General features: G+C 39.3%; 3 protein-coding genes across 6 annotated transcripts; 2 read left to right on the top strand and 1 right to left on the bottom strand.

Annotated features, from left to right (window-relative positions):
• Positions 1–24,134: 24,134 nt before the first annotated feature.
• On the top strand, positions 24,135–27,131 carry ZBED4 (zinc finger BED-type containing 4; the record flags this gene model as incomplete). The annotated part of the gene is made up of 1 exon (XM_080363680.1): positions 24,135–27,131. The coding sequence occupies one exon, from the start codon at positions 24,135–24,137 to the stop codon at positions 27,129–27,131; it is 2,997 nt and encodes a 998-aa protein (XP_080219806.1).
• A 7,617-nt stretch (positions 27,132–34,748) lies between these two features.
• ALG12 (ALG12 alpha-1,6-mannosyltransferase) lies at positions 34,749–51,229 on the bottom strand. Of its 4 annotated transcripts, none has more exons than XM_080354777.1 (10): positions 51,130–51,229; positions 46,736–46,925; positions 46,453–46,585; positions 44,789–44,962; positions 43,245–43,439; positions 41,841–41,944; positions 41,136–41,359; positions 40,253–40,422; positions 39,989–40,064; positions 34,749–36,028 (listed from the first exon to the last, which is right to left on the bottom strand). In XM_080354777.1, exons 2-10 carry the CDS (start codon positions 46,898–46,900, stop codon positions 35,797–35,799), a joined length of 1,473 nt encoding a protein of 490 aa, XP_080210903.1. In that variant the 5' UTR covers positions 46,901–46,925; positions 51,130–51,229; the 3' UTR covers positions 34,749–35,796. The 4 variants fall into 4 exon arrangements, with proteins under 4 accessions (XP_080210903.1, XP_080210902.1, XP_080210904.1 ...); XM_080354776.1 differs by lacking the exon at positions 51,130–51,229 and adding an exon at positions 48,594–48,704; XM_080354778.1 differs by lacking the exons at positions 46,453–46,585; positions 51,130–51,229 and adding an exon at positions 48,594–48,704 and having other exon boundaries at positions 46,741–46,925.
• A 444-nt stretch (positions 51,230–51,673) lies between these two features.
• CRELD2 (cysteine rich with EGF like domains 2) lies at positions 51,674–64,141 on the top strand (the record flags this gene model as incomplete). Its single annotated transcript, XM_080363443.1, has 10 exons — positions 51,674–51,826; positions 52,940–53,022; positions 53,941–54,051; positions 55,835–55,926; positions 56,944–57,120; positions 58,339–58,437; positions 60,061–60,138; positions 60,936–61,031; positions 61,883–62,023; positions 63,258–64,141. The coding sequence occupies 10 exons, from the start codon at positions 51,674–51,676 to the stop codon at positions 63,314–63,316; spliced, it is 1,089 nt and encodes a 362-aa protein (XP_080219569.1). The 3' UTR covers positions 63,317–64,141.
• Between the last annotated feature and the right edge of the window lie 57,216 nt (positions 64,142–121,357).

Consider the following 121,357-nt stretch of genomic DNA (forward strand, 5'->3'; position numbering starts at 1 on the left):
GGGGCCGCGCCGCGGGGAGGCCGTGGAAGCCGAGCCCGCGGAGGGAGCGGTGACCATGTGGCCGCATCCATCCCGAGCCAAGATGGCTCGGGCAGCCCCGGGGGCGGAGAGCCCGCCGCCCCCCGCAGCGGGCGGCCGTGGCTCCGTGCAGGGTGCACGGTGGCCTGGGGCTGCGCGGGGAGCCGGCGGTGGAGTGGGTTTCTCGGGCACAGGCTTGCCAGCTGGGTGCCGGGGCCAGAAAAGGCCAGGAAATCGTTAAAACCGTTCCCCCGCGAGAACGTGGGACACGAGGGGACAGGCGCGCTTCGGCCGCGGCGTAAACAGCGCAGTCCTTCCTGTGCGGGGCGACCGCCCGGCCCGGCGCTCGGAACAGCCGCTCCAGAGAGCTGCACATGGGAAAACTGTAGAATTCAACTTTCCTGTACTGCTTCTCTCGTTTTCTACTTTGGACGCTGTAATTTTGCTTAAAAGTGTCTTCTGTAACTTCTAGATCCACACTGAGACAGCTGCTGATAGTAGAGACCAGCTGTGTTATTATGTTCACTGGATTTTGGAGGGTGTCTGATACACTCAAAGTTACCTGCTGCACGTGCAGTCTACTAAAACTGTAAAAACATTTATTTAATGCAGTGAAAGGTAAAAGCCCTGCTTTGCATTAATGGCGATTCTAATTATCATGGCTACATTTAGTAGCATTTTGCTTTGCAGTGTAGAAAAAAGTCCTCTTTCCACAGCCCATTCTCCTTGGTGCTTATGTGTTAAAAGCAGTTGTGTCTTGTTTCTGGGGGGTATCTTTGAGAGATTTAAATAATTTAGCGTGAGCTGTCATGCTATGCCTATAATGGCATACAGAAAAAGTCTTCCAAGCACCCATAACACAAACATATTCCTTAGGCTTTCCTTATGTTTTGTCTCTATGTCCCACCATGTATGTGCATGTGTTTTGCTTTTTGAGACAGTGAGTGCAGTTCTTCTAAAGGTTATCTTCAGTAATGCAACATTTTACTTCAAAGTGCAGACGAGCACCCTTAAGAGGGTGTTTGTGGAGCACATACTGGGGGTAGTGATGTGTGGAAGACTTTATCAGCTATCCCCAAGATACCATGCTGCTACTAGAAAGCCTGTATTTGTACAAATACTGGGTAGGGCATTCTAGTTATTGTTTACTATGGAGGTTGGTTTTGTGGAGGAAAAAATCTTCCATTTCTTCATTGTGTATTAAAATCAGCAGAAATTCTCTTGTGAACTTTCAGAAATTTGAGTGCTGTCTGTTAGCTATAAGACCAACAGGCAAGATGCTGGAAGTTTTTATACAGTTGGATGTCTAGCTGCTTTGGTACTCACAGTGTTGGTAATATCTTCCAACTTTAACAGGTGTTGAAGAATATATTCTGTAGACATTCTCCAGAGCAGACAAATGTAAGAATTGATTGAAAATAAGTAAAAAGAAATATATAAACTAAGCATCTCAGAGGAAAGTTTTATAAGCTTTTGTACTTTTGAATAACCATAACTCTTCTGCTGTTACTCTATATAAAGCAAAATTGTGACAGGCACAGAATCCTCAATGGTCATGTGAAAGGCAATGTATATAATAGCAGATGGCTAGACAGGTGATGAGCCTACAGTAATGCTTACTGTTTTTCTGTTACCTTGTCTGCTATATGGCCTTTCTCTCTGTTTGGCGTTTGTACCTGTTCTGGCTCATTTTAAACCCAGACTGGAAACATTTTGAGGGAGAATTGTTTTTGCAGAACAGCTGATGTCATGGGGTCATGGGTGGTTAGTGCTGAGTGGTCTCCTTCAGTAGACACATCATACATCACTTTGGCTTATAAGAGGTCCTTTGGAAATACAGAAGGGCAACTGAATTTCACACATTTATTTGAAATTGTCTATCCATATAAAGTTGAATACCTTCCTATCAAAGTTTCTTCAGAACTAGGTATTACAGAAAGAAGTCCTGTCAGACTCTTAGGTTGTAGTGGCTAGTTGCTGGTTTATGTGGCCTTTAGGCCATTGTATCTTGGAATTTGTTTCCTTCTAAATTTCCAGAACCCTGAATATGATAACTTCTTAGAGTTGTGTTTTTTGTTATTTTTTTTTTTTTTTGTGTGTGTGTGGCTCCAGGAAAGTTTGAATTAAGGAATGTAGGTGTTCTGGGTTTTATCTCGCAACATCTTGTTACATTTTTTTTACCACTATTCACATTGAAGACTCTGTATGAGAGGATTTTGTAAATCCTGTCTTTTAGGCTCACTTTTAGTTTGTAGGAGCTCTCATTTTCAAAATAAGCGTATGTGCTATGAGGTTCCCACTGTAATGTACATTTTAAAATATGCAAATAGGTGTGCTTATACATGTATATTAGCTTAGGTTTAGCTAGAAAACGGCATTATAGGTATTTTAGTTGGGGATTTTGCACAGTGTAGACCATAGTGTTTAACTCATCAGCATGACTGACATTTTTTTCCCATGAGTAGGGACAATCTAGGTGTTTTACTAGTATTGACATAAATTAATGTAATGTACATAATGCTGTCTGTTCTAGTGCATACATTCAAAGCAGGCTTCACAAAAAGGTGTTCTCTTGCACATGGCAAATGTGCATTGTTTTCTGTACAACTTTGGCTGTTTATTTTCAATTTGCTATTGGCATCATTGGTATCTGTCAAGTCACAACTATGAGTTTGTTTGATTTCATCCAATTAGTGGAAAAAATAATGGTTTCTGTGGCCTAAAGATAGCTTTCAAGTGAAGTCTAGAGTTTAAAGCACATAAAGAAGAACAACTAAAGCTTCTATCCTCATTTGTGTAGTCTGATACATAGTTTTAAGCATGGTAATATTAATTTGTTTCATTGTTGTGCTTTTTGTTTGTTTACTTGTTTTTAATGAGACAGCATAGTATGATGGCCTGTTCAAACAACAACAGGGAAATAGCCTGATTTTTAAGGTCCTTATTTTCATTCAGCTGTGATAATTCAGAACAAGTTGTGAATTTTTGATATTGAGCAACATATTGGAAAGCAAAGTATCAGTCTTTTCTATAACCTGTGTGAGACTGGTTTTCAGTGGACATTGATGGTAAGAAATATTTAGATATTCTCATAATCTTTGTTTAAACTTGCAACCCTTGTGCTCTGTTTAGCTATTCCTGCACACTTGCCTCCCTTCCATCACTCACTTCTTTCCCTTCCCCTTTGCTTTGTAATGACATTTAGGATTGAACAATCCCTCTTTGAAGATTTAGAGGGGTTACTAGTTCACTGTTATATTTGCCTGAAAGCTTGTTGGATTTTTTTTTCTTTTAAGTCATGTCTGCTAGTTTACATTCACAAGTGTCACACAGATATATTTTTCCCTTGTGCACTGGAGTAATTTTTGCACCGAGTACTCTGATTTCCTGTACATTTAATTTAAAAGTCAGTTCTGGATTTCAGTAGTCTATAGCTTGAAAATTATGGCTGAAAATAGACTTCGTTTAGCAGCTGTGACATGTTTTAGCAATACTCTTCTGTAATTCTTTGCAAATATATGGAAGAAGGTCCTTAATAATATATGAATGTACCAGTTTTGCTCCAAATATGTTAGGAGTCCACAGCCCAGGGCTAGAGAACCGTGGCTGCGAGAATGATAAACTCCCAATCAATCTGGAACTTGTGTGGGATTTGCTGCACCAGCTAGGTCCCTATAAGTCAATGAGGCTTGATGGTATTCATCCAAGGGTGCTTAAAGAGCTGGCTGGTATCATAATGAGACCTCTCTCCATGATTTTTTTTTAACACTCCTGGGAATCTGGGGAGGTCTCAGATGACTGGAAGCTGGCAAACATTGTCCCAGTCTTCAAGAAGGGCAACAGAAATGACCCTGGCAACTACAGGCCTGTCAGCCTCACTTCTGTGCCTGGAAAAATTATGGAGAAGATTATTCTGGGAGTTATTGAAAAACACCTGAAAGACAATGTAGTCATTGGTCTCAGCCAGCACAGGTTCATGAGGGGAAAATTCTGCTTAACAAACTTTATTTCTTTCTATGATGAGGTGACCCACGTAGTTGACCAAGGGAAGCCAGTGGGATGTGATCCTTTTGGATTTCAGTAAAGCCTTTGATACTGCCACTCACAGGTTCATCCTGGACAAGATGTCCAGCACACAGCTGGGTAAACACACAATGCAGTGCGTGGACAGGCTGGGTTCAAAGGGTTCTAGTAAATGGGGTTATGTCAGGCTGGTGACGAGTCTCTAGCGTGGTTCTGCAGGGATCCATCTTAGGGCCAGTGCTCTTCAATGTCTTCATAAAAGACACAGGACTTGCTGGAATACTAAGTAAGTTTGCTAATAACAAAAAATTGGGAGGAGCTGTTGACACTCTCGAGGGCAGAGAGGCTCTGCAAAGGGATCTGGATAAGTTGGAGAACTGGGCAATCATCAACCTCATGAAGTTTAACGAGGGCAAGTGCTAGATTTCTCACCTGGGACACAGCAACCCTGGCAGTGTGTCCTGGCAGCCAAGAGGGCAACCATGTCCTGGGTGCATCAAGCACAGCATTGCCAGCTGGGTGAGGGAAGTGATTTTCCCACTCTGCTCTGCACTGGTGTGGCCTCACCTGGAGCACTGTGCGTTTCTGGGTGCCACAGTACAAAAAGGTTATAAAGCTACTGGAGAGTGTCTAGAACAGGGCTACGAAGTCAGTGAAGGGTTTGGAGGGGAAGCTGTATGAGGAGCAGCTGAAGTCACTTGGTTTGTTCACCCTGAAGAAGAGGAGACTGAGGGGAGACCTCATCACGGTCTACAGCTTCCTCACAAGGGGAGGAAGAAGGGCAGGCACTGTTCTCTTCTCTCTGGCAACCAATCATAGGACCTGAGGGAATGGCAGGAAGATGTGCTGGGTGAGGTTTAGGTTGGACATCAGGGAAAGGTTCTTCCCCCAGAGGGTGGTAGAGCACTGGAACAGGCTCCCCAGGGAGGTGTTATGGTGCCAAGCCTGTCAGTGTTCAAGAAGAGACTGGGCAACACCCTCAGACACATGGTGTGAACTGTGAGATTGTCTTATGCAGAGACAGGAGTTGGACTCAATGATCCTTGTGGGTCCCTTCCAACTCAGGACATTCTATGATTCTAAGTTCATTTAGTTACCATTTCAGTAATTATACTGCTTATCTATTGTAGTTCTGTATGCTATTTTCTGAATTACTGTTTGCCTCTAAAGAAAATTAGCTCAGATCCAGCTAAAATGACTTTTTATTTGTTATTCTTCTCACTAAAATAAACAAACAGGAAAACCCAAGCATTAATTTGAATTGAATGAAATGTTTGACCCAGCTCGGAACTGTTTTATAGTCATGTTTAACAAATGAAAGAACGGGAATAGAAGGGTTGTGAGATTTTGGTGTTGTTTTCTGAAGACATTGTGGGGTGGGAGGATAGAGATGTGTTATTTGTACTCTATCTTTGCTATAGTTTGATGGCTCTGGCACTTGCAAGGAATGTGGGAGAGCCAGGTTCACTTCTCTGCTTTGCCTCAGGAGTTAATCCAGATCTTGAGAGAGTTCCCTAACTGCTCCTGCTGAGCACCTTGCTTCGGGTGGATCTCTGTCTCCTTGGCTAACACCTTCTTCTTTGTATACATTATTTAAATGATTTTTTTGTATCAGTCTTCACTGCCAAGTGCTCTAGCAACACAGTCCAAGTCACAGAAGGCAAAGGCAGGGTCTGGGAGAATGAAGAAGCACTGACTGTAGGAGAAGAACAGGTTCAGGACTGTCTAAAGAACTTGCAGGTGCATAAGTCCATGGGACTTGGGATGCCTCTGCGGGCTCTGAGGCAACTGGTGGATGAAGTTGCTAAGCAACTATATGTCATATTTGAGAAGTCATAGCAGTCTGGTGAAGTTCCCACTGACTGGAAAAGGGGAAACATAACCCCCATTTTTAAAAAGGGAAAAAAGGAAGACCCAGGGAGCTACAAGCCATTCAGTCTCACCTGTCTGCCTGGCAAGATCATAGAGCAGATCCTCCTGGAAACTATGCTAAGGCATATGGAAAATAAGAAGGTGATTGGGGACAGCCAGCACGTCTTCATTAGGGGTAGATTTGGTCTCACAAATTTGGTGACCTTCTACAATGGGTTTACAGTGTTGGTCGATAGCAGAAGAGCAACTGATGTAATCTGCTTAGACTTTTGCAAGACATTTGACACTGTTATGCATGGCATCCTTGTCTCTAAGCTGGATCTGATGGATGGACCACTTGGTGGATAAGGAATTGGCTGGATGTCACACTCAAAGAGTTGCAGTCAGTGGCTTGATGTCCAAGTGTAGACCAGTGACAAGTGCTGTTCCTCAGGGGTCATTATTTGGACTGTCACTGTTTAACATCTTTGGTGACATGGACAGTGGGACTTGAGTGCACCCTTTACAAGTTTGCTGATGACACCAAGCTGTGTGGCGTGGTCAACATGCTGTAGAGAAAGGATGTCGTCCAGAGGGACCTTGACAGAGTTGAGAATTGGGCCTATGCAAAGCTCATGAAGATCAGCTAGACCAAGTTGCAAGGTCCTGCACATGGGTTCAGGCAATCCCAAGCACAAATACAGGCTGACCAGAGAATGGATTAAGAGCAGCCCTGAGGAGGACTTGGGGGTGTTGGTTGATGAGAAGCTCAACATGACCCAGCAATGTGCGCTTGCGGCCCAGAAAGCCAACTGTATCCTGGGCTACATGACCAGCAGGTTGAGGGAGGTGATTCTTCCCCTCTACTCTGCTCTTGTGAGACTACCTGGAGTACCGAGTCCAGCTCCGGGGCTCCCAACATAAGAGAGACACAGAGCTGTTGTACTGAGTCCAGAGGAGAGCCACAAAGATGATCAGAGGACTGGAGAATCTCTCCAATGAAGACAGGATGAGAGGGTTGGGATTGTTCAGCCTGCAGAAGAGAAGGCTCCAGAAAGACCTTACAGCAGCCTTCCAGTACCTAAGGGGACCTACAAGATAGCTAAAGAGGGACTTTTTACAAGGGCATGTAGTGATAGGACAAGGGGTAATGGCTTTAAACTGAAAGACGGTAAGTTTAGATTAGATATAAAGAGGAAGCTCTTCACCATTAGAGTAGTGAGTCATTGGAACAGGCTGTGTGGTGGAACTGTGGATGTCCCTGGAAGTGTTCAAGGTCAGGTTGGATGGGGCTTTGAGCAACCTGGTCTAGTGGAAAGTGTTCCTGTCCATGGCAAGGGAGTTGGAAGTAGATGATCTTTAAAGTCTCCTCCAAGCCAAACCATCCTATGGTTCTATGAAATGTTCACTGTAGTAGTCACAGCTGAAGTGTCAAGTCAAATTAGCCAGGTACACAGCTCTGGAGATGTTTTCACTTGCTTTAGGTGGAATATGGAAGTATTTTTAAGCAAAAATGTCAGTAAAAGAGGTTATATGTAGTGCATTCAGTAATGCACTGTGAGCCAGGAATCAGGACTTTCAACTCTCTGAGAAGTGTTCTTCCCAAAGCAAAAAAAAAAAAAAAAAAAGTGTGTGTGTGTATATATATATATATATATGTATATATGTCTGTGTGTTTATACGTTTATCACACTGTATCACAATCTGAACAAGAGTGGTAAGCACTGACTGGTGGGGAGAATGCTTTGCTGGTTTAACACCTGTTCACACTTCATCCATATGAAGTTTAGAAAAGAGGACAAAGCAGCATCCTGACCACTTAACATTGCAGAGTCCAGCATTTTCTGCATTTGGATTTGAAGTCAAAGTTGACTTTCCACATTTTCTGAGATGGCAGAAAGATTTCTTGCAGGGTATATTTGTAGTGTACCGGGCCAATGAAACAGCTGTGGTGTCTTCACAATGACACTCATGTCTATATAACGGTCAGTGGGACTGAAGTTGTGAAACTCAAAAAATAGGTGCTGTGGTGGGCTGTTTTGGTCTATTTTGTTGCTAAGTCAAAATATCTGACGTAATATGCTCCATTTGCAATAATTCCTTTCTCATACATGAGGAGTGATCATCTTGTGTTGATCCTATGCTATTGTATGTTGATTAGTCATGTGCTAGGTGCAGTGTATAAGCAGTGTTTTTAGTTCATGGAGAACAAGCTGCCAGATTAATGTTGTAGTGCATTGGAAGGTGTTAGCAAGCTCCTTTGGAATCTTGCATGTAGTGTAGACTAGATTTCATTCTTCCTGAGATGGAGTCATCCCTAAACATTGAAAAACAAAAAGGAGCAGCACCAAGACAAGTACAAAAATTTGACTTAAAGCTTTTTAGTACTCATCTTGGGAGGGGTGTATTTATATTTTTTGCTTTGGAGCTCTGGAGTTGAAAATGTCTAATTTTTCTTGGCAATTATGGGGGCCAGAAGTTTTGAAAAAAATGTGAGAGCTAGTCATGTGTGAGCTGGAGCTCATACCTATGACCTAGCTATGACCTAGCGACGTACTTGAAACATCCCATGACTTGCCACTGTGGCAGTTAAAATTACTAAAAAAAATATTAAAAGGAATTGCTTTCTTCTTTTCCTCAGATACAATCGTCATCATTAAGTTTGAGTAGGAAGTATTTAACCCCAAATGAAGCCACCTACATGCAGTGGAAGAGATGTGTAAGTGCTTTTTGTTTGCTTGTTTATTTTTCCTCAATAAACTAGTGGTCAGCTTGTTTGTTTTGGGTCTTGTATCATTATCGTTGTTATTAATGTAGAGTTAGCCAATGGATAAAGGTAATGAATAATTGTATGCCTGTTCATTGACTTGTATGGAGTTTAATAATTTAGCAGGAGTTTTGTTTGAGTACCTGAGACTTAAAAATTGAGTTTGGAAGCCTGGATATCTTTACAGTGTTACAGTAATAGTAACCAGTTTATAATTTGTGGGGCACCTCTTATTCAGTGGTAACAGCTGGCATATGTATATCCTTACCCATCAGTCTGTCTCTTAGAACGGGGAAAGTAACTTGCGTGCTACATTAATCTTATACTCAAATTAAACTCGCCTTATTCAGAATTTCATGTCCTCACTGATAAAGTAAATTTTAATATTTTCTTCTTTTTTGTTTGAAACATTTTTTTTATATATTAATATAAATTCAGTTTGAGCTGTTGAGTATAGATTTTTTGGAAGCCTGATGTTCCTTAGTAAGATGCAGTACAAAAATTTTTTTCATATGCAGATGAACATTTCTATGTAGATTAACAATAAATATTATTTCAGAGCTGTCTGTTTTGGTTTTTTTTTCTCCTCCTCTCACCTCAAATAAAATAGTTCAGCTTTTAAGCTGACTGTGCTATTGGGTAATATGCATGTTAGCCACAGATGGACAATGTTTTAATATAGGTAAAATACTGAGCTAGAAAGTCTTTGTTAAATCATAGAATCATAGAATAGTGTGGGTTGGAATAGACCTTTAAAGATCAGCTAGTTCAGCCCTGCTGCAATAAGCAGGGACATCTTTAACTAGATCAGGTTGCTCAGAGCCCCATCCAGCCTGGCCTCAAATGTTTCCAAGGGTGGGGCATCTACCACTTCTCTGGGCAACCTGTGCCAGTGCCTCACCACCCTGACAGTGAAGACTTTCTTCCTTATATGTAATCTGAATCTCCCCTCTTTCAGCTTGAAGCCATTACCCTTTGTCCTGTCACTACATACCCTTATCAAAAGTCCCTCTCCAGCTTTCTTGTAGGTCCCCTTTAAGTACTGGAAGGCTGCTATAAGGTCTTCCTGGAGCTTTCTCCAGGCTGAACAACCCCAACTCTTTCAGTCTTTCCTCATAACGTGATTCAGGTTAATTTCTTGAAGGAAAGTTTTCCTAGGTGACACATAAATAAGGTGTGTGGGATTTTGTGTATCATTCTTCAGAGTCCAAGCAAGAATGAACTGCTTTCCAAGCCCATAGCATAGCCAAAGAGCAGGCAAGAGTAGTTGTTGTTTGCAGTGGCCTTTTGAGTCAGCTTTAGACCACTGTAAAGAAATTTGTTAAAAGGGACAATGTTGCTTTGCCAGAATATCCAAACGTTAGCTCTCACATATTTAATGCTGTATTCTAATAAACCCATCTCAGGGTCACTCTATGCCTTGCACTGTTCCATTATATGATGTCAAGCACTGTAGCATTTTATAGTTCTAGCTGAAGTGTCTTTCTAATTTGTCTTTCAAGGTTAAAAGCCTTTAATGAAAATATCCACTTTAGTACTACCTGTCTGCTGAAAATGAGTATCTGATCTTAGTGTCTTCAAGAATTGTTTCTTGAATTATAATCGTAGGTGAAATAACTCGTGACTGCAAGTTCAGTTGTTCAGGTACATAATAAAATCTATAAGTGGTTAGTTGTAAAGAAATTAAATGTCAATATGAGCTCCAACAGAAAAGTGTATTCATTTTATCACCTGTTTTTTTGATAGTCATATGCTTAATTGAAATTTAGGTTGTAAGCAGTCTGGAATAGAGCTTAGCTAATTTTGGTCAGCCTTAAAATGCATTTATAGAACATATTTTGAATTCCTTGTGACAATTTTGTTTTTTCTTTAACTATTTTGTGATGGTTTAATAGAACACAGTCATTTTTACATGTTCCTATTGGGAAATATGAAACATGAGGAATATATCGAGTACATAATCTTAAATTATCTCATACTACTCCCTGCTGGGGTATTTTTCTTTCATGTCACGGTGGTTGAAGACTGACTTTATTTTTCCTCTGTGTTTCAGTGTATCAATATGCACTATGTGATGTATTCACCAGGACAGATTGCACCATGCAGCATGTTAATGAACAAGTTATTGCATACTAGCTCCTAGAGTTGAGTGCTGCAGCCCACAGAACTAGCACATTTTGCAAATGTTCCTTCTGTCCATGATGTGTTCTTCATTTGTGATTAAGAAGGCACTCTTTTGATAGTATGAGTACTTATGTAGAGCTGAAGAGCCTCCTAAGAATAAAGATGGAAATATTCTGCTCTCCAGAAGTTATCTACTCTCTTAAAATTTTACATTTTAGTAGGTCTGAAATGTTATTGGTCTGCATCCTTTAGCGACCACTGTAAGAATTGAAGTCTCCCAGTGCTCTGCAGTAGCTTCTATGTGCAATTTAGATGGTTGAAAAAAATCTAGTTCCTGATTGAAGGGATCTAGTAGTGTTAGATGTGTCAAGAGGAGGTGAGAGAAGAAACAGCAGTTTGGAAATGGCTGTTTGTTTATACCTCCCACCCAACTACTGGCTCCTAGTTCTTGAGAACTTTTTTAATTTAAGATTTGGAATAGCAAATCCTTGCTGAAATGTGACACGTATAATGGCAATCGTATCACATTTTCTATTTTTACTCTGTTTCTCCCCTTCTTTCTTCCGCATTACAGGTGAGAACGTGATATGCTAATAACTATAGGAGTGTACCTACAGATAGGAGAAAAAAAAAAAGCACAACCCAAAAGGCAACAGGGTGATACTCATTACATGAGAGCTTTTCACTTCTTATGACTTGCATTAGTCGCTGCTGAAATAGTAGGAGAAGTGGGTCTGCTTTTGGGGAGCCACACAGGATACAGAACATGGTCTCAGCGACATCTTTGCATTTGACACTGGGAAGCTGTGGAATTGAGGTTCTATTCTTCTTTTCCTTTCCCTGTGATTTGAGTTGTCTTCTGTGGCTTAGTACGTGGCTGGGAGACCATAATAATCTGTTTAGGACAGGAAATACTATTATACTTTTAAAAACAGGGAGCTTCCTGATCCTTCTCCTTTCTTTAAATGTTTTTATTTCTCATTTATATACCTAAAAAAAAAATTAGGTTTAATAAAATAATTACAGGGTGTTTCAAAAAGATGGACCCTATTACTTAATAATACTGCTTTGAAATTTGGTCCATCTTTTTGAAACACCCTGTATTATGATTTCTGTATAATAACAGAAATCAAGCAAATAGGAATAGCAAGGCTATCCTTTCGTTACCTGCTCTTGTACTAAAAATGTCTTGGATCCTGCTCTGAATAAAACACCTGTGTAACCTTATCCTATAAAACTTATTTAAATCACAGGTTGCATTACATGAATTTAAGCTCATGAACTGCGCTGGTTAGAATAGGAACTGGAAAAAGTTTTATTCTCAATTAAAATTCTTCTGATAGCTCCTCAAGCAAAACCGTATTTTCTCAAAATCTGTGTTTACAGCATTAGGATGGTTCTCCTGTAAACCATCTCTTCTGGGAGAGAAAGACTGAGCTATTTGTTTGCCAGGGACAGGAGTGTCTCTCTGGATTTCCTGCTAATGCTCAGTGTGGTGCTAGTGGAAACAATGTCGGCTTTCCTGGCTTGGTTGTCTGTGTCAGCTGGATCTGCTGGGAAGTCTCACCTTGCCTTGAAGGCAAAGAGAATATGTCCCTAAAAGGGCTTAAGGAGTGGCGAAAAGACCCCTTGCCATGGAGGCCTGGGACAGCCTGGTTGACAAGTAAAGAGGGAGTTCTATACACTCAGTTCTCTCTCCCTTTCCCCTGTTTTATGAATATGAATGTTTGTTTTGAGAGGGACAGTGTTGTGGTCATTGGTTTTTAAACTGGGATATCAGGTGAAAATGTCGGACGCTACTAATGAATGTACAATTTACTTAGACTGAATGAGAAAAAAATGCTTGAAATGGACATAAGAAGTTCATCCCTATCATGGGCATGATCAATTATGCCTGCATGTGATATGGAAGCTTGGATTTAAAGTTATCTGTTGTTTTTTGTTGCAGTGCTTCTGCTTGTTGGTAAGATGAAACTGAATATTTCTGAACGCTATAAAAATGTTTTTGGATGGTATTGTGAATGTTATTTACTATTATTTAGTGTATTTAGAAAAGATGGTATTTTCCTTGCTTCAAGTAAATTATCTGTTTCTTCAAATTACTACATGAGGAAGAAAGAAGATAACCTGGTACATAGAAGAAACAGATTTATTTGGAGAATCATTTGTAATTGAGGATACTTTCTGATTTGAAAGAAAGTTTTGTGACAAAAGAAGGATTAAGCTTAGCTGTAAAAATTCCCTACGAAGTATTTATACTACTGTTTATCTTCTCAAAGGTATTTTTTGTCTTTTCAGGGACTATGAACTGTGTTTTCTTTCTAACCTGTCTTTATATGCACAAATGTTTCAGGATAGAAACACGTAATATAAGTATAGTACTATGTTATATTACACATACATTAGTAAAATATATATAAATTGTGGAGAATCTCTCCATAGCACAAGTGAAACTGTCTGAGGATGTGTAACTAACTAGCATCAGTACAAACACAGAAATGGATTAATAGGTAGCTATGAAGGATATTTTTAACAGACCTCTTCAGACTTGATCTGGTTAGTATCAAAATAGATACTAATATACGATAGTTTTAGCAGTTCAACAGATTAAACATATATATATATATACACACACATATAAAAATTTTAGAAAAACTACAGTTCAAACAGCTTAATGTAATATTACATTATGTAAATGCCCCATTTACCTTTTTTGGAGGTTTTTTTCAGTTTATACTTACATGGGTGTTTTCATCAAGAGTTTCGAGAAGACTTACTGCGCACATGACACAGCTTGCCCCTCCTAACTGCTTTCTCATTCTTCATCATCCTGCCTATTCAGCTCTGTTACCCTCAGCTTTGTCCTTTACAGGTGTCTCATTTTTAACTGAAATAATATTTAAAGTGCTTAAAGTTTCACTCCTACTGAGTTTAAAGATAGACATTAAAAAAAAACAAAACAAAAACCCACAACAAACAAGATTTTTTTTTTGGAAAAAGCATATGTTTTCTGGTATATTTAGCCAGCTAGAGAGGTACACTAGTCAGAAGGATCTCCTAATCCTGTCCCATTTATTTTGTCAGCTATGGACTGCACAAGAGAAGGAGCAGAAGGATGTAATAGGTTAGGCAGAGGAATTGATCACATGAAGAAAAGATGTGTCAGAGAAGCTTTGCTTTGAATTTTCTAACACTTTTCTGAAAGCAGGCTGCTGTTCTCTAGCAACATGGAGTAAATGTCTTTTGTCTTTCATTCTTTTGGAACTTGTTACTATGTTTCTGTTTGTGTTGTTTCTTGTTCCATGATAGTACTGATTCATCTTCCCTTCTCTGTTCTTATTTTTGTCTTCTGTATTTTACCCTCGTGTTCTGTTACTGCAACCTTTGCTCATCTCCCTGCAGTCCTAAATTGTACAGCATGAGATACTAAAAGCAGCTTTGATGTCCTGCATTAAAAATGCTGTAAGCCATACTGTTGTATGTACTTCAGCTGTTTAAAAAAAGAAGTTTTTTTCCTTAAGAAAACCACCTTATCTCTTGTAGCGTTAAGAACTGTCCCATCTTATTAGCATATAATATTTGTTTGTCAGGTAATGCAAATGATAAAAAGTATCAAAATAAGGGTATAATCTATAGCTTTCATTTAGATACATAAGATTCAGGAAAATCCTGCTTAAACTTTTAATGAAATTATTCCTTAAAACATCAGCATTTTAAAAAATGTCACATCTGTCATTTGGTAGGTGTGAGCAATGGCATAGAAACATCTGCAAACATTGCTTCAGTAGTATCATACCAGATACTGAGAACTCTTCAACATGTAAGAGACAGTTTGGATTCTAGAAAAATGTTGACATAATTTACTTACTGTGACAGATGTTTTTTGTGAGTGATCTCTTAGTAAAAGCTGGAACAGAAATGATTAGCATGTGTACAACCCGCCTTTTTTCCCCTCCTTTCTTATAGTGTGCTGCTGTGGGAAGTTAGCAAAGAATGTGTGAAGGAAGAGAGCCTCACTTGAGATCTGACGGTATTTTTAGTGCACTAAGAAAAAAAAGTAGTGGCGATTAAAGACTTATCAGGTGCTTGTGGGTGTGAGTAGCATTACTGTTTGTGGTGATACATAATATTATGTATGGTGGTACATGTAACACAGTGATATTTATTTTTTTTAATATAAAACTTGGGAATGACATTGTTTTGGCTGAAGTGATTTTTTTGTTGTTTAAGCTTTGCATTTTTATTTTACTTTTAAGGTAAATTCTATTTGAAATAATGTGGAATGGGCATTTCTGTTCTATGGGCTTCAGGTGGTGAAGGATGATGTTTCAAATAGATATACACTTAACAAATTGTCAATTAAATTTTGAAGACTGATTTCTCCAGAAATAAGCTTGAGTTTTGACTTACTACCCTATGTCAGACACCTTTTTTATTCTTAAACGTACTGATAAGTCAGTATGTACCATTGAGGTCTGATGAAACATGTGGGTACTGAACAAGTTTTGCAAATCCAGTTGGGCATGAAAAAGGGATGTCAGAACTAAATGTCAGCCAGATGTGAATAATACACATGCTAACACGAACGTCCTCATTTATATCAAACTTCGCAAATAATGGATATTAAATGTATAATATGTAAAAAACATTATCTCAATCTTTTTAAGAAGTTTTATGGTTGAGGATATACTGGTATAAGAACAGAATCAAGAGTGAGATCCTATTTTTTTAAAAAAACCCAAACATTAATTTTGAAAATGAAATCTTCATTCCTGCTTTTTGTCTGTTTCAAAGTATTTTTTTAAATTATGCTAATGTGGAAATCATGCCATTTCTCTTCGGTTTTGCCATAGTCATGAATTGTTTTCACCCCTTTTATGCCCTGATGTAGTTTTGTGCAGGAGGACCTGGTGCACACACTTTCTTCCATACACTGTGATGCAGATGATTTAGGGTTCGAGATGAAGGTATTTGTACAAAGCTGAGGCTTTTAATTCTTGAATCTTTCCTGAGGCTTCAGGAAACATCTGAAAATGACCAGTAAACAGAGTAACATAGACTTTTTGATGTTTACAGCAGCAAGAGGAGAAAACAGATGTACAAAACAAACCAGGTTTTAAAAGAGTAAGAAGCTGAGCTTGAGTTTGTGCAACGTTAGGTGTTGTCCATGTGCTAGTTAGATTTTAACTCGACTCTGTCCCTTTAGCAAGAGTCTAAGAGTAAAGCTATCACTTCTGAGCTGTGCTGCTGATTAACTTCGTCCATTATTGTTAATTTGGTGGAGGTCAGGAAAATAGAAGACAGAGAAGAGTCCAGAGACTGCTAAACCAAAAATATACAACTTGGCACTAGCAAGTCTATTTTACTGCTTAATGTAAAATAGTCTATGTTCACAGTAAAATTATTTGATGTTTTGGGGACAGGAGGCAAGAAAGGGGTGAATATTTACATCTAGCTGGTAGTCTTTTTGACTTTTTAGTCTCTAGCTAAATTCCTGCATTTGTAATGAGGGTTGAGTACCCAGAGTCTAATGATGACTATGGCTATAATACTCAGCTCTCCGCACTTTGCTTTTTCTCTGTCTGTGATGACTGATTTAGGCCCCAGGTTACACCAAACACTGAGTTTTTCAGCAACATGTAGATGCATGGATTATCTTTATACTTGGATAAATCGGAAGTCTCTGTGTCTTGGATGAGTGCACTGCGAAGCTCACATGCCTTTCTTGGAGGGCTCTCATTCCTCCTGCCTTGTCTACCAGGCCCCTGAGCATGTACCTTTGTCCCATCACTTTCCAAAGCACGTTTTTGTTTCCCTCCTTATGTGTTACTCTGAATATGTTATTTTCTCTTTGTAGTTTTTCCTGGCTTCTCCTCAGGGTTGAGGGAGTTTGAGGGCACCAGCTGCCCTGTTCTTCTAGCAGCTGAATCCCAGCAGTCACAGCATCCTCAGGAGCTGCTTGGTTCCTGACTCCCAGCCTGTTACAGCTCCTACATGTGGCATCCTACTTGGCTGGTCACACATCTGTGAAATGCTCCAGACTTGGAGGAAATAATCCCCCCTCCTTTTTTTAAAAAAAAAAAAATTAATTTAATTTAATTTTATTATTTTATTTTTATTTTATTTTGATTTGCTTTTTCCTTGCCACCACCAGCCCTAGTCTAGCTGAATCAGTCTTTTGTTGTTTACGTAAACATACAAAACTGTTCATGAATATTCCCTATGTGTAAACTAGGATTTTTCTAAATGTTTGTCTCACTCTGAAATGGAACTTGCCAAATAATTATAAAAGCTTTTCTTTTTCCTTTTTACACGTTTCAGGAGTACTTAGGGAGCCTTAATGAGAGTGAGACCTTGTTGGAAAAGGTGCAAAGTAAGATGACCTTGTAAAACTCATAGCAGAATAGATGGAACAAAAACAAAAGATGAAAGATATTACAGCCCTCCTAATTGTGAGGGTGTCATGCAGGGAGAAATTTAAACGTCTGCAAGAGCAGTAGTTAGTGACAGAACAAGAGCTAAACCTATTAATAGATATGATTTCTCGGCTGATATTCAAAAATGTTATGTTTTTGTTACTTTCACATATCACATTTTTTAAGATATAAGGAAAAAGGTGTAGTAAATAGTTGAAATTTTAAATAAAAGTACTTTTCAGTTTCTAACATCAGGAGTTTTCAGTAAAAGAGAATACTTAGAAAAGGAATAGCTTCCGTCGTTTGTTTATTTTTCTGTGTGTGCCCTTTTTTATTTTCTTTTCTTTTTTTTTTTTTTTAATTGATATAGATATTATTTTGGTGATGATGTTTCCCCTTCATACGCTTCTCCATTTTTTGTTTTTACATAATTTCTGTTAATTTCACAAATTCCTATAACCTTGAACTCTTTCACATAAGATTACTAAAAATGTCTCATATTACTTGTCCTAATTATTATATTCTGTTCCAATATTCGGTTCGGGTGAAGACTGTTCCTGTCAACAAGGAGCAATGTACAGTATTAGTGGTGCTGTTTCCATACTTTACTCTTTTGTGTCCAGATGGAACATTTGGGGTTGTGAAAACGAGAGGTTACTTTGCAAGTTGGAGAGAATACCTTTGTAAAACCGGAACAGTTTTTGGTTAGTGTAAGATTTTCGTTTTGGGTGGCTGGAAAAGTAATGGAATAGAAAAGATGGCTTTATCTTCCTCTTTTTTTCTCTCCTGGCAGTCCTCTACAAATCTTACCTCCCAGGAAGTTCAGAACAATTTGTTTCTTTTATTAAGCATGGCTTTCTGTACTTCGGTCCCAATTACACTATTGCATCCACTAGTTCATGCTTGTGGGTCCATGCAGATTCCTGTGAGCTTCAGTGAGACTGGAGCGCAGGGCTCGCCTTGTTTCAGAGTGGGACTAACGTGCTAATTTTGCAATGTTTTAATCACTCAGCATCTCATAAACTTCTGCAGTTCTTTATGAGTGAGCTTGTAATGATATTTTGTCATAGGAAATTTCTGTAAAAAAAAAGAAAAAGTCACCATTCTTAGTTTTCCTTCTTCAAGGGATTTGTAACTTTGAGAAGCGGTGAGGTTAATCTAGGCTTTACATTTCATATTAAAAATATATTCTGCTTGTTTGTTATACATTTTTGGATGTGTGTTTTGTTTTCAGTTTTTTGGAGTTTTTTGTTTGTTTTGGTTCTTGTTTGTGTGGACTTTTTAGCAAATATTCCTTAATTAGTATAGTACCTGTCATTGAAGTGGAAGCTAATAATAATTTCTTAAAATGTCTGTTTCATATTGCTTGTATTGCTTGCTTATAGGGGTTTTCTTTTTACTTGATGTTCTTAATGATGCCTGTACACTTCCAAAAATAAACAAGATTAGCACTATTTATTCTAAAACTGACATCCATTTCTGCAAATTGTTTTTAATGTGCTTTTGTGTACCGCCCACGCTCAAAATCTGTCACTACTTTTTTTTTTTTTTTCAAGCCCATAAATAGTGTTGCTTTCACTGGCTCCACATTTGCTGTCTCTCGAAACAACTACTCTTGCATTTTGCAAGTGTGTGTGTTTGTATTTACACTGTATGCGCTTCTGTAGTAATTTAAAGTTTTTTGGTTTAAGTTACTTTTTCTAGACAATTTCTAGCCCTACGATTCTGTAACATAATCAAGTCCATGATACTGCCCGACTGCTCAGTCTAGAATTGTTTACAGCTTGCAGGCCACTATCTGCTTTACAAACAAATAATCTGCTCATGGCTTAGTGCTCTTGCATACTTTTCATACTTCTCTGTGTGTTAATGTATGCCTCTGTAATCCCAAGACACCGGTGTTTTTCTTTTGTTACCCCTTCTTTCAGCAGTAGTTTCTTCTGATCACGGCAGCCTGCTGTGGCACTCTGGATCAGAGACATTCTTCTGACGCTTCTTGTCAACTACTATACACTTTCAGTAATCCCATTTTGAATGGAAAATCTTATAAAATGTTTTTGCAAGTTTCTTGCCACAGCAAACTTCTGACAATCTACAGCTGCTCAGGAGCTAATAGTCCAGGGTAGTATATTTGAGCAGATAATGGTCCTTTAGTTCCTTTTATTTTCATCGGAGACTTTCTTACAAGGTAGCTCTTAATTAGTTGTTTTGCTACTTGTTGGTATCTAGTGAGGAGATTTCAAAGGCATTCATCATTTTAATTTTGAACTGACTGCCTTTAGGCTTTTGCACCTTTGAAAACATTTTCCTTCTTGTTGAATATCCTGTTTGTTTAGCAGTAGTCCTTAACTTCAAGTAGTTTATGTCCAAGGGTAAATAATCTATGTAAAGGTGGTCATAACAAAATTCATACTTTGTTCTAGGTTACTGTAAAATTTTAAAATAGGATGGAGTGTTTTGTTTGGTTTTGAAATATATTGACTCTTATATAGAGTTGGCATGGGAAGGGGAGATGAAAAACATCTCTTTCTAACCCTGAGCATTTTGGGGACGGTATTCTAAAGGAAATTTGGCTTGAACTCTCAAGGTTGTTTGAAGGGAGCTTGACATAATGTTACAGTATAGTGTAGTAACACTCAAAGCAATAGAGATCATGCTTAAATGTTTTAAAGAAAATGGAAAAAAAAATCTCTTAAGGGACATCCAACTTTGGGGATTTCCCAGGAAGTGATGGAGCAGCCCTAACAAGTATCCTTGAAGAATATCACCTATTCTGCATTCCTGGAAGGCAGCAAGAATGCCCAGAAAAAATAGGTACTATGTAGCCAGAGACCTGTAGCAGCAATAAAGTGGACATGATTTAATTAATATTTTCTTGTCTTAAACTCAGTTATAAGTACACTAAAATAGGGTAACTGGCCACAGTATATAAGCACTTCATGACATTGCTAATGGCATAACCCTCCTAACAATATGAAAACATTTTATGTCACAGCTAAGCATAATTATAGAAATAATATGTAGCTGCTAAGGGAGACCTATATTTAATTGCACAAGTAGGGGACAGAAAAACATGTAAATCATAATTCCAGCTGCAAAATCTGCAAGCAAAAACAAAGCATACAGAGTAAGCAGGAAAGATTTCTGGTGGAACAAGAACAGTTTTTGGTCCTAAAGAAAATAAGGTAAATAATGTCAGGAGCAGATGAGATTGCTTCCCACACCCTTTTTTTGGTGAAGGAGATTATGGGCATTAAAAACACCCAGCAACAGCAATAGGTGAAATAGGAACGCATGAAGTCTGCCACCGCCGTTTCTGCTTCAGAGCCCAAATAGCTTTCTCCCGTGTTCACCTCAACTTCAGCAACTAAGACCGTCAAGGACTGTAGCCATCTGTATTTAACCACATGGCATCAGCTCAGTGGTATTTTGTGCCCAAAGCTAATTTAGGATAAGATGATTAGGGCCTACCTGTTTGAATATGTAGTGATAATGGCTAATAATGATTAAGAACTCAACTGGTCTCATCTATCAGGTTTCCAAATCTTCCCATCACAGCTGCCTTATATTATACTTCACTGTGTAAACAGTAACTGCTTATCAGGACAGGGACAAGTGAAGCATCTCCATGAGTTGTTTTTGCATGGTTAAGAAGTTACAGGAACTGTAAGCTAGAGATGTGATTACCTGTTTTGAGGCAAAAAATTGTGCACAGCTTCATCAGAACCCTACGTCAATTGATGCATGTGTGTATTGTGTGCGAATCTAACTAGGAATCTGTAATGTCCTTACTGTAACTTGCTACTTAGATCCATAATTTATGTTCTGTAAGCTCTGCATGGAGTCATTGCTTGTGAGCCTTTCTGTTCTGTGATCCTAAGTCACAGCAGTGTATTGTATATAATTGCTTTTCCCGTTTGTAGTACAAGCTCCAAATTCACAGATTAGATCAAAATAAAGATTAAAAAAATCCTCTTAGATTGATTTCTATTTAAAATGTTGACAGTCTTTGGCTATATCATAAATACGTGTGTGATCATTAACTTGTGTTTCATTCAGTCTTATACTGAGTAATGTAAAATTAGTTTTTGCTGCTTTAGATGTGATTTCACAAACGTGTACAAAATACTGTGTATTTAAATTAATTAATTAAATTAAATTAATTTCTCCTGGAAATGTAAGGTTTTTCAAGTCTCCCTTCATTAGAACTGACATTCTTCATGCTCAACCCTCATATCTTTTGTTGTCAGAAAACTTTTCTTTTTAAAGAAAGACTACAAATACTAAAGCTTTTACAGAAAGAAAACCAGAGTTACTGCCTTCCTCTTTGCAAGTTCTGACTGCTCCATCTCCTTTTCCTTAAAAGAGCTGCAGTAAGCTGATTACCTGCCCTGTTCTTTGCCTCTTCTCCTGCACTGGAAAAGAAAGTTCTCACTGCAATAGACTTTCCAGAAATCTGAAATCCACAGAATAAGAAGTGTTTCTGATCTCTCTTGTAAGCAGGCCTCAGAGAAATATTAATTAAACTAGGTTACAAAGCTAATATGGCATTAGTCTTGATACAGGGGGGAAATGGCTGTATGAGTACAGCCTAGACTTTTTTTACGTGTCTTGTAGCTATGGCTATTTTCACCTTTTGTCTGCTGAAATCCTTCTTGTGTTTGAGTAACACATGAAAATTGTGTGAGAAATTTTTAAATAACCAAATCAAATTTATGTTCTGTCTTCAGCTGGAGAGAAAGAATCCCTTAAAATCCAGTTTGCACAAATTGGACTGCATAGTGTAGCATCAGCTGTGTGGTCAAAAAATGGTTTTCTTGAATGAAGGTACCAGTAAGTACATTAATGACACAAGAGAATGAGTGAGAAAAGGGTTTGGCAAAATTTAGGGTTCTGATAGAACCGTAGTAAAAAGGAAAAAAAAAAAAAGTAGCTGACAAATGCAGACATGTTCCTCAGGTTTATGTGGGGCCAGTGAGGATTTCTGGTTTTTGAGCCTGTTGTTGCCTTGTGATTTATATGCAGCTGTACTTAAAAAAACTATTCTTTGTACTGGAATTGTTGGTAGGGGAAATCTTTAGCCCTGAGGGAAATAGGCTGTCTTGGTGTGAATGTACTTTCTAGCACAACCGTGGGGGTACGTGCGGAACCTGGACTGGCGGCACTGCCCTGTGCAGCTCTGTGTGCCGCTGTGTGGATCTTTGCTTTTGAGTGATGTTGTTGTGCTTTTGGGAGACCTCAGTGTGTGTGTGGCAATCGCATAGCGAGTTGTCCTAAATTCAGCATTGTAGTTTTCAGTCATGTAACTCTAAAAGTAGCTTGTTTCTATCCTATGGTGTTGTCTGGGAGTGTTATGGCGTGAATATAACCATGTGAGACTATGGTCAAAGGAACAGAGAGATTAGTATCACTAAACACTGGACACCCTTACGGACGTTTCTTGTAAAATACTATATTTTTAAATACTATTTTCAGTAGTGAAGGGCTCAATGTACAGTAGTTAAAATTAACATTTAACATTTTAACATTTCTGTGCTAATGTGACTAAATGCCTGCTTCTCTTCATATGTATCTGTACATATAGACACATATGTAGTATATGTTTGTGTATATATGTGTATGATTAAGCATATGCATATGTATGATTATGCAGTGGTTAAGATGTAGAATGAGGCATAGATATGTCCAAGCAAATATAAAAGTGACACTTTGAATATAGATTTTGTCAAAGCTGAACCAGAGCTGCATGTATAGACACATATTTGCCCACAATAAATATATTAAGTAAATATTTGTTGTTGTTGTTTTTTATAGTACACTCAACTGTTTTTATCTCAAAGGAAAAAAAAGAGAAAAAAAACCACCACACCAGAAACCCTCCCCCGCAAAAAACAAACAAAACCCCATAGAACATACAGTGCATGTTTCCAGTTCACCTTTGCTAGTTATTTAGAGTGTTAGTCAACTTTGTCTTCTGATTTTTTTTATTTTATTTTTTTTTAATTTCTAGATGGTGCAGAAGAATTGCAGTTGCCCAATCAAGATGAACAGAATGGCTTCCTTCAACAAGAAAAGAGAACATTCTTTTTTTAGGATTATGTCTACAACATGAAGCATTTAACAGTAGCTGTCTTTGAGAACATTCATCTATGACAAGAAATGTCCTGATCCTGGGAAAAAAATGAGATTCCATTAATTAGGTCTGTAATTTTTAAATGCATTTTTATGACTGATCATATTTGCTTATGCACAACACGGGAACAGAATTCATAAACCAGATTATTTTGACACATATGCACATTTGTGTTTGTGCATTCATTATACAAGATACATCATTTAAATCCAATTTAAAATAATCTTTTAAATTGTCTGTATTTATTAATAAATGAAGACTTGGCAAGAAGAATTTGTCATCCATGGACAAGAGTAAAGAAGGTTCCCCCAGAATGGATGGTAATTTTGTATTGGGTAAAATCAATAACTTAAAAGTAGAGCAAGAGGAAGACAGCATTAATTGTACTCTAGAAAGAATGGATATCAAGACAGAACAAGATGATTTCAAACATGCGGACAGCAGTGATGAACAAGAAGACAAAGAAAAGAACTTCATTACCAACAACCCTGGCAAATATTTATCTACAGAAAATGAAGATGATTACGGATCTCTTTTTTCTCAGTATAGTAGTACGCTGTATGATGTAGCAATGGAAGCTGTGACACAAAGCCTCCTTTCTAGCAGAAACATAAGCTCTAGAAAAAAGTCACCTGCTTGGAACCATTTCTTTATATCTCCTAGAGATAGCACTAAAGCGATATGTATGTACTGTATGAAAGAATTTAGCAGGGGTAAAAATGAAAAGGACCTGAGTACAAGTTGTCTCATGAGACATGTGAGGAGAGCACATCCCACTGTACTCATTCAAGAAAATGGAAGTATGCCAGGTATACCTTCCTTTTCTTCACCTACATTGTTACTGCCACCTCAGTCCGCAGATGTTGGAGATCTGAGTTCTATGTTATCCCCTATAAAACTGGTCAAGAAAATGGCTTCCAAAATACCATCTCCAGATCGAATAATTGAGGAATCTGTTTCTATTGTTTCTTCTGAAGAAATACCAGATCTCTCAGTTTCTGAAAAGTGTAGCAAAGAAGAAGTCATGGTTGAGTCATCTTCACAGCTACCCAATAATCAGTATGATGACACTGTGGAGAATGTAGCAGAAAAAACTGTTGTCATTCCAAAGAGCACATCAGGTTCCAGGAGGAGATCTGCTGTCTGGAAACACTTTTATTTGTCACCTCTAGATAATTCTAAAGCTGTTTGCATCCACTGCATGAATGAATTCAGCAGAGGAAAAAATGGAAAAGACCTGGGAACAAGTTGTTTGATAAGACATATGTGGAGAGCCCATCGTTCCATCGTCCTGCAAGAGAATGGGGGTGGTACCAGCATACCACCTCTCTACACCACACCTCCAACTCTGTTGCCTTCTTTACTACCCTCAGATAGTGATCTGAATTCTATGTCATCCTCTCCTGGAAAACTAGTGAAAGAATCAACTTCTGTTTCTTCTTCTCCAGACAGAATCTCTGAGGAAATCCATACTAATCTATCTTCTGGAGATGCTCTAGTGGAAGACTCTATGCTGTCATCTTCTGATGATATAGGTGAAGTCTCTTTTGTTTCCTCTCCTGAGAAACAGTGTGAGGGATTAGGCCCACTAATATTTGAACCTACTGCTGTATTTCAGCAGAACAAAAGGATTATGAAGAGGCTTAAATCAGAAGTTTGGCATCACTTTTCACTGTCACCTGCAGACAGTCTAAAAGCAGTATGTAGATACTGCAGTTGTATGATAAGTCGTGGTAAGAAAGGAGATGTGGGCACAAGCTGCTTGATGAGACATCTATATAGACGCCATCCTGATGTCATTGGAAACCAAAAGAGCTTTCTTGATGTGAGTTTGGCAAATTCTCCTTATGCCACTTTGGCTTCTGCAGAATGTTCATCCTCAAAGTTGACTGACTTGCCTACAATGGTTACACATGATAATCAACTTATATTTCCTGTTAATAGTAAGAAGACCTCAAAACTGTGGAATCACTTTTCAATTTGTTCTGCAGACTCAACAAAAGTAATATGCATGCACTGTGGACGTACAATAAGTAGGGGGAAAAAGCCAACAAATCTAGGCACAAGTTGCCTTCTAAGACATTTACAAAGGTTTCATAACAATGTATTGAAAACTGATGTCTCGGAGACAGTATTATCCTCATCTACGGATAATCACATGCCACTGAGCACAGAATTACTAGGATCTTCAAATTTTGATGAAACCAATGACAAGTTTTGTGACTCTCACCCAGTTGCCAAAAAAATCACAAGTCTTGTAGCTGAAATGATTGCACTTGACCTCCAGCCATATTCTTTTGTAGACAACGTTGGCTTTAACAGGCTGCTTGAATACTTGCAACCTCAGTATTCTTTACCTTCTCCATCATACTTTTCTAGGACAGCAATTCCAGATATGTATGATAATGTAAAACAAATAATTATTTCACATCTGAAAGAAGCTGAAAGTGGAGTGATCCATTTTACGTCTGGAATATGGATGAGCAACCAAACACGAGAGTATCTAACTCTGACAGCTCATTGGGTAACATTTGAGTCTTCATTTCGACCACAGTGTGATGATTACCATTGTTCAGCACTATTAAATGTCTCACAGATTGATTGTGATTACAATGGAATCAGTATTCAAAAGCAGTTAGAGTACTGGTGGGAAACATGGATTACTTCTGTTGGCCTTCAGGTTGGGATTACTGTTACTGATAATCAGAGCATAGAGAAAACTTTAAATGAAGGCGATCATTCAAGTGTACAATGTTTTAGTCACACTGTTAATGTCATTGTAAATGAGGCTATTAAGAGCCAGAGAATGGTTCAGAATTTGCTTAGTATTGCAAGAAAGATCTGCGAACGCGTCCATCGGTCAGCAAAAGCAAAAGAGAAGTTAGCTGAGTTGCAAAAAGAGTATGAATTGCCTCAGCATCAGCTAATACAAGATGTTCCATCAAAGTGGAATACATCATTTCATATGCTTGAACGTCTTATCGAACAGAAAAGAGCAATCGATGAGATGTCGATAGAATGCAGCTTTCGGGAGCTCATAAGTTGTGATCAGTGGGAAGTCATGCAGTCCGTGTGTCATGCTCTCAAACCTTTCGAAGCTGCAAGCAGGGAGATGAGCACACACATGTCTACTCTCAGCCAAGTGATTCCAATGATTCATATACTCAACAGGAAAATAGAAATGCTATTTGAAGAAACAATGGGCATAGATACTATGCTGAAATCTTTGAAAGAAGCTATGGTGAGTAGACTGTCCTCCACGCTTCATGATCCAAGGTACATTTTTGCTACACTTCTGGATCCCCGGTATAAAACATCCTTATTTACAGAGGAGGAGGCTGAACAATACAAACAAGACTTAATCAGGGAGCTGGAAATAATGAGTTCTACCTCAAATGATAAACCTGTTTCCAATGGATGTGATATGGGTTCACCATCTACAAATTCATATGGGGAAGATAATCTTTGGTCACTCATGGGTGACATGAAGAAAACAAAAGACCTGAAAGAGAGAGCAAAGTTACCAGAGGAGATGGTGCTTTCCTACTTGGAGGAAGAAGTGCTTGAGCATAACTGTGATCCTCTAACTTACTGGAACTTTAAGAAGTCATCTTGGCCAGTACTGTCAAAATTGGCTGTCAGGTTCTTGGGTTGCCCACCAAGCATCGTTCCTTCAGAAAGATTATTCAGTACATCCAATGAAAGCAACAACTTTAGCCAGTCAAGGTTAATGATTGAACACTTTGAAAAGCTTATCTTTTTGAAAGTCAATCTTCCTTTAATATACTTCCAGTATTGAAACTAATGAACAAACTGCTAGACTAAATCTATTGTTGCTCACTGGATATTAACTGTCTATAACTTGGATTGTTAAATTGCTCCAATAGGGGCCATGTATGACATCTAATCAGTGACTATAATTCCAAATTTTAGTTTCATTTTTTTCAGCTTTCAATATGTCTACATGTGCCTTATTCATAGTACTTCAGGCCAGATATTGTATATATGTTTTTTAAAAGTTCTTACTAGAGGTAGCCTGTCTTGTCAAATTATACAAAATTATGTAGGTTTTAATCCATAATTGTAAATGGACTTTAAAAAAGCTCAGTCATTTGTTTTAATAGAAGGGCAAAAAAAAGATGTAAACAGTTCTATTCGGTAGTTTTTTATTCAATTATTATGTAAAAACCATAAACCAGGTACTGTATTTTAGTTGAACATTGCTTTAATTGCAACAAAACAGCTTTTGTAGTTGTTAAAGCTGTACATGAAAGATGAGTTTCAAACTGTCTTTTTGTCATGTGTTTTTTTTGTTGTTTTTTTTTTTTTTAATCTGCAAGCCCTAAAGTACTTAAAGGATTAAGAAGAGTTATTGAAGCAGATATGTTTACAGGAGACTATTGACTTTGTATCTAAAAATTAATCTTAAATTGGAAGTTATATGGAATGTCAGTTATACAGCAATCGGTAGTAAAACTTCCCATTCTGGATTCTCTTGTTCAGGTTTTACATTTTAACTGAACTACAGAAATATTCTTGGTATTTATAAAAACTTTTTGGAAGTCTTATCAAAGTTTGTGAATTAATGCTTCTTATTTAATGCTGTGTACAAAAAAAGGCAAGAAATTTACCATGAAGACTGAAATGTCATTCTGAAGCCTTTTCTAATCTTTAGTGCATTGAAACTATAAGGTTCCCTATTGTAAAAATTGAGCTCTTATTCCTAATGTAATTTTGGTTGTGTAGAACAGCCTGTCTTAAAGCTTCTAGTACAGAAATACCTGATCTTCTGATTTTCCATCATAGCCTTATGGATATGGTGCACTGCTTAGAATTTTATGTAGTAGGGTTGGTACGTAACTGTTGGTGTTCATCAGGAAAATGGGATATAGAGCCTTCAACACTTCAAATAAGATTAAAAAAAAAAATAGCCAGGATTTTAATTTGAAAGGACCGTTCTCCATGTTTTTTTTTTTTAACTCTAGAAAGAATAATTTTCTCATTTCAGTTTTCATTGCATATTTTTGGGAAACAAGTCATCATTTGTCTATGACCTTTTAGAAAAGTTGTAGCTTTGTTAAAATACTGTACCTATGCCTAATCTAATTTTGCATTTACTATGTTTTAGTGTATTTATAAATGGTGAACTCAAGTTTCTGAAATTAAACATTTTATTTGCAATTTTCTAGTGGTAGTCAACACTGCCTTTTATTTTCAGATGGATTAAATTGATACAAATGGAATTATAAATATACCACAGAACATGCTATGTGAATAGATTGGTTTTCCATTTAGCTCTTTGGACTTCAGCCTGGATTCTAGTTCTTTTCATTTCACTCAAGGTCTTCAGCCTCAGGAAAATGTGTTCAATTCTTTCTCAGGTGGCTTTGGTTTCCACATGACGCGTCTCTAAATATTTTATGGTATCAGGTATTTCGATTGTTATTTCATCAGTTATTTTTGCAACTGTACTATTTAAGTAAATTGTTATGGAGTGTACTTGGGAATAACTAATACTGCATTTTGACTCCAGTATTTTAAAAGGCAACTTTTAATACTATCAACAGTCAGCATGTCTTTGTTCTTTTAGGGTTAAATTAGAGCAGCACATGTTGGGGTTTTTTTCTGCAGTAATAAAACAATTTGTTCTAGTTTACATATGGTTCGAACTAGGTGAGTTTGAAGCAGCTTGTTGGGAAACATGTTTAAATGGTTACTGGTTAATTATTATCTCCATTCTTTTCCCTCCATTTTAACTGTGAATATAACCTTGGTGTTTGCAAAGATGTTTAATCTCTCCAGTAGAGAAGGGAGGTAAAGGATGAAAAATCTTTTTTTGTTGTGGTTTTTTTTTATTTTTTCCTCTAATCAAGTGATATAATTTTCATTCAAGGCTCGAATATAAATATGGCCTTAGGTTTAAAGTGTCGTAGAGCCACATCACAGCAGCAGTGCTGGCAGTGAAGTAGCTTCCCTGAAAATCCCAGTTCTCTGGAAACCAGCGTGGTGGCTGAAGGCCTTTGCTGTAGCTCCTGTGTGACTCTCACGTGGAAAGCTGAAGAGCTGGCATATTGTATCACCTCATTTGCATCTTATTCATATGGATACTTAATTGTATAGTTGTGCTTTGAAAGGCCTAGTTCTTAAGACCACAGTGATTCAGTATCGGCTTGGCTAAGAATTAATAATTACATTCCAATTTTTGTAAAGATAATATGCAGGCCTGAAAGGCCTTAAGATCAAACCACATAATTCTTAAAAAATCAAATAAAATAGGAAAGACTGAGACCCCAAAGCTGCAGTTTTTCAGATGTAAGCCTTGATCCTTCTATAGGAGTTATGGGAGCATCTCAACCTTCAGTTCAGGCACTGCTGCTGTGAGAAGAGAATGACTTCAAAAGAAGGGCTGAAAGCTTTCATTGAAATATTGAGGTAAGTTATTGAGTGGGTGTGTTTTGTGTTTGGTTTACTGTATGATTTTTAATATAAATTCTTAGTGATTGCTAAAACTTTTTTCCCCTAACTCTTCCAATATTTGTATTGTATAGAAACTCAATATATTTACATTACTCTCTCTGACTGAGCTCTGTTAATAGAGGGAGCTTTTATCAAGCTGAGTTTGTGCTGGAATGATCCCTCCAGCAGCAGACAGTTCCCTAACACGTAATGATACGGTGAACCTGCAACAGTGATATTTATTTTATTTAAACAGTTAATTTCAGCACATTAGCAATTTAGAAATAAATTTAGTAAGCAGACTTTTTTTCTCTTAGCTTAAAAAGTAAAATGTAGCTTTGTACTAAATATGATACTTTGTGTCATTGTAAGAGTATTTGGCTTTTGCTTCTTTTAAGAGTAGGCAGGTGTAACAGTTACACACTGTAGCAAGAAATATTTTGTAGTTCCAAGGGTAGGAACTAACTCCAGTCTTAAAGGTATTTAATGGAAAGCATCTCTAAGATCTGTATACTGCTCCAGAAACCTGTGATAATGCTCCCGCCACATTGCCCCTTTCCATTTGGCCTCTTTCCCTACCCACCAAGCGAAAGCGAAGGTTAAACCTGTTTGACTACAGAATTTGGCCGGTGAGCATTTACTAGGAATACTCATAGTTTCTCCTTGCTCCACAAAAGCAGCTTCTGAATTTACAAAGAACCAAAATTTCAATCTAGAACAGTTTAAATTCTAGCATAAGGATGTGATGGATATAATGTAGCTATAGATGACAAGCTCAAAGTGGACGTTTGCAGTTGTTGAGAGATCTGTTCTTTGAAGTCTCATTTTTTCCACCACTGTACAGAGCTGACCATAACAAACTTGCATCTAGGTATCTCCAAACACAGGAAAAATAAACATATAATGCAAATAACACTTTCTAATTACACACCATAACAAACTTGCATCTAGGTATCTCCAAACACAGGAAAAACAAACATATAATGCAAATAACACTTTCTAATTACACATTTAGATTTTATAAACTAAGCATTTTAGTCATTCCACAAATATATTCATCTTTTATTCTTTACCTTCTTGGTTTCCTTGCAAAACTGACACAAAGCTGCTTCATTTCATAAAATGAACGTGCCAACCAGAAATGGTAACTGCAGCGATGTCCCCAGCTCAGGTATCAACTTGGCTTCCAACACCAACTGCTTAAGCAGTTCCGTGAAGTTTTTTGGTGTTTTTTATTGGTTGTGGTTGTGTGTTTGTTTTGGTTTGTTTGTTTTTCTTTCCTGTACGAACCAATTCCTTTTTCCAATTTGTTGATTTTTAAATTGGCAGTTTAAAAGGAAAAGACGGACTGCCATTTCAGACAGCATTGTTACCTTACACTGGACATAACTGGACACAAATCAATCCTTGGTATGGAACCAAGGCCAGTTACAGCTGAAATAAAGCAGAACTGATGAAAGACTGCCTGCAAGAGTTAGATGTAGAACTGCAGAAGAAACACTGGCTGTCCTCACTATCATAAACAAAGGACTAAAATGAACAGTCTAAAGTAGTCATAGTTGCTTCTGTTGATCCAAAGGGCTGATATAAAATAGTTGCACACAAAATGGATCAATTGCATTTAAGAATCATATTTAAATCAGTAAGGAAGATCTTCACAGAGGTATTATTTTGTCATTTAACTTCAGGAATTTTTGCAAACACCCTTTTTAGTTTTCTGTGTTGCTTGTTAAGCAGAGAGCTGTATGTTTCATGTAAGACGTAGCTGAGACTCATTGTGTAACCAGCTACCCGAGAAGGCTGTGGCTAAACAGTCTTGCTGACATCGGTCATAAACTCAGCTTGTGGTTTTCTTTTCTTGCAAATAGAAAGTGAAGTCATTTGTACAGGATTCTTTGAACACTAGGTGGGGGTGGGAAGGGAATATTTAAGAATGAGCATAGGTAATGAAATGAGGAAAGCAGTGCTAGACTTCTGTATAATTTCTGCTATGAATGAAAAAGTGGTCTTGGATGCAAGGGAAATGCACACTCTTGCATTGAAACTGAGATACAGTAAATAAGTGTTTAAATCTTGTATCACCTTTCAAGCTCCTTAGCATTATAGAAAGAACTAGAAGTATTCAGGAAGATCGGAGTGGTCTCAGAACAGTTGTAGTTGCAGTAGGAGAGACAGCACAATCTCAAATCTTGTTTGCCCTAATGTGTAACCTGTCTCACGAAGGGGATGTGCGAAATGGGTAGGGAGTGACAAAAAGGGGTGTGATCAGTGTTTCAGAATGTGTCATGCAGTTGTGTTGAGGTTGTGTTTGTTGGCTGAAGTGAAATGGACAGCAAAGGGAAGAAGCTGAGACACATTCTGGCTTTTCTCAGTGTTAACAGATACATTTTTATGTTGGATCTTATACAACCATTTTCCAGATTCCCTCACCCCAAATTTGCTCTCGACAGAGAATCACACAGTACCAGGTTCAAAGGGACCACAAGGATCATCTGGTCCAACCTCTCCTGGCAAAAGCATGGTGGCCCAGCACCCTGCCCAGCTGAATCTTAAAAATGTCCAGTGTTGGGGAATGCACCACCTCCCTGGGGACATTATTCCAATGGCTGATTGTTCTCATAGTGAAAAACTTCCCTCGTGTCCAATCGGAATCTCCTCAGCAGTAACTTGTACCCATTGCCCCTGTCTTTTCCATGTGACTCCTTGTAAAAAGGGAGTCTCATCTTCTTTGTAGCCAGCCGTTAAATACTGGAACACTGTGATGAGATCTCCCGTAAGCTGCTTTTCTCAAGGCTGAACAAACCCAGTTCTCTCAGCATAACGAGTACTTCAGGCAGGTATAAGGTAAACACGATCTGGTATTTTTTCCGAGCTCTGAACACTCTATTACTTAGAGACTTTGTGAAGCGGAATCTGTTCCTTGACCTTTGATTCTTTCAGTTCTTGATGGGAGAGTGATCTGTTTAACCCTGTTTTGAAGCACCTTGTACTTTCAGCATCCAAAAATGTCGTCTGTCAGCGAGTTCCACAACTTTTTTCATTAAATTACTTCATTCAGTTTTACAACACAGGGCATCCTAAATCTCAGGCTGTACGACAGTGATTATTCATTATCTCTGAGCAAAATGACAGAGTTATGTGTTTGTGTTCAAATCACTTGTTTGTTAGCATTGCTCTTTATAGGAACAAATGTTGCCTGTAAGAAATTCAGTCAAACTTCAAAAGGCAATGCATGATGCCATGAAACATTTAACAAGACATCCTGAAATAACTCTCATTCTACAGCAGCATTATACCTGTTAAATGCCTTTTATTTACAACTCCATTCTGTGTGTAAATGTCATAGATGTAACATAATTAATAGATGGACTGTACTAAATGTCTTTTGCTTTATTTAGGTTAATTCAACCCTCAATTATTTGAATACATTCACCTTATTTCTCCTTTTATTAAGCTGTACTGTAGGGTTCTTTGTAATCAGTCAAGACAAAAGTAATTTTTCTTTTAAGAACTTCAGTAGTCACAAAAAATTTATTAAAGTCCCTTCAAAAATTCCACCAAGTAAATTTTCGCAGTGTCTCTCATCTCTGCACCATTCATGCAGGAACTTGAAGCTCCTCTCCTATGTGCTCCAAATACAGAAGAATTTGTAATCCCTCACTTCACCATTTTAGAATGGGTGAGAGACTTCTTTAATACCCTCTTCTAGGGGAATTTATCTATATTAAAGGAAAAATAAGTTCTGTTTCTTGTGGAGCTAAAGACAGACAACACAGGACTTGGTGTTGAGAAGATTGACTTAAGAAAAACGAGAGAGGGTTTTAGTTTCTATTCCAAGGATTGCTTGTTTATGAAAAACTGCAGAAATCTTCCTTCCAGTTTGACAACTGCCCCTTCTTATTGTGTGCTGTCACAGCAGTCATACAGCCACTGGTGCTGCATGCACTGCATGGTCATGATCAAGCCCTTGTTCACAAACCCAAACAGGTTGCAGATCTTAAAACTAAGCAATTGCCAAGAACCACATGTGCAGAGCAAGATGCACCAGGACCTAAATAAACTGCAGATGATGATACTGCTCAAATCTGCAGTCCAGTATCTCTTTCCTGTCTCCTTGTATGCATTTTACCTTTCTCTACTCAAATACACTAAACAGGCCAGTTTGAGCTGATGGCTTCTATTGTACTCAGCCGTGAGCAGTACACACTGCTACTGCAGCTGAACTCCATCACTGGTGTAAGCCCAAGAAGTAGCATCTAGATACCAGAACCAAAGTCTGAAAGGACCCAGTCAGTTCAGTGTCTGACACTCAGCAAGGCTGAACTTTTTCAGATGCTTAATATCCACATGTTCTGTGCTGCTTTAGGCATTAGCTTGAAATGCCCATGTTACAAGCATCATAGCCCTAGGTTCTCATTGTAGACATTTGTCTACACTTGGGCAGGATACATTTTAGTTGTGGATTACAGTGTGAGAGAGTCACATTAAGTCATTATTAGGCTTCACATCAGGGCCTACATCCTTACTCAAAAGTTCTGTGTTGTTCAAGTTTCTCATCTATTTGCACATGTACTTCCTTCTGTCTCATGTGAATTGTTTTGATGTTCAAATTGGCTCTGGAGGAAGCTGAGTTTTCTTCCAAAGACACGTCAAATAGATAATACTTGAGTGATTTTAATTTCAAGAGCAGCCAGAGACTGGTCCAACAAGTTCTGTGTGTTGCCTTTGCCAGATCTGCTCAGCGTGAGGAAGCCTGAGCAACAGCCGCCCACAAGGGAGCAGGCTCCACCCCACCAGAGCAGTTGCCCCAATACATAATCTAGATGATAAAAAGAAAACATGGTTCTAAAAACTGAAATGTAGAGAAGGTAGTTCCTGAATGAAGCACACTTGAGTTAAAAAAGCCAAAACATAACACTTTATTCAACAATACTTTTTCTCACTTGAGTTTTCAGTCAGCAAGGAAGAGTTTTCTGCCCATGATTATTTAAACAGTTCTGACTTCTTACACTAATGGAGCTCCTGTGATATTACAACTGGTCCTAACCATTAACTTGTTCCATTCAGCAATCTAGGCAGACACCCTTAACAAAAACATCTAATGAAGAGACTACAGAGCATGCAATCTTATTCTAGTTTATAGAATGCAACACATGGCACATTAGGTTATTCCTTTCTGAAGGGACTGCTTAACAGAAAAAAAAAAAGGAAAACAGCACCTATCTTCTTAAAGCATATTCAAGTGAATATTTTCACTGGTAAATTTTCGCACTGCAAATTAAGATAATATCATTGCAGCAGAAGAGGGAAACATTGTTTTAAAAATTATTTTTCCTGTGAAATCCAAGTTGCTGCTTATTCATGAACGGTTGGAATAAAGACAACCATCCTTTAATACTCAAATCTGTTATGAGACGGTGCTTGTCAAGAGGTTCTACCGCTTTTGAAGTGAATCTTTCACTTCAATTAGCTTGGTAGCCTACAGGGCACAATTAGGTATTGTGATGAAGCTACAATGAATATGGCTTTCCTATGTTGATAACATCATTAAGTTTCACCCAGGCAATCTGACAACTGATGGGATTACAATCCTGCAGATACATCAAGTAATACATTTTTGCACACATAGATTACATATCAAATTATTGCCGTAGCACAAACCTGTTCCATTATGTATTTTATATAGGTCAATTAGGACATACCTGTGCTACATTATGAAACAGCTACCCAAACCAAGTCGACAGGTTTTACTTAATACCACTAAACTAGTAGGTAGCCTCTCTCAAATGTATCTAACAATACAACTCAGTATTTGAGTACGTACTGACTAGGAATGCATTGTAATATTTATGTAAGAAACAGGACGGAGCTAAATACCAATCAGTACAAAGATTTTCTGTGCCTTTCCACAGAAGCTGAATTGCAGTGCTGGAATGACAATTTGCTGCTGTCTTAAATTATTCAGTCATCAGCAAAATTACATCAAAAGACTTACTTAAAATTCACAGTCAAGATGATACAGGAAGTTTTTCCAACAGTACTAATTTTGGTTTCAAGTTTAAAGTAAAAGGAGGTAGCGCAGTAAGGTTCAACCCAATTTTACTGATGCCAGGTATATTTGCCAGTGGCCTGTGGGTTGTCTTGTAATGTGATATTTGAAGAGGGTTTGTTTCCATCAGTATGTGCGTGTAAGAAAACATCAGCTGGTCTCCTGGTTTAACATCTTCCCTTTTGTCATACCTGTAAAGAATAAAGAAGGCTTATTTACTTTCCTCTCTTTACATATTGAACATCTCCATTATCAAAAGGCCATGTAGCATCCAAGAGGCAAGACGAAAGGGACTGTAATGTTCTCAGTTATAGCTCTTGATCAAATTAACTAGTACTGGAGGAGGAAAGAGTATTTTCAAAGAGTTTAGAGAGCCAATCATTGCATAGAAGTCCTTCTGCTGCTGTTGTGATATAAAATCAAGAATCCTAGAAAATTCCTCACTAGTCCTCTATTTGAGTTCTGTGGAGAAAGGACAGCAAAGACTGTAGAAAACAGAACTAATTTTTCAGTTTTACTCTAAAAGAGTTGCAGTTTAGGTAAGTGTGGCCATTTCTGGATTTGTTATGTTTGTTGTTGGTCTTTTTGTATGTGTTTTTTTTGGGGAAGGTGTTTTTTTGTTAGTGTGTGTGGGTTTTTTTTTCCCTACATGTCCTTTTTTTTTTTTAATTAAAAAAAAAAATGTTATGAGGCACATCATTAGCAGAAACCTTTATCTTCCTGTAGTTGTACATGAAAGGAGGAGCCTCAGAGAATAGTGGGGAGAAGACTTCCTTAAACACTGTGGGAAAGAAAGAACAGCCTGGCAATTATACTATTAACTTGGCACTTGTTATTTCTGGGTTCATTTCCCTGATCTACTACATGTTTGGGCAGGTCACTTTGGGTCAACTTTTATAAAACTGTTTAGGTACCCAAATATAGCTAAAATATATTAAAAAAAAGTAAAAATTAACTAATGAGTTATAAAACTATTTAACATGTACATTTACAGTTATTTCTCAAAAGCAGGTAGATTGTCTAGCTGTAGAAAGAATTCACAGGATGAGAAAACAGGTGACTTAAGCATTTGGCAGGGATGTGAAGGATCGATGTTCAGCCACTCTCAGTCTGACCTAAGGCCAGAACCCAAGCTTGTTATCTCACAGAGCTGTATGAACCTCTCCAATTTTCTAGAAAATGAGAGAGAGCTCCCTCACTGTCTCATGAAGACACTGTTTTACTTCACAACAGTTAGTTATTCATTCACCGAAGAGAGTCAGGTGGAATTTATAGCCCAAGGATTACAAGGCTTATATTGGACATGGCAGCCTGACCTAGTCCTAAATCCAAACACTTCAGAGGGAAAGAATAAGATAAGTCCACCCCAAAACACTGAGACACCTGTTTGGTGTACTTCCAAAAGTGGGAGACCTGGACTCAGGTCTTTGCTCTATATTCCAGAAAAATATTCTACACTAATGCTGAGTAACAGTCCGGAAGACAGAGGTTAAGACAGACGTTACATATCTCTAGTTTGATTACAAGACAGCCTTGGGCACCTAACTGTACAAGGGTGTCCATGCCCTGTGACCCAAGTGAAGAGCAGTGCCCAGTTCTTCACCCTTTCTGTTGCTCTTTTCTGTGAACTGTCATTTATCAACATTTGGAGCTCCTATTCTTAGGCACCTGATTTAGGCCACATTTCACAAGCAATTTAAGGCTGTGGCTTTCCATACAGGCAGGGACTCTAGCATGGAAGTGGTACAATCGCAACCCTACATAATCTTAAATGCACCTCGGAGTAACTCCAGTCTGCATCTTTTGCCAAATGCATCTTTGCAGACCTGGCCTCTCATCTGCCTGAGTTCTCTGTGGAAAAACTGGAAACAATCTCAATGTATATTTTTACAATATTCTCTGACATAGCAGTCATTAACATTTGTTAAACTAAAATTTTGGCAGCCTAGAGAACAGACCCCAGGCTGATAGAATCCAGAGGTGTCAATAAATACACCGTGTATTGCAGAATTAGACTTTGCATACTCAGTGCTTTCTCATTCTGATAAAAAAAAATAATGCATGCTAATGTAATCTGCTATTTCCAAAAAGATCACAATACTGCTCAGGATGGTACGTGCATCCCAGCTGGCAGAAGGAAGGGCAAGCTTCATAACAGCTTTACCAGCTACTAATTTTGTGTTTTCTTCATCAGCAAATAAAGGGCCTTTCATCTGGCTGCAAGCATTTCTGAATTTTATTATTTTTAAATACTTTAAACTTACACAGCATATTTATTCCTGGTTCAAAGAGACTATGCTAATTGAAGACAAGATTGTAACACCTGTCCTGTGTAAGAATTTGCATCAAACTTCTTTCAATCACCCTTTGAAGAAAAATAATGGATCACCTGCATTTTTCTTGAGGCAAATAGATCTAATCTAAGCGCCCCACTGCAAGCTGTTAACTTTAAGACACTTTTATTAATGGACTGTAGTTATGAATCACCAGCCTTCACAGCCAGTCGATCCATAAATCTGTTTTCACCTGATGTACATAGTCTATGAAGACGGTAAATTAGTTTTCATCCATCTGAAAGGCTGTCACTTCTCTGAATAAAGAGCAAATGGGCAGCTGGTGCCATTAAACTTTGCACTATTGTGCTGTCAAAGTGACAGTCTTGTGTATGACACTCAGTTGCGGATTTTGCCTGATCTTTTTAATGTGAAATTTTATGATGAATCATCCCTCTTGAGGCTTTTTTATGATGAGTAAAGATAAAAAGGAGACAAACTGGTCTGTAGCTGCAACACCACAAAACATCCATCAGCGACAGGGATATTATTTGTTTACCTTCCAGTTCCACTACACTACAGCCTTGTAAGCCCAAAACAATCCAAAACTAAAACAGATCACTGAAATTAAGTATTGTATTTAGAGAGTAGAGTTGTATTTAGTAGTGTGTGTACTTCAGTATATTCAAAAAACAAAAGATTGGAACACTTTAGCTATCATGTGTGTTCTATCACTTGTAGTCCAATGTCTCCTCCCAACTGCTCGTGGCTTAAAACCTTCTCTAGATTGAACATGCAAAAACCAATTTGAAATAAGTATTGTAACTGTGAAGACAATTCAGTTTTAAACTGCCCATACCATCACAATATTATGAGAGAGCACAGAAATAAAATAAGGCATAGCAACCTCAATGATTTTTATAATTCTCCCAGAAGCATACTCTTCCCTTCTTCCTCTTTACTTCCAAAATAGTTTTATCTCTAAACAAAACAATAATTACATTATTATCATTATTATCTGATCCTGAAAGCTGTAACTGCGGAAAAAGAACCCTGTACTCAGAATACGTCTTAAACCAAAGTCTGTTTGTATTGCTTTTGTTTTGTGCAAGTATGAAACGAGGCTTTGTGTCACTTTCTGCTGAATCATTTTCATTAAGATGACATTTTAAATTAGAAGTCTACATTTCATGTGAAGAGGTAGGCCTAAGAATCAGAAAGGTGCCCTTTTTTTGGTCTGCATCCTGGAAATGTCTCATACTATTAATTTAAATATTCTGATTTTTAAAACTGTTTGTACATCACTGCTGGTCATGGTAACAAGGCACTGAACTGCCTTCCCTCAGAGCTAATGAATGTGACTGATAGACCACAACAGCAGCTTCAATGCCATTTATATGAAGGATGTTCCACACAAAAATACACTTTGAGCCTCACCTTGCCACACATAATTTAAAAACAAAGCAAATGAGAAGATAGTCTGACAATTACATACACTGTTCTGCCAAGAGTGGAAAAATGTTCACCTATAGCTGGGGTTTACAAGATCTAGTGATACATCAAATGTAGCTGCATCAAAAATATTGGCTTTAGTTAACTAACAATTTTTTGCACTGTTCGCTACATCTTTAAAAGTTTCTACAACTATTTAGGCAAACCAGAACCAACCAAAACAATTAAAAAACATTGCAGTGCTCTGTTTCTGAAATGGCAGCAATGCCCGCATCGACATTCTCTGAAGATTCACATTGCTCTTGACCTGGCTTAATAAACATGCTGTATGAGAAACCGTATCTCTGATGCTTGCCCCTGTGTATACACAAAAAAGGAAAAACCAGGCTCCCGTTTTCAGAACAAAATACCTTGTTCACAACGTACCTCCAATCTGAATTGATTTCCAGAAATCTAGAAACTCCTGTTTGTGCTGCAGCCACATCAATATGAACAGAGACGTCTACACAAACAAGAAAACAAAATACAATTTCAAAATTCTTTGAGCACTCTGATTATTAACAAAACAGTAACAGAAAAGATGCATGTAAATAGTATGAAGAAGTAATATCCAATACATATAAATATATATCAGCAGAAAAAAAATGCAGTTGAAATAACGCAAACATACCTCAAGCCAGATTTACATACCTGCTGTTGAAGGTACCAACTCATGCAACTTCTGAATTGCCACTCCTCCCGGATAATTGAAATGTGAAACGTATAAAGATGTTCCTGAATAAGCAGCATTAACTAGAAGATGCATTATAACAAAAAAAGATCCAAGTTTGTACAGCCAGGATTTCCGGTAGTTATTCAGACTGTTGAAGGGGAGAAAAAATAAGTAAGAATAAACTGTTATTTTTCTTTCATACTGGTCATTGTCTATTGTGACAGAACTTTTATGAAAACTCCAATGCTAAATAATAAAGATTAATGCAAACTTTATTACAATCTTGTCTATGGAACACAATTATCTATTTCAAAAAGGCTAGCTTCTAGCAACATTTAAATTAGAATGTTCTCATTAATAAAGCTAACATAAGCTCATCAATAAAGCATTTCTATATCTCAAACCTTTAGCTATGAAATTATTCTCCATCAAAGAAGTTCAGAGTTTAACTTCAATATATTCAAGTTTAACTCTTTAATACAAGCACCATATTTCATGAGCCCCACCTGTATATTAATCTATCTCCTAAGGCAAGTCATATTAACAACACGTTAACAACACATATTAACAACTACGTTGGAGTGTGTTGTCTTCTCTGGTGAATAACATAAACTGAATTCTAACAGCATAACAGTAAAATCAGGACTCTGTTATCAACTCTACCCCAGGCTTGCTAAATGGTCCTGTCAAATAATTTTTCTTTGTCTCTATTTCCCTCATTAGTCAAATGGATATAATGATACAGACCTCCTTTCTAAAGCATGCAAAGATCAAGATGATCCAGATTCCAAGATGGAAATAAGCACATAAACCCAGTAATAATAGAAAAAACAAAACAACAAAACAGAATTTTGAACTTACATGCGTGAGCACATTTTAGCAGCCACTATGTTGAAGACAGGGAAAGTATATATGATAAAACGCAGCTCTTTATGTGGGAGAAATGAATATAAGAAAATAAATCCTAGTGCTGGTAAAAGTAATATCCGAGTTCTCTTTTCTGTTACACCTAAAGGTACAAATACAATGCTGCATCCCAAAGCACGAGGCAGAGCTGAATAGAAATACCATAAGAAGGGGGAGGTCTTCAAGGTGAAAAGGAGAGTTAAGGATGCTTTCACTGCTGATAAGTAACTATTCTTTACAGTACTACATGCAAATTTTACAAATATGCAGTATACTTTTTGCGTATCACATTATTCCCAAGGCGTTTGGTTTTCTGCTTTACCCTTTGAGAAATAAAAGCAGTTGCCTCACTAAATTCACATCAACCAGAGGCACATCAAATGGTGCTAATGATGGGCAACATGAAAAACACAGGGGAAGAAACCTGGCTCTACACTGGTAGAGCACAAAGAAGTAAGAAGGAACAGTCAGCAGAGGAAAGTTAAAATCTACACAAAGATCTAAAAAACAGACATTGTCTCTTAAGCTTCAAATAATGAAATACTAGATGAAAAGTAGATTTTAACACTGTAACTGAGTCTCAGAAATAGGTTACATCAAGTCTCTGCTTTGGCTGGTAGTGTTCAATAGATCTTTTACGCGGGACATTTCAAAGGATACTCCCCAGTTGGAACTTTTGTTTAAAATTGTGTTATACCAGAGCACTTTCCCCTCAGGCCACACAAGCTGCCTCCAAAATAGAGAATCCACAGCAACTGTTAGCCCTAAAAGAATTAAAGAAAAACAAATCTGCGTTAATTAAAATCTAGGGCAAAGCAACCTAGCACATCCAAATTGCACATCTACTAATGATAAGAACATAAACTGGAACATGCATTGTAAGCGTCACCCAAAGCCACAGAGAATGTTCAATCTGTCTGTCTTGCAGTGGAAATGCAGGGGAGGGAGGCACTTCTATTAACTCTTAATATAAGCACGTTAGATAGGAATCCAATTGAGATTTATTCCACTCCAACCTCAGACATGAAAAGTGGTTTAATTAAAGTTTTTTTTAAAGGAACATGAGAGCATAAATTCAATCAATGGTAAGAAATCTGGGTTAGCTTCAAACGGTACTAAATGGATTTTTATTGTACAGCTGATAAGTTAAGAAAAACCATTTATAGATGTTTGCTACTATTAGGTGGGAGGGAAAAAGGAGGATAACGGGTGAAAGGCAAAAAGACCAGAAAACCAGCAAATCCCTTAGCCCCATCTCCTCCACTCAGCTCTGTGAAAATTGCTCTGGTATTTAAGATGTTTGCCCAGGGAGGGAATAGGAACTCTGGTGAGTAATTCCCACTGGACCTCCAAACTCTTACACTGTTGAGGGGCCTCCAAATGCACATGGCATAATCTTTCATTGTTTCTACTGTCCACACTGTGGAAGGGACAGCACACTACCAGAGATCATCATCAGGTGTCTGACAACAGCATTTTCAGTTAGGTAGGCTGTCAAAGAGTATTTACATGCATATGCATAAGCCTTCTATGGATGAGTAGAGACAAGGAGATTTTTCAACCTCTCTAGCATGGATAATCACTTAATCTATTAAAATTAATTTAGTAAAGAAATTGAGCCAAACTATGACTCTCTCCACAATCCTCTTGCTCGGTATCCCTGTCCATCACACTGTTGTATTTTATCCTGGGATTCAGGTTATTGTCACAGCAATAGATACTACAGCTGATAATGCATGTGTAGCTACAGTCAGCTACTAATTGTACTAAAGTCAACTTGCACTTCTAAGCCTTTTTAAGATCAGGACGTTACATATAAGCATAAAAAAGCAGAGTTCACAGTATCTTTCTACTGCCTTGTGCACACCTACTTTCTCACATGGAAATTTTCAAATAAACAAATAAACCTGTCATATATAATAGCAAATAGAATCAGGAAAAAAAAAAAAAAAAGGGGGAAAAAAAAAAGCCCTAAGGGCCAGGTCACCAGAGAAGTCAGTTAAATCTCCAGACTTCTGTTGAATTTAATATGTAGCATTTGTTTTTTTCCAAGCAAACACTTACCCAACCAAAAAATTCCAGCAGGAACAGCATGGGAAAGCACCTTGAAAATGGAGATTCTTTTAGTTAATAACGTCACCAGAAGCATGAGGCCCAAGAATATGCAGAGCTCTGATCTGAAGACTATAATTGCCAAAGCTGAGAACCAAATGAATGGCCTTTGCTTTTGCTGTATCCAAAATGTCAATGCCAGGAGCACTGCAAAAATAAACAAAGCACACTGTCTGACATGCTGACCTATTGGTGTTCTAAAAGGCAACATTTTTTTCAATGCTAGTGTCTTATTCCTCTAACTTCTCACCTCTCTTGGTCTTCCTACCATTTCTAGCCCAGATATTCTTTCTCTGTTAGATAAAAGTAATTTGGAATAACACACAACTTTATACTGTTGATGCTTCAGTAATTAAGGAAAGTAGTACCACGGAACACATGGAAACTCTTCCTAGACAAAATATGTAATAGCTTTTGGGAAAACAAACCAACCAAACAGACCTTAAAGGAGTACTAAAAGCCTTTCAAATGAAGACTCATAATTATTACTGTGCAATATGCGCTGAAGAGTTAGTTTGTTCTCTTGGCTGAGTATATCCTGTACTCATGACAAGAGCACCCCATTTCAAATATGAAAAAGAGACTACGGAATACCAGTCAGGGGGAAGAACTATATATCCATTTGCACAGTTAGCTGAAGACACACTGTATCTTCTTCACAGATGAAGCTGTCTCTAATTTTTTGGTTCAAATCACATGATAACACTGACTACGTAATAAAGTGATCATGATCCTAAGCAAAGTTTGTGAAACATTAATAGCACAAAAACATGAAACAACTTGTATTTTTTAATATCTGCAGAAATTATCTGAGAAGTTTATTATCACATGGTGTTTGTCTGACAATTCAACTGCTTTTTGTTTTGTTTTTCAGTTCTGATCTACACAGGTTCTTACACCAACCTCATGATTTTATCAGCTGAGCAACTTGCACCGAAGCATTAAGTGACTCAGCTAGTATCTGTCACATGTGGTTAATCTTCCCGCTCATCATCCCTGGGGAAAAACTGTATGTGCACAGTAAAGTTTTGACTGACTTTTCCCCCCTTTACTTTAAGTGTACAAACTGCTACATTTGTAGATAACTCCGGAAGAGGAAGGTGGAAAGGTTGTAGTGCAAGTTTCTTCTGCGTTCTCATGAGAAAGCTGCTTCCTGCGTTGATCAGTTTCACAGGCTTTTTTCTGAACTGCAGGTGTACCTACTGCCTTTTCAATGGCTCCGGTTTATTCATCAGATACGTGCACTCAAACTGCTAGTTAATCGAACCCATGTGACAAACTCCACGTACACTCAGATTCAAGAAAACTTGATTTGACACTCATTGAAAGCATATATAGTAAAAAGAAAAAAAGAAATCACAACTGCTCAAGTTATCACACAACTTGATCAAGTACATACATTGATTTGGTCCGACCACACATATTCAGTGCTTTAAGTACTGATATATTTGAGAAGAATTTTTGTATTTTGAAATTATTTCTATGTGAATACTTACCAAAAGGAAGTGCAAACACATTAGGGAGGGTTCGTGTACAGTAAAACATCAAATGAAACTGAGTGACAGTGATGAGACAGAAGATTGTTGATGTAGTTGCTCCAAACTGCTTTCTAACTTCTTTTTGCAACTTCCATAGTGTGTAAATCACACTGAGCCCCAAGCTTCCTCGGACTATTAGAAGAATAAAAATGGGAAGTAAGAGTAATATCAGAGGGATCACTGATAAACCATGTTGCATAACATAATGGGAAGAAGTTATGAAAAAATAACACAAGATATCACAATATTACCAGCTTCAAAGAAAGGAAGCGCAAAACTTCCCCATTAGTTTTAATCCAACTTTAACTTGTTTGATACCTTTGTGCAAAGGTCAACTCTTCTATGCCCAAGTTAAACAATATTTTCTTGTTTAAAGTGTACACGGAAGTACACATGGGAGTGTATTCTCTGAAGACACTTGCTTTTTCTGCATTGTCTGACATCTGTTAGCACAGACGTTCTCTGTACTGCCAGTTACTCCGAGGCGGGGTGGAATTGCCATGCTGGCACTCAGTACCTACAGTTTGCAAATCCCTCTCTAAGGTGTGGAGGTTGCAGCTTGCCCCGCCGGGGGCCACCTGAATCCCCAGGCCAGTCAGGCATGTTGGGGAGAACAATTCCCATTATGCAAGTGCAGTGAGCTGAGCACTGAGGCAACCCCTCTGCATTCTTAGAGCTGCTGTGTGTGGGAAAAGACCCCCCCTTCTGCTCAGAAAGGTGGCAACCATCAGTCACTCCTGACAGCCTGGTGCACCTGCTACCTGGATCACAGCCCGAGCAGGATGGTACCAGAACTATATGATCTGAAAAGTTCTGGACGTAGACAAATGGTGGGAAAGAGCAGAATATTACCTCATCCTAAGCGCGGCTGGAGTGGAAAAACACTGACTGAAGTCAGTGATCTCGCGACCCTATAAATAGTGATCCTAAAGGGAGGTCCGTGGAGCTCTCCTGGATGGCAGCAAGTGGTGACCCAGGACCTTCCCCCTGGGACACCTCTTCAGGGTCAATTTCACCAAGATTCAATGATCATCTGCTGCTGATTTTGCAAGAATTGAAAGGCCTAATTTCATACAGTTCGACAACTGTCCACTCATGAACGTCGACACATAAAAGTGAGTGATTTATAAAACTCGCAAAAGGGAAATTTTAACTATAGGTTGCCTTTTTGTGTGTATGTAATTTGATTTTAGAACTGTTTTGTCTATTTGTCTTTTTGTGTGTATTTTAATATACCCTCTTTCATGTGTGTGTGTGTGTGTGTGTGTATGGTTTTAGTTAAGGAAACCCTGTTGTAAGTTTGATGTGAACCCTGCCATTTATGAATCTTAATAATTAAGTCACTATTTTGATTGATTATAACAAATTTCTTTGACTCACACTGTTAAATTGACTGATGATTAAGTGATCTTAGTAGTTATACAACCTAACCTTGTAATCTACCAAAAGGTATTAATAAACCGTAAATTGATGCTAAATCAAAGCTGTGTAAAAAATTCCGTTTGCAACATGAGGAAAAGAATATCACTTTAAAAATGGGTCCAATCACTGAATGTTACAACAATGTATTATTAGTCTAGCAGTAAAAACATCTCTATTCTGATGATTTAAAGTTCTCATACCTATGAGCTGGGAGTAAAACTTGGACATTTTAAGCACAGAAAGCACATATATAGCTGGGCTGGAAAGAGCAGCAATAAAAATTGGTCCAAGGAACGTTCTTGGGACAACTCCAGGAAATTCATGATGGTCATACTGCAAAAAGGAAAACCTATGTAAGACAGGCAAATCGGAAACAAAGGAAAACTGGCATAAATCATACTCATACTGCATTTATCCTACTCATATAGCAGGGAATAGCAGTCTTCAACAGTATCCAAGAAAGAACACCTTATTTTGAATTACCTTACCCAAGTCCAATTGGTGGTACACCACATCATGGATAGCTTGTAGGTTAAAGCTTTCCTCCACTTTTGTAAAAGGACAGACAGTTAAATGAACAAAGGCCACAACAATGATCAGCAGCAGCAATGGGAATGTCCGCCCACTCGAGCTTCTCTTCTGAGCCATCTTGCGTTCAAAACTCACATATATTCTAGTATTATAGAAAGAAAATTAAAAGAAAATACATTAATAACTTGGCATGAAGTGTACAAACAGATTCATAACGCAAGAAAAACATGCTACAGTACTGTAGAAGTTTAAACAAAGACTACTAAATCAAATGATCCATCCTTTTTTTTTTTTTTGGTAGTAAACTCAATGAATCAAGTAGATAGTAAAAAACACATTCAGACAGCATTCCAGGATTTATGCCATTTTCAAAAGGTTTTAGTTTTCACCTAAAAAACCTCAAACAGCATAGACCCTACTTAATAGTTCCATACTGCCACCACCGCTGAGAGTGCCACCTCAACTATGTCTGCATTTTGTGGGAGAGACAGCTTTGTAATTTACTCTCACTTTAATCTCACACTCGATTTACACATGATCTTGAGAACATACTGTCTCATTTGTCTGGGATGCTGAAACCAGTGGGAGAGGAACCACGAGGATGAGAAACTGCTCAGAACAAAGTACTCAGATCTTTTGAATTTGCCAGCTTGCCAGTGGCTGGATCCGGACTCAGCAAGTGAAGAAGGAATCCCCTTCGGCACCCACACCATGTGTCGCTACGGCATGAAACAGTCTGAACCCCATCCTTTGCACTGCTGCCTGGAAATAAAGGCTGTCTCTCCCTAGTGCTTATCTTCACAATGCTGTGCAGAGACATTCTTATGGTACTATTTATGATGTATTTTATCACGATGATAAAATCATGTGTCCAGGTGATGCCAGAGCAAATAAAGCATAGGGATTATCATGGGTAAACAGTTTTGGTTTTAGATTATAAACCAGTAAGTCTCCATGACCCATGACCATTTCCAGCAAAAACATGGCAATCTATTTCATGTTCTTTTAATTTAACCTCCCCAGTTTTTGTAACTTAGAATATAATCAAAGACAAGAGATTTTGATTATTGTTATCGTTGTTCCTTTCTCACAGAAATAAAACTTCAAAACCAGCACCTCTAAGATACAACTGGGATTTTGGTTAGAGATGTTTTCTCCTGTGTTTTGGTCTAAATATATCCATCAAAAAGACATAAGATAGTTGGCAGATTTGCTAGGATCACTTAGCAACTGTCTCCTAGAGTTACCTTTTCCTGCATTTATGTTTTCCTGCTCATTAATAAAAATAAACAGAGAGCTAGTGTTCCTTATTTTCACAACTAACATCAATAAATCCTGAAACTTTTGTACTTCCTGTAAACTGCATGTATTTGTATATAACTTCATATATCTCACTGACGGCATCTCCTCATGATCACTGCTGCTACAGACTGTAATGGAAGGTCTAACCCTGGGCTCAAAGACAGAGTTCTGTGGTAGGTCCTTACAATTTTTGGCTTGTTTTGCAGTATTAAAAGCCTAAATAAACACAACATCCCAAGAAGCATGAAGAAGTCTTCTTAACCTGTGCCTAGTATTACTTCTTTACAAGGCTGGATAAAAATGAGTTACGCCACAGCAGAATCGTTTTTCCACAGCAGCAGTAAGAGAGATTCGGGACTGCCATCAAGAGCAGTTCAAGGATTGATTGGCAGGAATTAAGCTTCTGCACAGGGCAATTTATCTTGTATAAATTCTTGTCTGTAGAAAGCTCTTTTGCTGAATTCCTCCAATAAATACAGAGGCATCTCACGTTTCTGGCCAAGATTACCTGAGAGAAAAAATGGAGACTGCAGGATCAATGCACCGCTGCATACAGCAACACAGGCATGGAGTAGCTTGTGTGTCATGTGGAGCAGCAAGGCAGGTATTCCTCATTCCCAATTCACAGCTTCTTCACATTTCAGATATTTTAGGACCAAATGAATCCTTGTAAAAGGACCAAAGTGCCAAGAAGCTCTATTTTTTTCCTTCTTAACTATATCAATTGTGTAACAAACACCTTCACCTATAAATATTGCATTCATTATTGTCTGACCGTTCTACAATATAGCTTGCTCCTGATTATCTTCAGTTGATCACCACATGAATAATCAGTCCTCAACTTCCTAAATCATCAGAATGACAGTGAAGCTGCATATCCCATACACAGTTTATCACAAGGCTTTTTTAAATCTTGTTGACTTCATCCTTTTGTATGCCTGAAGAAATCAGGCTTGCCAGCATACTCATAGATTTTGAAGATAATTATATGCATTATACATCCTGAGATTCCCTGAAGGCAAACACACTAGAAGATAAAAAAAAACAAAGCATGAGGACAACACCTTGGTTTCTGAGATAAAACCCAATAAATTTAATGGTCTTGTCAAGACTCAAGATAACTTGCTTTGGCAAAAACTGATGCTGACAAACCCAAAAACTCGTGGAATTTATCAAGACAGGTAGGCACTAAATTTGATGTTTAAAATATATTTGCTATATAAAGGCAAAATACTTGCAATTACAGCTTTTACTTTTAAATGTCAGAACCACAAAAACAGATTTTCACTTAATAAAAATATTTTAATAATGAAGGTTAGAAGAATATCATACGTGAATACAAATAGTTTCCACGATTAACGTTCTAACAACTTTAGAAGAATCTTCCTCAGACCCGTATAATAAAGCCACACTGACTCCTCCCCAGATGTCTATATTAATAGAATCACAGAAGAGCAAGAGATTTTCAACACAAAGAATTCATCCCCTCCTGAGATTACATTGGATGAAAATCAATTGTTTTCTTACATTAAAAAAGGCAGAAGCATTTTCATAAAAAAATGGTTTATTCTTTTTCTATACTTCTTCTGTAGAAGTGCCAAATAATGGACTTTATACTCTTCCCATGAAAGATCTACCATATTTATCACACTTCTGTTTTCCAGATGCTCATCAGTATAAATATGTTAGAGTTTGACAGCCAAAAAGCATGTTGAATTTGTCTACAGAAATTGCATTTCACTCCCTCACACACTATATGGAAGCATCTAAGCAGAACCACCAAGAGTATCCCAGTATAAGGGACTGATCCAGCTTTGGTTAAACCTATGTTGTATTATCTTCTATTTTCAGGTTTTTTCCTACGCTTTAGCAGCTCTTACAACTTTGCTCCTGCAGCTAACTTCTGAATGAGATCAGGTTTAAACCTGGGAGTTGCTGGGTTTGCTTTTTCTTCTTTTCTAAGAGGGAAAATAATAGTTGTTATTCCTATATACATTTCCTCATGAGTTTGGGGGCTGGCTAAAAATAAAAATTAAGACAAGAAAGATGAAGTTGAGACAGGAAATCAAGTCTGAGACAGCACCAGCTGCGAAGGTGCTATGAAGCCATGTAGGAAATGTCACTTTTCAGAATGGGGAAGGAACGCACAGAATGCTCTCAACTGAAAAAAACAAAACAAAACAACAAACAAACACCCCCCCCCCCCCCCCCCCCCAACCCCCTGCTCCAGTGGAACCCCCGTTAACGCCACAGCTGCCCCCCCACTGCCCGGCACACACACTGCAGGCCGGCGTGTGTCCGGCCCCCTCTAGCGGCCGCCCGGCCCGAACAGCCGCCGCCGCCGGGTCCCCGCGGGCAGCGCAGCCTGCCGCTCTCGCCCCCGCCTCCCGGAGCCTCCCCCAAGGGCCGCGCGACGCCGAAGCCACCGCGCTGGGGACCCGAGAAACGCCGAGTTACGACCGGCGAGACCCGCGCACCGAGCCGTGCGCGCTCGGGGCGGATTCAGCGCTGCTTCCCCTCAGGTCGCTCGTGTGCGGCCCCAGGGCGCTTCAAAAGGAGACCGCGACAGCACCCGCCGCTCCAGAAGCCACCGGCACCGGCCCCGAGGCCGCGCGGACCCGCGGCAGAGGCCGCTGCCCGCTGATAGACATGTTGCGCTCCCTCAGGAGGCGGCTGCCCGGCCCGGCCCCGCTTCATTCCCTTCCTCCCTCCCTCCTGCCACGCCGCAGCCGCCGCGCCCGGGAGGCGGAGAGCCAGGGAGACCGTCTGGCAGCTGCGGTTACAGCCACAGCCAGCGCTTCCGCGGGGGACGGGGCTGCGGGGACGCTCTCTGGCCCGGTTGTACCCGGGCTGCGGCCAAAGAACGGGCCGTTAGCGGCCTCCGCACTCCCCCCTCACACGACTGTTACACACGACTGTTACACACGACTGTTACACACGACTGTTACACACGACTGTTACACACGACTGTTACCCGCGCCGCTCCCCCCCGCCCAGCCCCGCCCGGCACAGACTGCGGCTCAGAGCGCCCGGCCCGCACTCACCACCCGGGCGTCCACGTGGCCGGCCCGCAGACGGCGCCGGCAGGAGGGGGCCAGGAGCGGGAGGGGGGGAGATAGCCCCGTGCCCACGTGACCACTTCCCCGACCAGCCATATTAGGTGAGGGCAGAGCACGCCCCCAGCAGCAAAAGGGCTCCGAGGTGCCTGCCAAATACAAATGGCGGATGGATCTGAAGCCCCTATGGAGCTTCTGGCTGCCCGTTCTCATGATGGCGGCGGCGCGCAAGGCCGATGGGCACTGCTCCTCAGGCAGCCTTACACCACGCCCCTTGCCCAGCTCTCTGAGCACGCGGGGGCTTCCAATTGGCCCGGAGCGTGGCGGGCGTTGATTGGACCACGTTCTTCCGCTTCCCTGCTTCCACCAACGAGCGCCTGCGGCTGAGTGTGCGTGGGGCTGACGGGAAAATCTGAATGGAGCTCGCGGGCCGGTTGCTACGGAGGCCGGGGCGGGGCGAGCGCGCTGTGCGCGGCCGGTGCTGCGGGCTCGGTGGCGCGGCCGCGCTCTGCCTGCCCGGGGCTCCCGCGCCATGGGGCGCGGCGCCGCGTCTCACCCGGGCCGGGCGCCGCTGCTTGTGGCGCTCTACGCTGTTCTCTTGATGCTGCCGCCTGCCCTGGGCGCCGGCGAGCGGCGGCGCCTCGCGTGTTCCACCTGTCGGGGCATCGTTGACAGGTTCAACCAGGTGGGCGGCGGGACCGCGGCGAGGCCGGCGGCAGCGGGAGGCCCAGCTGTGGGGAGGGGCCCGGGCGCGGGGTCCCGCTGGGCAGCCTGAGGTGCGGTGGCAGCGGCGCAGGCCGCTCCGTGCCCGCCGCTCTGAGAGTCAGCACCTGGAACGATGAGCAGCTGCGGGCCCGCCGGAAGGTCGGCGGCTGCGCCCGGCGGGGTGCGGGTCTGCGGCCCCCGGTGCTGCCCGACTCCGCCTTGGAGCTCCGGGAGCCCCTGGGCCAGACCGCGGGAGCGCGTCCGCCGGTGTGCCGCCACTGACCGCGGGCGCTCCCGGCCCTGGAACACAGCAGCGGTTCGCTCCCGGCTTCCGAAACGGTTGTAGTCCGTAGGCCGGCAGGTTGCAGAGCTCACCGAGCATTGCTGTCAAAGCTACTTTGGTGCTTTAGTGCAAAAAGACTGGCTGTGGCATGCCCAGCTCCGTGAGGGCTGCTGATTGAAGACTTCACTCCCTAAAATTCTGTGTCTGTTGCCACGTGAAACAGCCCTACATTGTAGAACAGTAAATTCAACGTAAGCAGCAAGGGGCTTCTTTGGCTTGTGACAGATACTTAGTACTGTTTGTACCAATATTCATCGTTGTAGGCTTGATAGATCGCTTTAACTGCAGAGGTGATTTGATAGGCATTGGCTGTGACTTGCAGAAGTTGTGCTGATCACAATGAGCTGTGCTGTTGTGTGATTATATTACGGCATGGTGAAGACAGGGCTAAGTCCTTTCAAAACTGAATGAAGCAGAGGTCCTGATCAACTGGTTAATGAAGTTCCTTAGAACTTAAGAGGAGGATATAAAGTTTCATACTGTTATGTTTTTTGACATAAAGGCTCTAACATGGCGTTGTTTATGTGTTATGAGAGTTGAGTGATGTTATGCTCTAACCTGTACTTACTCACTTTTCTTGTTATGAGTACCTGTTTCTTTCACTTGCAATTCAATTAGAAGCTTCAGAGCTTTACTTAACTTTCTACATGGCACTTTTCACAGTTTTTGTATATGTATTTGCTACTATTACTCTTAATTTCTGTTAGAAACAAAAGTTATGTAGTCACATTCCTTTGGTACTTTTTGTAGGGATTAGCAGATACAGCTAAAAAGAACTTTGGTGGTGGAAACACTGCTTGGGAAGAAAAGACGCTGTCAAAATATGAGTCCAGGTAAGCTGTCTCAGTACTTTCCATTCGGTTACGTTTTGTGTCCACTGTATTTAACTTCCTGGTACCAGTGTTTGTCTGGCACTTTAATACTGAATGTCGCAGCTGAAGTTTCATGTGTCTAAGCCTTCAGATCTTATTGGTTAAAATGTAGCAGGTTATACTGTAAAGATTAAAGACTGAAACCCCTTATTAATGCTATTATTTGGCTTGTTTCTGAAAATAACAAAGGTTAATACTGTCATTGGTAATAGTAATTTTTTTTCTATTTACCCACTGAAGTTCCAGAATAATGATGTTAAATAGTGGTCAGTAGCTAATTGATTGTCATAAAAGGTGTGGAGTACAGCAATACTTGTTTTAGAAGTAAAGCAGTATCTCCCCTAGATTTGTCACTATTTCAGTACCAGACAGAAAACTATAAGAGGTGCAAATTACTGCACTCCTTTTTATGTATGTTTGGTTACTGAGCAAAAAGATCTGGTATCTTTCTTCCAAATTTCAAATTCATTTTTTAATCTTAGTTGGAAAACTGAGTTGTAAGGATGATATTTCTGAACCTCATTTACTGTGAGCTTTGTGGATTTGTGTCAGATGTAAGCAATACCTAAAATGTATTGTTGAACATAAGAGAAAGATACTACACTGAAAAGTTGCTGGGAAGCTAAAAATCTATCAAGCCTACAATCTGCAAACATAATAAATACAAGAAAGCTGATGTATTTTTTGTGGTCATCCTTCTAATGTTTTCAGTTGAAATAATGTTCATTAGTTCTTTATTCTTATTTTCTTTGTTTTGGAACTAATTCAGAACTCACCGTGAACTGGTAAGGTATTCTAGGCTGAAGTCTAGCTTCTCTGTCTTATATTGAGTAGCAAAATGTTTTATTTTAACTTATGACTTTCCTTTTCTGATTCTAGTGAAATTCGTCTTGTAGAGATCATAGAGAATCTCTGTGACAGTAGTAACTTTGAATGTAACAACATGGTAGAAGAGCATGAAGAACATATAGAGAAATGGTGGTTCAAACTGTAAGTATAAATATTTTTTTCTGCACTTCTTTTTGTGGTTAAGTATATAAGAGGATGAACTACTGATGTTAAATATTGCGCCTGAATGATAGGAATATGGGGAATTCTTCACAGTTCTTCAAGAGTTGCCATTGAGTACAGCTGGGTTCAGGATGATTCTTAATATAATGTGCCACTGTACCATATTCCTCTTCATTTTCAGTTTCAGAAGTGTTGCACCAAAACATCCAGTCTGGCTACTGATATACTGTTTACTCAGTTACCATTGGGGTCTTGAGGGCAAGCTAACATTGGAAAACTTTGGGGTTTATTGCCCTTTTTGTTTTCCTTCGTCACAAAACTGAGGGACTCTGGTTCTTGTGGGCTTTTTGTTTGCTTTTGTTTTTTCCTGAAATATTTTGTCCTTTTGTCAATCAAAAAATAGTTGATACTAATAAATCTAGAAGTTGGATATCTTGAGGTTGGTAGTCTAGCAGCTGGCTTTTCTACCTGCCTTCTGAGCTAGCCTGTGATTTGTTATAACTGAGGTTTTTGTATATCACTATAAAATGTAGTCAGTGCAAGGATGGCATTGTAGCATTGAAATATCTTAAGATCTTTTTTAATTCCAAATCATGTTTATTCTAAGTATTTTTTACTTCTTTAGATTGTCAAAACTGCTATTCAGCTAGAATTCAATAGAGTGAACTACTGTTTTACCACTTCATCACCGGATAAGGATTTCTGATAATCCACTTTGCTCTTATTGACTTGCTTTATTGCTGTATCCTTTTACCTAACTGTACAGGGTTGTGTATACATTAACATGCCAATTGAAGGAACAGTGAGCTATGCAACCCAGAGTAAACTAGGTCATTCTCTGAAGTTGTCTTAAATTTGTGGACTTGAAATAGATGAGTCTTAAACTACAGAATCTGACCAAGTAGACCTCCTAAAATGTAAACGAAACTGTTCATAAAATACATTGTTTATCTGAAAGTTTCTGTATTTGGTAGACATTTGAGTACAATTGATTAACTTTTGGCTCCTGTCTTTTAACTTATGATATCAAAATGTCATTAATTTTCTGTGATGGTTTCCAAAGACAGTTTCTTTGTCCATGGATGCCTTAGATCTTTTTCACTAGTTGTTACATTACATGCAATACTCAGTATATTTACTTTTCAGGGCCTGAGCTGTGAAGTCAATACGGTCAGACATAGTAGTTTAGAAAGAGAAGCTGTACATGTCTCAAGAGCTGCTGAAGACCTCTGCCAGACTACAGAATTTTGAAGTCTTTCTTTTGTTAAAGTTTTTGAGATTTCAGTATCAGCATCATATTGAGATGTGTGAATTGTCGTTCAGAACTGTAGTAGTCCTCATGCTTGCTTGCAAAATAATACCTAGGTTTTCATCGGTAATTGGTGATATATTGTAATGCTAAAGTAGCACATAAATAACTTCTTAGTATTTTAAAAAATCTTTCTAAAATAATACTTGATTCATGCTAAAAAAGAGGAGAAATTTGAACAGGCACCCTGTCATGAAGTCAGATTGGCAATAATTTGAGCAAATGTTAATATCTTTCCTGGATTATTTTCTGAATAGCTTAGATAAACACTTCATGTCAAGTTAGAGGACTTCTAGAAATGGGTTCCTGAAATAAGATCATCTTCAGAACAGAAAAAAAAAAAAAGGTTTCTAATCTGTCATGCAATAGATTTCTTTACTGTGTTGTGCAGGTTCTGTTGTGCGAGCTGGCTTTTAAAGACTCTTCATTCTTTTTAATGTCTCTCATATACAGAAAGAAGAAATATCCTGATTTGTTTAAGTGGTTTTGCATAGAAACAATAGAAGTTTGCTGTCCTGCTGGAACTTACGGACCAGATTGCCTTGGTAATTCTTCCTTTGAAAAATACAGTAGCAGATAAATTATTTTTGTGTGTTTGTTTTAGTCTTTCATAATATGGACAAATACATGAAGTATGATACTTTGAGACAGCAGCTGCTGTGTAGTATGTAGCTGCCTGCTGCCTCATAGGTTGGGTGGCTGCCTTGTGGGCATCCTGTGTAAAGAAAAGTCTTCTGGCCATGAAGTAACATATGAAGCTCTCAAGGGTACTTACATGTGCAGAGTCCATCTGATCTGATGCTCATATCCACACCTGACCCATGCTTAGAGGCTCTCTGTGACATCAAATCTGTTGTTTAGGTGGCCTTTCAGAAGCTATGTAGACAACAGTCCTTGACCAGTTTCAAGAGTAAAATGTCCAAAACACTGTTGGGGATTAAATGAAGAAATTCACAACTAAGAATTTGTTAAAAAGGCAATGGAAAAAATTGAATAAAAGTAGGTGGGAGGCAATTGGATAAAAGCAAGGTCTTTGCAAAAGTGATAATTGAGCCTTTTTTGACCCTGAAGTTAGTATAATTTATAAATCTTTAAAACCTTGCACCTTGTTAGAGATCAGCTTTGGCCTCTTCTATTGTTAAAAATGAAGTCACAATTCCCGGTTTTGGTCTAAATGATTGCTAGTATGTTTTTCTAGCTGCAGTAGGAGCATTCTTAGAAATCCAGAGTACAGAAAGATACCAACTTTAGCTGGGAAGCTAGGATAATAGATAAGAGTCTAAGGCGTGGTCTTTACCCAAAATTTAATTCATAACTGAACTTTTCTGGAGATTGTTTTGCATTGCTTTTATACATGAACACATTATTGAGCATGCCTTGTTGTAAGCCTTTTGGTTGCTGTTAAGGGAAAAAAGGTTTTGGAAGTTATGTCATGGTTTAGTGTGTCTACTTTTTTACACTTTACTGTCTATGAAGAGGGAGGGTCTTCAGGTGCTTGTGACTGAGAATAGGAAGTTATTTCCTTGGCTATCTGATTTCAAAGTATTTTTCATCCTTTTTAGCTTGTCATGGTGGGTCGGAAAGACCTTGCCATGGAAATGGCCACTGTGATGGTGATGGTACCCGAGATGGAGATGGCTCGTGTAGCTGTAACAAGGAGTACACAGGAGATTTCTGTTTGGACTGTTCTAATGGTTACTTCAGTACCTTGAGAAATGAGACACATTCTGTTTGTACAGGTAACATAGTCTTTGACACATGCTTAGATCTTTGTCTTCCTTCTTTTAGTTTTGTTTACAAAAACTGAAACAATTTAAACTGACATGTAAAAACAAAAAATAGTTGCAGTTTGGTCACTCGCCTTTAACTATAAATGATGTCAGTCAGTTTGGTGGGATTCTAAGGATTTTCTAAGTCATCCTTTCATACTGACCTTGATTGTTTGTTTTTGGTTTTTTTTTTTTTTCCTGCTTTAAATTAAGAAACAATTCATATATGTCATGAGGGAGGTGGGAGGGAAGAGCAAGCTTTGGGTCACCCTTTGCCTCTCTGCGAAGTACTGCATGAAAATCTTGAGCTGCAATTGCTGCATAGTGGACTACTTTGAAAGCCAGGATTTCCTCATGCCTCAGATAAGCTTAACTGGAGTAAATGGGCATGGAAACAGCTCATTTCTATGGTAGACTACATAGATTCCAGTTAAGTATGTCTAAGCTTAATTTTGAAACAAAATCAGGTCATAGGAATAAACTTTTTCAGTCAGTCAGGTTTTCATCTGTTTTTACATCTCTAATGAGATCCTGCAGCATCTAAATCCTGACTATGGGGTCTAAAAAGATTGTTTTTCAACACTATGTTTTTTTGTCTGGATATGTAGTAATTCCTCTGTATGATTTCTTTTATATTACAATATATAAAATGCATATGATATATATTGCTTGTTATATGTGCAAGTAAGATATTTATTATACATATACATCTGGATTTCTAGCATGTTTCCTTGTGAAGTTCCTTAGACAAGTATCACTTCACACATTGCTCCCATAGCTAGTTGCAAATTAAGTAGTCTGAGGATTTGTTATGTGGGAATGCTGAGTCCTAACCCTGAGCAACCGAGCAAAGTTTGCCTTCTTAATCTCCTCTTTCCAAATAGTTCGGAAATTGGACCTGCCACTTCTGGTCACTGGGATTTTATATTTTCATGACAATGTTTTAAAGTCGTCTGGGTTTTGGGGGGTTTTGTTTTGGGTGTTTGGGTTTTTTTTAGGATAGAGCTGCATGTTTGGCAAATGGTATCTCCATGAAGTCAAGATTTAATCTTTTGAATGGGAGGGTCAAACTACTAAACTATAGCTTCCAGTAAATCCTAAATAAGGTTTCTTTGAGAATTTGTGTGCCCAATCTTTTTTTTTGGAATCTCTTAACAAAGCTCAGGTTGTAGTTTTCTCTTGTCTCAGCCTGCCATGCTGCCTGTAAAACTTGTACTGGTTCAAGTAACAAGGACTGCCAAGACTGTAAAGAGGGCTGGATTAAAAATGAAGAAGCAGCTTGTGTGGGTGAGTAATGCTAGGTAGAATTCAAATGGCTTTTGAAACAATACTTGCCAATGAGATTAGATGACATCGCATCAACTTTTATAGTATTAAATGGAAGTGCTCTGTCAGTTTAGATTTCTATAGTTTGTAGTCCGTATTGTATCACATTGCAGGAAAGCATTATTACCTCCCTACTGATTGCCTGGTGATTATAATGTCATTATAAAATTGTTCACTATGAATCTTTTAGTTTAGTGGAATACAAATAGCAGCAAGTGGAGTATTCCACTTAAGATATGGGGGTTTTTATGTTTATGTGAATGTTAAACAGTCCGCTGCTTTTGATTTAAACTATTTTGCCAGCTACTGAAAGATTGCTCTCATCTCCATATTTTATAGTAATTGCACAATTGTCTTCACACTATGGTATGTTTGTAAATTCTCTGCCCTAATAGAGTCCAAACATTTCACTAAAAGCCATGCGTACTAAGTTTTCCTGTTATTGGAGAAGAATATCAGTAGGCAACAAGCTCAGAGCTTCCGTTAATCTCTTACATATTTCTGGCTTAGCATTTCTTGTGGTTTATGAGGAGACATGTATGGAACACTTAAGGAAAAACCCAGATACTAAAAACATTCCCAGTGCAGGACTGCACTGTGGGAGGAGTAACACATTCTGTTTAACTGGTTGAATTTGACCAGATAAAAACCCTTTACATAATGGCTGGAAACAGTATCTTAGAAGTTATGTGAACACCGCTTCTTTTCAAAAGTGCTAATGAGAACTAGGATTTGAATTAAAGCTACTGGGTTTTTAAGACGCTCCAGTATTGTCTTCCCTACAACTGTTTGGTTTGGTTTTGTTTAGTTTTTCTCAAATAGTCATTGCAACTGATCAAGTATAAATTAACTGAGTATTCAGTAGGAATGATGTCGGCAGCAACAAGATAAGATACACAACAAGGTGACTGAAATAGCCTTTCTCTGTCCACATTTTTTATTTGCTAGTCCTGTTGTGCCCTTTTCTTGTATTCACAAGATTAGCATGTTTTAACTTCCCAGATAGAACTGGTTTTCAGCTTGAGTGGTCCTAAGGGTAACTTGGTTTTCTCCAATTTGCTTTGTGTAGAAAACTAAGCAGTGTGTATGTGTGCATTGGTGTAATCTTTTTTTTGATACTTGAAGAATTTCCATAACTTGATAATACAGGAATAGAGAAGTCAGCTGTATTCCGGAAGAGTGGTATTTCTGCTTATTTGTTATGCTATTTGCATAAAAAGCATAAACGCATGCAAAACACTGATTTCAAAATGACAAGGATCGTAGGTATTCTGGAAGATTTGATCTCTTGAATTTCTGATGTGTCTGTTATTGTCATCAAAAACATCTTAGGATCAGTTTTGATCTGTTAGTCTAAGTCTTAAGATGAACAAAATAGTATATAAGTTACTATGTTACTTTTATGTATAAGGTGTTGCATGTCTGATCCTAAACTCATTGTAATGATTCTCAATGCAGTCAGTCTAAGTTTATGGCTTCTGTAGGCAAGTTCTTACAAGATCTCAAAGCACAGCATTTAAGTATTAGTCTACCTATTTAATAATGACTACTGTTTTAGGTAACTTGTCACTTTTTATCTTTCAGATTTAGATGAGTGTGCTGGCTCTCCTTGCAAAGATCACCAGTATTGTTTGAACACAGATGGATCTTTCTCATGCAAAGGTTTCTTTTTAATCTGCTGTTGTACTTTATTGTCTAGAATACTAATCTAATGCTAGAAAGGCTGTGATACCAGGCATTTAGTACAATGTGGTCTGGTCCTGACTGGGCATGAGGAGGATGAGGCTTTAGACCTATTTTATGAGGAAAGCAAGAGATTTCTCGTTATTTCTACTCTGCTGTCATGAGACCCCACCTGGAGTACCATGTTCAACTCTGGGACCCCCAAAATAAGAAGGACGTGGACCTGCTGGAGCAGATCCAGAGCGTGGGCCACAAAGATGATCAGGGGCTGGAGCACCTCCCCTAAGAGAACAGGCTGAGAGAATTGGGGTTGTTCAGCCTGGAGAAGAGAAGGCTCTGTGAAGACCTTATAGTGGTCTTCCAGTACTTAAAGGGGACCTACAGGAAAGATGGGGAAGGACTCTTTATCAGGGAGTGTAGTGATAGGGTGAGGGTAATGGTTTTAGACTGAAAGAGGGGAGATTTAGATTAAAGAATAAATCTTTACCTTGAGTGTGGTGAGGCACTGGAACAGGCTGCCCAGAGAATTTGTGGATGCCCCATCCCTGGAAATGTTCAAGGCCAGGCTGGATGGGGCTTTGAGCAACCTGTTCTAGCAGAAGTTGTCCATGTCCATGGCAAGAGGGTTGGAACAAAGTGATCTTTAAGGTCCCATCCAACCCCCAAACCATTCTATGATTCTATGATTTCTTGTGTGGGCAAGCTGACTGACTTTAAGGGTGGTACTTTAAACCTCAGATATATGAATTTTTCTGTTTAAAATATTCTTTCTTAAGCATGTGATGCCAGCTGTGTAGGTTGCACAGGGGAAGGTTCTGACAAGTGTAAGACCTGCGCATCTGGATACATGAAGGAAGATGAAAAGTGTACAGGTTGGTGGATTTAGGAGTACATGGTAGAACCCCGGTTATTAATAGCTCACTCTTGGTTAGCCACGCTGAGGAGCTGTTAAGTGCTTTTGCATTTAGCCACTTCAGTTTTCAAGCCTATCAAAATGAACCCAGTTCTATTATTAGTAGCAAAGACTTTGTTTATAACTTCCCTTATATTATTGAGTTAATATGCATGACAAAGCTAAAAGGTGAAACACTCCTACAAAAGGGATTGAGTATTTTATAGTGGGTGCAGGAAACAGATATGTGAGTCTCTTGTCAGTTACCTACCACTTCATTAAAAGTGTGCATCTGTGTTCATTTTGTAGCAGGGATGCAATGTAGATTCTCTTGTCTTTCTGTTAATCAATTAACATCCAAGTTCAAATGATACTAATTCCCAGCGAATTATAACGTGAAATACTGGTAAAAAGAGTATAATTAGAGTTTCTTTGTGGGCAAGAGCAGAAGGTACATACAATCTTAAGTAGCTGCTATGATGATATAGTATTTATATTAACAGGCTCCCTTCCCTTTAGTTGTATCTTGATGACATCAATAGAAAATGGCTATGAGAAGTCTTCAGCAGATTAAGATGAGTGCTGTTGCTTATTCATTTCCCCACATAGGAGCCTGCAAATCATAACATACCCTAGTACTATCTGAATAAATCTGAAATGTCTAAATCATGAAAAACCTTAACAGAGTATTTTAACAGAAGTTAAATCTGTTGCAGCAGCATTCTGCTGCTCAGTGTATTTTATATTTGAATAGAATTTTCTTTATATGACTGAGCACAGGTAAGTTTTATTAAAAAAATTATAACAGTAAACTCTTTTTCCTGTTTCTAGATATAGATGAATGTAACCTTCCTGAAAAGGTCTGTGTGAAAGAGAATCAAGACTGTGTTAATACTTCAGGTAGTTACAAGTGTGTATGTTCAGAGGGGTTTGAAGATAAGGATGGAACATGTGTTCAAACTGTAAAAACAGGCAAGTGGCTGTTTTCAAATATACTATATTGACAACTTGGAGGTGTGTTTCTGTCTAAGGGTCTAGTCACTTGTGAACTCTCCTGTGTAATTTCTCATCCTGTACAGCTGTGGTCTGTGCCAAGTAGTTTGTGATGTAGGCCACATTCTGGCATGCATGTTTTATTGCTCAAAGACAATGGGGTTTTTAAACATCCAGTTCTTGCATTGTTGGGGGTTTTTTTGTTGTTTTTGTGGGATTTTTTTGTTTGTTTTGTTTTTGTTTTTCTTTTATTTTTTTCCTATAACTCAAAGTAGTGTTTGTAAATCACCTAAGTGTCTCGCTTCATTACATAAAGTGAACTAGCAAATTCCTGCTATCATAAAAAGGAGGTCTTCTTCCTCCCCACTTTTTTCTTTTATCGTTAATTATAATGACTTAGGGATTTATCTGATTACATGCAAGCTGTTTCAATTCAGTGAAGTCTCAGATGAGAGACACTCAATCTCATACTTCTATTTTCTTTTGACTTCTTAGCTTATTTCTTTTGTCTCCTCCCACCTCCACCAAGATTGGCATTTAATCTTGTGCTAATAAATTGTAAAGGTCTAGGTTGTATTGCTACTCAAGTCCATTCAATTCACACCTTATATTCTCAGTACTCACTGCTATTAGTCCTTTAAAATCAGTTGTGTATTTTTCCTGTGCAGATACTCAGGGTATCAGTTACTTTGTTTTTTTAATATGGCCTGACATTTTATGAGAGTAAAAGCAAAACGAAAGGTTGACCAATTGGCTTAGCTTTTTTTCTTACAGCCAGTGCTTTTACCAGTAAAATAAAATTGCTCTGCTTTTTTAAAGGTTGTTTTGACATCTGAACTATAGAAAATAATTCTGAGTAATAGTTCCATTTTGTTTTCAAATACCAGAAGTTATTCTGACAGTTCATGCAGAAAGTTCATTGTGAATAGCTGAAAACAGAAGCTTAGAACAGAAATAGCTGTGCTGGTTTTATATTCCATTAAAAATACCATATCAGTTTATTTGAAATGTTTTGTTTGCATCTAGTAAAAAAAAAAATACATAAGCTTGGACTAGGCAGGTGGTTCAAGTAGCTCTTTTGTATGGCTTTATTGCTTGTCTAGTCTTATAAATGTGTTGATTTGGGTTTCTCTTTTAAAAATTCCTAATATAAAAAATATATGGTATAATTTATAATATATTTGTATACTAATTATAATACTTAATTTCACAGGAGAGGAAGTAGAGAGTGAAACAAGTGGGCCTTCACCTGCTGGACATGATGACTTATGACGTGTTCAGAACCAAAAGACATTCCTATCTAAAGTTTTAAATTATTGGACTAAGCCTCTGCTAGCTGACATACTGTGGAAATGGTATTAAATATGCAGATTACCATTAAGATTTTTTTAAATGGTGATAAACAGCTCTTTAAGCTGCATTTCTTTATTCCTAAATGCCACTTTTTATATCATTCTTTAAGAACAACATTCTAGATGGGTAAGTATAAAATTTGAATTAATATAATGTTGTACCCAGCAATTGTAAACGATTTCCAGGTTTGACATTCTAGTGCCTACTGAAAACTATCATAATTTGGAAGGACTTGGTTGCACTTCATAATTCAAGAAAAATTTAGGCTGAAGTTTGGTGTTTCTTGACATGAGGAATATTTCTGTAACTGAAATACAGCTCTTAGAAATTGTTAAAGGGAGTCTATTTGGGGGGGAAATGCTGTTCCCTTAAAAATAGAATGCCTAATACTGCATTCAATAAAAGTTTATTTTGTTGGAATGTGCCTTGAAAATTTTTATCATCTTAATACTTTGCCTTGTTGTCATGTCTATTTTTCATTTGGGTGGTGAAAAAAAAAAAGGCAAAGAAACCACACAAAAACCCCATAACTTTGCAAGCACTGTATTTCAATTCAACGCTGAACTCCAGCACTTGGTTGTACTGGGATGTATATGGGAGAAAAAAAAAAATACCACCCCGCACCCCTTACCTCTAAAGGAAGAATTATGTCAAACTTTAAAACTTTCCAAAGGTGGGTAGACAAGGCTTTCTTCCAGATGCTTGCATTAAGTATGTAAACTAGTTATACAGTAATGAAAATTTGGGCTAACACCTGCACTCAGTGGCTCACAGCTGTTGTATGAGTGCTCTAGAATTGATGAATACATGACTTGCACTACAGTCTACTGCTGCATGTAGTAGCTTCCTGTCCTTTACAGAGCAAGCATTCTACAGTCAATTTACCTCCTTGTGCCATTTCAGAGGGAAAGCTAATAGGCATAGTGTAGACACAATTCTTGTGTGTTGTCTCAAAGCTTAAAGGTAAGTATAAGAGCCAAAATTGGCATATTCTGCAGGATCATCACATCTGTAAATAAGACAAGGGTCATCTAATGCAGTATTTAAAGCTCTGAACGAAGTGAGTGAAGTTTGGAATACATTTAGGTAGTGGCTACAGGGAGGATGAAAAGGGAGTGAGTGTCAGGAGGATAGAGCCAGACTCTTCTCTGTGACAACCAATGATAGGACAAGGGGCAGTGGGTATAAACTGGAACACAGGAGGTTCCACTTAAATATGAGAAGAAACTTCTTCACAGTGAGGGTAACAGAGCACTGGAACAGGCTGCCCAGGGCGGTGGTGGAGTTTCCTTCTCTGAAGACATTCAAAACCCACCTGGACACATTCCTGTGTAGCCTCATCGAGGTGTTCCTGCTCCGGCAGGGGGATTGGACTAGATGATCTTTCGAGGTCCCTTCCAATCCCTAACATTCTGTGATTCTGTGTAATACGGCTAAAAAACCCATAGTTTAGGCTTCGCTATGAAGAAGTTATAAACAATACCTCAGGGTAAGTGGAAATAAAAAAGGTATGAACAGGATTGACCCGTTCAGTGAAGGCCAAACATCTTCTGTATGCTCCTGCAGACTTATTTGTTCAGACTAAGTCACAGTTCAGTTTGTGAACAGTGCATGTAAGATTTGTATCTGCAATATATATTTATGTGAATATTGTATAGAAAAGGATTCTATTGAATTCTAAAAGCTGTCTAACCTGATCTTGAGCTGTAGTTTAAGTACCCAATGATATTAAAAAGTATCTGTAACAGTTTTCTTTATTTTCCTTCAGCTGTTATATCTAGATGTTTCTTAATTTGCCAGTCTGTAATTGCCAGTTATGGGCCTATATGCCATATATCTTTCAAGTTGTAGGATAGGTGTTGTATTTAATGAGTGCTAATTTTAAAGAAGGAAGAAATAGGCAGTTTGGGGAGCAAAGAGAATGCAACTCTAATATGTTTAGGGTTTTTTAGTAGAGGTGTAGCGTTCTGGAGAGACAAAATGAGTTGACAGTACTTTCTAAACATAACTGACATTTCATGTTACTATTAACATTTCATGTTAGTATTAGACGATTATCTGGAGCACCTGGGAGTCAAGTGTCAATGACTGAGCAGCCAAGACAAGCTATACTCCTGTAAGATGCTTAAGGCCTAATGTTACCATAACTGGCTACATACAGAAAGAAATCTGTTTTGCAGAATAACTTCATTGTTTAGGTAATTCAGGAAGCCAAGGATCACCTGAAAGGATACAAATCACCATCTTCTTTCTCAGGAGAGATGTCAAAGCCCATAGGTTATAGACAAGACCAGGACATGGGTCACTGTAAGTTATATGGGATAGATTGTACAAACACAACACTTTTTCCTTTTATGGTTGACAAGGACTAATCATACATTGTCTTAGTATGTATGGGAGAGGTGCTCTTCAGGCGCTTGTAATCGTTAGCCTTTGAACTGACAGTTGCAAGTTAATTAAAACATCAAGGGTCGTCAAAATCACCAGATCACATTCTGAGTGTTAAGCTCTCAATGCATGCAGCACTATATGTGTGTGTGTGTTAAGACAATTCTCCCTGACAAACAGGGTGTACCCTGCCCTTCAAGTTGCTTTCAGACCATTAATACAGCACAAGGTTAGGCATACAAATAATTCAAGCTTGTGCTAACAAGTGGCTAACTGAAAAGAATGCATGAGAAGAAAAAAAAGAGGGAGGAGGAGAAGGGAAAGCCTTACAAAAACCCAGGTGCTCCTGAAACATACATAGCAATAATATAAAAGACAGTTCTCCGTAATGGCCTTAGCTGGCCTCCTGATACCCCATCGCTTCCCTCTGTCCATCAGTCTGCCACAGGTTATTTTCTGAGATTATATTATATCTATTCTGAAAGGAAACTTCTGAGGTTATTCAAAACAATTGTCTGTGGGGTTTTTTTTCCCTTCCTTGGATCAAAAAGGAATTTTCCTCATCTTTTTCAGCAACTTCTCACCATGTCTGTCTTTCTGGTTTCAGTTCCAATGTTAATCCAAATATGATTTGTGGATAGAGCTCAAATATGTTTGCAAGGATCTTGCTTTCTTTCTCAGATTTCTCTTAAAATTAGATTTTAACTGACCCTAACATAGTAGTCTTTCTCTTGCACTAGTGTATTAGATTTTCTTTCTTACTGAAAAGTACCTTTGAAATTGTATTTCTGTTGCATTAGACCTCTTTTTTGTAGCCTTTTGTCTTGATTTTAACTTTTAAAAGATATATTCAAGTTAATATTTTGTCTTACAGGACTGGAATGTTCAAACTTAATTTCTAGTCTACTCATTGTTCTTTGTGGCACACATGGCTATGTGTAAAGTACTGAGGTAACAGGGATGTCCATTACCCTGTCCTTATCACTCTGTTTAATTTCTTGGGGGCAGGAGGGAGAGTTGCTGTTAGTCCTGTTGAATCTAGACCTCTTAAACTGAGATTCTGGAAGGTAGAGGAATTTCCTGGAGTAATCTGTGAGGTAAGAGACCTAGACCTGGATTTATTTCTCCTGCTTTCTGAGAGTGCTCTAACCACTCGGTTAACTAATAACTAGATGCACAAGGCTACATCCGGCCACATATCAAAAGAAAAGAGTGAGCTCATACAAGTTTGTATGTTCTTTTAGGAGTGTGTGTGGCCTTTTGGTATTTTTGGTTGTTTGTTTTTTGTTTTTTCTTTGGTGGGGGTTTTAATTGTTGTGGTTGTTTAAAATTCTTATTTTTTATTCTTTTTGTTTGTTTGTTTGTTTTTTTAGAAAAATACTATTAATATGTTATTAGGAGTATCTGTTATCAATAGAGACAACTTTCTGGTCCTGATTCATATACTTAAGTTCTGTAGAAGGAATGAAAAGTCAGACTCATTCCTAAGTGAGGGAGGTTTGAGGGGTGCTTTTGGCTAGGAGTACATACCCTAGCTTGCTTAACTTTGACTGCTTAGAATGTAGGTGTCAGAGTCTGGCTGAGTTGTTTGCTGTTAGGACAGATTACATCTGTTGTTGGCACCTTGCTCATACCTAGTAGGTGCTGGGCTCCCGGAGTGGAAGCTGGAAGTCCAGATTGCCGAGAGTGTGATTACATGAATTAACTGTTCCACTCCATTCCTGGCACAGTGCAGTGTCCTGTACCTTAAGCTAGGCTGGACTTGGCCTGGCTTAGCATCAGTTTGCTTTGCTAGTGTGGTATTATGATTGTGGGTGTCCATCTCATCAGGCACCATGGGCTTACTGTCTCTCCAGCTTGTTTAAATACTCCCTAATTGATTCTCCCCCAGGAAGACCTTGTTCCAGACATTCCCACAGGTCTGGGAATTCTTAAGGCAAATCTTACCAGTGAAGACCAAATTAAAGAAGGAATTGAGTACTTGACCTTTTCTGTGTCCTTTGTCACCTGGTACCCTGCCCACAGCAGTGGGCTCATGTTTTCTGTCATCTTTCATTTGCTTGTGGACATTCGTGTCGCAGCCCTTGGTGATCTTCAAATCTGTTGCTGGTTCAACTCCAGGTGGCTTTGGCTTTATTGACCCCATCCCTTCACGCTTTGACAGTGTCTATATTCCTCCTTGGTCACTTGCCATTTTCCACTTCGAGTGTTCATTTTTACATCTTGGTTTAGTCAGGAGCTCCTTGTTCACTTGTGCTGGCTTACTGCCACCTTTGCTTGATTTCCCACAAATCAGGGTTGGAGAAAGCAATCACTGAAAATCAACGGATTCTCTTGGACCCTTCTGTCTCTGCCTTAGCTTCCCTTCCAAGCAGAACCCTGAACAGGCCAAGGTCAACTTTCCTGACATCTAGGGTTATGATCTTGCTGTTGCTTTTATGGCAAAATGGTATTTGGTTATACTAATTGGTCTGCTGCTGAAGTAAAAATATTGTCTTTCTACTTAATGATGTGGGGTTTTTTTAATTTGAAGCTCCTAATGTAGCCTTTGTCAGTAGGGACACTAGGGGCTCTTTGGGGCTGAGGATCATCTTTTTGGTTTACATTTGTCAAATAGAGTAATGCCCTAATGCTCATGCGTCATAGCATTTGAAATGTAAAATACACATATACTGCTGCATCCACTAGTGCAGAAACTGCTTGAGTAGTAGCTGGAAAGTTCTGCAGCCAGGAGAAACATTGTCTTGGTAAATTATTCTGTATTCACAGGGCACAGTAAGTCTGGGGATGGGAGAAAATAAAAAAAATTTTTAAAAAAAAGGAAACTTGTTGGATTTCATACTAGCTATAAGATGAATGTCCAAGTTAAGCTTTTTAATGTTGGGACAATCATCTTTAAATGCATCTTGGAGCTGCTATGATAGTATTTCTAAGCATATTTGAGAAATTATTATGGGTACTTTGATGATGATGCTTCATGTTTTGCAAATGTGTTAATGTCCATGTAGTGTAATCTACCATTTTGGTAGATTATATGTACAGTAACTTTATAAACCCAGTACTTTCTGTCCTCTCTGTGACATATGTCATACCTGGACTAAGCATATTTATGTTCCTTGAGGAAAAAAGAAAAAGCACTTAAAATTAAATTGGTTCTGCTTCGCGTTATTTTTTTTCAGTGTCTTCTAGGAATCTAGTCTGGATCCTATTACTCTTGCCCATCCTGTAGCTATTTCTAATTTTAAAAATGGCATTGTTTTTCTTAAATATTTCTTAGTCTAAAAAAAAAAGGCATTTTTTAATAAAGGAGAAGGAGGAACACATTTTGAAACCAAAAAAATAAAGTGGCCTGCATGTTAGGTGGGTTTGGCTTTTGTTGTTTCCTAGACAAAGAAGAGCCCAAGGAAGTGATGTGTGAATAAATTATGCAGTATTCTAACAGGAGGGACCTTGTGGGGTCATGTTGTTCTTGTTGTGCCAGTGTGGAATTATTCTTTCTGTGCCATTTGGAAATGCAGTATCTAATTACAAAATTGCTGAGGTGGTTTCCATAATTCGCTATTGTCAGGTGATAGCAATTCTTTTTAACATGTAGTGCGATAAATAAGAACTTTCCCTCATACAGCTGTGATCATGGCCTCATTTGTTTGAGGTATCACACAGACACAAAAGATGGTCCTGTATAAGATCTTTGCTTTGCAAAAGGTGGAAGAGGAACAGATTCAGAGAACTGAGGCTCATCTTTGACATTTTACATAAATAATATGCAGAGTTTTAGTTTGCTTTCAAATGTTTTGGTTCCTGGAGTAGGCAAAGTCACATTTTCAAGCACTAAAGTAAAGAAGGCCAGAAACTACTATTTAGGAGAGCATAACAGCAGCTGATACTCTCATATGAAATACAGTTATGTAGAGGAAATGGCTAGCCATAACTTCTGGCAGCAATCTGACATGTAGTTTCAGTGCTAGGATCAGGTCTAACTTGCTCTCAGGAGATTCAGATTTTCTGCTCTGTGAGTTCATCCTCTCCATGATTCTGTAACATACTTTAAGAAAGTTGTTTCATTTATTTATCAAGTAACAGCAAGGTGAACCGTGGCTGCTCATCATTGGCAAATAGAAGGATCGCAGATCACTGGGAATGGAGAAGAGAAAAAGTTAAAAATCATCAGGTGTCATACAGCCACCAGCTTTCTGGTGGTGCAGTATCTACCATTAATGGCAATCTCTTGGAGCTCTTTAATAATTTTGTCCAAGAGCCTTGACTGAAGCAGCAGCTTCTCCTTGGTAATCAGGTTAGAAGATAAATATCTCAACTGTTTGTTTTGTGTTGTTTTTTTTTTTTACATTTACTAATCTATAAATATAAATGCTTATGTTTATAAAGAAATACTTCCATAGGTTGGTATATATAGACCTATGTGCCATAATTTAGATAAATAAACAACTTCCCGTTGAAGCATTTAATAACTTTATATCTTTTTTCATTATACATTGTAATATATGCAGTGATTAAATTCTTCCTACCTGATATCAGCTTTGCAACAAGAAATTTGATTTCAGTGTGAGCTGTAGAAAGTGGACAAACTCTTCCCATGAGCTCATGAGGGAGAAAGATGAGTCATTAAGACACAAGCTGTTCCGTCTTTTAGGACATAATTCAGCTATCAATTCACTGCACACTGTTCATGTTCAAAACAGAGTGTCCCCAGACTAAGTTTTATTTTGTATTAGGACTCTTCACACAGATGGCATTTGATGGGCTATTTGACAAGACAGGCATCCTAATAGGATTACAGCTCTGGAATTCCTGTTTGAGAAAGAGAGCCCTGTGGCTGATGTAGTGCAATGTTGCTTCAGGCCGTCCCTTTGTAGATGATGGATGTTACTGCACAGCTGTTTACCCCATGCAGGGCTGCACAGCTGTGCTGGGAAAGGAATCTGTATGCCTGCCATACTGTTTCAGTAGGTCGTGCTGCAGTTCACAGCTTTCACGTTACGCCAGCAGAGGGTACTCTTAATCTTCCAAGAGGAAGTTGCTATATTGGCTGTTTCAGGAGGCCACTATCTCAAACACAGTTACAGTACTGAGAGCTGGGGCCAGAAGTGCAATCTCTTTAATTATGTGGGCCTGATAGCACTTAAGTAAAACTGATGAATAGATCATATACTTCTTTGAATAAATCTTCTACACTCCATTCTTTCCAAAAACACAACAGAGATCTTCTCAGCCATATAAAATAATGTGGTCTTAGAAACAGGAAAATTCAGGTTAGAACTTCATGATGTCTCTCATCCAGCCATCCACTGAAGCAGGGTCAGCTGTGAAGTCTGAGTAGCCACCTTACCCACTCTTGAAAACCACTACAGATGGAGACCACACAACTTCTTGGCAATGGTCCTCACAGTCAAAATGTTTTTTCTATACATTCAGGCTCAATCTGTCTTGTTCCAGTTTACAGCTCCTGTCTCTGCGCTCCTGCCATGCACTGCTGTCAGTCCTTCATCTGCTGGCTCTATGCCTTAATGCAGACTGGGAGGCTGGTGCTCCCCTCTGCTGTCAGGGCCCCACTGGCTCTTGCTCACCTCGCTGCCCACCAGGACTCCCAAGGGCCCTTTCACGGAGCTGCTCCCCAGCCCTCAGTCCCCAGCCTGTGTCACTGCCAGGGGCTCTTCCTTCCCAAGTGCAGGAATTTGGGGTTGTCCTTGTTGAATTTTATAAGGCTCCTGTCAGTCCATTCTTCCAGCTTTGACCCCAATTCTGTGAATTCTTCTGTTTACACTTTATTTTAAATCAGTAGTTCCACTGCCTTTAATAGAATTTATTACATGTATAAAGACCAATAGTTTGTAGGCTTGTAGGTTACAGATTTATACATAAAGTCACTACAAATAAAGTTACAAAATTAGGTTATGGATTTCCAACCTATTCAGCAAATAACAGAGGAATGGAGTTTTATCTTTTATTTCAAAAATCATGCTTCAAGAAGAAAAATAGTCTTTCTTACAAAGCTTACATATCTTGTTTGATGTGATAGTCAAAGTACAAGAGACAAATGCACAATTCACTATATTTGACAGGATCATGTTGACCTCATTATAAGTAGGACCTTTATTTTTAAAGGCTTATAATCTTTCTAGAAGAAGCATGTATATTTGTCATTGCTCATCTGTAGAAATACAGTTTATTAAGTGCACAGCTGTTCCTCCTTCACTGGTTTTGTGTCTTTCCCTCTGCTACTCAGCTCTATCACCAGTTGTTCCTGCTGCCTACAGCTGTGTTTTCTGCAGATTAGAAGCAGAGCAATGAGGTAGCCAGAAACACCTGGAAGAACCTCTTCGGGATTCTTGCTGGCACACCTGGAGCTCCCAGGATCATCACAGCACTGAGGCTAATGGAACCACATTTATGATCAATTTGCAGTCTGGCACCACCTGAATCAGATGAGTTTTAATGGAAGCTGATGAGTCATTAGGCACAATATAACAGTTTTTTGTACAAGACCCTTGACTTGATACTACAGCCAATTAATTTCTACCTCTTCCTAAAACCTTGTGGGAACATACTTAGGCAGTAAAAATGTATGGTTTTTTGAAGGTCACAGTCTAGTGTACGCCTTTGTTTAATTTTTATGGTTTGATAGAAAAAGTAAGAGATTACTAAGGAGGGTATTAAGTGCTGGAATATATATAGTCCAGACAACAGTCTTGTTCCTGAAGAAAAGCGAGGTCAGTCATCTGCTTCTTAGAGCTCCTTTATTTTTCCAGCTATCATCACTTTAAAAATGCAATATTATTTTTCTTAAATTCTTCTTTACAATTAACTTGAAGACTGTTCAAATAGTATGACTGAAATGTCAGATAGAATAATTAGAAATGTCATTTCAGTTTTGCTTCAAATGTAAAATCCTTGTTTGTATTTTGTATGTGTACATGTGGTTTTTATTTCACTGGGTCTGGGCTCTCTTCAGAAGAAAGTAAATCCATGCGAATATACACACGTACATCCTTACTCAGGAAAGTGTGTAAAACTTAAGTAGAAAGTACTCAAAGCCAAACATATACATAGTCCTCTTCCCATAAAGCTAGTGGGATTTAAGCAGAGGTTTAGCCAGTTTGCTGAGTCAAGTCAAGCTCGACACTCTTCAAACAATAACATATGCTCTTCATTTTAAGGTTGTGAATAATCCTACTGTTTTCAGTGTGACTGGTGCAATTAAAATTTAATATATATGCAAGAGCATTCAGCACTGGCCTGGAGGGTTCAAATGGTATATTGTGCTACTGAAGAGAGAGACACCCACTTGAGGGCTGGAAGGTTTCAGTCTATGGCAAGGCTCAACAACATATAGCATAAGTGCCAAAGGTGGGGGAGAGGTGGATCCTCAATGTCACTCAGGTATAAAGAGGAGGGGCTACTGAGTCCTGACAAGATATTTGGGGACTCTCCTGACTCTTCCTGAGTCTGGGGCTCAGACATCTCTCCTCACACAGGGGAGAAACAATCAGCTGCATCACCCCTTTCAGAGGCCATATTCCCCAGCTCTCTCTGAGCTCCTTCTAGTGCACTTAGCTTCCTGCTTGGGAAAAAAAGAAGTCTGGCACACTGTGCTCGAAAAGATTCTGACCCCTGTTCTACATCTCACACTTTCATGGGAAACATCTATGGCTGTTGAATTTAGCTATATCAAAGCATGTGTTCCAAATCCTGTGAATTTATGTGTCTGTTAACAGCAATTTAAAAACCTGCCAGTTTTCGTAGTATGCTATAAACAAGAATATGTAGTACTTCTGAAGAGTTATCTGCTATTGCTCTGAAAATAGTATGATAATTACCAGGGAAGTCACCATCAGTGGTACTACACGTTCCCTATTGGTGTGCATTCTTTATTGTAATAATATTTGGACTTCTCACAATGTGAAGTGGAACACAGTGTTTACATGAGTTAGAAGTACAGTGCTGGAAAGAAGCAGCTATATGAGTTAATGTTCTTTGAATACCAGTTGAATAAACTTCCATGGGAAATTTGTTTATTTCTGAACTTAAAAGTGGTTCCAGGAAATACTCGTGCTGTGACAAAGTTTCACTATTCTCTGGAGTAGAGAGAGATTTTATCATGGGATCATGACCTGGCATGTGCCAGTAAACAAATGGACATGCTATACTTTTTATTCTGAGCTCTAGTGTTTACAAACATAAAGAAAGAGAAAAAATAAAAAAAAGTAATTCTGCAAACCAACCTTGGAAGTTGTATTTAAGGTCTCAGGAAAGCCTTAAAAACCTTACAAATCCTGGTAGCAAGTTGAAGGAGGAGATGATGGGGATTCATAAAAGTAAGCAGTTGTGGGAAACAGCCACTGCTGAGCTTTTTCACTGCAAATATCACTGCTTCTCATGCTGCTGTCCTCTATACATAAGCAGTAGACATAACATTTTTAATGAAGCATGCAAACCAAAGATAAGTTTTACCTCAATATTTTTTTTTTTTTTAAAACCATTAGAACTACAGGAAAAAAAATAGATGTGACATGTAGAGCAAAACACAGAATCTTCTAAAAACTAGAACAATCCTGAATATAAAGACTATGCCAGTGAAGTAGAAGGAGCAGACCCTTGCCACAGAAGTAATTTCAATGGCATACTGACATTTTTTCTGTTTCTTGCACAGGAGGAGCTGTGGAACATGTCTCCAAAGCTTTTTGACTTACACCTGTGTGACAGTCAGCAAGGACAGAAGACTGGTGAAGTAAGAGCTGTGTGATGGCAGCACACCGAAGTGTCGGTCAGTTGCATCCTGTAAGATATCAATGAAGATTGCTCTGAGTTTTTCCAGGGATGCTTTTGAAGTACCTTTTAGAAAGTGCAGGAGGTTCAGGTGGCATGTCCATGGGAAAGGACAGTCTGGTGGACTGCAGGCAGGGTGAGATTTCTGAGTTCTAGGTTTAGCCTTGCTGTAGATTACCTGTGTGATTTTTTAAACAATTGCTTCATTGAGCTTTATTCTTTAGGCAGGTGTGTACTTGACAGGCTCAGTAGCCAGGCTGGCCTGGATGTGTTATCCCAGCATGAGGTGGGAAGGCATTTCTCTTAGTGTAGAAGGTGAGATAACTCCAGTGCCTCCCATTGAATTCAGAGGCCAGATTCAGGAATGGAAAGCTTTGGCCTTGATGAGGAAACTCAGTGGGCTTAGTCACCCACAGTCATTGTTATTCAGAGCGTCCTCATGGTTTCTGACTTGCCCTGGTGAACCTGACAGGCCTGTGGCAGCTTGGCCTTTGGATGAACACAGGGGCACCTGGTGCAAAGTGAACACCTCTAGCGAATGGGGGATCAAAGCGATTTAGTGTTCTCTAGTGGTTCTGTGAAATTCCTGTTACCACAAAAGCGGGAAGAACACTCAAATACCCCAATGCGAAGTGCCTAAAATGGTGAAATAGCTACAGGCTTTGGACTGTGGAGCGTATCTTATACCAGTTCAAACAAAACTGAAGATTAATGTAGATTTTGTAATGACAGGCAGCTGCATTTTTGGCAAGAACTCAAGCAAAATACAGGCATGGAGAAAAAGTTGCTTTTGATTATACAAGGTTTGGTTGTATGGTCATAACTGGAATTTACACAGCTTCTTGTTCAGGGAATTGGCACTTTGCTGCATTCCCACAGCAATAATAAAATAGTTGTACAGAGAAAATGACAAAATGCAACATTATTAATATGTACTGTCCCCAATCCTTCTCTTTTCTGAAATGGCAACTTCTGATTTTTTCCTTTTTTCCCCTAAAAAGTACCAGTTCTAATAAAAACAAAGCTTGTTAGAGAATGGCGTTAAGAGAAGGACAAAATGTTATTTTTTCTTAGTAAAACCAACTTTTCTTTTGAGAATGTGTCAAGAAATACTAAACTTCATGAAACTTCTTTAGCCTCTCATTCTTTCATAGCGAGTGATGAATCTTCTGGTGACAAGTGATGAATAGTTCTGTAAAATACTTGTTTCTGCTAGCAGGAGCCTCAACATATTTTCCAGGAAAAAAACCTCTTAGATATAGTGATTCCTGTTTAAAGTAGAAGCTGATTTTCAGAATCTCTACTGTAGTGGAATCATTGAAACCAGACAAAAGGAATTTTTATTCTCTTCCAGCTGCATATGCAGTTTAAGTTATTTTACTTGGATGGCCTCCTCCAGCCTCAAAGTTATGTACAAGCAGTTAGCTAATTAGTAAAGTAAGGCATGCAGGCAGGCAGGAGAGAAGTTGAAGAATGCTTTCTAATAGCAAATGGATTTTGGAGATGACTGGTGATACTCATTAAGTGAAGCTGAGGATCATTTTTTCTGGCTAACTCCTTGGCTTTCTCCACCCCTCCCTTCCCCACCTGCTACATTCCTCCCTCCTCGCTTTTATCTGCAGCCTCTCTTCTTCCTCAGACCACAGCTGTCCAAAGGCCTTTGCTTGCTGCTTACATTTTTTCTGCCCTCCATGCCGACTTACCTCACTTCTGTCGGCATCTAAAGAGACATATCAGCTGCTTTTCCTCGCTAGTGAAATCCGGGCTGATTCCCAGGGATTCAACACTGCAGAAGGGATGGGACTAGTCAGCATGTAAGTAGCCCGAATTGTGCAGCCAACCCTGTCATTTTAGGATATCACTACAAGTAATGTGTGACCATTGCTGTGATCAGGGGGAGATTTGCCCACAGCTTTTAGCTGGACCATAACTGAGACCTTAGAGTGCTGAAAATTAAGGAAGAAAACCAGAAACCTTTCTGTCAATGTTTTAAAGATGTCTGTCACACAGAAAACACCCTGGTCATTGGGGACTCCTCTGTACTGGAGCAAATTATCTTTCAGACAGGAAGAAGAAAGAAGAGAAATAGATTTTATCTGAATACTCTATTTAGAGTATTAGAGAATAGAGTAACAGAGAAAACTTTGTTTAGTCTGGTCCTCTCACAAAGAAAAATCTCAAACTCCAAAGAAATGCAAGGATAGGGATTACATGAAGGAACAAATGTCAAATGTAGAATAGAAAATGTTTTTGCTTGCCCACGTGTAAGAAAAATTAAAGTATCTTTGTAAGCCAAACCTTCACACACAAAGTTCTTGCAAATAAGGACCTAGTGTGACTGGTGGCAGGAATTTGGATGATATTGGTAACTGCATCTCCAGGTCTGCAGGTGCCAAATTTCTCTGAAAAATCACCTTCCTCCCAAAGCGCTGGGCTGGGGTCACTGAAGGTCTTTTGGTGCAGTGCTAGTCCACATTAGGTGCTTCACAGAGATATTATGAGTTGTATATTATGATCCTATATATTCTCTACAAGGGTTAAGCAGTACTGAGCAGGGCTGACACTATGTTTATACGCCTTAACCAAAGCCTGGTAGTCTGCTAAGTAAAATTCCAAACAAAAATATTTGTGAAACTGTTGTCCAAGTAAAACATAGAAAATATTTTTGAACGTAAAGGCTATACCCATCAGTGAATAAAATGCTGCTATCTTGATGGTGATTTTGTCTTTTGGATGTGTCAATGGCTTAGTACAAAGCCAGACTATTATGTCCCCAATGAAGCAGGGAAAACAGAGTAAGTAGCACTCAGCAAACAAAATCAGTCCCTCCAGTCTTTTGTCTTGCAGGGAGGCTTAATTTGGCTTGAATTAGCAGAAATGTCATTGTAATGGGCATGCAATGATGGAAATCAAGTCTGACTGTAGAGTGCTGCACCATTTCGAATGCAGGTTATCACAGACTTAAGGGTCCAAATGAGGCTTGGATGCAAAAACATTAAGACTTCAGAATCAAGATAAATTTTTCAAGTCAGATCTGTATTGCAGTTTCAGCAAGGAAAAGGAACAGAAAAATGTGTCTTTTTTTAATTGGAAATAGTTCTTCTGACAGACTGAACACCCCTCAGTCAACAGACTGACATATTTTATACTCTATTTTGTCACATTGGTGAGAATTTATGCCTGCAGAAGTGTTATAGGACACAGCAGCAGTAATTAATCCCAAATCCCATCAGTTGTATAATAGTTTTAGTGCTACATGATGTTACTAATAAATAGCATGCCATTTCTCTAGGGTGAGGCTTCTCATGCAAGGAATATATTTCCAATGTAAGATTCTATTGTTATGCTGGCTGAGTATGTCTAACAATTCAGTAAATTATATTTCTCAACTTAATTTTCCATTATTATTAATGAAATCATTTGCTATTCAATTATAATTGGTAATAATTGTCTGTGAAATTCTGCTTTCTGTACTAATTTTATAGTTTCTCCAAAAATGTAATTATGTGGGATAGTTTATGGTACATCATCCCATACCTTAGGTACAAATCAGGACCAGACTGTATGTTCAATTAAATTATTTGGTATTTGTGATGACACCTCCTTCGTATCTTCCAAATGAAAGCATGAATTTTCTGTGTGTCCAGCTTTGTGTATATGAAATTAGTGGTGTTCAGCAGCGGCAGCTTTCAGGGCTACTGTCACGGAGGCACCCCGAGGTTAGTTTAAGGGACAACAGGGTCCAAAACAAGTTTTATTAAACCAGTGAGAAACAGGGTTTTAGCACTCCAAAGCGACTTAAATACACGTTCAGATATCAGTTGAGGAAAATTATTATGTGGCAGCAAGTAATACAACAGGCGGTCCACAGAGTACATGCACGTGGCTTCACTCAAAACAATGCCGGAGCCATCTCTGAGTCCGGGAGGAGTACACACTTGCCTAAACATGGTATGGGATTATTTTTAAAGAGATACACGTACTCGTAGTGAGTACGGAAAGTGTACACTCACGATTCTGTGAGGGTAAATTTATAATACACTCGCAATCCTGCCAGGGTTAATACATGTGCAAATGTGGATGGAATATTACACGAGCTTATGTGGAAGCACGGGAGGAAAATACACTCGTGATTGTGCGAGGAAATAATTTATACACGTGCTTGTATTGAGCACGGAAAGTTACACGTGCTGATGTGGAAGCATGGGAGGAAAATACACCCATGATTATGCAAAGATTAATTTTACACGTGCGCATATTGAGCACGGAAAGTTACACGTGCATACGTGCACGGAAAGTATAAATATACTCGCAATCCTGCGAGAAGTTTTACTCGCACCCGTGGCGGTGAGGCAAGCAGAGTCTCCATCCCGGGGAGGGGGATTCTCAGCGGCAGCATCTTGCTGGTGCTCCGAGGGACCCGCGACAATGGGCAGAGTCTCGACGAGAATCCCGTTTTTTATAGGCTGATCAGAGCTGACTGTAGGCATTCTAGAAGCTTCTCTGCACCCCCACACTGGCTGTGGGTACCCCTGAAGCCTCCAAACATCCCCCACACTGGCCGCGAGTGCCCAGCGGCTCACTGGTGCCTCAGCACTCCCTTCTCCTAATGGCCCTGGCCAGGGTGCTCTGGGGCCAAACAAAAGAAGCTGTTAGCCTCAAGTAGCAGAGAGAGAGGGAGATGTGTCTACTCCTTCCATGATGAAGGAGGGAGGGGGAGAAAGGGAGGTTTGCATCCTGCCACAGCTGCCTAGGAATTCTCTGCTCCTCTATGAAGTCCCTCCAAAAAACCTTTTCAGCTGTCAATGTCATATATAGTTCACAATATCTAGGGTGCACTGTGTAATAAGCTGTCCATGTGGAGCTAGTCTTACTGCCAGTGCTGTTTAAAGAGTCAAGAGATGCTGGGCATAACGTGCTCAGGAACTGCTCAGTGTAGATGTGTTGACTCTGAATCAGCACCCTTGCCTGGCACTGACCCCCCTGCACACTGGCTGTGGGGTCCCTTCAGAGTAGAAGCATGTGGACCCCATCAGCTTTGTCTGCAGGCAGCAGCTGAGTTTGAGTAATCTTCATCCAGATGTTTGAGAACCACATTCAAACCCAAAACCTTCAGATTCAGAAGCTGTAGACAATTCCCATGGCCTGGGTTACACTTACCTCCAGGCTCTTCTGATGTGCCTTTGTGTCTATTTACTCATCTGGGCAACCAAGGACTCCCTTGACATAGAGGCCATCCAAAATGGATTTACAACAGCATAGCAGGAGGAGAAATTTGTTCCTTAATCAGAAACATACCTCTTAGGAGCAGTTCTCAGCCTGCTAAGTTTGAAGTAACCTATATGATGTTATGAACTCCTGTAGAAGTCACTTTGGCCTCTCCTTGGGCTGAAGGTGATGGAAACAGAAAAGTACATCACTATTTCCCATTTGTTCCTCACCATGGAAAGGCTGCCTACTCTTTGACTTATGACAAGCTGAACCTTTCCTCATGAGGTCACTGTGCTAAATATGTCAGTCAAACCCCACGAATGGCCCTTTCCCACTGCCTGCATGAGCATCTTCAGCTAGGAATAGACCTCTGTATTCCAGAACTGATTTATAGGATAGGGTTAGGAATAGTTTAAGTAATAAAAACCACCTGTGAAATGCTGAACACTCATTGCTTATACCCAATCAGAACAGGAAATTGTTTTATTCTTATACTCCTTTCCTGCACTTACAACTAGGCAAAACTATGGTATGAGGTACCCACTCAGTAAGAGAATATCTTGGTGAAATACAGGGGAAAAACAGATTTTAGTTCTCTTAGACTTCAGAGTAATTAAATTATACTGTAAAAATGCTGTCTGTGTTCATGTCACCCAGTACTTACCAAGTGTTGATTAAAAAAAAGAACCAACAAAAAAAAACCAAAACCAAATCAAAACCACACACAAAACCAAACCAAAACCGCCGCCACCAAAACGCAAAAACCCCTAGCAAAACAGAAAGAAAAGAAAGACAATTAGATTCTTGCAGAATATAGCAAATCATCAAAAGTAACTGAAACCACCTGTTTCTACTTCCTCCCTAGAAAAGAGAATACCCCCATCTATAAAGCACAGAGAAGTGAATGCAGCAAGTCCTGAAGATGAATCATGAGTGAGTGCCCTGTCAGTTCATGTTGACTTCATCTGTATACTCACTGAGTAATTTGTACCTCTGGACAGTAGAAGATGCATTCTTTCTGTGTGGTCTCCTTTGTTGCTGACCAATACTGGTGTGTTTTGAAACTTTACTGTCTTTGCATCCTTTAAAACAGTAGAAAGAACATTTTCAAATATCAAATAGATAGCTGTCATTATTACTGCTGCCCTTACCAAGACCAGTCAAAGACTTGTTTTCAGAAATGTCAGGGTCTTTGCCATATATACAATGGGTATCTCTACTAGTGTGATCCTAAAACTTCAGCTGATTGCTGCACTAATATTTGAAGCCAAATATTGAATATATAATATATATAATATATGAAGCCAATATACGTCTCCAAATATCAAGACCTCATTACTTAGACCCTTTATCTTTTTTTATTTTAATTAACTTAATGGAATGAAATAAGTAAAAGAAAAAGCAGGGAAACAAAACAAAACCAAACCAAACAAACAAAAAAACCCCACAAAAAAAACCAAAACCAAACCAAAACAAAACAAAAAAACCCCCACAAACACAAGCCCAACCAACCAACCAAAAAACAAAACAAACCCCACAAAAAAAACAGCTTGTCATCGTAATCGGCCAGATCCTCAGCTGGCAAAACTTCAGCAAACTTGCATCAGCTTATGGGATGAGGCCTTCAGATGCCGGAGAAATTACCCCGAGAAGTCTGTATGCTATATACACTATGTATATAATAGTTTGCTGCACAATAGCTGCTAATTGATCGTTAAAAAAAAAACCTTAGCGTTTCAGATAGCATTAAGTATATTATGCATTTGCACTTCTAGATCTTCCATTCACATGCAATTATGTCTTTTGATTGACATTTATATTGCCAACACTTACTCTGCAGTGTGCATAGTTAAATAAGCATTAATGTTAAAAAAATCTGGTTTTCATATCTGCTTGAAAACTGCAGATATACAGCCTGCTTTGTTCCCGTAGTACTGGACTGAAGAGGAGATGCAGGAGCTTGTACCAGACAGTGGAATGAACTTGTGATTTGATTCCCCAGAGCTGGCTTCCCTTCAGTCCTCCTGTAACATGAAGGTGACTCAACAGTGCCAGTAGCCAATGCAGCTATGCGGAGTGTGTCTGTTTGGTGTTTCTTCACAGTTCTGTTCAGGTTTCCCTGGGGGACAAAGCAGTTCAGGAACAACAGTGACATTGCGTATGCTTGAACTGGGAGCACATGGCTCCTGCAAAACTTCCATCCTGAATGGCTTGGCAGAGGATCATTTGGGAATTAGGGATGAAAGCAACAGATGTTATTCATTCAAGCACCTGGATAAAGAAATGAAAACCTGAAAACTACATATATTATTTTGACAAAGCAAAACAGTGAAACTTGCATTTGACTGTGATGTCCCATCCTATTCAGATATGGTGCTGTTTGTTTTTAAATGGAAATATGGCTTGGCATAGTACAACAAAACCATAAAGGCCCTTGTGGCCGTGTTACATCTGGGGCAGATGTATTTGATGTTCTTACTTTGATCTCCTGTGTAATCAGTGTGTTTTCAGCTTAGATCTTGAATCCACATCTTTTGTAAACAAGAACAATTCCCAGACCTTTTGATCTGCAAAATGACTCATTCTTCCACAACTCTACTCTAGGACAGCAGAGAGAAGTGATTCCTGTTCCTAGGGGTTTCTTTGGCATGCTTCTCTGAGACATAGAAAGCTCTCTCCTAAAAAATGAAAGGGGCTAAACAAGGTCTTTACTGGATATCTTGGAGCTTTTTCTTTGACATTCTTCCCCTGGCTTTCCTTGTGCCTTTAAAAATTTGGATAAAGTTTCCCATGATGACCGTATTCATTGACTGCATTGCCTGGGACTTGTTTAATAAGGAAACTGGGACTGTAGAGAAAGAAAGGAAATAATGGATATATAGAGGCTGATGGGTTGTGAAGGGTGCAAAGAAACTGTAGACAATGAGAACAGAGACAGCAGAGCCAACAAGGACTTAGTGACAGGTGGAGCTTTGAGACGGGCTAGGCAAGGACATAAGGACAAAGGACTGAGGTGCAGGACAAGGGCATTGCAACTGGCTGAGGAGTTTGAAGGAGAAATTATACATCTGAACTCCTGGGATCAAGCCCTGTGAGTAGGAAGAAGTGATGGGAGGTGGTGGGGAGAGAAGCCAGGCAGCATGAGGGGTCCAGGGCAGGGGGAGTGGGTCTAGCTTGGGGGGAGAAGAGGAGAAAGCCTTGGAGGCAGGGATGTAGAAAAGACAAGACAAGACTAAGGCCAGCCCAGAGGGAAAGGGAGAAGTGGTGACCACTCAAAACGTACTCTTCACTGTACGAGCACGTGCCTGACCTTCACTATTCATCCACGCTTACCACTTTTTGTGGAACAAATTGGCAAAATGTCCTCCTCCTTTCAGAACGAATGAAAATCTGTTGCTCTCTTCTCTGAATTTAAGGGGTTAAGTTTTGTACTAAAACCCCCCACATTAGCCTTATGTAAAAGTGTGAGGGTTCATTTCAGTTTGAAAAGTGATTTTTTTCTTTGAAAGCATACAACCATTTTGGAAAAACATTTTTTTCCCACCTGTCTATCCCATTCAACCTGTGGTACTAAATAAGATGAATCTTGCTAAAAATAGGGTGAGATCATGTGAGGAAAGACAATCCCAATGCATTTACAGAAGTCTGAATTACAGTAATTCTTTTTACTGGTGCATTTTGACTTTTCAAATCACCCTTAATAGTACTCTTTTAAAACACGCTTTTCCATTACTAGATAGAAATTTCTACCTAATATAATGAGACATTACCCACAATTTCTATTTCTGTTTGCCTCCTCTATTGTGCTTCTTTTGTGTGATATACTCAGAATGTGGGTAGTAGCTGTGAGCTATTTTTGGTATGTGATACTATAGATGTGAGCAATGGCTCACATTTCAGAACAGAGGAGGATTCTGCAGAAGATATCTCATTAGGTGCTCTTAAAATTACATAACTCACAAATAATGTGAAATGTTGCAGCCTCCCTGGACAGCAAGGCATGAAACCCGTTTGTGTGTAAGCAAACAGAAACACAAAGCAGTGCTGCATTTTTCTAACTAATGGGTGCTGTCCACCTTCTAAACTGCTTATTTTGGCACAAAGTCACTACACAGGCACAAATCTTATATTTTACTTCAGTTTCCCAGTTAAATTCTTTGTTTCTTGTCTTTTCTCAACTAGAGGGAAAGCAAGTGTCTGTGATTCTAATATCTCGTTTCTTTAACCTGTGTGTTTTTACCTGAAAAGCACTTACTGCGAGCTGTGCCAGAAAGCTTGCTATGATGTGTCATCTTCGAGCGCTTCAGTGGCTGCGTATCTGGGACCTGCCGTGTCCAGTGGGTTCACAGAAACCCGGGCCAATGAGCTTCCCTGGCATGGCTTTCACATCGTGCACAAACACATACTTAAAATATGCAGTGTGGGCCAAGGCACCCCTGTTGCCCTTTCCCTTACTAAAAGTACCGCTTGCTCATCAGGTCATTTTTAGCTTTTGACTAGAAAACTGATGGAGTTTACTGAGTGGCTCTGGGAGTTCCCCAGTGTTTTCCTTTGGAGAAACCTACATCCTGTTATTGGGGTACTTTTTCCACTTCCCTTCGCAAAGTGAAAGAGGTCCAGGAATGTTTATCTGCTCCCAACTCTGTCTGGCTTGTGTCTGTGAACAACAAGTGCCTAAACAAAAAGGGAAAGCTATCTAGTGGAGGGCTGATTTAAAAACCAACACAGAGTGAATGGCATGTAAGTATATACAAGTGTGTAAGTGTATTAAACAGTGTGACTGATCCTAAAAAGCCTGTGCTTCAGGCCTCAAACATTTACATTCATAACTGAAAATTTATTGTGTATGCCTATCTTTACCTATTTCTATACAACACATATGTGAGGGTGTATCTGCTCATTTCTCTTCATTACATACAGCAACGTGGACCTGACCTTTGGTCTTTTTAAAACGCTGGTGAGGTTTCCCCAGTGTCAGCCAGCCACTAGATGGGACTGTGACCCTCTGCCTGAGGAGCTGGATTTGGGGGCTTTTGAGCATGGCCTTTCTGTGGCTAATAGGTATTTGTTTAATGTTTAGCTGCCAGGTCTGGCCTGTGTCTGTGATAAGTCCCACACAGGCAGGAGGCAGGTTGTGCCTGGAGCCCTTTCACCCAGTTGGAAGATGGAGGGCAAGGGATGGTGTTTCTGGGTGAGAGGCTGGATGGGGAGGGAGGTTGCTGCCCTCATGCTAACGTCTGACTGCAGCATGGCAGGGAAGGGTGGCCCTGAGACCCACACTTGTCCCTCTGGACATTTTGTTATAGAGATTTACAAGTGCTCAAGTGATGTATTTGGAGTGAGACTGCTGGATTCACAGGGAAACCTGATAATAAAATGAAATCTGGCCAGGCAAAAGTTTGATCCATACACACTCCTCACCTCCACTTCCATAACACCGAGACAGAAGCATATGCGGACTTGGCCAGACAAGAAACCCATTCAGTGATACTTCTTTAAATGATAAAGAAATTACTTTTTACATTTTTATGGAAGAGGGGAAGCTTAAATTGTGCATACATTATCTAGATATTTTTGGGATATAGCAATCCTTTATGCAGTTATGATATTTATTAAAAAAGAGTCAATGGACAAAGAAAGCCTGGACAATAAGCAGCCCAGCAGAGGTGAGACACCTGGTTCATGTCCACTGTTGTTTCCATGTTCCATAAGTTTATTACAGAGACATGAGGCATTTTACAAGAATAAACCAATATTGATGAAATACCTTTGCTTCCCTTGGGGCAAAGAGAAGGCCTCTGAGCTCAGAGATACAGTAGCAACACTTTTTCCATTTCTTTTCAGGGTAAATACTAACACCTTCTCCTCTCGAGGCATTCCCTGTTACACCTGAGTACTGTGCCAGTCCTCTGGTACAAGGTCCAAAGATGCCATAAGCGTTTCACCTTCCCAGTTCCTCCCAGCTTACTTTACTGCACTTTCATGGTTTATTATTCCCTTAAAGCTCCCTGAAGCTCTCAAATGCCTTGAAAACTTCTAGGGATAGTCCAGTTTGAAGGTCAGTGGAGTCAATTAGTAATGTTTCACTGACTTCAGTTAATTTGGATAAAGCTTCCATCCATGTTTGTCTTATGATTCCATCCATGTTTGTCTTACAATTTTCAAGCATTTGTGAGGTGGAGAGGCATGCTGATTATTCTGGAATAAGCTTCCAGCTGTGTGAACCACTACAGGTACCGTCACTAGAGTGACTTTAATTCATACAACTGCCTAAGCACATGGCAGCTGACTCTCAAGGTCCCAGTTGAACAGCAAAGCCAAGAGCTGGGCTCCTAGAGCACCCTCTACACTTTTGGAGCATACTAGAGATTTGTTTGCTGATAAAAATCAGCCTGAAGGCTTCTTCATCTGAACTCTGTCTGAGCGTGATGGATGAGGCATCTGATCCTGAAGCTTTCAAAGGGTCTGGCATAACCATGAGAGCATGTGGTGTGCAGTGGTACCAGGTTAGAGATTCCCAGCCAAGAGCTGTCTGAGCTGCTTTGCAGCAGCCTCTTAGCTGGGGAAAGGGACCTGTAAGCAGTGGTACTAATTCTTTGCAGTATATGCATCTGTACTCTGGGAGATATTCAGAGAATCAAAGGCACTGGAGAAATCTGCAAGATTATTTCGTAGCTTCTCATAAACCAGATGGTACAAGAAAATGAGCTAGAAATCTCTTTTCTTAAGGAAAAAAAAAAAAAAGCCAGGTCAAAACTGCAGAGTCGTCATCAACAGCAAGTCCAGAAAGGGGAAAGTGAGGACAGCCTAGAAACAGCTCCTTTAAAAGCACTAGGAGAGGGAATTCCCTGAGCTCCAGTTTGTAAGGAAGTGTCGGGAGGCAAGAAGAAAGCACTGTGGTTTGACTGCAGTGAGAAATAGGCCTTTTATGGCTTTCCGTGGTCACCCAGGGTTTCTGTGAGGTGACCTGGTCTTTTGAACACTGATATAGCTTGAGGTGGATCATCCAGGGAGCAGGAGAGTGAGGACTCCACAGTCACGTGGGCCACATCCTGGCCTCTTGAATCCAGCTGGAATCTACTACTGCAAATCCTTGCGTGTTCAGGGTGTCCCAGGTATTGTCATTTTCCTTTTCCTGACAGCGTCTCAGACATCAGGTGTGTTGGTGATTTGAATTTGCACTGACCAAACTATAAAACAGCTTCTGAGTAACCACGATATGATTAAAAACTTTCAGCACCTGGCTTTGAACAGGTGATTAAGTGCTTTATAGCCTGTGCTATGCACACCAGACCCCATCCTACTTGTATCCACACTAAGCAACATACACAATTTCCCTTTTTTCACTTATTTATCTTTGTGAGTTTTTATTGGGTTCTTTTCTTTGCTGCTTGGTTACAGGTTTGTGTTGGACTGTGAATAATTGCTTCAGTTGGTTGCTTGCTAGTTTGGTCTAACTGATCTCATTGATTTAAAATAAAATTTACAAAAGTCCAAATAAATATAAGGAAGAACCAAAGTGGCTACAGAGCAGGTGTTTTTTTACTGTCTTAATTTTCACTTGCTGTTTGACTTAGTCTGCCATGAAGGTCCAGCCGTCAGAATTTGTATCTCCACACACACACGTACGCACGAACAGATACAATTAACTCTTTCATAGTCAGGCTTTACTGGTAAATGGATAGTAATGTTGAGTGCCTGCTGCTCTCCTGTTCATGGCAATTAGTTTGGATTGGATCATACACACTTCTGAATGCTGCCTGTAAGGTGCTTCGTGACCTTGGGCGTCATACAACATCCCTCTCCTGTCCGATAGTTAAGTACTGAGCTGCTAGAGCATCTCCATGTGAAGTGGATCTCAGACTCTCTGGAAAAGATGCTTTTTATTCAAAAATTCCTTATAAGTATTCTCTAATAAATGTTCCCTTTAGTATAGACAAGGGTATGAAAGGCTTCACTGAACAGTATTACTGAGGTTGTGTAGTAATGAAAAATGTAGGAGCCCAAGGATTTGTTTATAGCAGATTTCTTAGTAGGTTGAAAGTAAAACATATATTAAAAAAAAATAAATCAGTGTATATAACTACTCCTGTATATATGATTTATAGTGCAATAGTTAAAGAAATATCAAATTCAACACTTTTTTTTTTCTTTAAATATAAATGTCAGTTTATGACAAACGTTATAGCCAAGTCATATCACTGTGGAAAGACAAGGGCTCTTGCTTACCATGTCTCTTCAAATTACCTGCGCTGAGTTGTGCAGACATATGTAAACAAAGCCCAAATTAATAATTTTCTGGGTATGTTGCAAAGCCCAATTTTTATAACTGGTAATCACAAAGGACTGGGCTGGGGAGTAAGAAATAATAAAATGTGTGCACGGAATAGAATGATTTGAATTTACATATTTGGAACTGTTGATTTTTCAGTTCCTGAAAGCGCTGAGGATAGACATATCACATGAGCCAAATCTTGTAAAACTGGCTTCTGCCTTGTACCGGCATGCTGTAAAACGTATTTTAAATCCTAGCACCTGTCTTCCTTCTGCTCTGTGAGTCCAACACCAGGTGCCACTGGTCAGTCTGATCTTGCACACTTGTGGAGTGGTCACTGAGTAGAAGGAAGGACATAATGCTGAGCAGCAGGTGGGATAAACATGTCCCAAGCCTGGAGCCAAGATAACTTTGCTGTGAAGTTTTTAAAGTGTAGTAGCTGGACTGACTAAAGCTACCTGGGCCTTGGACATGCACCTCCTAGTTGTGTTGAAGGCACATACGAGGTGTGTGTATTTAATGCCTGTGAATCTGATGGCTGTGATCTCCTAGTCTGCCTGGCCATTTGGGAACAGGAGATCACTGGCAGTTAAAACCATATGTGTAACACATGAAAAATGGTAAGAAAATGTGGAGGAAACATATATTAATTACATGAACAAATACGGTAGGAAAAAAGTTCATCTTAGAAAAGTTACTGAAAAACTTAGTTATTTAAGATGTCATGTCAAAATTCAAATTTATTTCATCCTAGATTAGACTCATGTGCATCTGGATTCAGTTATCTAAGTGTAGGTCCTGTGTCATTTCAGCTTAGGTCTTGTGTAATTTTCAATGCTTGTGAGACATCCCACCTGTTGTTCAAAAATATTTTGAATACTTTTCAATTTCAGTGTCATATGTCATCCTGTGAGGGTGCCTCAAATGGTTTAGAGTACCTACATACTCTAAAGTAGCACAAGACACCTACAAGTATTCCTTGAATACTTTAAATACTTTGGACACCAAATCCTAGTTATCTTAACCCAGTGCTAAATCAATTCAATGACATCAATGACAATTCAGTGACATCAATTCCAATCAACAAATCTCAAAACTTCAGCTTTGTAAATGTCCATCAGTATGCTTGTACTAGTAACTAGATAATCAGCATCACACTGTTTTAGTAATGATGAAGGCATTGGAGAGCAGTAACAGGCTTAAATTAAGATGAAGGACAGTAGATCTAGTTGCTGTTCTATGAAAACATGAAGGAGTTAGATTCTTGCTTCCTTTAATGTCTCAGGGACCAAAGAGCCTCACAAGTCTTCAAATTCAGAAAATAAAAAATATTGCTTTCTCAGTAATGAGGAACAGAAGAACGCTCAGTATCCTCACACTAGTAAACTGTTATCAGTTACTGAATCCAATCTGGAAGCTGGAGCTGTTACTGCGGTTCTTTCCAGAATCTGCTTTATTTATGTAATGTAACATTTCATCCAGCCATGCTAAATGAAATGCCACAGAATATGCACAGAACTGCCCAGAGAGAGGTCTTTGGAACATGGACATAGAGTTGGTTTCCATCAGGAAGTACAAAGGCGAAAAGGACCTCAGAACCTTCTGTTCCCCAAACATGCCCAGAACATGGATGCTGAAGTTGACCCCTTCAGTTTGTGATGACTATGGGAATTTCCAGCTTGATCTAAATATGATCTAAGAAATTCAATTTGTCAATAAACATGATGATAATTCTCACCTCTATGTCACCACTGAATATCGTAGTGTCTGTTTTGGACACTGTGTGCAACTGTACATGGAGTATGCTTCATTGTATCAATTAAACCATATCTTTTTCTTTTCCTGTATCATTTGATCATTCATAACTCAAAGCCTTTGGCATGAGAAGAGTCTTCTGCCTTTATTACTCATCCTTTTATTGCCTTGTGTTTTATCTGGATAATCTCAGATAACTAATTATGGTTTTGGTACAGTGGCATTTCTGGGAATGGACCCTATTTTTATACAAAAGCAGTCACTCAACCTCAGTGGAGGAGACCTGTGACCTGGGAACAACCACTCTTTAACAAAGCTTGTTATCAGCTACTCCAACCAGACACACAGCTGAATGAGTATTTCCCACACTAGTGTCTAGACTTATTTGAGGATGCCTCATAGTTTTATTCTACCATTTTAATGTAGACCATTGGCTGATGTTATTGGTTTATATGGAATTAAACATTTAACTTAAAAAATATGTTCCTAGCTATGAAGTATAGGGTATGTATTTCTATTTTCCTTTGTGTGTGTTGTAAGAGGCAGCCTGTCTCTTTCTCTCAAATGTACAGCTCTAATTTTATAAAATGGAGAAAAAATTGTATCTTTTCACCTCGACAGAACTTAAGGATGAACGGAGCAATTTACTGAAGTGTCTTCAAAAATATTTCACCTTGGGACAGAAAACAGAAAGGAAAGATTTAGCTTATTGCAAAATGCAGGGTTTTAACAGCTATGTATACTGTGTACCTATACAGGTGCACTAAACAAGAAGCAGTGTTTCCTAACAAATCACAAGAGCGTTGTATGGTTTCTAACAATGTACCTAAGATATCTGCATGGCCCCATTATCCAAATGTCAGCAAGCTTCACAATATTTAATGTTTTCTCTCATAAAATCCCTACTAAGGAAAGAATGCCTCTGTCCTTCTTTAGCAGATAGAGAACTGGGAAGGAGTTCAAAGTGTTGCCTTACAAAGGCTGCTGCACTGAACTTGAACATCTGAACTTGTTCCTGAATTTGTGCCAGCACACGAGCTGCTGTGGCTCCGAGCTGCTGTGCTCTTTAGCCCTCCCCACTGGAGGGAGGGGATACATCTGTGTAACGCCATATGCAGTCATAAAGACAGGTATAGCTGTGTAGCTGTACAGCTCTCTTAATGCAGGCATCAGTCCTGGCTAATGCAAAGCAACGCCAGCTTGTCCAGACAAACTCCATGAACTCTTTGAGCTTCCTATTTGTTCTTCTTCAGGTTTGTTTATCTTCTTCCCTGGGACAGGAGAGGTACTCTTTAGTTTTCAATTTCAAATCTTAGGTCTTTCAAAAGGATTTTTTTCAAAACTGTGAAAATCCAGATCAATCTTTACAGCTCCAGACTAGCAGAGAACAGAATGAGGCACAAAAGCAAATAAATCAGTCAATCAGTCAGTCAGTCTAATGGTTGGGATCTTTCTCTGGTAGGCAAATAATCCATAATACATCATGTCAAATATTTAAAATAAATGATCTCTCCATAGTTCAGGGACTAGTGCATGGTGTGTTGGCATTTCTCTTTATACAGGGTAATATTGCTTGCTGGAATGGGAGATTTTGATGAAGAATTTTGGCAGTGTCTTGAGTTATAGTCAGCTGTCATTTATTATCTACGATCATAGCAGCATGACAAGTTTTTCTTGGCATTCTAGACACTTTCAGAGGACATTAGAAAGATATTTAAGTTGGGTGAGAGATGCAGTACCACATGAAGGCAGGATTTTGAAATCTAGGGATTAAGGGAAGGGATGCATATGATTACTAGAAAGCTCCTGTCTCCAAACTGCCAGTGAATGGCTAAACAAAAATTAAGCCAGTTTCCTCCTGTTTGGTGGGCACCAAAATTTCACTTTTGGTAGTCACTGAAACCTGATTCATCAACATGATAATGGGTCATCCTGCCAATTATTCAAAACCTTGCTAAATAACAAATGCAAGGCTGAAATGTTATGAAGCATTAGGATTTGTCATTGGCCAACATCTGTATAAAGAGTAGCTGGGCCTGTTGGTTTAGGAAAGTTATAAAACCAAGATTTTCTGTTACCACCACACTTGAAACTAGTTACAATGCCTCTTTTAAAATATGTCAGATCAGTGATCAGGAATTGCTGAGTTACAGAACAGACTTGATTGGAACTCATTGTCTCATCTTATGACTGTTTCTTTCTACTTTGTTTCTTAAATAGTTATCAGAAGTACTCACACTTCACAAATTGAAAACAATTTAATACAAAGAAGCACTAAATTTACTTCAGGAATGTTGCTTTGGTTTTCAAAGCTCACTAGGAAATCAGATTTCAGTATCTACTTTCTTTCCCCTGTCTGTAAAAAAATGCATCTAATTTCAGAAAAAATACTGCAAACTAAAGCAAGCAGCTATACAGTAGGTCCAGCAGTGAGCACTGAGTATCTGAAGCAGTAAGTTAGACAACAAAAAAGTCAGCATTTCATTTCTGATCCTTGGACTTAGCCTGCCACCACTGAGGCAAGACAAAATTTTGCAATGGTGCATGTTCAAGAGAGCCTTAAGCTAGCTCTGAGTGAAAGCATAGTGCAGCACTAGACACAGATGTTGGTTGGTCATAGAAACAGTATATTGCTGGGAACACTGCTCTGAGCCCAAACTAACTCTGCTTCTAGCTTGGGTTCAGGGCTACACAGCCATCACTACTTGTGCTCTCCTGGCTACGAGGATCAGCTACACGGCAGATCTGCACTGAGTGTCCTGATACACTGCCAGCACATCCTAGGTGCTCTGCTGGCCTCAGCTCTTGCTGCTGCAGGTCTGCACAGCTCCACTTACCTCTTGGTTACATGCCAAAGGATGGACAAGAAAGAGCAGTTTGCTGGGATTTGTTTGTTGTTGTTTTTTTTTTTTGCCAATGCTTTTTGAAGTTTTTATAGACAATTCAGCCTCAGCTTATGGTGAACAGTAGTGAAGGACATTTCCATAAGCCCCTGGCCATATGTTGATACCTGACTTCCCTATATAGTTAGGCAGTGGTCACTCATTAGCACATTAGCTGTTCTCCCTTGCTTTACAATTTTGCTAGTCAGAGATTTTCAAAAATACATCAGCTTCATAACCATGGTACATCAGAGGAGAGTAACTGTCTTCCTTCTTTCAACTTTGAATGAATCATAGAGTTAATCATGGACACCTAGAAAGCTGTATTTCCAAATATCAGTCAGCTATTTAAAACCTGTGATCAGCTGTCAGTGTGTCCTGATGGAGGTTGGATGGCTCCGAAATGTTGACAAATCCACTATTTGAAAATAAAAGCAAGTTATAACACACCAGACTGCAAGCATCTGTACTGTGAAGGCTGGATGCAAAGCTTAGAAAAGAATGCAGAGTGGGATTGCGTGCTGACAGTTCTCAGGCATTTTTATTCCAATGTTTCATTTAGGATGATTTAAGACCTGGATGAGCAATGCCAACAAAATAAATTAGTAAATGCAGACAGGCTACAAGAATGCGGCTATCATGGGAGAATGACAAATACCCAGATATCACATTCTAATGGGGTCCCAGATTGTCCACTGCCTTGGTGCGACAGGCTCTGTGGTTTCTGAAGTAGTTTTAAAGCCATGCACTGACTCCTGATGGTGTACAGATATGACATCCCTAAACATTTGCAAGTGCGTTCTTGTGTGCACGCATTCAGATGTGCACGTTCACATGCTCCTGTGATTCTGTTTGTGAGGACAACACATTAATAGGAGAACAGAGAGTATGGAAACCACCTGCAGAGCTGAGGTGGCAGGGAAGGGAAAAAGCAGAAGATGTAGGCATTACCTGATGCCTTCTCCCCTTTGGTACAGTTCTCTGTGCCCAGTTACCCTCCAGAGTCAGCATTATCCCTGTGAAGAGAACTGTGGAGCCCCTCCCCATCTTTCTTTCCTTTACAGCATACCTCAGATTCCTGAATCACTCTTCAGCTGATAATCTAAAGATTGCACTAGTCCTCTTCTCCACAAACTGTTGGAAGATGCCATGGTTCATTCAACTGATCTCTAGTCACACTAATCCTTCTGTCAGGGTGCTTGAATGGCTTCATCTCATCTGAGCAGCATCCTTTCATCCCAGTATGTTGTCATAGAAATATCTGAGCAGAGGCACAGAAACAAAATAATTATCCAGTGATAAATTTCAGAATATTATTCCAGCCAGCCAGAGACTTCCCAAAGTGAACATAGTGCCTTTGTCTTTAAAAGCTTTTTTGTGGATTTTTCTTCCATAATTTTCTCTAAATGATTTTTCATCCTATGACAACATTTAACATTTACTCTAACTTGAGACAAAAAAATAAATCAACTGTAGTTTAACTCTGAACTGGGAAGAGGTGTAATTTCTTGTGTTTGTTTTACACTGCTTTTGCTAGTGCTATGCTCTTCAGGTGTGGATCTTCATGACAGAACCTCACTAATTGAGAGCATGACCAGCATTAATATATGCTTTGAAAGGCAATAGAGAAAAGTATTTTACAGCATCTAATAGTGGTGTTATGGCACCTTTGAAGGATCCTGAGCCAAGACTGTGGATGAACACTGCTAAGCACAGTACATATATATAAACAGATATGCAGACCTTTGTTAGTAAGGGTGACTTAGCTTTGGGCAGAGTTCTTTTCAAGGGCAGGCAAAACCAGAATATTTTAAAACTAAGAGGACTTTATATTTCTGTATGGGTGTTTGCTGGTATTTACGTCTTATAGTAAGACTGAAACAGTAGAAAAGGCAGGTAAATCAGTAGGAAAAAAAATGTATTATTATCCATGGTTTACAAGTGGATAAAGAGAGCACAGCAGAGTGCCTGGGGTTGCACAGATGATGTTTGTGCTTCTGCTGAACTGTGGCTCTTGATGAGATGAACATTTGTTGGAGTATTTTCAGCTGGGAAGCCTCTGAAAAGGTGCATCAGGATGCCAGGGAGTGTGGGAGAACAAGCACTCACGGAGGAGAATGGGCACTGACAGCTTTCATGCCGTCTGGTGGGGCTCATCTCTTGAGGGAGAACATGAGGGGAGAGGGCTTGCAAGCTTGTGCAGAGCTAGAGAAAATGACTGAAGCCTGAAACTTCTAGGTCCAGCATAAAAAAATCAAGAGAGAGTGGTCAGATTAATATCTCAGTGAAATCTGCTTTAAGGGGCTCATGACACATTCACACAGAACAGTAAGGGTTGGAAGGGACCTCTGGAGATCGTTTAGTCTATTCCCCTTTTTCCCTTTCACAGTCCCATGACATCCCTTTCCATCTCTCATTTAAAACAGAATTTCTGTTCCCTTGATATTAAACAGTTATCAAATTTCATCAAAGTGGCTGCAACAATTCAGCAGCGGATGAATTGATTTCTTTGTCTCAGTCTTCATCACATATGTGTGAAAAGTGCTGTAAGAGCTGTTAAAGAGGGAGGCATAGGTTAGAAAAAATCAGGGGATTAATGCTACAGCCTGATGGGTGGCCTCCTCTGGTCTTGGAGGAGTTTTAAATACATTCTACCACAGAAGTGATTAAGAGAGTTCCATGGCTTTATACTTAGGGAAAAAACTCCTGGATGATGGAGATTTAAATATCAAGCACAGACTTGAACCTGCCATGTCCTGTGGATGTCCTGGTTGAGTATTACCTTTTGGCTTAAATAAACTCACCAACATAGTCATATTATGAATCTCATACCTGCCATTTTTTTCCCAGCTGACAATAATAAGTAATTCAATCGAACTGCAATATCTCCTGTTGTCAGATAAGCCACTGCCTTAGGAGGCCATGCAACACTAGTGTAAAGAGAAGAATACAAGCAGACCAGTAATTGTAAAAGATGGGCCTTCAAGATTTGCGTTTCTCTAGCTTTTTCTTCTTTACTACTACAATATCAATTAAGTTAGCATTAATATATACTAGAGCATCTGGACCAGACTAAGTGCTTGTCTTTTATATTGCAATTCATTGCAGTGCTCAGTCCTTCTGAAGTAGGATACATGAGAGCAAAAGTTTTATTTGAGCTTGTTATCTCATCTGGTCTTACAGATGAGTTAAAAACTCCAGCAATTTCCATTTTTAGTTAGGAGACATCCAAACTTAGTCTTTGATGTTCTTTGTCAAACTGAGATTAGAATACATCTGTGCGACATGTTAGTCTAGATTTTTAGCCTCTCTACTTTGGCCCCTTCTTCTGTGTTCCCTCTGCTCCAAAAACCAAAACCAGACACAATCTTGCTGGTTCAGGGACCACATCTTCCATTCAGAGTGTAGCACAGCAGTGCCTATGAGACGCACATTACAAAGTGTAACTGTAATAATAGTTGACACTTCAGAAACTCAGCAGGACTCAAACAGATTTGCTTTTACAGACATTTCCCTTCTCTCCCAGTTTTTGCTTTTGAAGTGTTTGAGTTAATCTCTGTTGTAATGCAAAAAAAAAAAAATCTCCTATGATTAGGGAACCAGTTTCTGGATGTGTGAGAAAGTTGTGCAGTAATGTATAAGAAATCTTTTAGCAAAGACCTTACCATACTTCTGCTCTTTGGCACTATGAACATAGAAGATTGTTTCCTCTACAATAATCAGGGCTACATGACTGTAGTCATTTCAGTCAATATAGCTATAAGAGAAAGACAACATTTGTGAGTTTCCATCCCAGTGTGAACACAGAGTTTTTTAATCAACTTGTAAATTGATTTATATAATCTAGGTCTTGCTCCCTTTTGTAAAAAATTATCAATCTGTAGCAGTGCCTAGTATTAATATACATCCAGTCAAATACATTTCTTCAAGCAGCATATGGCAATTGCATGAATTTTAACTGAATCAGTTCAAAAAGTTTTAGTTAAATGGATGTAATCTCTGCATGTAGCTAGCCCTTGGTCACAGAGTTAATCTAGATGACTTTCATGGGAACTTCACTTCGTCTTTTATCTTTCTACCAAGCCAGTAGAAATTAGTGGTTGCATTGTGAGGTGACTCAACAAAAATAAGACAGCATTAATCAGTGGGAACAAATCTTCATTTGCATAAGTGTAAACATGTTTCCAAAAATAGAGCAAACATAATATCAAGATTCACTAGCGTGTCGCTCCCACATCAACAGGTTACAGCACCCAGCTTTCTCACAGAGGTGACAGTCTTCCTGGTAACTTTTCATAGATTATTTTTGTCAAGAACATTCCTAACAGAAAGCAAAGAGAAGATGGTGTTAACACCTAGCCAGGAGCAAACCTGCAAGTACCTGGGTCCCTGATTTATGCATGGAAACTCAGTACTAGATGGTGATTACCTGTGTTAGCTTGTGTCCTGCATCAGTGCAGCTAATTTGGGGACCTCATGGCATTGCACAAATACTCGGTTGTGCTAGAGAGTGTCGACAGGTCTCTGATTTCAGAATGCCTGATCCCAGTGTAAGTTACAGCAAGTTTTTTTTAATGGGTACCTGTTGAAGAAAAGGTTCCATGGGAATGAGAAAACACAGAGATCTACACTTGCTTTTGTTACCTCGCTTTTGACATGTTTCAAATTGTAACTCCCAAAACATCACCTGTCAAAGGCCAGGCAGCTGAAGGAAGACAGGCAACAAAGACATGACTAATGCAATTGTGGGAAGCTACATACCAGTGGAGGACTTTGTGCAGCTATCAGTGGCCTTTTATGATCACTTTCTCCTGAAGATGACTCACATACCCCACACTAAAAAGGTGGGTGTATTTTAGGTGACAAAGGTGAGGAAAAGGCAAAAATCTATTCCTGGTGGAAACTCTTCTATTGACTTCAGTGGCATTCTGTGAAAATACCCAGACTTCTGGGATAGAAGGGGCTGCTATTCATATTTGAACTTGTATTTGAAGTCACTATTGTATATACAGGAAATGCAGAGGATAGTAGGAAGGTTAGCAATAATTTTGGTATTATATCATATAAAGGGCCTTGGATGCGGGTGAGACTTTGATTTCCTCTGTTGCAAACAGAATCACGGGTTAAGGTTCAGAATATTTTGGTCTAAGTACTTAAGAGATGAGCTCAGGCTTGAATCTAGCTTCTGTGTTTGGAAGTGGTATTGCATCCAGCTGTGTTTTCCCACCTCCCTTCTTTTTCAAAGGTGGAGTAACAGGGTGCAGGGTGCAACAATTATCCCTTTGCCTGGCTGCAGGAGCAGCAACCTTTGGGAGGAGGGAAGAGTAAAAAACTTCATGTAATAAGCAGTTTAGCTCAACTCAGGCCCTTTGAGTCCTAAATTTAGATACTTAAACTTTTAAGAAGGATATGTTGATAAACTGTAGTGATCTGTAATCTGTGAGAGTACGAACTAGATAATCTAGACTTTTCTATAGAACAACAGAAGTTATAAACTCTGTATATACTCATTGCTGTTTTCATGCAAGTGAATGGTTTAGATTTGTTCTGGGCACAGAACTCTGATTTTCCCAAATGCATGTGTCTTTGCTAGGGAAGTGATGTGCTAGGGTTTGGATTGCGTGCAGCTGGAGGTTAGAACTATTTTATGCTTATAAAGTACAGCTGGGATGCAGAATTTTCATATGTTTCATAACTGAATCAGTTAGTAATAAGGAAACAACAAAAATAAAATGTGGAATTTTTTCCTAAGGATCTGCTGCAAATGCCATATGATTTTCTGAACACTGAAATATATTTTTTTTTTAATTTAAATTTTGCAAGAGGTCATTTGTCACAAATGAATACTACCAATAGCCAAATATGTAACTGATAAGAGCTACAGGGACACAATCTAGAGCAGAAGGCATACAGAAACAGTTTGGACTCATAGGAGCTAAAGGTTAACATATGAGATCCCTGAGCTGCTTCTGCAAAGCCAAAAAGCTGCCCAGCGGAAAAGCCTTGGAGGAACTCCATCACTAGAGCTGTCTCCTGAAGCCTGCTCAAGTTGTAACCTAGCAGCAGCAGCACTGATGTCCACACAGGTCTTCTTCTTGGGGATTGTTCTTCTACTTCAGTGGAGAAGGAGATACTTACCTGATGTGTTGTGTGGAGCAGGCTGGGCTGGTGTGAGTACGGTGTAACCAGACAGAGCTCACAGAAGCAAGACAATGAAATACCAGCTGCCTGGCAGCTTCTGCTCTCTTGCATGACCCAGGCTATTCTTGCAGGGCGAGCCCTGAACCAGGACAGATAAACCCAGTGAGAACTGAACAAACTTCATGTGCATCTGCTAGAGCATCTCTGCAATGTGCCTGGCAATCTGACCCAGAGGTGCTTGAGCAGACACCCTGCAGAGACAGCTTGAGGTCATGACTTAGTAGCTATCGGACTCTGTGCTTCTGGGCAGGAGCTGTCCCCAGGGCAGGGGTCCAGCCTGGTGTAAGGCTGGGCCAGTGGGCTTGGTGTGGGTGTCTGTGCACACCAGGCACCTCCATCCATCACGCAGAGGGCTGAGCATGAACTCTCACCTTGCATGGTACTGGCGTTTTTTGCTCAGCAGATTAAAGCCATCTGAAGTTAATTCACATAATGCTAAGTTTTCCTGACTTAAAAAAGGAAAAAAAAATTAGTCTCATTCCACAAAACCACTGATGGAACTCTCCACCAGGCCCTTGCTCAGGGTGGCTTGCAACTGCATGTTGAGACTGATATTTAACTAAAGGAGATTTAAACACTCACTTTAAGGGAGTACATTCCTTAGCTGGCCCTGAATTGGAAGCACTAGTGTGTCTTCATACACAGTATTACTTATATCACGTCCTAAATATGGCATATGTTGAGAAGTGGTGAACGAAGTCAAATAAACTACAGTAAAATATTTCCTTCCTATAATTAGAGACAGACTGCAAAAAATTCCATCACACAAATAAAACATAAATGCTAAGTGAAACAATATAACCAGGTTTAATGATTTATAACCTATTATTTTATATATACCCGGTAACATCAGAACTACTACATATATCTAAAAACAAATGAAGAAACAACTTACAAAAATATTAGTGACCAAATAGCACAGACAGTGTGCTGCTTTGCTGCCAAATCATGTAGATTCCTTTTTGATAGTTTGTCTCTCTGGATTTCATCCCTATCTGTTTTTGTTTTTATAGGTATTCTTGTATTTCAGCTCTAGCCTTGCAAAAATACAGACCTCAATGGAAATAGAGACACATAGGAGTGTTTTAGAAGGGTTATTTTGTTTTGTTTAGCAAGATTTAGGTAGTATACTTTAGGCCATTTTTATATTTTTTAATCTTCTGCTTGATCTAGTATTTTACATTCCTCTTAATGTTTAAATAAACCTTCACTTTATTTATCCTTATTATCCAAACATTCCCTTGATGAAACCAAGTTTTTGCTGTGTACAAGCTGCCAGGAGAAAAATCTTAGCTCTCCTGAAATCAATATTTACTTAAAATTTAAATGAAAATTGTTAGTTCTGAAAATCTTAGGAGACAATCTTGTCTTGCAAGGAACTGAAATAATTTAAATTGCAATAGTGAATGCCAGACTCCATGCTGCCTCAAAAGCAGTTTAATGTTCTTCTGATATTAATATCTGCTAATAAAAATATGAAATCTATCACTTCTTCCAGTGTGAAGCCGAAATAAAGCAGACCAGACCCACTTATCCTTTCACTGCTGTTTTGAAGTTTTGGCTTGCTGTGCTGCAGAAAAAAGGTACAGTTTTCTTTTAAACATGAAGCTTAATGTGATCTTTGATCTTTGCACTTCAAAAAGTTTTTTTGCCTGGAACAGTCTTCCACAGAGGAGTTATAAATCCCTGAAAACAGAAATTGATAATAGAAAAGCTGTCACCACATTAATAATGGTATCATAAATGTGGTGCTGCTTCTATAGTTAGTCACTGCTTAAAAACAAAAACCAGGAAAATAAGATGTTCTGACATGAAGTCTATCCTCCTGTGCTCAATGTCAAATGGTCAGTATTTAGTCAACTGTGTTTTTAAAAACTGTTAATTATAGTGCATTCCTTTGCATTTTTCTTTCTTTTGAGAACTTTCATTTGTTGGTATATAAAATACTACATTTCCCCCGACAGATAGGAGTTGGAAAAGAGTGAAGATTACATATATTAAAAAGTTTCATTACATAATAAAAATTATCTTGGATATTTACTTAGAAAGCCATTAACTGGGTTACTTTTTTTTTTTGACCCTGCAATCTTTGTCAGCAGTTTGGATTCAAAGACTTTAAATTTAAAATTTCCTATTGATCTCCTGTAGGTCTTGGCATCCTTCTTATTTCCTCTGGACATATGCCAGCTCTTTAGGCTTAAAATTAATTTGGAGGAGAGGAATCACTTAAACATAATGTAAATGATCTAATACGGTAAACTTTGTAGGCGTTCAATAGACTTTGTGTTTGTGTTTGGTTTAGACATGATACTGAAAGCACGTGTTGTAGTATATTAGTATGTATCTACCTGGCACAGGGAAAAAGCATAAATCACGGTACAGTACAAATTTCACAACGACAATCTTCCAGGGAATATCCAAACAAAATTCTAAAAGAAAAATTGTCTGTTGATACAGTATGCTCTGCTGGAAGGTCTTTTGGACATGGACAGACACACAAAAACCATAACAAAAAATGCTTGTGAAATGGAAATAGATACTTTTTGTGCTACTATCATAAAGCTGACACTGCAATCCAAAGATTTTGGTCTTGGTTGCAATTATTGGTGATCCAATTAATTTTAAATGTTCATGACATATGTATTTAACCCTTTGCATGGTTCAGAATGCGACAGAAGGATCTTTTAATGACTGACGATAAACAGAAACAGAGCAGCCAGCTGTAGCAGTCCTGTTGAGGTATCTCTTGAGATGCTGGGTGTAACACAAAGAAAAATGCTTCATTTTTTTGTTTGTTTGAATTATCTCAGACTCCTCTCTCTGAAGTCTTCACTGCTGCTCTTGTTCTGCATAATTGTGTCATAATCATCCTTTCTATTTCCATCTTCATTTTAAAACACATTTCTTCCTAACAGACTACCAAACATTAAACCTTCTGTGGAAGGATGTAATTGTAGGAATCTTCAGAATGAAGAGCCCTTCTCAGTACCAGTGCTGGGTGACGTTATGGGATGTGGCAGTACTGCAGAACCTCCTCCTCTTATTCCAAGCATTGCTGGGCAGAGAAAAACTGTTAAGTGCACATTGAACTTAAAGGGTTTTCATCATCATCATCTCATTTACTGTACATTTTGACTGGTCTTCATTTTCCCTTCCTTATGTGATAATACACAGAGCAGCCAGAAACAGCAGTGTGAAAAAATGCTGTTACTATTGGCCCTGATCATAAACCAGCATAGGCAAAATGAGGTGCTTTCCTATCACTGCATGCAAAGCAGCAAAATACTAGTGTCTCCTGCAGAATTCTGTCATTCTCCCCAGTACAGGACACCTGAGTGTTATCGGTCATCCTGGGGTTTTGCCTCAGTATTACCTTTGACAGTGTGCAGTGTGCTGTCAGCACAACCAGATCATAAGTGTCTTAACATCCAGTGCTTTAATGTTTCTGGTTTTTGGAGGGGGTCAGAACTTGGTCTTTTTTAGGTACTTGGGTATTTTCTTCAGTAAAGAAAAAAGGCACTCGTAACTCAGAGCAGTTAGTGCACAATAATGCTCCATTGAAGACAGGGCAATTTGTAGCCTGTAAATAAATTAAACATTGAGCTGAAGATCATATAGAAGCCAAATGTGAGCTATGAGTTTCTTTGCTTTTGCTAGGTTTTTACTTTTAGTTAACTAATTCAAGATAAGAACACACCTTTTTTTATTTTTTTATTATTTCTTTTTCTTTTTCTTTTTCTTTTCTTTTTTTTTTCAAATCCTTAGAGAAGGCAAGACCTTGCATCTGACAAACCAAAGCAAAAGAACATTTAATTCAGGATCCAGATTTTGCAATTTAGGTCCATCTGTGATAAGAACAGAGTGTGAACTCATGGAAATGCTTGTGTGAATTTTTAATAAATTGTCAGTGGTCCATTATGATACAAGCTAGAAAACTGCAAATAAATGCAGCAAGGAGCTACCATACAGGCAAGAGGTGTTTCCTTAGCACTGAGTCCAGCCCAGCCCAGTGTGCTCAAACAAGGTGCAAGGAGTAACAACTCCCCACAGCAGCATTTGACTCCATCTCACAGAGCTGCTGCAATGTCAGTAATGAGGCATGGTCAGAAGCACTTTGTTCTGTAAGGACAGGACTCAGAACAAACAGTGGGAAAAGCATTTATATTTAATCTGGTAACCTGATTAAAACTAGTTACCTTATTTTCAACAAACAGATTACATGCTAACAAGTGCAAACATTTGTAGTAGGTTAAATATACCAAAAAAGCCATGAAGTCTTAAAAAAAAAAAAAAAAAAAAGACATTTAATTTGTTTTTGGTCCGCAAATGATTTGCACTGATTTGTCTGTTTTGCCAAGGAAATGAGAAAAGTTCATTTTAGGTCACTGTTTTTTTATTCTGTTATTTGATAATTTTTTGGCAACCTAACCATACAAACAGATACTCATATAGCTCTAGTTCGTAGTTCTGGTGATGGCTGTTTTCCAAGATGTATTTGGAAAACAGTTAAGCTCCCACAAATGCATTTATTAGGAAGGGAATTATTATATATTTGTGATTTTGTAATTCTTTCTTACTTCATTACAGTATTCGGTTTTCAGGATTGCAAAGAAGGAAAAACCTAATCTCTTCAATATGAGGCACACAAATTTGAACTTAATACGCAATGTGAAGAATGAAAATTCCTTTTCTGGGTAGAGTTTGAACACTGCTTTAGTAAATTTTGCAGACACACGGAAGTAATCTGAATTATGTTAAGATATGCAAATAGTTTTCTATGGAAACTAGAAAAAGCTGCAAACTTTAAATCCCAGATGGAGTCCTTATTAAGGAAACCTCATACTTCTGAAAATCCTATTTCTCCATCTGCTTGTAATATCTTTCAAGTGTCTCTCTGTATAATTGTACTGATGATTTCTCTGGGTCACATTCTTTACTGTTTATTGCATAATTCCACTCCTTCCCCAAAAATGCAAACATTCACCTTATCAGTCAGCAAGGACTAAATTCAATTTCTTTGCTGATCTGAGCAGGAGAAAGTGATATATTTGCGGCATTGCGGCAAAAACTCCACCAAAGGAGCGTGCAGCTTGAAACTCACTTCTTCCTCAAACTCTCTGCAGAGAGAAGTTTTATTCTGGGGACCCTGTCCCATCCTTGTGGTCTGACTCATCCTGACTCACTGAGTTTGAGAAAGCATCAGCTATACTCCTTTCTGGGAAACTGCAAAGAAGGAACCATCATGCTCCAAATAAATACAAATAAGTGAGCGGCAAGCATCTGGGAAAAAGCAGTTTAGAGAAGTGAGAAATTATTTATTGTCATCCAGTATTCACCTACAGTGTAATTCTGGTTGCTATCTTATTTTTCTTTCCTGACCAAGGGAATTAAGTTTATAAGTTGTGAACCCAAGCTCAGTACAGGATTTCAGAAAATGAGAGGACACATTTCGTTAAATTTCTATTTCAAACTGTTGTTTAGAGGTTTTCATCCAGCCATTTCAGTTTAAGAATGCAAGCAATTTCATTGGCTTCAGTACATTCTTCAAGTGCATTAGCTTAAGCCTTGGCTGATTTACTTGGAGAAATGTTATGTTTTCTCAAACAACATTCTTGCTTCTCACTTTATTTATTTGCTTGCATGTTCCTGAAAAGATAATACAAAAGCCAGAGGTTCATCCTCCTGATATTAAAAAACCCAAATCAGTACCTACTAGAAACTGCTTGCACTAGGTGACAGCTTTTAATAGGGAACGTTACAGACCTGTGGAAATAAAATAACTGCACCTGCCCTGAGCACGGTGATAGAAGGAGGGTGCCAGCTGCTAAGGAACCCTCAGCTTTTCCAGCTTTCATAGGGTGAAGCAGGAGGTGCTGGCTGTTCACTGGGGATCCCCCACTTGGAACTGTAGGTCGAGATACTGTATTTTTCTGGGTATAAAAGCTGTATTTCACAGTAATGTTGTAAAGCCTGCAACCTCTGTAGTAGCCAGATGGTGTCAGTCTTGTATTGAAGCTTTATAATTACTCTCCCCTGGTGCTCACTAGAACATAATAAATTCGACTGTTCAGATTTTTTTTTCACCTATACTTGCCTAACGGAAAAAGAAAAAAAGAAAAAAAGAAAAAAAGAAAAGGGAGTGACTTGCCAAAATCTGCTGTGAGCAGGTCACACAGACTGTCCTTGAATTGCAGTTCACTTTTGCAGACCAGAGTGCAAAATCCGCATTTCCTTAAAACTGAGAGCTCTTCTCTGAGAAATTGCCTGATCTGTCTGTCTTGATTTCTTTGTCAGAATGACCGACTCTTGCAGAAATGCTTCTTATCAGAGAGAGACACAGAAAATAGAGAGTGCCTGCAAGGCTTTAAATGGACTAAACTTGCCCAGAATTGGAAAAAAAACAACAGCAGTGAAAGACAGATCATTTTAAGGCAGGCACCACTACCAATAAAAATAATTCTCATAATATGCAGAGCTACAACACATTGCTGAAATTGTAATTATTATGTAATCCATTAGTTAATGCAAACATTATGAGCTTTTGGATGAGCTGTAAAACCAAGTTCTTGGCCACGCTTAACCTTCAGAAGTGCTTTGGCACTTTGGCCAAGAGCTGGGGTGTTAACAAAAGGGCTCTGTCCAAATTCCATTTTGGTAACTGTATTTTGCTTAACCGACATTTGCATGTAATTTAGTTATTATAGTTAGATACATTATTATTCCTTGCTTGTCTCACACTGTAGTACAAAGCTGCTGTATTAAGGGTTAGTGCTGTCTTCCCAGGGGTTTTGATAATCCAGAGACCAGCAAAGGTGTTCCTGTTAGTACCAGAACAGGGCTTGTGGTCAGTGTTTTGGAAGTTTGGAGTGAAAGTGCTCTATAAATAAATGTCCATAACCAAAACTCTGTTTCAAATATCACAGATACCTTGGAAGCCTTGGCATTTGCTGGTGATGCTGAACCCCTGAGACTGTTGACAATGTTAAGGGAGTTGGTTAGCATCCCTGCTGAGCCCTGAACAAATAAAACAAGAGCACTGGTAAGAGGGCTAAATAAATATATGCTATGTGTATTTTTCTTAGTTGAATTTAAACTATTTATTTTCAAAAGTATCCATTTTGCAGTCTATCCAAAGTCTGTACACTGTGGATGGGTTTTGATAGATTAAGACCTGTTGCTGAATTAGTCAGGCTCAAAGGTATTTCAAGGCCGCTTCAAGAACAGAGTCTGCTATGAGAAAGAGGGGCGTTCCTCAATCACCGGGGTCCTGGCGTGGCATGAATCATCGGACGTATCATCAGTGAGACTCCAGAGCACGGACAGCCCACGATACTCATTTAACGAATCCATGCTTGGAGCGTGGACGCGTGATTAGAATATAGTTACGTATATAAGGAGACTTGTTTCTGTAATAAATGGCTTAGCGTGATTCACATTGAATCGACTTGTTTTGCTGAGTCCTTATCTCGCTCTACAGTACACTGCTTCAAATTTGAGCACCTTGTCTCCAGAAGCAGACTTGAGAGTGTCCCTTGTCATTTCTTCTGTGGGGACTGGGTAGGGATTTGTGTTCTGACTACCTTGTTTTTCAGATAGGACATTTTGGAGAGCGTCTTTAGGAAATTTGCCTCATCTCCTTGGGAAGGTTACTCCCTCACTGGATTCTCTGTAAGAGGAATGTTTTGCTGCCTTTCACATACATCATCTTAAATATTGTGATTAGAGCTGTATTAGATAATGCTCCTCAGAGCACGGTTCTGCAGGACTTTGTTTGGGGCAGTCTGGTCTGCACAGCAGTGTGAAGGCAGAGGAGGATCTGCCCACAGCAGCTGGCAGAGGGTGAACCCAAGCCAGTGTAGTTACTGCAGAGTCCTGCAGTCCCTCCTGCCTTCTCAGCCTTCTGAAGGGCCATGTGTGTACCAATGAAATTATCATGGCTGCAGTGAGGGTTGGGGTGTTCTCCTGCAGCTGCCCACAGTGTCTGGCAGCCGAGCTCATGGCATGTGTTTGAACCACCCAGCGCTCTCCCAGGTGGTACCTGGGCTTATTTCCTGGCATAGAGTGAGCCTGGAACAGGTCTCCCTCTGTAGCAGCAAGGTTAGGACCACTCTGCTGTGGAGGGGCAGAGAAGCAAGCTGAGGGGACATGACTGCCGCAGAGGTGGTTACATCTATATTTTGAGAACACAAAGAGAACTGGAGATGAAACCAAGTTGTGAATACCAAATCCTTGTGGTTGTGTCTTGTGGGTCAGGGTTGTGCTTGGGTCTCCTCATGATGTTTCAGTCCTGAGGAATCAAGACAAGTGGAACAGGGGAAGACATAGCAAAATTTTTCCTGGTCCATGGATTATATGTCTGGTTCTGCCTGATGTAGATAGCCATACAAGAGACTACAGCAGTCGGATTGGTTTGTGCAGGAAAGCTGAGACCTGTCAGCTCTGTGTAACAGAGCTGGGACCTCTTTAGGACTAAGCAGGCCAGGGAGACAGAGAATTCTGTGACAACTGTGCTCTCACAGCTTGCATGCACCAAGGCAGAGGACTTTGCAGCTGCTTTTCTCCTCTTGCCATAGCGAACCTCTTTGTTAGTCTGTATTTAGCTTGCCCATTTTACGCCTCTGGAGAAATGGTGACACTTGTCACTTCACAGAATGACATCAGTGAGGACTTCCAGTCACTGGCAGTTCATAGGCAGCATCACCATGTGCATCGTGGGAGCTGGAGATGAAGCCATTGGTTTCCAGTTCTCCCTGTTGTATCTTGCCACTGTGAAATGCATTGTTCTCTTCAGTAGCAATGACCTCCATTCCTCCCTTCTTTCTATCCATAAAAACATTATACCAGGCTTGGCATTCTGTTATTTAGTCTTCTGTCTCACTGAAAATACCATGGAACAAGCAGTGAAAGCTGGTACTGTGTTGTATATAGAGAAAAAGTGATATTTTATGAATTTTATGATGCAAAGTGTCACTTCCAGTAAGTAGCTCTCAGTTCATCATGCTTGTTGCTATGCAGAATGTGGGGAAATGCTGACTCTCACACAAGTGAGTTTAAAATGTGCTTTATGTGTTATAAAGTCAAAAGCACAACTTTTTTCCAAGTGGAAATAAATACAGAGAAAACTTATTATGAAGAATGGAAACTAGAGGATTCTGATTTTCTCTTTTGCTTTGCTGGAGTTCGATTTCTTCTCCCAGGGGTGCTATTGTAAGAGTTATAATCTAGTAGTGCCCTATTTGTGGCTTTGGTGACTACATGAGAGTCCTAAGAAACCCTTGTCTTCCTGGATTACTTTTTCCATTGAGTTTATAAGCCTAAAAAAGGGTCTTCCCAACTCATTTATATTCTTGAAATCACAGAAAATTTAAACAAAAGGGTATATTCTGCTTCTGCCTTACTGTGATGCAACTCTACAGGAACTCCCTTTGCTTCCAAGTAGTTTATCTGGATCTACATAAGTGCAAATCAGACCAGAATTAGGCCACTAAAAATGGAACTCATTTAGACATTGCCTTAGCATGCCTGGCATTAATGATCTCACTTTATTTAGAGAACTAGCCAGCTCTCTTCCAACTTAATTTCCTTTAGCTTTTTTTAATGTTCCCTAGTGGTAATATGGCTTGAGATGATGGGTTACCTTACCCAGCAATGCAGGATGCAGAGTGACAGAAAACATTGAAACAGTGGGAGAGTCCTGGCTAACACTGCTGGTAAAAGTACCATCCACACCCTACGAGTGCCTGAATCAGAGAAGACATAAGATATTTTCCAAACATGTAGTACAAATTAGAAAAAGATCTTTTATGCCTTTGTTATTGCCAATGCTGTAGAGCAAAGAAATTAGCAAATTGAAACTAAGGGCCCTTCCCAGAACAAGCTCTTCCTTATCACAGGACATACCACACTTGAGATGCCCTTGTCACATCTCAGCTCGCTTTTGGTTTTTGCCAGTCAGAATGAGCTTATCTGTGATTTTTTCATGTTTACTCAAGCTCTCAGCTTGATAGCGATGCACGACTGATACTTGGGTGGTGCCACATTCCAGGAGATTTGTAAAGTAAATAAGAGAGAGAGAGAGACCTTTAATTTTGTGAAGTTAGTTTTGGAGCTTTGCTTTCCACAGCCATTGCTATAAAACCTGCAGGCAGCAACTTCAGCCCCATTTGGGGTCATTTGTGCTCTGCTGGCAATGCAGAGGGTCCCATAAGCTGCCATCAGAAGCTAGATGGGGATATTTTCTGTCTGCATGTTGTAATTTGCCTGTATCGTTTTGTGGACAGAGGAAGACTTGTCCATATATACTGGGGCAGTTTCTATAGGGAACATGATATGGAACACTGGCTGTTCAGCATGGGTTAGACAGCCCAGAGACATGTCCAGATCACACTGAGGACAGAGTCAGTTTGGAACAACCCCCTGAACAAGGAAGTTGCAAGAAGTTTCGCTTTCTTTGCTATTGCATGGCTTCTCTATGTACTTGTTGGAAACAGCCAAGGAAGGAGCTTCATATCTTCTGTTACTACATTCTGAAGTACTTTCAATAAAGTATAATTTGATTTTCCTATCTAAGGACCTTGAATGACCATGTTTTAGTTGAATTTTTAGTTTCAAAGTAAAAGAATCTAGCTGAAATAAATGATTTATTTGGAAACATGAATCCCTGATGTCTTTTGTTTTTATAAATTCTTTTGTTACAGTGTAATTTTGAGAGCCTTATAATTGCCACGTGAACTTCCAGGATGGCTGGACCTTTACAAAGATATAATCAAGGTGTTTTTATTTTGAAACAGTGGACATGTTTTTATTATGAATTGCTTTGGTTATTTTTGGAAGACAAGCTAATGGACATGAATTTTGCTTGGTGTTTACACAAAAAACAAAAAAAGAAGAGCATCCTCGCTTTTATTAAGGAACTTCTTCTGGTAGTGGTGCAAGAGATTTTAAGGTTTTTTTTTTCAGTTGCTTCTTTATATCTCTCCTAATGGATGGTTTTTCCCATCTTCTAATCATGATTGAGCAAAAAAATCACGAACCAGTAGGCTCAATATTTTATTTTTCCTGACATCTGAAAAAGATGGAAGAAATAGCGTACTCACCACCAAGCGATCATACTGCCACTTACCACCTTGTCTTGTTGGTGAAGTCAGCACAGGAAAACTTTGCAGAAGAGGCCTCCTTTCCCATTCACAAGATGCAACATGTATGCAAGGTAAGTTTTTTTTCACGCAGTAATCCTGGAGTTGTCTGCTTATTGACTAAGAAATCTTCCTTTTACCCGTCCTATCACCATGTTTGCAATGGCCCACCAGGCACTAATTCTTTAACATGCTGTCTCTACAGAAGGTAACCTCTGGTGGGATCTCTGGGTTCCCTGGAACATATCAGCCGGTGTATCCAATGACCTGACCTCCAGGGACGTGCACCACATAGGGTTTCTCCCAGACAGAGTGGATTACCCACCCTCTGTCATATTTTCACTATTATACTAACCTCAGAGCACTCAGCCTTCCTATGCATATCTCAGAATTGTGTAGCCTGCAGTCATATGCGTGATGTGGTTCTTCAAAAACTCTGTTGCAAGAACACGTAGCTATTTCATTTTAAATGCAGAACATTCCTGATAAACGTATCAGTATTATTTACCATTTGGGTGGAAGGGAAAGACAGGCATGCAGAGAGTCCCATGGATTCCTGTCTGTAAGTACACAAAACCAGACTTTAGGCTCTGTCACTGCAGACCATGAGGTGAAAGTCATAGATATTTTGTCGTGTTGGGCCATGTCTTCTCTCTACTACACAGTGATGATGCATCGTATCACATCCAAAAATCAGCTGTGGTGGAGGAGCTGTAATTTTGCAGATTTCCATGAGAAGATGAATCACAATGAACTTGCTTATGACAAACTGCTGGGCTACAGAGCTGCGGGAATCTGGCCACATTACAGAGCACAGTGCCAAACCAATTCTAGCCAAAACCAGATGTACTGCCACTGCAGAAGATCTGACCAGAAAAAAAAAAAGAAAAAAAGGTATGACATTTTGCATCACGAAATTAGCAGCCCATTGGTTCATCATCCATGTCTGGAGTTACAGCTCTGCCTTTCAGTTGTGTTGCTGGAGAAGTTGATCACACACCTCCTGAAAGAAGCAGCACAAAATTGGATGAAATAATGCAGTGAAATGAGTGAATAGTAAGTCTATATTAGTATTATTTCCTCTGGTAACTGGTCTGGCCCATGGGAATACTGAGTTCCCAGTGATCCCTGTGAACATCATACCTCTCTGTCTCCCTAAAGAACACCCACAAATTCCTTACGCCAGATAAATAAAAGGAACTAAAGCACATAACAACAAAGTACTTGTCCTCATTACTGTATACCTTAACTCACTGCTAGGCATTCAAATGCTGTGGAGAGACTTCCAAAACCACTAGTATGCTGAGTGCTCTGCATACTGCAGGGCATGCTGAAGATGGGATCATGTCTAAATCTAGATGCTTATTCTCCTTTTATAGAAATGCACACCAAATTGCTCTGGAGATAAACATTTTTCTTTCTACACACGCATGGAAGAGGAGGCGTAGCAACAATTGATTACAGCTTTAGTCCAGAGAGTTGAAGACTTTAGTTGTATTGTGGCAGTAGTTTGTGGTGGTTTGAACTTCCACTTCTCTAGCGAAAGGCTTTTCCATAGCTTGATGCCTGTGGTATAAGGAAATGTTTTGCCTTGAACCCAGTGATATGTTTAGTCTGAAGAAGCTTAACATTAGAGGAAGTGGTTGGGATTTAGGAATCCCTCTCCCCTTGGGAGTAGGTATTACTGAGACTGAGAAATTAAATTCCACCAATATCTGAGTCTTAGAGTGTAGTAGACTTTTCCTAGCTCACAGACTCTAGGAGAGCTGTGTCCTGCTGATATCAAGTAAGGGTCATCATTTAGCAATTGTCCACCCAAAAAATGACATCAAAAAATCCAATCACAAGCCACATGGCAAGAAGAATTTTATGTAAGTGATAAGGTCCATACTACTCTCACTTCAGCATGTTCCAGTAGGGCTTGTGAGTGGATAACTCTGACCATTTCTTTCATAGGAATCATCTTTAGTGTTTACACAACTATTTGTTTTATGCACCTTGTTTTTCACACTTATTGGTAAAGTTTAATAATAGTATGCTGTAAGAGTGCATGGAAAATCTGATTACTGAAATTTCTTACTCAAGCAAATTTTAGCTTTTAAAAAAGAATTGTCTTTTCAGGGCTTTGTCATAAATGTTTTTCTCCTTTTCAAAGTGAGGGTGATATTATTACCTAGTAAAACCAGAAAGTGGGACAAAATGCTGTGCAACTGAAAAATTAGATTAAGAGTCTCTAGAAAAACTCAATGTTTTCCTGTCTTTCTGTATTGTGGTTAGACAGGAAGGCTGGTGGGCAGGTATATTTTCATCAGGAAGGTATATTTTCATCATAGTCTCTGTGATGCCCATGTTAACAATCATGAGATCATTAAAATTAGAATGGTGAGAGAAATCAGAGCATTACTCTTTATGTTGACCATGGAGCTGCTGCTTTCAAAACAAATACTCCGTCCCAATAGACCATTAAGTATACCAGAAGGCAACCATAGCAAGATTTACAGAACAGACAGGCAACAGTATTGCTCTTAAACCAACTGTGAACAAGGGTAAGAAACCTGAGTACAGGTAGGAGCAAACAGCTGAATAACCAAGAAGAAAAGAAAATGAAAGAACACAGAAACAAGGATGTGGAAGTATTATTCGGTGTACATTTAGCGTAAGTCTCAGTGCAAATCACTGGGCTTATAATGGAGATTGGCAAACCTTCTAAATTATGAACCAGAGTATTCAATACACCCTCTGTAATTCTTTCCATCAATACTAAAGAGATACTAGAGTGGTATTGCTCTGTCTGATAAATGTGGATAATTCTTAAAGGAATATTGTTTATCTGGAAACTTGTTAAAAAGTATTTCTGCTTTTTAGTTGTGTGTTGTTGCTTATAACTGAAACAGTCCTCATTTAAAAAAATACAGATCAAAACTCATTTGAAGTTATGCAAACACTATTTTTGTCGTTTCAGTTCATGTAACAAAAATCGATTCTGAATTTTTTTGCAGAAACCCAGAAATAATTACTTGAGTTTTACACATACATTTTCAAGAGTCTTATCTGGCATCCATAAATATCAGTGGAAATTTAATTTTTGCATGAAATTGTGTTACACTGTATCCATGTAATATTTTAAAACATGCCAAAGACTGTTGGAGTGCATTTTAGGACTTTTTAGCAATACTGTCAATCTCAATAAAATTAAAAAAAAAAAAAGATGGAACCATATTGGAGGCTGTTTTCAATAACAAAAAGTTGTTGTCAGCTTGGTGTGGAAGATCCTGTGGAAAAACATGAGCAATGCTTTTCAAGTGGTTACTGAGTTTGCAGTTTTAGTAGGTACTGAGGGTTCAAATTCAGACCCAAACTTAGTGATGCAGAATCAGCTTTGCCATAAATTCAAGTATACCAAGGTCCAAGAAGGTTTAGTCCTAATTCTAAATATCAGAATGAAGGTGCATCTTTAAGCTTGATAAAGTTCCTAAGGTCTTGTTGACATTGCACAGTGCTGTTGAGAGGGAGTGACTTCATAAAATGCACTAATAGAAAAAAGGTAAACTGAATGAGCTAACATAAAATCAGTATAATGGCAAGAGAATTGGGTGCTTTTTTACATGAAGGTTTAAATAATTCATTTTCTTCTTCTTCCATTTTTGACATCTCAGCCCAGCTTAGGCAAAAGTGTGGGCTGAGAAGGCAGCTACACTAGGTAGGCAGCCAATTAGAACAAACTTTCATAAAAGAGCAGGATGATTTTTCAGGACAGGCATCATTTTTTTCTGAGCACCAATATAACTTCCTAAATGTCTCACAGACGCAGACTGAAAGAAATTGCATCCCCCTTCCAGTAAAAATATCTTAGCCACCTCAAAGAAGAGACCATCTGGAGGCTTACTCACTTTGGGGGATGCTGAGTTAATTGAGTGAAAGTCCAAATAACTCTTTAGGAAAGACATGCTGAGGAACAGCATGATTTAAAGTAATGTATCTCCAAAAGAATTTGCTTAAGTATTATTATTACCTAATCAGCTGTATTATCATCATACTTGGGAAGCCTAGTCATAGACCAGAGATCATTTTGAAAGACTGTAAAAAGGAATTTAATGAGTGCTGTTATTTGTATTACACTAAAAAGTCTGTCAAAATCCAGTAATATTTCAAAAATAAAATCAATACTGTTAGTTACATTTTGCCCAGGCAGCCCCATTTTCAGACTAGTTTAAGGCAGCTTTCAGGCAGTTTAAGAAATGTTTAAGCTTATTTTAATGTAGTTTAAGAAAATAATATTCACAAAGCCTCTGAAATTATCTCTGAATTAACATATATGACTCCCACTAAAATCAGCCGAAAGTTTCCAACCAAATTTCTGTATGCTGCTTTGAAAACCAAAGGGCTTCTTTGAAAACCAGAAGGCTGAAAAGTCAGAGTATTATAGATTTTTATCCACATGATTTTCATTAAGTTTAATGGAAGTCATACAGGTAAACAAAATGTTTCTAAGAGGGGTTGGAGGATGAAACATACATCAGGCCAGCCATTGGTCAATGCTGGGGCAAATACCTCTTAGTCCCTTCATTAAGGATCTGGATGATGGGACAGGATTCACCCTCAGCAAGTCTGCAGATGATACAAAACTGGGAGGAGTGGTTAATAGACCAGGTGGATGTTCTACCATCAGAGGGACCTCACCTGGTGAGAGAAATGGACCAAGAGGAACCTAATGAACTTCAGGAATGGGGAAATGCCAAATCCTGCACCTAGAAAGAAAAAGCCCAAGTACCAGCACAGAATGGAGGCTGACCAACTGGAAAACAGATTGGCAGAAAGTCTTGGATATCCTTATAGATACCAAGGTGATGGTGAGCCATCTATGTGTCCTGGGAACAAAGCAGGACCTGGGCTGCATTAGGCAGAGTGGTGCCAGCAGGTTAAGGGATGATTGCCAGCTTTTCAAGTGAAGAGGTAAATGAACATGAATACTCTCGTGTTCAAAGAGGTGACTCCATCTGCCTGGAGGAGAGTCTGAGCTGTGACTGAAATGGGCAGCACAGACATCCACCCAAGATCCTTGGGAATAATATGAGATTACCATTTCTCTGGTTTGTAGCTTTCCTGGCCGTGTTTCTCCTGGCTTTGCTGGTTGCTGTTGGGAACTGCTCTGCCTTTTCAGACCTGTCTACGTGTTCAGAGATATATTTGGCTGATAAGTTTTGAGAGTTTTTCTACTTCAAAGTGACGACACTGTGTTGAGGGGGTGCTGAGATCTTTCAGTTCAGAAATCTCCAGTACCATTTAGACAATTTACAGATCATTCCTCAGACTTCTGTCTTCAGCCTGGAATCTCATCAGCCCTGAGTACTGTAGATTCCTTGTGTTTGCAATCTCTGTGCCAAGAACTGACAGTGTAGGAGACAGAGGACTGTCTTCAGAAGACAGTCTTCTCACTGGCTGCTAGGGCAGGATCTATGCTTTGAATTTTTTTTCTGCTTGGCCCCTGCTATTGCCACCTTGGCTTTTTGCGTAGTATGAAAGGAGTAAATTTTACCATGTCACCTATTATACAAATAAATGAAATTTTAAAACCTAAATATATTTGAGTATCTATGTCTTATAGCTTCTGGGTGATATCTGTAACTGGATTAGAAAAACAGACTTAGAAGTATATTGTGGTGTCAAATTGTATTTAAAAAAAAAAAATAAGTTTCATCCCACAGATTGTAATAGCCTAGCAGTTAGCATAATTGGGAATTAATGGAGAAAAGTTCAGTTCTCTTTGCTGCCTGAGAATGTCAAAACCAAGGATAGGCATCAGCTCCTAATGGTTGCTGTGAGTAGGACTCTTTCTTACATTAAAATTGCTGCGAAGAAAATCAATAATATTTTCCCCAGTGAGAGAAGACAAACTCTGTAAAATGGATTAGAGCTTCCAAATGGGGGAGGAGTGCTTAGACTGAGCCCAGTAGCTGAAATCCCTCTATTACTGGATTGTTTTCTGCAGCAATCTGAAAGCAAAGCCAATTTTGCTCTAGACTTTTAGGTTTTGCAGCCTTTTAGTCTTTCCAGGATTGGCCTGTTTGAAAGGAGAAATCGCTCAACTCCAGACACATATGGCTCATAGTACCTTTGCTTCTCCCTTTTGTATTCTTCCGATCATTGATTTGTCTTTTTATTACTTGAATACTTTCAAGAAAGAACTGTGATGTCTCCTGTGTCCTGTACACAGCCTACTACACAGTCAGTATGGTGGGAAACAAGCAGAACTAAGAATACATCTAAGAAAAAATCAAAGCACAGCGTATTTGAGGTCCACAGGTGCACCCTCCTTTTCCTCAGCTTGGCTTCCTCACAAACTGGAAAATTGCTGCTGTGTCCATGTGCTCTGCTGGATGGATGCAGTCCTAGTCTGTAGAACCATTTAGAGCATAATAAACACCTTCCAAAGAAAACCTGGATACACAGGTGGGAGGTTACATAGCAAGGTCTTATCTTGACCTGAAGACAAGAAACAAGGAAGTACTATCCTTCCATCTCAACTCAAAATTGTATTTTACTGATGGACTAGTGAATCCAAAGAGCTGTGTCACCTGTCAAGATGTCTCTTCAGGTGCATTGAATGGCTGCAATTTAAAGGACAGGTATTTTTCTTCTTTAAGCTTGCACAGAATTTGTAAAACCTATAACAGTGGCAAATCATTTATAGATTGAGAAGGAAAGAAGGAAGGAAACCATTCCAAAAAACCAAGCAAAGTCAAGTGGTAGAGCAAGAAGCAGGTGGGAATGAGGGAGAGGGAGCAGTGAGAGTGAAAAGACATCAGAGGGGGAAAATTATACATCAAAAAGCAGGGGTAAATTGAGGAAGGAGGAAATGAGGAGGAGGTGCTTGCAGAAAAGGAGAAGGGGAGATGGAAACAAACAGAGAAGGATAGTAGGGTATCTGGAACATGAAAGGAGAAGAGGAAAATGGAGGAAGAAGGTGATCAAAGGGAAAGAAAGAAAGAAGAAATACGTGCTGGAGGCCAGCCAAAGGAATGAGAGAATCCTGAAGCAAGTGGATGTATGGAGAGAAGGAGACAATCACAGGAAAAGAAGGGGTATAAAATGAGAAAGTGAGCAATGGAAGCATGAAGAGAGGAAGAAGAAAAAAGGTGCCATGAAACAGAGCCTCTACATCACTTGGTGGACTTCCAGATGTCAGAATAAAGGTAAATTAACCTCTTCTTAATTTATAAACAGAAGTTTTTCGGGGGAAGTTTAGAGGTTATAGCAGAAATGAAAGTATTTTGTAGAAAATCCAAAATGTCATGATTTTTACAAATGTTGTGCTGTGCTACATATTGCTTTGTGAAGAGTGCCAAAGTAGAACAAATTACATCAAGCTTTGTGTAGCAATTAGAAAAAGAAAACAGAAACCTGAAATTTTATGACACTGACAAGAAAGAACAGTCTTATGTACGCAATGACTTACAAATCTGTGGAAGCTATCATGACCAGTGTCCAGCCCTCACTTCATACATTACTCAGTGTAAAGGATGATGTCACAGAAGGATTAGATCTAATCCTGGACAAGAAAGCCTTATAATGACTCAACAAGGGGCAGAAAAGAGGGAGCTGAATCAGCTTAAAGTCAGGCTTTATGAGTTTGGATGGAATCAGCATTTCGCATGTGTGGTCATGCTATGTACACAACAACACACTCGATTCCCATTGATACTCTGTCTGCCACTTCCCTATTCCTGTCTCTCATTTTGGCATGCTGCTGGCCTGGTCTCTGCCTGCCACTAACACAAAATAGGAGACCGTGCTCCAGGATCGATACAAGGAAAATTTTAATTAACAGCAGAGCTCTTTGCACCACCTAAGTCTCACAGCGCATTGATCAGCGCAAATAGGCAAGGAATAGATCAGGGCAGGCCTTCAGTTTTCATGTGGTAAAAAATGTGGCTGCTAGATAAACCATCTTAATTTCTCAAGTTCTGCTGGTAGCCTTTGAATCTTCTGTTTAACAAAGCATAGCCATAGTTCTAAGTGACCAAATATGCTTGCCCGCTTAATGATGGGTGTGGATTACCAGCTGGTTCTTCCAATCTCAGAGCTCTGCTCAGCCCAGCTGAATCGCAGCAAAAGGACAGACAGGTGTTTCTAGAAAGGGTACTTCTGCAATTTGTATAAAAGCTATCAATGAGCCATGGAACATCTTTGAAACAAGCCCCTTAGTCAGACCATCTCTTAGGTGCGAATCAGCTAGGCAGTAAGGTGTTCAGAACACCACTGGTTCCGCATTACCTGAATCACAAGCAAAAGCTGGGTGATTTGAGTGTTATCTGAAATGGCCATTGCAAAATGGGATTATTCTTATGCCTGACACTGAAGAAATCTTTTTTGTATTGAAATGAAAGCAAATTGCAGAGATTTATAGAACATTTAACTGACCTTTTATTGGAAAAAAACCAGAATCCTGCTTGAGGAGGCAACAAATGGAAAAATAATTTGCAGCTCATCATGGCTCTGATACTTCCTTAATTATTTATTTTGGAAAGTAATACAAAAATGAGTGATAATTGTTGAAGAGGTGATTTAGTTTCTGTTTTGGGGAAGTATTATTTTAAAGTTTTCTTTACATTTTAAGCAGATTAAGAAATGGAGACTCTGGAGATATATTACAATGTAATGTTCCTTTACTCACACAGTTTTCAGTCTCCAAAAACAAGAGCCTCATTGAAAGGTGTTGTTTAGGCAAAACAGATTTTTAAAAGGCGTGCAATTTTATTTCAAAAGCTTGCTAGAAAATGTGGGGACTGCTATAAAAGCTCTGTTTTGCAACTGCCATTTAAAAACTTTAAAAAGGAGGGCCAAAACTGCCCCAGGTATAACTCTCCTAAAGTGAATGTGACAGTTGGAATGAATTTGGTCCATTATTTTCATGGCTAGTTGCTCAATTTTTAAATTACTGTTGCAAGTCTTGGATGTGTAAGAAAAGAGTACAGGAAGGAGATTCTAGCACGTGGAATAAAAAAAGGGATACTTTTTTTTCCTTCTACTGAGGAAGTATGCAATCACATGATATTTCACAGTTAAAATATCACGCAAACTGGAAGAAATGTAGATATAAAAATCAATGACAATGATTATATGACAGCTCTTCATCACCTTTTGCGTAACAGCTTTGACATTCCACTCACTTTCCAGTGGACAGTTGTCAATCCAACTGTCAAAACCACATCTCAGCTGGAAGAGTTTTGCATAGAGAGACTACAGGCCTCAGCCTGAGGACATGGGGGAATCCAGGATCCCGGGCACATGGAGAAGAAGTTGCATTCTCTTCGTGTGGTCCCCCAAAAGAGGATAATATTTGGAGTCAATATTTGGTGACTGGTGATTCTTTCCTTGCTATGGAAAGGTGTTCTGGCAGGGTTGTCTCCCTTCTCTCTTCTCTGTCCAGTTGCAGAGTTTTTTCTTGCTTCATCATGAGTTTCTGGCTTTTCAGAGGAGACAGAATGAATATTCATCAGGAACCGGTAAATTGCTGTGACAGCACATCATAATCCCTCCTATAAAGCTGTCTTCGGTTATTGAACCATTGTCTCCTGTCCAAGTATAAAGGACAAACAGAGGAAAACACTTAACCATTGTGTGCTTCCAAGAATGATCCAGAAGAAATTTTGCAGCACTGACAGTTAAAAAAAAAAAAAGAAATTAAAAAATCAAAACAAGGGCAAATCCACAAAATGACTCAGGGTTGATCCAATAAAGAGTTGAGGAAGTTCTGGAGAAGCTTGGGTGTAGCTGAGTGTAATTATGATCCCCAAATCCCATGCTCAGCTGCAGCTAACCCAATATAGATACCTAAACTCACCAGGGGCCTCTTGGTTTGATGTTAAACATTACTATTATGAGAATTCAGCTCTATGCAGCCCATCTCGGATTGCCCCAATATGAGGAGCTCAGCAGCTGGTTCAACACTTGATCAGGTTTCAGAAATAGAAATTTTCCCTTAAGTCTGTCTTTAACTTGAAAAATATTCTCAGAATTCCTAGCAAACACAAAGAACAGTGTGTTGCATGAAAAATACAATTATGTGTATTTTTTAAAAGGAACCAGAAAGAAATTTTTAGATTTCTTCATACTATACGACAGAATTCTTAATACTTGCAATAGTTCCTTGGCTAGACTGAGAAAGTTCAAAGTCAAGTCTTTCATTATTCAATTGAGCCTCAGAACTCTTCAGCTGTAGGTTGCTCTGTGGTTCTTGTTGCATCTTCTTGAGTTGAAGCTGGAATATGTCACAGGTAAAAAAAAAAATAAAAAAGACTAGCATAATAAAAAATAAAAGAGCACAATACATGGCTCAGTCCTGAAAATTAGGGGCTGTAAAATAAACATCACAGGGAGGAGAAAGATTTATTGATTCTGGTTATCATTTTCAGGAATGTTTGTTTATCCGGCAACTACTTAATATGAAAACAAGAGGAGAAATGGGTTTGAATTCCCATTGGCTGAAGAGGAAAATGAATCTTGATGCTCATACTTCTTGGATAAATACCTTTGTTTTGAGTTTGTGTGGCGAGGTTATGGCAGCAAGGGGCTACAGGGATGGCTTCTGTGAGAAGTTGCTAGAAGCTTTTGCTAGGTCTGATAGAGCCAATGCCAATGTCAGCTGGCTCCAAGATGGACCGACTGCTGGCCAAGGCTGAGCCATCAGCAATGGGGGTAGCACCTTGAGGATAACATAGTTCAGGGGGAAAAAAAGTCTAGGGAAGGCCAGCCAGCGAAGTGAAGTTAGAATATGTGAAACAACTCTGCAGACACCAAGGTCAGTGAAGAAGGAGGTGCAGGAGGTGCTCTGAGCACTTGACCATGGTGAGGCCAGCTGTCCCCCTTCAGCTCATGAAAGACCACGGTGGAGTATATTTCTATCAGCAGGCTATGGAGGACCCCATGCTGGAGCACGGGCTTGTCCAAAGGAGACTGTGACACCAAAGGAAGCCCACACTGGAGCAGGTTCCTGACAGTACCTGTGGCCCCATGGGGGACCCAGGCTGGAGCAATTTGCTCCTGAAGGACTACACCCTGTGGAAGGGGCCCGTGCTGGAATAGTTTCTGAAGAGCTGTGAGACATGGGACAGATTCACATTGGAGAAGTTTGTGGAGAACTGTCTCCTATGGGTGGGACTCCCTGCTGGATCAGGTGAAGAGTGTGAGAAGGAAGGAGCAGCAGAGACACTGTGTGATGAACTGACCACAATCCCTATTCCACATCCCCTTGGGCCACTCAGGCTGAGGAGGTAGAGAAAACAGAGTGAGGTTAAACCTGGGAAGAAGAGAGGGGTGAGGGGAAGGT

The sequence above is a fragment of the Nesoenas mayeri genome, assembly GCF_963082525.1.
Source record: "Nesoenas mayeri genome assembly, chromosome: 1".
Classification (NCBI taxonomy): domain Eukaryota; kingdom Metazoa; phylum Chordata; class Aves; order Columbiformes; family Columbidae; genus Nesoenas; species Nesoenas mayeri.

Excerpts from the sequence above, each read along its gene's own strand:
- ALG12 (XM_080354776.1), bottom strand. The coding sequence starts at position 48,700 with ATGAGGAATACCTGCCTTGCTGCTCCACATGACACACAAGCTACTCCA. Across the intron at positions 40,423-41,135 it reads GCTAAAATGTGCTCACGCAT|TCTGAATAACTACCGGAAAT; the intron begins GTAAGTTCAAAA and ends CCCCTTCAACAG. Across the intron at positions 36,029-39,988 it reads GAAATCAATTCAGATTGGAG|GTATGACAAAAGGGAAGATG; the intron begins GTACGTTGTGAA and ends TATTCTTTACAG.